General features: G+C 40.1%; 2 protein-coding genes across 5 annotated transcripts; one reads left to right on the forward strand and one right to left on the reverse strand.

Annotated features, from left to right (window-relative positions):
• Positions 1 to 15,695: 15,695 nt before the first annotated feature.
• tgfbr3 (transforming growth factor, beta receptor III) lies at positions 15,696 to 79,747 on the reverse strand. The gene is made up of 17 exons (XM_046391054.1): positions 79,489 to 79,747; positions 73,734 to 73,917; positions 59,601 to 59,788; positions 48,178 to 48,315; positions 38,572 to 38,755; positions 35,887 to 36,049; positions 35,314 to 35,461; positions 33,207 to 33,396; positions 32,697 to 32,953; positions 32,091 to 32,246; positions 30,717 to 30,860; positions 30,050 to 30,247; positions 28,896 to 29,189; positions 28,177 to 28,303; positions 24,451 to 24,483; positions 23,763 to 23,870; positions 15,696 to 20,064 (listed from the first exon to the last, which is right to left on the reverse strand). The coding sequence occupies exons 2-17, from the start codon at positions 73,792 to 73,794 to the stop codon at positions 19,946 to 19,948; spliced, it is 2,508 nt and encodes an 835-aa protein (XP_046247010.1). The 5' UTR covers positions 73,795 to 73,917; positions 79,489 to 79,747; the 3' UTR covers positions 15,696 to 19,945.
• An 8,642-nt stretch (positions 79,748 to 88,389) lies between these two features.
• brdt (bromodomain, testis-specific) lies at positions 88,390 to 100,245 on the forward strand. 4 transcript variants are annotated; one of them, XM_046392369.1, is made up of 20 exons: positions 88,390 to 88,560; positions 91,750 to 92,020; positions 92,167 to 92,304; positions 92,463 to 92,601; positions 92,833 to 92,951; positions 93,434 to 93,784; positions 93,869 to 93,997; positions 94,547 to 94,744; positions 94,854 to 95,035; positions 95,151 to 95,443; positions 95,590 to 95,703; positions 95,790 to 95,939; positions 97,179 to 97,234; positions 97,329 to 97,509; positions 98,047 to 98,117; positions 98,619 to 98,676; positions 98,769 to 98,875; positions 99,185 to 99,378; positions 99,485 to 99,710; positions 99,982 to 100,245. In XM_046392369.1, the coding sequence occupies exons 2-20, from the start codon at positions 91,829 to 91,831 to the stop codon at positions 100,045 to 100,047; spliced, it is 2,964 nt and encodes a 987-aa protein (XP_046248325.1). In that variant the 5' UTR covers positions 88,390 to 88,560; positions 91,750 to 91,828; the 3' UTR covers positions 100,048 to 100,245. The 4 variants fall into 4 exon arrangements, with proteins under 4 accessions (XP_046248325.1, XP_046248326.1, XP_046248327.1 ...); XM_046392370.1 differs by having other exon boundaries at positions 88,392 to 88,560; positions 95,793 to 95,939; XM_046392371.1 differs by having other exon boundaries at positions 88,393 to 88,560; positions 99,497 to 99,710.
• Positions 100,246 to 102,539: the final 2,294 nt, after the last annotated feature.

A 102,539-nucleotide genomic window follows, 5' to 3' on the forward strand; every position in this document is an offset into this window, starting at 1 on the left:
AGGATTTGGTCCGGCCATTCTCTGGGACAGCTTGGCTCCCCTTGCAATTCATTCCTCTCCAAGCTTCACTGTAATGGTTTGTCGGAAACCTTCGTCCCTCCCCATCCCAGATATTACACAGGGTGAGCTCAGACTAATATTGCACAACCATCTCTGCTGGTTCTTATCCAACATAAACCATTTCTGCCTCTACGGCATGTTACCACAACCCCAGCAGTGCCAGTGAACACATCTGAGGCAGCAGTAGAAAATACATTTTGTGCCATCTGTAATCCTGGGGAGGTTTCTTTGAGCATACAAGAACAAGTGCTTTACTGCCCCATTTTAATGAACAGGTTTAAATGATCAGTAAACAGGACTTAGATTTGTTTATGTTGGAACCTGAGGCATGCTCATCCCTGAGCTTTCATTAGTGATCACCAGCTCTGAATTATTAGATCATTTGAGGTGTTGAATAACGCCACTCCTCTTTTTAGAGGTATACTAACCACAGCTGGCTGGATGTAAAGCCTGGTTTGGGAGCCAACATTCAGTGGAAGAACTCCATCTCCCAGCTGGCGTCGGAAGCAGCTTAAGGAAGTTGCATAGAAATAATGTATATGTGTTCTCTTCTGCCTCTCCAACAAATGTTTCATGTAGTCATCATATCCAGAATAAGATATCTTAATGTATAAAGTAATAATAAAATCTTTTTCCAAGGTTTTTGGAGGTTTCCAGATGCTCTAAAATGAGAATCATATGAAACTAGTCTTGAATTTTTACATAATGGCTGTGTCATGCTAAAACATGGAAGCTTAAGCTGCATGTCCTACATAAAGAATTATTGTCCAGAGTTGGCAAACAGTGTTTGGTTGCTTAGTTTTCATATTTTCAAATCACATTTCACTTTTAACATTACAAGAGAAAATGCTTTTAGGGTGAAGACTAACTGATGTGTGTGAGCTTGCTATTTGCCCAAATCCAAATAGCAGGAGAGAGCTGGCTGGGACTGGCTTCAGCACAGAATAGAAATACTAGCATAGACAGTAAAGTGCTCATTTTGCAGCTTGCATTGAAGTTGAACACACTGTTTAATTCATTCCTTACACTTTTTACATGTGGGTTTTGAAAAGGGAAGGCAAGTATTTTCAATTTTCAATATTTTTTGGATTAGGAGGTAGATACATGAAGGCTGATGACCACTACAGCGACCCTTTGGCCAAACACAGTGCAAGGAGAGTCTGCAACGTTCATGTGAGGATGAATTATTCCTCTCTGTCCTGTCTAGAGGAGACTCCCCTGGGAGTTGCTTCTTCCACACATCTGGATCACTGAGCATTTTTTTTCCCTGTCCTTGCACCAGGTTTATTAGCATTAATCTGCAATGCAACATCTGTGACTCCCTCTTTATTTCTCCATATTTTGTTCTCCCTCTCCTGTCGATGATTTGGTGTCTGCTCACTGGGCTTACACCAGGCAGCCAAGTCTCTCCACATCCCAGATGTTTTGCTGCTCTGTGGGGAATAGCAGGTGGCTGCCGGACAGGTAGACCACAGTCTGGGAAAATGCCATCTACTGTTTCAAAGATCTCAAGTAACAGATAGCACAGTCACAAAAACAAAAACTTACTCTGAAACGCTTTTGCAGTGATTTTATTTGGATATCATTTTGTTTAAACAATTAATTTTTCCTACTGAGGTGTGCCACAATATAAGAATATACAGTTGTTTACCTCATGGAACTCATTTAAAGGATTTGTTACTCTCTTGAGCCATTTCCTGTTTACTGGGCTGAATGTGAGCATACATGTGACAGTAGTCTGTCTGGAGAAACTGGAGACAGCTGATGTAATTTCCTTTACTTAACACCCTTTAAGTCACACCAACTAAAATGGCCTCAACCTGGAAACATCTGGCTCAGATAAGATGGACTCCACGTGCTCATTCACATCACAGCACACAAAGAAACTCAATAACAACTGCACAATATACTGTGTGACAGAATTAATTCCCCACATAGAGCTACGCAGAATCATCAACATTTTCAACAGCTATAAAAACTTGAGTTTGATAAGTCAGCCTCATGCTCACTCTGTAAAAAGATTGTGTTTAAAATTTGAACCAGGCTCAGGAAAATGAGTGTGGGAGAGCCAGCCAACAGCTTAATTGTCAGTTGTGGCTTATCTAATGGTCTAAATATGCTTTATAAGAGGAGGGGGAGCTTTTTGTATGTACACCGCAGTTTTGATCACACCAGAGCCTCAATCTTAATGATTGCCCACGTGATTATGTTTACCCCTGGGAATGGAGATTTGGTGTGGCTCAGCTACCACACGAGCTAAGCTGGCGTCATTAACCATGCTCTTTATAGCAAAAAAGGTCCCTACCCGCCGTAAGCATGTTGTCTGCATTTTTACACACAACACACTACAGTTCCTTGGCACCACATTGTATGCTGTAATCACGCTACAGTCCTGAGCTAAACTGAGATAATGTGTGGGTTTTACGCTAAATAGTAGCAATGAATATATTTTATCAGAATCAAAGTCCCACTTGAATATATCAACTAAAGCCTATTTATTTCAGAATGTGGCTACCCTATAGAGATAGTATCTACTAATTTCTTTTCTTAGCCCAGTACCCTGCAGGCATGCAAACAACGTGGAGAGCTGGAACAAATAAGACTGTTATAAAAAGACAAAACATTATTCATCTCAGCAGATTTAACAGAATAATTAGAGGTGGGCACTCTGTACTGGCTTAGTGTAATTATGTACAATACACTGTGCACAGCAAAACGGATTGGAAAAAGAAAATTAAAGGTGATGCTTAATTTTAAAAACAAACAACAAAGTGTCAGACCATTCAAGAAAAAAGTTCACAGTTCACATAGATTAGAAGGCATACGGGGGATAGTTGCTGAATATTTGATACTGTCCTTGTAAGAGACTTTGCATCTGTGAGTAACTGACCACTGAAGTCTGTTGATCAACAGCAGAGCCAGAGATGAAGAGCAGGAGTGATACATTTAGCTCCTGCAGGGCACTGATGGAGCTCTTCAAGGACTATAGACGGCCCATTGGGATATCAGTGAACCCGTCAAATCAAAGTGGACTGTCCATGTCATCAGGGACATGGACAGTCTCCACGTCTGAGCTACAGTTCTCCATTTGCAGCTGTGTGTGTTGCCTCAAAGGCCTACTTTGAATTCTCAAGTACACTTCATCCATAAATCAGCCCGGGAGGCCTACATCATCAGAAAAGGTCAGGTGGCCAAGTGTGGGACAAGTTCATATGCTTTTTTAGTTTTACATTTCATCAATTTTATTACAATAATTAGTGAGACCAAGAAAAATATCAAATTCACTGACAAAGAGGCTCAAACATCAAACATTAATATAAGTTACAGGCTCCTATTTTGAATGATCACCATCAAAATGCAAAGACCATTGACACAAATTACACAAATAATGATGAAATAAAACACCTAGTGTCTTTAATGTTGTCAGTAATGTCAGGGTTTTACTGCATCACAGCGGAATCTGGAAACAGACATCATGGCAAGAAGGACAGCTTTTCATCTCAGTAATAATGAAGGTAATCATTACATAAGTAGCCACAGTAAACATCATCAGGTCCAGCTGAGTTTTATCCAAATGGTGTTAAGACGTTCATGCACAAATTCTCAATAGATGTCCTAGATCACATTACATGTTAAGAATCCAGACGCCAGATGTAAAATTAAAGCTCCGAGCAGCTCCAACAGAGAAAATTTTGAAAAATCATTTGGTGCTGCTCAGCTTGCTTTCAGTGTCATGCGGTGTAAGATGAAATCATAAATCATCCTGAAAAAACAGGAGGTCAGTAGAAGTTAAAACCTGTCATGTCAATGTTCAGGATAACGACACAAAGGAACAGCTGGAGAAGATGCTGACAGGAGAGTCAAGCGAGCTAACCTTGATGGGTGCAGTGTCGACAATAGCAGCGAGGCAAAAATGGAACTCAAGAGACCCAGCAAGTCAGTACCCAGGCAGCAGGGAAAATGACAAAAATGCTACTCCATCAGGATTGTAAAGTAAATACATCATTAGGAGGAAGGGTCAAGGTATGTCAAGGGTGTCTCTTTGAAAATACAGGGTCACTGAATAAAAATCTGAAATGAAAGGAACTCTCTCTCTCACTTTCTCTTTTTAAGATCCATCCATTTTCTATACCGCTTATCCGTCAGGGTCGCGGGGGAGCTGGAGCCTATCCCAGCTGACTACGGGCGAGAGGCGGGGTTCACCCTGGACTGGTCACCAGTCAATCACAGGGCCAACACACAAAGACAGACAACCACACACTCTCACCTAGGTGGTGTAGAGTAGACAGTTAACCCAATGTGCATATTTTTGGTATTGTGGAAGCAAGAGTACGCAGGCACAGGGAGAACATGCAAACTCCACATAGAAGGGCCCAGACCGGGATTCGAACCTGGAACCCTCTTGCTATGAGGCGACAGTGATAACCACTGCACCACTGTGCCACCCTCTTTTTAAGATATTTTTTCTTAAGAATAATAGACAGTATTTCTGAGCAAAAACTTTCTACCAAGAGAGAAATCATAGCAGGAATCAGTCACTTGCATTAGGCACATTAAAAGCTTGAGCTGGCAGTGGACGCGAAACATTGTACTTTTACACTTTAATTTAAACTTGGGAATAGGATGAAGGCAACTTCTCCAGAAGGATTACAAATTTCATCGATGAAGGTTTAAGCCAGGGCTTTGGACTGACAAACTAGTTATCAGCTGTGAAGCTGCACTTAGGTCAGAAGAGACTTTAAATTATTAAATTTGGCTACTAAAGCAACTAGACTTGAAGCGTGTCAAACCTCTTCGTTTGTCAAGTTGTATCTAGGATCAAGATTGGGTATTTTGTAAAGAAATCACTGTTGAGTCTCATGTGCCTCGTTCAGTGAAACACTATATGACTGGAGTTTTAATCTTGACAACAATAGGCCATAATTAAATCTAAACTAGAACCCAACCAATATATATGTCATGATATATCAGCTGACAGATCAATAATGGATTGTTTTTGCTGCCTAATTTTTATACCCGAAAATCAAATATCAGATTAAACACTGAATTTTCAACTGTAGATTATCTGGTTTATGGGGGTGACATCTGATAAAACACATTCAAATCATGTAAAAATGCATTAAAGAGTGTATAATAAACAATAATTTAATTAATTTATTATAAAAATAAGGTAATGTCACTGTGGCAGACAGCAACACATCGATGGCATAGCAGAAGACATCAGAATAAACTGCAAGATAACCACAGAGAAGTTAAAATTCGATGCATTATCAACAACGATGTGAATGTGATATGTAAAACCATTCTTGTTCTGTCACAAATAATTTGGATATTTATTTAACAGTAGAAATTTGGATAAGACCAGTCTACATGGCCACGCTGTCAGGGCTTCCATACGTAATGAGAGAGAGTGAATCCAGCTGGGTAACGCATTAGCAGATCGACCCAAACACTGCCTGTGTGTCCAGTAGTCCTCACTTCTGCCTATCAGGGTCAAAACGCTCTGCTCTGCATCATACCCACGTCTGATTTATTCCAGCACTGAGGTGTTAGCATGCCAGTAAATTCCCCTCATTATTGGAAAATGCTGAACAAATGCAACACACGTGCATGTCTAGTAAACTGAACAGCTGATGTAACCTGATGGTGACTGCTGTTGGCCTGAGGACATCTCACAGGTGCTGAGGAGCACGAGGCGTTTTCATGGATGTCAGCTTAAATCCTGTTTATGTGACATATTGATCACGGGGGATTTATGGCATTATGATGTGCTGTTAAAGCAGAATGCACAAATGCACGCCTGCTACACGGGTGAATGTTTCACTTTCTCCTATGTTTTAAGAGTGAAATTTTGCACAGCTGGGCTCCAGCAGAGGACAGGAACCTTAACAAAAATGTGAAACTTCAAGATGGTGACACTTCCATAAACAGAGGTCCCTGTGAATAATTTGTTTTGGGTCCTAACCCAGAGTGCTTTTACTATGCTTACCATATAGGGTGTAGACGCTCAGCAGGGCAGCAGAGCACGGCTGGATGTGCAGAGCGGGGACAGCACTGTTTACACCAGAGCAATCGGGCCAGCAGGACTTTTATAAGAATGAGAGGCTTTTTTTCATAAATTAGCCTGCCTGCTGCCCCTCTGCTCCTCACAGCTCCCAGAGTAACAGAAGCAGATATCTCAGTGTGAAAGATGCTGTGCTGTGATGCCGTGTATGGGACTCTCATCATGAGAGCTGTTTATGTAATCCCACCATAGGACATTATTGATCTTCAGGGGGACTCAAGACGCTGCATTAAGCCCTGCTGTCAGACTGCATAAACTACAGCATTACATTCATAATGAGGAGCTCTTTGAATCGCACAACTGGCTTCAAAACATCAGGAATCTTTGTACCAATACTGAGGACCAAACTGCAGTAAAAAAAAAAAAAATAAATAAATAAAGTGTGCTTGGTAAGAGAGGGGGAGGGCTCACAAAAGCAGATGGAGGGGGAAAGAAGAACCATAGCCAGGTCTGACCTAACAGCGACTGGGCTGCATGGAAGAGTCTGTTATTAAGATTGAGAGAAGACATGAAAACTCCTCAGGGACACTTTATAGTAACGTGTCTGTGGAATTTAGCTCAGTTCAGCCAACATAGAGGGCCCTTTAAGGGATACCTTTGACGAATGTACTCGGATATTTTCTTTGCCAGGAACGTGACTAATATTAGAAAAAAATATTCCACATTTGTCCTTGAGCTACCCTAAAACAGACGTCAGCTTTCCCCTTTGAGGCTGATTGGCACCACTTGCTGTAGGGTTTTTAAGGCTGTAAACTGCTAACTGCTTTTAATGCCAAATATGAGCAATAAATCAATAATAAATGAAGGGGCAGCCGTGGCCTAGATGTTGGAGAAATGGCTTGTGATTGGAAGGTCCCTGGTTCAATTCCCCCACCGGACGGGCAGGAAAAATTTGAGTGTGGTGGAGTGATAATGTCCCCACCCCCCATTAGCTGGCCGATGTGCCCTTGAGCAAGGCACTTAACCCCCAATATATGCTCCCTGGGCGCTTGATGCAGCCCACTGCTCCTGTGTGTTTCACTGCATGTTGCATGTGTATGTGTTTCAATCAGTGATGGGTTAAATGCAGAGAAGTAATTTCCCAACTTGGGATTAATAAAGTAATTAAAAATAATAAAAAATAAAAGACACTGACCAGCAGGTCCAAAGTCAAGACCAAACAAATCTCATGTCTAAACTGATTTTTCCCAAGTCAAGACCAACAGGTTCCCTCTCCAAACCAACATGTATGTGATACTCTACTCTTGCTTTTGTATAAAATGATTAAAATTCTTACTTATATTCTACTTATTACTCTACTTATTCTTACTGGAACCTCAGTGTTCAGTGATTAAGTGTGTGTTTAAATGCTGTTCTCAGTGCCAACTTGCCTGACAACACACACGTACACACACGCACACATACACACACAAGTCTTAACTCATCATCAGGACTGCCTCAGGCTTTGTGGGCCACTTTGACTTAGTGCCTCCCACCTGACCAACACTGAGGTTATTAACCTCATCTGTCATATCACCCATCAACCAGACAGTAAACAGTTTAATTACTCATGTCCATCAGTTATCGGTCTCATTTCTTCAGGATTACAATCACAATTGGAGAACATGACACAGTCAAAGTCATGGCTTAACTGACCTTAAACCTGTTTTCTCTTCTAAGGTGTGGTTAGGTTCAGGTCCTGTTCTCTCAGTGTCAGTATCAGCTGCAGATTTCTGCAGGCAGTCCACTGCAGCTTTCCTTTCAATGCTATATTATACCATTTTTTTAACTGCACCTCTGCTCCATTCACCTTTCAGTGCTGCCTCATTTCTGCGCACAGTCCCAACATCTGTTTTCTGGATGACAGCTTTTCACTGATCAGCTGGGGCTTCAACTCCACCAATCAGAGGAAAGGTCTGTATTTTCTCTGATTATTGGTTGAGGGCAGACATCTGGTTGTATTTAGGAGCGGGTACTTGGACCTGGCTTATTTGGTTTGGTTGCAGTGCAGATTTGAACTCTGGAGGCCTGGCGAGGCGCTTCTCCGCACAGGATTCTGGATGGAAAAACAAATCTTAATGAAGTCTGGCCTTCCCTCCTGAAACTTGTGCTGTGTGGCGGGGTCTGACAGCAAATAGAGCTGTTTTCATCAGGAAGGTGGAAGGAAAATTTACCAGAAATCAGACAGTGTGCTTAAATGGAAAAGATACTCCATCAGTGGTTGTCATCTGAGTCAAAATTATGTTTTATAAGAATATATCAACTTTATTAAAAAAGGATGGACAAAACTTTACAAATTACAGATGGTACTACCTTGAGTCCCATTTCATACCAGTATGGATTTGTAATCATCCTGAACATAGTGAAATCTGACAGACGTTGGGGTGGCAGTAGATCAGTTCTTGGAGATCTGAGGGTGGTCGGCTCAGGTCCGGCACAGACTAGTCAGCACAGAGGTGGTCTGGTTGACTGGTTGGCCCTTGACCAAGGCACCACAACCCTAACCTCCCAGGGCATGGTGCACTGCCGACCCATCGCTCTGACATCTCTCTACATTCATTGTATTTATATTAGTTTCTGTGTGTGTGTTCAGACATGTGTGCATGTAAAAAAGGTAGTAAGAGTGTGGGTGGCACAGTGGTGCAGTGGTTAGCGCTATTGCTAACCACACAGCAAGAGGGTTCCAGGTTCAAATCCTGGTCTGGGCCATTCTGTGTGGAATTTGTCCCTGTGTGTGAATTGGTTTTTCTCCTGGTACTCAGACTTCCTTCCACAATCCCAAAAACATGCACATTAGATTAACTGACTACTCTACATTGCTCCTCGGTGTGTGTGTGTGTGTGAGCCCAGTGACTGACTGATGACCAGTCCAGGGTGTAACCCGCCTCTCGTCCGTTGTCAGCTGGGATAGGCGCCAGCTCCCCCGTGAACCTGACGGATCAGCGGTATAGGAAATGGATGGATGGAGTTTTACAGTGTACAGTTTCTGTGTGACTGAATGTTGGACTATAACCAAGAACTCAATGAAACTAAACCCCTACCTTATGGCTAAAGACCCATTCATCTACTAAGCCTGTTGTGGATACAAACGTTAAATTCTGAACTAAAAAGGGATTAAAATGAAAATCATCAGTCAGTGATATATTCATGACCTAAACCCAAAACACTATCCATCAGACAGTTCACTGTCTGTGAACATACAGTATACATAAATTAAACTTTTATGATATTTAAATATACTGTGGTCTCATCAGTATTTGTCTCTATTGTGTCATGCATGCAACTATGCTGTGCCTGCATTGGCTTACAAAACACCATAAAGAACACCACAGTTCTGCATATAATGTACAATAAAGAAAGTCTGAACAGTCAATCCTACCTCACTTTTCAGGCTTTCAAAGTTAGCACACTTCAACCCATGAATATTAAACAACCATTCTATTCCATTTGCTCATCTGTAAGTCAGAATATTTCAGCATTTTGTGGAGCCATGTCATGGAAAATAAGCCCTCTTAAATCATCCTAATTTGCACAATCTGAAAGAGACCAGGATTAAATTTGCACACATTACTCACACTATCTGTTTTCTTTTGAAATATTTTTGAATTAACCTGCCTGCATGACACCAGCCTTCTACTGTGGCTTCTCTATAAATGGCAAATTTTTTCGTGTGTCCCTAATTTTGGCTTTGCCAAAATACTTTCATCTTAGTTTAATAAAGAAATTATTCATTTAGAACAGGAAGCTTTAACCTGAGCTCCCTGACTGGAACCTAATTTAGTTTAACATTTTATTTTACTTGCCAGCACTACAGGAGACATGTATACTAGTGATCTGCATGATAAAGACAATAAATTAACAAATGTATCTCCCACTGTATTCTGTTACAACTACAGATTTCAAGATGGGGTTTTTTTGTTTTTAAATGGTGTGTTGCCACTATTCAAACATGACTCAGTTGTTGTCCAGTTGTACATTTTGATTCCAATCCACTTGTTCATTGTATGAACTCATGTCTCAAAGAATAAATCTATTCAGTGCCCATTACCTCACAGCTTTGTCTCTCTCCTTATCACAGTCACATTTACGTGGAGCATTGGACTGTATTGTGTTAAGAGGCTGAACACCACCCACCCACACAGCAGCAGGTGGAGCTGGGGTGGGATGGGAAATTTTCTTTCTTATTTTTAGGTTTGTTTCAATTATTGATGCTTCACTTTAACTTGTTCTCACTTTTGATTACTGTCAAAGTAAAATAATTATCATGAGTTACTGATAAGTAAAAAACAACTATGTGTACAAACTGTTCTTGACTCTTGTACTAACTGAACCAGATGTATAACTTGTCCTACAGTGAGCAGATTTTTACACAAAGTCATCATGTGGTACACTTAATGTTATAGGTTTACATATACATTGTTCAGCATGTAATTCTAAGGTTGGTTTGGTAGAAATAAACACTAATTTTGTATACTTAAATGTGCATTCAGAACATATTTTGTAACTTTGCATTAATCAACATGCTGGTCAACAAACCAAGATGCGTAACAGAGAGATTTTAAAGCAGCAACTGCACAAGCAAGCACAGTCTGCAGCACGAATGTCATCTGTGGAGCAGACGATATGCTTGTGTTGGCACAAATCCAAATGAGCACTGCAAAAGTTCCCTCTGGTGAAAATAAACAGCGTCTTTCTCTGTATGAGTTTTAAAGTAATAACACTCACTCACAACTGTCAAACAATCAAAGTTTCCCCAAAAAAGTCATAAACAAATCTATCAGCACGTTTCCACAGCCACCTCTTGGAGCTACGTGTGTCCGATAAAAAAAAGCCAAGAAAATTCATGCAATACATGTAACTACGACTGGATTCTAATCTGTTTATCTGTTATGTGTATTCAAAAGCATGTCCCAGGGTGGTTTGAAACACTTTGTGGTTGAGGCCACAAGTTGGTTGAGTGTAAATGAATGATGTGTCTGCATGAGCCACGTGCGCCACCGTGCTCCTCCTAAAAAGTTACGACCTCAACCACACCAGCGGAAACATAAACTCCCAACCAGCTCAGATGAAAAAAAAAAAAAAGTTATTTTCACAGGAAACCCATGCAATCAGACTTCTGCTGTGTGAGGGAAGATGTGGCCAGGTGTAAATATAATGTGGACACACTTGAACTGGAGGGAGGGAGCAGCAAATGATGCTTATGCAACTAATCTGGTGGGGAGTTTTTCAATGAGTCATTTGAAGTTTTAGTGTTTTTAGTTTCCTTAAGTTTCACTGTTGGTGCCTGAAGGCTTCCATTTGAAAAGCAGATGCATTAAGCAGCTTTCTCTGATAAGAATCTGTCCAAACAGTAAATGATGGCTCATTTTTTTCCAGTTTGTTTTTGTTTTCAGTGTGGATTTGTGGCTTGGGCAGCAAACCAGTCAGTGAATAAGAAGTGAATAGAGGAATGAGGCTGTTTTGTGTGTGAGTTTATGTAACATGGAGACGCAAATTGCACACGTGCGTGCAACGGTCCAGCTTGGAGATGACAAAGTAAGGCATATGGAGAGAAAAAAGGTATTTACATTAATTGACTGGGATATGTTTGTGGTATAAAGTTAGTTATGATTAAGCGTTTTCATTATGAGCAGTGTAATTTTAGGCTGTAGAGATTTTTTTTTTTCTTCTTCCAACTGGAACCACCAGTGTTTTCCACCAATAAGTGGAAGGGCCTCAAATGTCTAAAAAAATACACACATGCAGTACCCATGTGCCACAATCAAAACAGAGTTTGCAACTCAGCAAAATGAGTTTAGTTTTATGGAATCTGGCAGCAGAGTCATATTTTGGTGCAGCACAGGAACCAGCTGTGATGTGAGGCTAAAGTTAGCACACCTCAGTCAGGAGATACAGTTTCAGTATGGCTGAAAAGGAATTCCCCCAACAGGAAGAGAATGTGAACTGGACCAGATAAGCACTTATTGCTTTATATACACAACTGGTTAGAACTCAAATTTGAGGATTATCTCACCAGAGAGGTGTGGCTGCACTCATTTTAAACGCTGTATCAATACTACTGCGTGTCTCTAGAACGGTGTGAATGGTGGAAATCCTTCAGCTAATGTTTCTGGAAAGAAAACATTAAAGGTCCTTGCAGGAGTGTGGTTTAAATACGACTATGAGCAATGTGGAAGAAGAGTCAGCTTTAATAGACAGTATATATATATATTTTACATATACACACTGAATTCATCTTCTGCATTTAACCCATCCTTAGTTGAATACACACACATGCAACACCCAGCACACACAGGAGCAGTGGGCAGCAGCAAGCACCCAGGGAGCATATTGGGGCGTTAAGTGCCTTGCCCAAGGGCACATCAGCCAGCTAATGGAGGGGGGGGGGGGGGGGGGGCATTTTTCGCATTAATCACTCCACCACACCCAAATTTTTCTGCCCGTCCGATGGGGGAATTGAACCGGTGACCCTCCAATCACAAGCCACATCTCCAACCTCCAGGCCACGGCTGCCCCTAAGGTGTCACTTGCCGTAATGAATACACAAAGAACCCCACTCCTTCAGTTCCACACAGCTCTAGAGCATTTTAGCCTCTTGGCTAGCTCATTTTTCAGTTGATAACTGGCCTGAAAGGTACGGGCACTAGACGAACAGTTGCTAAGGGTGTTGGAGCGTAATGAAACTTGTCACTTTATTATACAAATGTTTGAACTTTAAAGTAGTAGAGAATATTGGACTTACATTCATCAGGTAGCCATAAAAAAACCAACCAAATTAAATTCTAGTTTTCCATGTCTGCCAAAACTGTACCTCTTCGCAATTCAAACTTTACAGGGTAATCAAGTGAAAGGAGTTGCTCATTCCAGAAGAGTTTTTCTGCTCTCTGTGTTTTCTTTTTTATGTGATGTCCTCAGTGTACCCACGAGCCTCCATGCTGTCGCTACACAAAAGCAGTGTGAGACTCTACTGAAGCTGTGGCATAGTTGCTAAACACATCTGAAGCTAACCAAGAATATGAAAGCTCATAATGTGTTTTCAATTTTCTCAACAGTGTAATCTTAAACTTAGCTTATTTTACCATTAGCAGCGTGAGTAACAAGAACACAGTTTTAAATCTTAACTACTTTTCTACATTAAATTGTTAAAAGGCAGTTGATCTGCCTCACCAGGACTGTGTGGGCGTGGTCTGATCACATGTCATGGACACTGGCCTGGAAACATTTGCAAACAGGGCTACAAGTGTGATCACATTTTCATTTAAATTTTGCCAGATCCTGACTGGTGCATGGAAGAACGTGTCATCTCATTTTTCCAACTGAGCCACACACTTCAAACCAGTGAAAAGATCACAGTGAAAACACAAATCCAGAAACCTCTCAAGTGAAATATGTGTTGTTGTAGGACTACATTAATCAGTGAGAAAATACATTTTCTGGACCTTTAAGTGCAGTGGTTTGATGTTTATTACCTAAAGGCATCTTGGGAGTCAGTATCCCGAAGTTTTAATGTAGATTTTTTTAATCAAATGTCCCACCCCCTTACTTTAGGTTTTTATGGACAACAGCTTGGACCTTGGACCCTTTAAAACCAGACTATAGTGCTTGATATTTTGAACTGAAGACTCAAAGAGAAGTGTTTCATATCCATCCAAGCTGTGGCAGTGCTGCAGTGCTCCAGAAATGTGCTGAATGACATTATACAGACAAAAGTACTAGGACACCTGACCATTACAACAACAGGGATTTACTGGCATTGCATTTTAAGTGCATGGACATTGGTGGAGTTTGCCTCCCCTTCGTGGCTACGGCAGCTTGCGCTCTTCTGGGAAGGTTTTTCTGTTTCTGTGGGAATTTATGCCCATTCATACAGTAGAACGTTTGTGAGGTCAGGCACTGATGTTGGACCAAAAACACACAATCTCCATTCCAGTTCATCCCAAAGGTGTTGGATGGGGTTGAGGTCAGGGTTCTGTGTGGGCCAGTCAAATTCTTCCACACCAAACTCATCCAGCCATGTCTTTATGGACTTTGCTTTGTGCACTGGAACACAGTCATGCTGGAATAGAAAAGGGACTTCACCAAACTGTTGCCACAAAGTTGGAAGCATAACACTGTCCAACATGTCTTGGTATGCTGAAGCATTTCCCTTCACTGGGAGTCAGGACCTAGTCAAACCCCTGGAAGCCCAGGCCACCCCTGAATTCAATAATAAAGAGGTGTGTCCAAATACTTTTCTCTATATAGTGTACATCACACTACAGCAAAGACTTTATTTCCCAATTGTTCACACTACTGGAAGATTATTTTGAAGGTTTCTGTTTCTACAATTGAACAAACAGGATATTTTCCCTCTGTGCAAGCTGGCAGGTTAATGTACTATAATTTGGTTTTTATAACTTATCATCACTTTTAAACACTAAATACTGTCCTATAAGTGTGACTAGGCAGTGTGAGCATGTCTGCAAAATTATATAAAGTATTTGATTTCTAATTATTTTGTAAAAATTTGTTTCATTACATTTTCTTATAGTACTTTCGTGTGAATGTGATTGTGTGAAGTGATGTCAGAGTCTGTCTGTTTGGCCCCAGTTCGTGGCAGGATGCGCTGTTCCAACCACATTACAGCTGTGCCACGGGACAGGAAGAGGTGCTGTGAGGTACGCACAGTCTGTTAATCTGGTCTCATCCCTGGTCTCTGATGTTGTAAACCAGCCAAAGAGTTCCAAAACATCTCACTTAACTTAATTAAAAATAAACATGTTTAGGGGCTAAAGTCTGGTCTAAATTAGTCGAGCCTCTCTAGCGTCAGTGTTTGGACTCCTGTCAGCTAAAAAAAGCCTTTTCTAATCTAATCCTGAATTTGTCATGCACTATTGTCTGGGGCACATGCAATCAGTGACTAAATGGATTAGCTGCAGAAAGTAAAAGGCAAACAATAAATTTGTGTTCCAGGTACCCAGAACGGAAAACTGGAGGAGAAAATAACTGCATCATAATCTACATCCTGGCTTGATGCAGTGCATGAGCATTTTAGTAGTTTAGGAATTTGATAAATTAGTTATCAATTGGATGAGAATATGGTGGCCTGAGGATGTCTTAGTGAGGGCAACCTGGGCACAGATATACAGATGTGACATCACAGAGGACTGAAAGGGGTCACAGGGATTTGGGACATATGGACTAGTCAACTCTAAACTGAGTTAGCATAACGACAGGCTGCTTCACCATCCGCCCTTGGCCTCTTTCACTTGTGCTATAATCATAGAGCCTTTCAGATTTACTCCAAAGCACGCTGCTTACAGCCGTCTCCAAGGACTTCTAATCAAAAGCAGAGACAAGGCGAACGCCAGTGGGGAGAGAGGTAAGGACTCACGCATTGCACTCATCTCAGTGACCTACCCAGCCCCCCCGAAAACCTTCAGCCCACATGGCTTGTATCATGTTATGAGCTCAGCAGAGACGAGTCATGACTTCACCGCAACGGAGCCAAGTCTAACACATCATTATTACAGCTCATTGTTCTGAACCAAATCCACACAGTACTCTCACACATACGGCTTCCCATCGACAAACCATCAAACAAACACTCTTGTAAATTTTTAGGAAAATTTATTGAACATAATGGGTATACAAATACCATGCGTATTTACAGCATATAAAAAGTTTCAAAAACCAAAGGAAACAATAATGGATAATCAAAGTTTTACACATTTACAACGCCCACAAAAGGCAATCCTGCATCAAGGGAAAGCTCAGACTCTTCAATGTTTACGTTGAGACTGAATAATAAAAGTGAAACTGCAATAAAACCACAAAGAGGCCCCAGATCGTCCAAATGCAGTATAAAGTGTAAGCATTTAAAACTTTTCTAGAGTTCAAATATATGCACAGAAAACACTCACACGCACAAATTACACATTCACAGAAAAACATGAGGTAGTCAAATGATTAAAAAAATACAATCAATAACTAGATACATGAATCTGTGCTCCAATTACAGCTGTTGTATATTTTACTACTTCAGAACAACTATCATAAGAATGCTCCAGCAACATTATTGATAGCACATTATCATGGACTACTTATCCCAGCATGCACCGAGGGCCAAAGGCAAGGACGACTGTTGATATTTTGACAGCAACCCTTGCGTGTTGTTGGTTTGGGTGAAAAAATATCCTCAAATTATGTAAAATGAAAAAATTAGATCAGACTCAGCCTCTTAACTGCATGACACAAGGGGGTGGAGGAGATAATTACATATGGGAGTTGGATTTGAAACAGTCGATAAGAGAAACCTCAAAACTACAGGAATGTCAGAGAGACTAAATCCCACAACGACCGCTGATTATAGGCTGCAACACATTTCCATTATCCAAGAAACACTTCTCAAAAGTATATTCTGAATACAGTGGGATACAGTGTGGCTGTTCACAATAATGATGCCTGATAACAGCAGCAGTGCCCTACATTTACTGTCTAAGTAAGCATTACTGTATCAAGGTTTCAACTGGGTTTCGACATGGACACAGCTGGCGGCAGGCCCAATGAAACAAACAAGTATGGGTCTAATACAACTCAACGAACACGTTATTGAAAACAGTTGAGTTTCCAGACACAAAATGACGTAGCTGGATCCACACCATTCTAACTGAACACATACTGGACACACTTATGATACATTCTACTTTCGTTTGAGTTCAACTGCTGCAATCAGTGCTTTCAGATTTCAGTTTTTTCATTATTTTAAGGGGGTAAACATCATTGTGTTGTGTTTGTGATCTGGGTTCTGTGACAATAGACAATAGAGCGACCAAAAACTCAGTGTGGAAATGACTGGATCATTTATGTTAAAATAAGGTTTAGTACCAAACACTACAGTGTATCTCTGGCAAGAACAATGCACAGGTAACATGTGTATTCAACCCTGCAATGTGGAATTTGTTTTCCACCTTCTGGCAGTAAAAATAATTTAGACAAACACTGTCAACATGTTTATGGCACAATACCACAATACTGCAATTTACTGGAGATTAGCCCATGGTTCTCTCTTCAGCTCTGTCAAACCGATCTTTGCCGGTTGGCATTAAATGCATCACTAACAGTAGGTCTGTATAGGAAAGTGGTCACAGACACCAGATCTGAAAAATAGGATTAATCAGCATAGCGTGAAGTCCTTGTAAGTTTATTTAACATCTGATTTTCTGACTTTACTTCATGTGAAAATAGGTTAGTAAACTCATTATTTATAAGATGTGACAATTCAGTAATGAGTCAGTATGAGTCAGCCAAGTGGGGGATCCAAAACTCCACCCGAATATTAATGAGTAGCTACAGCAATGTTAAATAAAAAAATATGGAGGCAATGCTTTGTTTGAAAAGCAAGAACATATAGCTGTATGATATTCACAAACTCATTACATGTTTTATGACACATTATTTAATAAACATTTTAAATATAAAAGTGCAGTGACAAAGTTTTTCTTAATATGAATAACTGGATTTTTCATAATGTAGCTTTAATTATTTTGGAAATGTTCTTATTAAATGCATATTTTTAATTTTTCTAGGTCAGTAAAACAGATTCAAAATGTGATTTTAAAAAGCTGAATCATTTTGTTTACCAATATGAATATTTCATTATAATTAAAGTGTCTTAAAACATGCTATAAGGCTTTTATGAATAAACTGGATAAATCCACAAACGTGTTACACATGAGCACATCCACAATTCACAGTACTTACACACATAGAAGACAATAAATTTCTCTTGGTAAATATATTCCAAAATATAATTCTATACACAAATATATATATTTATACTCTGTTCCCTCTGTAGACAGCTTTATACATGTGTATATAAGAGAAAAAAAATCAAAAGCTTTTGAGATAATATACATTCTGTTTTTCTTGTGACGGTTAAATTGTTACAGGGAGTCTTCCCTTCTTGACCTCAAAGGGCCCAGTTAGTCCCCCACACAGTCTGATGAAACACATACAGGTTTAATGAAGTTACGACGGCAAACATTCATATTATTCTGAGACGGTGGGGTAGTCGTGGTGTTGCAGTTTCAACAGAATATGAAAATATACATCAATAACAGTGAGCTTCAGCTGCAGCTTATTCAACACACTGTCAGTGGAAAGATTTATACAAGTCTGTCAGTCTGTGGCAGAGGACAGTCACCTGAATGTGTAAAAACGGCCATTTTATGAACATTTAGTTGAATAAATGTTAAGTGAATTAACAGAGCAATTAAAAGGTTATTTAGGCCAAAAATTCTTTCTTTAAAATTTCTGAAATATGTGGATTTGCTGTTTTTCTCACACTGACTGTTTCAAATGTAAAGGAACACACAGTAGTCCTAATCTATGTCATCTATCATTTATACTAAAGCTAAGCTGAACGCTAAGCAGAACCTGTCATTCAAAACATTGGCTCTTATATGATTGCTTTTATGAATTAAAATGGTATAACCTTGCACTCTGTACGTGAACTCACATGGGTAAATCCGCTTTGATCCAGAAGCACAAAAACAGAATTTAAGCATATAATACTTTTGAGTATCTACATTATTCACAAAAATATACAGCTCTAAAAGAATAGTTTGGTATATTGGAAAATGTAATACCACTCTGATGTCTGTGCATTGATTCTTACACCTTAGTGATGAGCTGAAGCCAGGAGGTGATTAGCCTATCTTAGCATAAAAAATGAAAAATGCTAGTTTACTGTGTCCAAAGCTGGTGAGGCAGGTGGGGTTTTTTTTGTTTTGTTTTGTTTTTATGCTTTTGACAGAGCCAGGCTAGCTGTTTCCTCTTGCTTCCAGTCTTCATGCTAAGCTAAGCTATTCACCTCCCGCTGTATTTAACACACAGACATCTTATATCTAACTGTAACTCCGATAAAAAGCAAATAAATGTATTTCCCAAAATGTTCAACTATTTCATTAACAACAACTAGCAAAAGGGAACCCATAATGCCCCTGTGAAGTTGTGTAACATCAATAAAATTGGGACTCAGGCCCCATCTACTGAAAATCCTTTAGATAACTACTGTATAGAAAGCACTGGTAAAATGAATTTTTATCAACCTGTCTATATAAAATCCTAAATAGGAAATGAGGAGTGAAAAGAATACATTATTTAATGTGTTTTTCTATCAGCATGTCTTTCACATTTTTCTTTCACATTTTTTGGCACTTACTCTTCTGTATACATTCAATATCTACACTGTCTTTTAAAAGCGAGTATGTCTCTGCGTTAAGATGTCGGCCACTGTTTCATACTGCATTTCTGTCTGCATGTTAATAGTGGTTGCTTTGCTCCTCTGTCACTTTCGGGGTTGCATGCCATAAAGTAATGTGTTCTAGCCCAGACATCAAAAACTCACTCACACTGACTTCACTGCAGCCTGTTTGCGTTCCTTGCTGTTGGAGTACACCTGCTTGTTACAAATCACACCATTTAAGGCCAAAACAAAAGGCTGTGTTGCGGTCAGAAAAAGCAGCATATGGATTTAAAAAAACAAAAAAAAAAGCCTGGTCTCACATTTATTTCTTGTGGTTTTTTTTTTTATACTAGATATGACGTGAGGCTGCCAAGCTTGGTCTCACTACTATTACAGGCCAGTGACACCAGGACAGTATATGTGTCTGCACACACGTGAATCGGCACGAAATGAATTTACGCACATATCGAAGGTGTTATTGTGTGTTTTCTACTTTTTTCATCCCCCGAAGTAATTCCTTTGATGGAAAGAGGTCAACAAAGCGGTCCCTGTGAGCCGTTGGGCCCTTCCTGTGCCACGACAGGGCTCTGCGTCCCGCTGGGTTGCGCCTTGGGCTACGCCGTGCTGCTGCTGGAGCAGGGTGTGCTTTGTGTGCTGCCGATGCTGTGAGCCGCGCTGCTGTTCTCCGAGGCTGGCTGGGACTTCTGGATCTGCTGTGTGCCAGCTGTCTCACCTTAACACAGAGCAGGAGAGGACGCGAAGTGAAAGGGAGAGAGGGAAAAATTGATACAAGTGACAGAAACGAACAGGCAAGAACATAAATCGATTTGGGTAACCTTGCAAAATACACTAATCTAAGATACTGGAATATCCATTGTTCCATTCCAAGGAAAAAATGTACTGCTTAATCCCCTACTATTTGTCACAACTAGACATAAACCTTATTCTTAAGTACAAATAAAATCCTTTGTCCCTGTGTTTTATGCTCATCCTTGTGTAGATTTATACATTCTTACTCAAGCACTTGGGGTCAATACTGATATCAAGGAGAAAAATAAGAATCTGATACTGATATATGGGCTTATACATCTATAATAAAATCTGTAAAAGAAGTTTTCAAATCTGTGCCTATCAACATGTGTCGATACTGACAGACTGATATATCTTTGATCGGCAAAAAAAAAAAAAAAAAAAAAAAAAGTCGGCTAATTACAACAGCCGACCGGGCTGTAATAACAACAATCAAGTTTTCAGAACAAAGCATTTTGTAATACAAGAAGAATCGTGAACTTCATCTGTCCCAACTTTTCCCATCTTCTAAAATAATCTGCTACAGATTCACAAACTGCTTGGACCCCAAAAATTTCACCTCTTAAAGCCCAGAAACAACCTCTCACATCCTATGTGACAGATCATATTTTGAACAAAAGAGCAGAGGATTCCTGTTCATGGAGTTCATTTCTTTGGTTATCTGGATTCAATTAGCCTTGCTTTAGTAGATAAAGAACAAACACTTGACAGGACCTTCTGAGTGGAGTTCTAACCACTGACAGGTTTATTGTTCTGTGCCTAAATAAGCATTTCATTTTGTAGTCTCTGGAGATATGATGCTTAAAATGAAGAGGCACACAGACGTTGTTCATATTTGTTTACAGAAAAAGTCTCTGATAGACAATGAACAGCCTTTGAAACAAAGCCAAGTCGATGTTTAATCCAAGTATTTGCCACAATTATTACTGCAGTCTGTTTCTTTGCTTCCTAGCTTAAATCCTCTCAGAAAAACTTAGAGGGCACAATAAACTCTCTCAGACAAAGATTTTTCTATAAAAAGTTTGGCTTCTGCTTAAACTTTCATGTGTATGTATGTGTGCTTGCATATATGGCAGGCATATGTATCCACAGGCAATCCTGCGTCCTGCTCCCTCTCTGGGGCCCCAAAGTTCTGCTAATGTTTACCAGAGCAGAGCTGCCAGGAGTCTTTCCCTCACAGGACTATGAGCTCTACAAAACAAAGGGACTTCCATACACCTCCTCTGTCTGAGGGAATATAAATTCCCACGTCCAGTATTATCTCTCAAGATAGGAGAGATAAAAGCTGCTCTTATGTCACAACATACCATGTATGAAAACTCTGCATGCAGTTGTTGCAGCAGATGACTGACAATCACATAAGCAGAAAGCCTAAACTTAGAATATCTTAAACAAGCAAAAGGATATGAGGCAGAACACATCTTTGAAGACATCCATTTGATATTTCTGAAATTTGACCAATAAAAAATTTCATATCTTTGTGAGTAAATGACTAACCATATCTCAGTTTAGACTTTTAGGCTGCTGTTTGTTGATTAGCCCTAACCACAAATTACAGTTAGGACTGATGAGGATATCATCAGTCTAGCAGGTATTTGGTCATAAATCAGCACATTACACAAATGACAGGTTTGACCAGATGATGGTGCTGGATTTAGAGTGAAGTTATTACAATTCATCCAAAGCAGAGCATGAATGTTTGTACCAAATATCGTGGCGATCCATCCAGTAGATTTCACTCAAAACTAGAAATGGCAACAACGTGGGAAAAGAAAAACTACAAGTCAGGGGATGACCAAAGTCGTGACAATTCATCCTAACTGGAACGTGAATGTCTGTACCGAATAACAACATCAATCGATCCAAATGACATATTTCAGCATAAACCAGGGTGGAGGACCAACCAACCAACATTGCCATTCCAGGACGTTTTTTTTAAAACAGGAAGCTGGCATGCAGCACTCTCTCTCTCTCTCTCTAGCTTATCTTACCATTGTACAGGGTGTCATCAGTATTATTTTCTAATCTTGTGGCATATGTTTGGGTTTCAGAGTAGATAATGTGTGAAATTTCTCCTCGTGTAAGTGATTCATCCCACTTTCACATTTGGTTTGAATCTTTCATTCGTATGTTATTTCACAAATTGGGTAAAGGTGCAGAGCAGATCCCTTGGCAGACGTTACTGCAGTCCTGGCAGAATGCAGACCAATAGTATGTGCCAAGATAATGAACAAAATGTCAAATAATATATTGAGGGGTACTTTTTTTAAGCACTTATACTTCTAATAGCCTTATAAGGAATCAAACTGTGATGGATAAAAAAAACCCCAATGCCAATGAGAATAGTGTCTGTAACTTACAAAAGGGGAAATGTTTCTTTCTCAAGAGGCCAGGAACATTGTCCTGAGACCCCAAGGGGGCAGACTCAAATCTGTTTTCGTGTTTCATCACTTTAAAATACAGTCTGAAGGGATATTTTTAGGTGTTGTTTTGGGGGATCTACATTCTTGGGGTTTTCATAGAATTGCCAATATTGCCATGTAAGGTAATTTCAGCCAAGACAGCTCAACACGCCCACCTAAAGCCTATTTTAATAACATCAACTGGAACATGTGCCTTTATCTCTGTGTCCTGAAAATGTTCCCTTAACAACGATCCTTACACCTGTTTCTTTATACGTGTTCAGTTTTGACCTCTAACATGTTTAGAAAGGCAGCCAGCTTTGTCACTCTAGGAAACCCATAAGGCTTAAATAAAGTGGCTTTCAAAGAGGAGCCAATACCAATATTGTGATAAAGATAAGGGCACTAAAATCTGACAGCTGATCTTTTCTCCTGCATGAAATCCTGTTCAGTAAACACTTGAGACTTAGCATGACTGAAACTTTAAACAGTTTCTAACAGTTCTGACAAGTGTCCGTATCTTTGTTACATTCCCAACTGGATAAACCAACAATTTAACACTGTCCAACTGTGCGCTTCTTCCAAGCAGTAAGTTGAGCGTAAACTTAAACACTCACATTGTTGTATTTTTTGAAAGCCCTGGTTTCTAAACTGAAACATCCTGACCCCGTTTATGAAAGACATTCATGGAGAACACATCTTCCACGGGGCAACAGGTCAATGGTATGGCGGATCAACCATTCAAGCAGTCAGGCCAGCGAGAACAGGGCAGCTCTATGCAATGGTGAACTCAGAGGGCTGCTGGGAGCACACTTCCTCTCAGGGGTGGGCTGGGGTCAGCAGGCTGGGGATGATGGGGAAGGTCTTGGCATCTAATGGACAGATTGTGTGTCTTTTCCTGTGAGTGCCGCTAAACCCAACAAGGGGAATTTCCAATTCGTCTCCATCCATTGTACTGAGAGTTTTCGCTGACCACCCCACAGGCCCCAAAACATTCAAAGGCAGGAAAGAGAAGACCTCTTGCTGCTGACCAACAGGATATATTTACAGTAGAGGAGTCAATATGTTATTGTGAAATGGCCTCTGTCAGCGGCAGGATGTTTGGCAATCTCAGCGGCACATTTCTGGCACTGAGATGCTCGGACATTCCTTTGCATCTTATCTTTTTCATTAATGTAAAGAGGTGGGCCGGGGCTGGAGCTACAGGTGGAGGACCTACCTGTGTGTGAGTAGATAAACCACAGGGCTCCGGTCAACAGAGCCCCAATCACAAAGGCTGCAAACGCGATGCCCACCACTGTCGGAGTGTCCAACACGTACAGCGTGTCTGTGAACAAGGCAGAAAACAGTTCAAACACACTGACATGAACTCAGAAATATTTAACACCTCTCATCTGCAAAGTCTACAAAGATCCAAAATGTTCAACCACTACTCGAAGAGTTAAAGCAAGGCGTCTGGACTTGACCTGGATGACTGAGAATCTCCACAGATATGTTCAACCACTACATTTCAGAATGTTTATTCAAATCACATGCCCCCTTCAAAAGCAAGCACTGCTACCAAATTTAGCCAACTCTTGTTAGCTAGGGATATAAAACTTTTTACAGTAATTCTGAATCTGCTAGCTTGAGGCTGCTGCTGTAAATTAACACAGACTTACTAACAGAAGCAGCTAGCTAGTTCATTCATTCACCTCTTAGATTTCCACTTAGATTTCACAACTTACAGGTTCAGTTCTCGTTATTTACACCGTTTATTCATAGGATTATGTATTTTTGTACATTATTATTAATGTATTCATTTCAGTCATTCTTTTGTCTTAGTCATCTATTAAATAACACACATTTTGTGGAGTCCCAAAGTGTACATAAAGAACAACACTGAGAAAACTGTAAAAAGAACTTACTATCAGGAAGAGGATCCTGTGGAGGTCGAGGTGCTACAAAAAAAGAAAAAAGTAATTTTAATATGTGTTGACCATCATCATGTAGAGTGATGCAAAGTATATGTTATGAATGAAAAAAACCTATTCTAAGTCTGCTCATCGGTCACAGCCCAGAGGATCAGCAGATTGCTGATATTGCCCGGTGTTGATAAGCGGCTCTTGATGGAATGTGATGCAGAAACCTGAACCAAGAAAATGCCAAAAGCTATTCTGTACACTCATAGTGACCTACAGGATGAACCTTCTGACTCCGACCAGTTCTGCTTACCCATTTATTTCAAGCTATACGGAGGGCTTCCAAAAGTGAACTTAGCCGTAATGATGTCTTAACAAACAACACAAAGGCGTTTGTGTACGGGCGAACTCAAGAAGCGAGCTGGTACTTGTCCAAGACTGTGGCACAATGGGTGCTATTCTTGGAAAGAACACCTCTGAGTTATAATCTCGCATAATGGATGATGACAGGTCATCAGAGAGGATTTTAATTTCAGTGGGGACGACGGCCAGAGGACATTCTCTCTGTCACCCTTCAGCCCGTCCCATCGCTCCAGAGTTATCTGTCCCACGTGACTTGTTACGCTAAGAATGCAGAGAGTTGCCAAAGATGCTTTCAGAAGAGACAGAGAAAACACCAAACTGTGGCCAGCAGAAGACAGTGATGTGCAATGTTTTCTTATGTTTCGTGTGGATACATCTTGTTTAACAATGCCCATGGTGATAAACCTGAAAGCTCAATGTCCTTACTGTTTGTGGGGAACAATACTCCTTGACTTTTGGTCACTATTTTAATATTTTAGAAGCAGACAACACCCTAGAAGTTAAACACATGACTTATGTTTGCACCTTGAAGCTGTTGCTGCTGGAGCAGTTCTGATTATCTTTGTGAACGTCATTTGTTTATGTAAGTTCGCTAGCTATGGAATGAGAGAGCACCCCGGCATAATGACTTATTTTTGTTCAACTCTGACCTCTCCTAACAGAGCACAGAAACCACTGACGGCCGCTTCAAGACTCTTGACGTTGGTTGTTACAAAGCCAGCTACAGTTGAACTCCACGGTTCAAAGCTTTTCATCACAATAAGCTTCGGTTCACGAGGTCATTAAGACCACATACAGTTGAGAGCTGGGAGTGGTTTCACATAGTTACACAGGATTCTCATGATGAAACTGTTCACAGGTTTTTGTCTTGAGTATGAAGAAAAAAAATCTGAGCTCTGGAAGATTTATACTTTTTTAATGGCCAGATTCTAGTGAGGCACAAATAATCCAAACTGATACAAGTAGAAACATCTCTTTTGGGGTTTTTAACATGATAAGTTTTGAGTTTTATGATAATTTTCATGATAAAGTAAGATGCTTGACATCTGGCCAGTGAAGAACAAAAAAAAACCATCATTCAGCAGGCTTTAGGCTGATGTATCACCGCAGATATTTATCACAGATATCTGCTCCTTAGAAAGCTCGGCAACCTGAAGGGTCAACACACTCACTCATAAAGCATACACACACTGCAGCTAGAGCCTGTCCAATATAATACATAATGCAATAACCCTGATATTAAAAGCAGATCAGATTCTATTCATTGTAATGGAAATAAACCAATCTCTTCTATAGGTTTTGTAAATTCATCCTTTATTCATTGTAGACTTAAACCAAAGTAAGACTAATTGTGTGCTGGTGTAATATTATCTACACTGCTAGCCTCTCAAATAACTGATATTTTCAACCTTTGCTGAATGTTACCAGATCCATAAAAAAGGGATAAAATTTATTGATGTTGTGAAGCAGTAAATCTACTTTTGATGGCAGGGCTTTGAGTCTGTTATGTTTTTCCATGCACCAAGTTGGCCACAAGTGGCCTCCTTTGATTTGTAGATCAAGTTCAGCTCTTTGGGATGCTGTCCAGTGCAGAACTGTGGCCCTTGAAAAGGCTGCTTGTTTTGTTTGCCATCCTAGCATAAGTGATGCCTTTGTGTTATAAAACACAGTCTTTGATGAAATTGAGTTTTTTCTTCTTTTTTTTTTCTTTTTTTTTTTTTGCAGTGTGTTTATTGCATATCCGTGTTTACTTAATCTGTTCCATGGAAAATAAACCCGCTGTACTGGCATAGTGGCTGTGCACATTGCTGCTGCTAGACTAGCTTAGCTTAATCACTCATTGCTGCACAATTCAGAGTCTCTGTTCACCAGTGTCTTCAGCAGCTTTTTTTAACATTAATACTGGAACTTCTGTGCTATAAAGTGACTGCATATACACGTCTGTCCAGCATCGACACCCAATATCCAGGTAAAATGCATAGCAATAAATCCACCCACTTCTGTAAAGCAATTCTCACTCTAGAGCTGAGATTTTTGAGGCCAATAGCAACAGTACATCCATGTCTTAGAGTTGAAAAATGTGCAAAAACAAAAAAGTTTTACAGGTTTTTCATCCACTTGCTGTTTATCATTTTTCACAGGTGAAAAATAAAACTTTTCAGATCCAGGCTGCCAACTCTAGAACTGGACTGGTCATCCTAAAATATCTGACTTAACACTGGCTTCTGCTTGGGCAGGGCAGGTATTTAGTCCCCCCAGCTGTTCTTATAACCATCTTTGGGGAAAGGATGTTTTACAACTTGGAGAAAATACCCTCAACCACCCCACATAAAGTCCTCCCCCTGTCAGTGCTTTCCTTTATAATTTATGGCAAACACATCTACTCCAATTTCATGTTACTTATCAGTGTGTATATACACAATACAATGTATCCACAACAGGCCCGGCCATGGTGATACATCAGTCAGACTGTCGCTCTTGCTGATTAAAATGATGTGATGTATATTAAACTCATGAGTCCATTAAACTGATTCAAACTGACCGCAACTCTCTTGTTGATGTCATTGCTCAGAGGGGAAGTTGATTTGAAAAACTCTGGCAGTCCACCAGAAATTTGGCACTCGTGATATCACCCCATCTCAGCGTGGGTCATAATTAGTAAAATGTGACAGTGGTTACCTAAACAAGTGGTGACCGCAGGGCCTTTCGGCTCTGGTTGGACTCCCAAAGCCAACAAGAAGACCACCACTCCCCTAGCACACACACACTCCTCCCTGCTTCTCCCCTCTCTAGTGGAAAGTGGAGGCCACAGTGAAGGTCCTAAATGAAAACACTTGGAGCTTGGTTCTGTATGACTCCTCTTTTTCCGCCTCTCCCTCAGCATGAACTGGTCCAGAGGAGCTGAACTGGGCCTCAGCGTTAGCATACTCCCCTTTAATGCAGTCAACCACATGCTAGTATGTACACACACCCCAAAACGCACTTCTGTGTACAGACAATAATGTAAACAGACACATGCACGCACACACCAAATGTGCACACACACGCATCTGCATACACAATCACACAACACAATCTCTCTCTCTCTCTCACACACACACACACACACACACACAGACGCCACAGTTAATGATAGCCAGATGTGGGGAAGTGATGTGCAGTGTTTTGTGGTTTGTGTAGTACTGGACCGAGCTTTCTCTGACTCCTTTGCCTTCAGACCAGCTTCTCTTTTTACTCCAGTTTGCTTATCACACTTTATACTCAATGGAAATCAGAGTTTAATTCATTTTTTAATTTAATGTGTAGCCCTAATGAAAAGGACCTAAATGCATCTTGTATGTAAAATACAGTTTTTTCCTTTTAACTAACCTGTTTTTTCTGGTTTTTCCGATACATCCACCACAACCAGCGGCTTGGTAAATGTCTTGGTGTTCATCATCATCACCACAATATTGTCCAGAGAAAGGGAATCGCATTTCTCACTGGGCTGTAAGCACTGTGTGGATAAAATAAACAAATAAAGAGGGTGAAGAACTTAAAACTACAGCATTTACAGTACACGTTATGTTATGCTCTGTCAATTTCTACAGAAGGTTTTCTGAAAGCATAAGCAAACACACACATTTCATATTTCTCAACCTCAAGTAAATGAACTTCTGTCATACCTGAAGTTTAAACTTGTAAATCAAACAAATGACAAACTCGTGAGCCTGACTCGGATAAAAATCAGAATCTAATTAGAATCACTGCCATAAGTCAGCCTCAGGTGTATGAGCTGGACCAATAGTACAGTAAGAGAAAAATGAAAATGATGGCTAAGATTGATGCTTATTTTTGTTCTGAAGTTGGCAAACTTTACAGCGATTCATGTTTCACACTTAGCTTTGAGTGCAGATCTGATCTGTGAATGGCTCAGGTCAGCCAGATTAAAGATGGTGCACTGCCACACCAACTTATAGTCTTCTAAAATAAACACTGCTAATGCTAGATATCTGGAGAGACTGAAAAAACGTTTATGGCCTGTACAGCTTGTATCATTAAACATGCAAAAGAATTAAAAGTAATTTGGAGAAGATTATACTGCATACCGGCGGTAGTGGTTGGTTGCCCTGAAATCTCTTGGAGCACAGAGACATCTCACAGTGAAGGAAAAGCAGGGACATGTTGAACTTTGAGTTGAAGGTGAAGCTGAAACTTTTCTTCTCGGCCTGTGTGCGAAGGACAGGGAAGTCCCTCTGAGGATAGTACTTGACGGACTCGTCTTCAGGGCAGACTGTCCGAATGAGAGTGTAGTCTGAGGCCACACTGGGGTTGGAGTTGGGAGAAATAAAGCACGATATGAGAGTGAATCCCAGCTCCGGATCTGATGCGGTTGATGTGACCTGAGGCACACGAGAGAGAAGAACAACACATACATCGGTCATTTATCATGACAGTCTTCAAGCAAGCCTTTAAACTTGAGTCAAGACAGTAATAACCAGTAACCTCACATTTGTCCAGCATACATAAAGCCAGGCAGCGAGCTTGGCTTAGCATCAATAATTAAGGAAGGGGAAACCAGTTGGTTGAAAAAACAAAACAAAACAAAACAAAAAACAAAACTCCAGGACACCATTCCTCCTGTCCAAGATGACGCTAAGCTAACTGTGTGCTGTATGCTAATGTTATTTCATCTGTTGGATGTGAAACTGTTTGGTAAAACACTATTTAACTGCAATAAATTTTAGTCATTAAGGTTAAGATAATCTTTCAATCCCTAATACAGTCTCTTGCGTTATTATTGCTCCTCTTTCCTTCTTTTGGATTGTCACTGAAAAGGTCTCCCAAAGGTCTTTGTCTGGTTCTACAGGCTCACTGTCAATGAAGCATCGCCCACTGATATAATCATAAATTATTACTTCAAAGGACCTCAAAGTATGAGTCTTTGCCATCTCTTCCACGACCTCCACGAGTATTTTTGCTAAACCGACAGACAGCACTCTTAGCCAGGCAGACAGGACACAGAGTTGAAAAGAGGAGATACAAGAATATGAGGGGTGAAAGTGAGTGTTAGCTTCTTGTTCCTGACTAGACAAAATACAAATTGACCTTGTGGATATGACCACACTACGAGATCAAAGCAGGAAGAGACCAAATCCCAGACAAAGAGTACACAGATGACAGTTGTTCAGGGACAAAATAACACAAGTTGCATAACACAATACCAAAATAAAAGGTAATATAGTGGAAATACAGAGCTTACCTCCACAAAGACTTGCTGGTTTTGTGTAACAGTGTAGAAGGCCTGGCGTGAAGGGTTGTTGAATGGCAGTGTGTCGTACAGCTCCATGTTAAACGTCATGTTTTGGACCGGCTGCATTTCTGGTTGCACCCCTGGTCCTGGTACAATCCTGGGAAGTGTTTCTGAGGTTTCCTGGTTCTTTCTGTACGTGCAATTGAACTAAGAGGAGAATAAGACAAAGCCAACACAAATATCAGCATGGTTCTGACATCAGATTCCACTGCTCAGCAACCTCAAACGGTGTGAGTGTGTGTTGATGTTTGAGCACATCGAGATGGACCAGAAAAAAGGTAGGGGACGTATGAGATACTGTATAAATAAGAACAATAAGTGGGACGTGAAAAATGGATGAGACAAAGGAAAATAAGTCAGGAGAAGGGAGAAGATGGAGAAACTTCAAAATGGAAAATATCAGGTCGAGTTCATAAAACAGACATCATGGAAAGACAGAGAGATTGCAGGAGCCAGATGAGTCTTTACTAGCACCAAGGGACCGTGGGAAATTAAGTTTCTTCCAACTCTGCATGATTTACATAGAGATGTAGATGATCAGTGGTCTTGACTTGACAACTTTCACCCTGCAATATAGTGCAGCTTTCACAAAGACAGAACCACAGTGATGTCTTACCACTATGACATACTGGTGCTCTGTGGGCTCCATTAATGGCCTCTCTGACTCCGCTGGGTCCTTTGGGAACATCAGGTCTTCCAGATCCTCATAATCCAACGGCCCACCACTCCCATCCTTCGTCTCAGTTTGACTTATCAAAACCTGTGTACCGCAACCCGAGTCTGTTACTCACAAGGCCACATCAGTTTATACGTGATAGAAAAACTTTCACAAAAATCACTTCCAGACAGATCAGATCTAGTTGCGAGTAGTCTTGTTTAATTCAGGGTGTTCAGTAAGTCAAAGGCACAGAGATTTGAATCTTTGAGAGGGGTCGCCAAAACATTCTGCAGCCAACAAGTTGGATTTAAAATGTGTGAATATCCTGTGCCTTCAGCAGTGAGCCTGGACAAAAACATGAAACATGCTTTCAAATTCTCAGTAGAGCAGAGGAATGTTAGGGGTTACGCTGCTTTAAGGAAACTTTGATTTAATGAGGTGACAGCACAATGTCAATGACACTAACAGTGTTTTTCCTAAGTCTGCATCAAATATTAGTTGACCTGCCATTTCTTGTCACAGCTGAATTAATTCAACAATCACAGGACAGGAGAAACAACAGTCAGAACAGATTATCTTTGATGTGTTGGGACCTTTATCTCTTAACTAGAGGTCAGAGGTTATCCCTGCATCCAAGTGCTAACACAAAAGACAACCTTGGACATGTTCCCAGGATTTTGATCTGCATTGGACAGAAAATGTGTTGTTACAAAGTTCCTCCACAAAGGATTTCAAAAGGTTGGGGAGGAAGTGATTCATCCTTGCTTGTTAGAATAAATGCTGAATGAACGCATTCCATAATAATGAAGATAACTGGGGATGTCAGATGTGAATGCTGAGTCCCATAAAAGCACTGGAGTGTTCACCCTTACATGAAATTGTCCTTTAAAGACAAATGGAAAGTTGACCTCTCCTTATTTTATGTAAAACGGCTGCTAGGAAACTGTTAACTTCTGTGGTGCTCTACTGACTTTGGCACAATATAGAGGCTAGCAAGAAGCTCTTTCGAGAAGCCCATATAGATTTGGTTATATACAATCAGCAATTTAACATATTAACATATAACATATAGTTTTGTGGACTAAGAAAAAAAGGCATGGAGTATTGTATGGAAAGCAATTGCAAAGCAATTTCTAACACTGTCAGCCCTCTGCTGCTTAATTGTCAGTGTTCAAATTGAAGTAATATTAGGAACTGTTTTTGGTGTCCACCCGCACAAATACTAAATCAAATTACCAAGCCAACATTGTCAGTTGTCTCCTCTTTTCATTATTCCCTATTCCCATTATCTGCATGATGAATGAATAATGAAATAATAGGTATTGTACTCACAGCGTTGATGTGCAGGGCCATTGGGCTTCCCTGCATGGGATATACAGTGGTCTGACAACCACTCAGAGGAGTTTCCAGTGTGTAGTGGGTGGCATTGACTGTAGCTTTGCAAGTTGGGTCTTGGAGCGTGAGGTTGGCATGGCTGAACCCATTTGCCTGAGGAAACATCAAAAATGGGCAATGCTGAATAAAGATCAAAAAAACCTTTTTCTTTATTAAGTCATTTTCAGAATTGTCAAAAAAAAAGACTAAAAAGTCAAAGCAGTTGTGTAAGACTTTGAGTTCTCAGGGATAAACAAATCCCACAAGGTGGTCTAGCTCCAGCTCCAGCTTCTCCTAATTACAGTCTATGCCAGTTTCCATTCTGTGATGTGGGCTTGCTGCGCTGTACCCGTGTTCAGACGCCAAATGTTGGAGACAGTCCTAATAGCTTCAGTGTCAGCTTGTGTAAAAAACAAGGACAAGGACACTGGCTTTTCAATAAAGAGCAACAGAGTAATGACAACAGTTCTCATTGTGCTCCAGAGTATTTCTTTATATTTCACTTTTGTACAACATAAACTTACTTTATCATTCATGCTGTTTAAACTCATGCTGTGCACTCACTTGCAGGCTTTCTTTGTCGATGCTGACCACCATCCTCGTGTCCTCACACTGCACACTGAGGCCAACGCTCAGATTGCCCGGCAGCTCCTCAGGCTCCCCCTTTTCCCAGGGCCGAGCGTCAAAGGAGGGGGGCAGAGGCCCAGATGGAGGGAAGGGAAAGGGTAGAGAGGAGCGTCGTGAGCCAGCTCCAGCTCCTGGACGAGGACTGGGGTCACGCAGAATGGGCAGCTCTGGGGGAAACATGCTCTCCAGATGATCTACCACAGTCACACATGGGTAGAAGCTCAAGAGGCTGATTTTACACTCAAGGAAATTACACCGTGACTGTGACTATAAAACCATTTCCCGATTTCACACTAGTTTCTCTGTAAGGACTGTTAAATGTGCAATATTAGTAATATTAGCCATGAAAAAAATGGTAGCTATGGTTTAGCTGAACACATTATATCTCTCTCTGATTTAGTAAAGTTTAAACAGAGCGAATAATTCAGAGGATATTTCTTAGTTTACCTGGCTCTCTCACACGGATATTAAAGTGGTTGGCCACAGGTGTGCTGGTGTAAGATGTGACCGGACTGTATCCGTGTTCCGCCGCCCACTTGATCAAAGCTTGTGACCCTGATGGCAAGTGTTGCCTGGGTGATTTTGACACTTGCACCAGTCCCTCTCTACTTGAACTAACACTTATGGTATCAGAGGCCTGTGGAAGAGAAAGCAGTAAGTGTCATTCATTTTGTCTTTACTGTATGTTTTCCACTCAAAACAACAAATTGTGACACTTTTACAAGAGACTATAGATTTAACTAAGCTCCACTGAGACTGTCAGAAATAAATGACATGATTTACTGTTCAAGCTTTACAAGATGCAACTTCAAGTACAGCCCTGCACTCGTTCTGTATGAATCATTTGCTTGCATGTGAGGTAATGGGAGTATCACAGCTCAGTCAATGCTGAGAAATCAACATGTTCGTTTGCATCTAAAGTCGTGCCCTGCCCTGCTGCGCGCTCTCCCTGTGTGAGGGAGCAACGATTCTTTCTCACAGTCATTTCCCACACATTCAGGTCTCTAGAGCAAAGCTAAGGAGAACCCACTTTCTGACAGAGGCGAGGTCTCAGTTTTACAAGGCTATCATATCACATACATAGTTGACACTCTCCCAAATACTGGTTGCACAAGCAGTGCTTCCTGTGTACCACTGCTGTCAAATAAAAGGCAAAATGTCGGCTATGTGGGGACAAAAGAAATTGTCTTGTGTTTTGACTATCCTCCTGTGTTTTAACACTTAAGACAAGGTGTGGCAGCACTTGCAAGTAGTATTGTCTATGGCTTTTTATTTTGGTGTCAACACAAACAAATTTTGAAAAGTCTATTTATCACTAAAAGGCCATGCTAAAACCCCAAAATAAACACTTGAAAACACACATTCACCACGTATTTTAATTTCTTGTTAATATTTCTTAGGTAATAAATAAAAAAAAATATCAAAACATTTGAACTAAAAATACACAGCCTGCATTTTGCAAGTCTACAAAATCTAAAATGTTACAGTTTGTTGCAAATTATTACCATCCATTTCATACTGTTAATCGACTTAAAGTACCACAGGCTGTGACCTGACATTACACTCACACAGTCTGACTGACTTACTGTACAGCAGTGACCGGGCAGCTGTACAAACACACTGCGCCTGGCAAAAGTGCTGTGTCATGGCTACAGCAGCACTGTAGGACGATCAGCATTACACACTGAGAAAACACAAAACCCCCCTGCACAGCTCCACTGAAATCAGTAGAGGGCTACCAGCAGAGAGGTGCAGCAAATGGACAGGCACCGATGGTCAGTCATACAATAAATACCAAATGTCTCTGCACTCAGCACCAGTGAAATATTTGGACAAATGTCTATTCAAGAAACAGGGTTTAAAATTCCAGCTGGAATAATTACAATGTTTGGACAACTGCCAGCTTTCTGTCCACATGATCTACAGTTTGACTATGTGTGCTTACGGCAGGTGTCATACTCTTATAGTTCCTAAGGATCCTAAGAGACTCTAGTAACACTAATGAAGATTTAATATCAAAACTATATATCCATACTCAGGGCTATATGTATAAAACCATATTTCTAAGTAAAGGGCACTCTGATATATTGACAGTAATTAGCCAGTGTTTGTCTTGTGTGTATGCTGAGGAGGTCCTAACAGCTTGCAGCCTAACGAAGAGCCTGAAGCAAGCGTTGCTCATAATTCACATTATGACTGATGGGAAGCAGCTTAGTAACCTTGCCTCTTAAAATATGTGATGCCCGTCCCCACCCAACCATTGGGCCCCATGAATGTGATGACAATCCCTTGAGCTGCTGTACTTAAATTTCACAGGTCCACCTAACCTGTTATTCCCACCCTCTCCTGCAGCGGAGTCCAGGTGACAATTCAACACACTTTCTGCAGTGACAAAATCCTAGATCAGCAGTGCAAAGTGATGACATTTCTGTCTGTGGCAAGACTTGTGAGGCACTAAAATGTGTGATATAAAATCTCAGAGGTGAAGTCTGTACAGGAAAAAAGATGTTTCTGGATAAAAAGCTTTTATCTGGTTGTGATGCTGTTATCTTACCACTACATCCAGCTTGCCAATCATATTGTGGGCCTTGATGACCCAGTTAACAGACTTGGCGCATTTGAGCAGCAAGACGACGTCACGGCGCAGCAGAGCATCGTCCTCCAGAGGCCGCAGTTCCACTATGACATCCACCTGGAAAGCACTGCAGAAAAGAGGGGAAAAAAAGAATATTGGACGGCTAGGTCAACATAGCGTTATCATGCCCTCTGTGTCTGGCCAACTAATTAAAAAGCTGGATGTGATCCCAGAAAAAAAAAGCGGACGTGCACTACAGAGCAGATAGCAATAGAGTGAGATACAGTTACCACCACATTCCCAGATTTGCGGTCTTTTGGGTGAACAGAATAATCACTCCACTGAGGGAGTGAGGAGATTATCTGGCGAACCTGGACTTGAACAGTAACCCACCCCCCCCCCCCCCCCCACCCACCCCCCCCCCACCCCACCCCACACACACAACCACCTGCCTTCACATTTCCATCCAAAACAATCTCTACAGAGATTGGTGAGAGCATCTTGACCTAAAAAATAAACTATGACAACATGTTCTTGGCTTTGGCTGCTCACCTGCTGGAGTTAGGGGCTTGGAGCTCAATGATGTGGACTTCTCGGTCTTTGTCGGGTCCAGACAGGACACAACCCTTTGATGCCTGTGGCTCCACGTAGCCACCGAGGTAGTTCAGAGACAGGAACTTGGAATCAATCTTGCAGGTGTCAGAAAACACTGTATCTGAGAGTGGAAAGATGTTTATGTTACTTTTTGGAGGGGGTTCCTTGAGGCTATTTTGATCCCACAAAGGAGAAATAGGGTTTTTTGTTATGCCCTCCACCAAGGGGAGGTCACAGCATAAGGTCAGCTACAGAAAAGCAACCACTGCTTCTGGGAGGAATTCAGTGTCCTGCTCACTGAGATTTGAGTAAGGTGAATATTTGCTTTGACCTGGTCATTCCAGCTGAAGAACAGTTTCCCTGCTATACAGGCCTGCAGCTGGTATTTCCATTGCCTTCGCATTAAGTAGGCCCAGTACTGTGTTGGATGAAGTTGGTTGTGCTCTGGTTGGCTTAACCTGTCTTCTTATCAATGAGGAAATTTCTCTTTGGGTTTTTACGTGGGAAAACTAAACATGAGTTTTCAACCAGAATTCCTCCACAATAACAGAACAATAATATTGTTATTAGAGTGTTTTTTCCTCTAATTTCACAACTGCTCGAGAATTTGTTAACCGCTAAGAAAGCACCTTCAGAAGACGAAAAGTTCGGCCCTTTCTCAGCACTCAGCGAAAACACGAGACAGCTGCTTCCTTATTTGGCAAACAGAGCCTTGGACAAAGTATAAACTGAAGGTTGGCACCTTCCTCTCCGGAACCTTTGTGCCACTGGTTAGGAAGCAAAGTGAGAATCTGTCCATCTTCATGAAACACGACTAATGATGTGAAAGAGTGGAAATCCACAGCTCTTTGCTTGAAGTAAACATCATGGCACTTTGGGTTTGTGCCAAACCACAACCCCATAATGACACAAGCCAAACGCTTGAAGGCTGAGCAACCACTCTGCTCTCCACAGCAACCAACAACATAAAGAAAAAACTTATCACCGGCACTAGTGGAGCCATTATTTCTCCGCAGACATGAGCTTTGCTTTATTTCCATGTAGTGAAAGATGCTCATTAAAAGCAAGATGTCCTGCCTGAGAGCATTGTGAGGTTGTAAATGCTGGCTGTTCACTGTGTGAAGTGGCCAAAAGAGAGTGAAGAATCTTGAGTCCACATCTTGAACATGTGTGATGATCAATCATAGCCTCCCCTGAGAATCCCCCGGTGCTTCTTCACTTTGGGCATACTCCCCCTTATTGTACTTAGTGGGAAAATGTAACAGACATAGTCTCCTGCTAACTTCTGCTTTTTTGCACCCGACATCTGGTTGACCTATGTTCTGTATGACCTGTAGCAGATCTTGTACATTTTTTGTTTTTTTATCGTAGACTTGTTATATTAGTGAAAACTATGGAAGTGACACCGCTTAGCAAAAGAAATAAATTACATTTTATAAATATTGTCAGTAAATATTTATCTTATTTACTGTGGGCAAGAGTTTCTCACAGTAAAAAGGAATTCCCAAATTTTCCTTGAAGTTGTTTTGGTCTGCCAAGGAAAGATAAGAGAGGCTGTGTAAGTTGTGGAACAATGTGCACTGCTATTATTCACACCTTTCTTGCTGATAAAAATGTATCAAGACATATAGTTACAATCCTTAAATATATGCTTCACATATAAAAACTAGCATTGTAACTATACATTCATTTCATTTCATTTATTATTTGCCAATTATTTTGTCATTTAATCGATTAATGATAATAAAATATCATCAAAATGGTGAAAAACATCCTGTGTGTTGCTTTCTAAGTTCACTACCTCATGAAGTAAGCAAGTTCAACCCTGCATAAAACTTATAAAGAATGCAATCATTTGCAAACAAACTGTGGACTGTAACAGTAGTAATATGCTTTATATAATCATGTTCATCATGGTGGTAAACCAGAGGTAAGCTCTTTTCATACCCAATCGTGATACCATCACCTGTTACCAGTGAACCTCTTTACCTGTGGAATGGTCCAAACTGGTGTTTTTTGAGCAGTGCACAACCTTTCCAGGCTTTTGCTGCTCCTGTCCCAACTTGTTTGAAAAATGTTTGGCATCAAATTCAGAATAAGCATATATGTACAAAAATCAATGGAGCTGATAAGGTTAAACATTAAATATTTTGTCTTTGCACTGTTTTCAACTCAGTATGTTTAAACAAGGATTAGCAAATCAATTATTTCATCTCTAATAAGATCTTAAAGAATGCTAAAGAGAAAAAGCATTCAAAATGCATGACAATATAACATTCTGCATGCACTGGATTTTGCTGTAATTCAGCCAAAACAGTCAAATACACACTCCATGCTTTTTCTTTATTTTTCAGTGCTCCAGCAACTTTTATGTTTGTAAGTAGCCATTTATCCCTTTGGGGATAAATAAAGGAATTCTGATTCTGAACAAGTTAGCAGCCTGTTGTGTTAAATAGCATGAAAACATTTGCTGAAAACGTGTCTGCTGAGTGAAGAAAATTCTTTTCTCAGAGTAGTGTATGTAAACCTCTAGCAATGGCTCAAACACAAAAGCTAAGTAAAGTTATGGGAGCTAAAGGGGAACAGAGAGGCGTGCCTTGGGGCCAGGAGCTATGTTGGGAATTTTGGGAATCTAGTACACACCTTCTCCAACTTTGATGTAGATGTCTTGAGTCATCCTGAGCTCAGAGAAAGAGGTGACTGCCCTGTACTTCTTCTGGGCCCAGTTGAGGAGGTGCTCATTGCCATGGGGAAGGGTCTCATTCTGGATCTGGCAGGAGAGGGAGAAGTTTCCCGGCTGAAATTGGACCTCTGAGCCATCAGATACCTTGAAGACAGGAAAAGGCAGTAGTGTTAGAAGACAAAAAACTGCTCTGATCATCTCCATTTTGTAAAATGTTCAAAGCAAAAGACCGTAATCAAATATTTTGTATTTCCCTTAAAACTTTCCAAGAATTTTCAACAACAGGATATGTACATAAAAGTCGACTGCACTATGCTCATCCCTACTCAAAATACATGAGACTGTAAAATGAAGAACTTGGAGGCAGACTGAAAAAAAAAGACTTCAGCCTTTCCAAAATTAAACCTGCTCTCTAAACATTGGTGAAACCCATCCTTCATACTCTATCCCAACCGTTATTTCAAAGCTTCTACAAATACGCTCTCTGTATTTTTACATGTGCTCCTCTACACAATAAGGTGTCTGGTTTCCAGTGTTTATAGAGCGGACTGTGTTGTAGTGCGTCATCACAAATGTCTATATCTGCTTCAAAATGGCCACACTTGAATGACAGAGAAGACACAAATACTTGACACAGACAGACACACTGACAGTCAGGAAGGCCAGTAGGGATTAACAGGTGAAACATGCACACCAATGCTTGAGGCGCCTGCTAATGCTCTGGCATTAAACTTCTAGCATAAGAAAACATTTTTGGAACCCATTTAGTGCATACATTTTGACAAAGAACATTTTGCATGAATGCTACAGTGACACAAATGTTGGTGGCTGAACTGAAAGCAGCTGTGAAATATAAATAGTAAAGAAAAAAAAAAGACAAAAATTAGGGAGAAGTCTTAACACTATGGAGGGCAAAGAAGTGCTGATTTGTGTTTGACAGGGATTGAGGAAGGACCACCCCTTTGGCACCTAATGGAGCTCAGCCCATATGCTTCATTTCACAGGGATAAACATTCACATGTGCTGAAAAACCTACCCAACGACCAAATGAGTCCAAGCACACGGTCTAGACAGCCTACCTCATTTTATTTCCATGCTTGTTTTTCTTTCTCCCTAGGTATCCTATCTGTATGCATGAGCTGAGACAGTGCTGGCAGGTCCAATTAAAACATTAAATCCATCTGAATCCAAGAGGAATACGCAATACCAATTCATTGTGATGATGCTGTCTCTAAAATGCAATCATACTTTGCTGATAATAGAATAATATTCCTTTGGGGCGTTTCGTTTTTTCAGACATAACGATTCAAATCCCCTCATGCACAACATCTGTCTGACCTCTGGACGCTCTTCTTGAGGTTCCTGGCATTGTCACCAGAGGCAGTAAATACTACGGGCCTATGAGACAGACTCTGTCGAAGAATAAAGGTTGATTTTATTTTTGGTGTGTTTACTACGGCAAGAAGTATCAGGAAGAAAGAAAGATGGCGAAGAGGTGGTTCCCTGAGCCAATGAGGAGGGGCCGGAGTTTCTTCTCTAACCTTGCCAATCTCAGCAGAGTTTATCAGTTTAATTGCGGGAATATGACTGTAATTAGTCGAAAAGAATTAGAGGGGAAAGCCTGAAAGCCAAATTAGCTCCAGGCCTTCCAGAGCGCTAAAAACCTCAGGAATTTGAAAAAGGGAAGTGAGAGACCCACTCTGGGCTTTAACAAACTCTTTCTCCCTCTCTCTCTCTCTCTCTCTCTCTCTCTCTGTCTCTACTGTTGCATGCCCAGTTAAAAGAGCAAAAAAAGCTCTACTTTCCTGCAGGCTCAAAGCCAGCTGTAAAACGCAGTTTCAATGCAATTTTCTTCCACGCGTGTTTGTAAATTTCCTGGCACCAAATGAACATGTTCGCTCTGAAGTGAGAGGAGAGGTACAGCAGAATTTGGTGATCATTTTGCCACAAAACTGCATTTGCATCAAAAACTGCTCAGCAAATAAAAACCAAAGCAATTCTGGTGGCTTTATTTGAAACAAATATGCACGCATCAGCTTCTCTAAAATCATTAAACATCTTTCATTTATATGGAGTTTGAACTCAATCAGTTTGGTGCACTTTTTTTCCCATACATGCACTAAAATATAATTCCTAATGGTAGGCTGGTCAGCCCAAGTGCTGTACAAACGCTAATAACGTTGAATAGTCGATGAGTAAGCTGCAACAGTTTATAGTACATCAGGTACAGTGCATCCAGAAAGTATCCACACCGCTTCACATTTTGTTATACTATTACAGTCTCATTCCAAATGGATTAAATATGGATTAAATTCATTTTTTCCCTCAAAATTCTACACAAAATATCCCATAATGACAAAGTGAAACAAGTTTGCTTGAATTTTTTTCAAATTTATTAAAAATAAAAAAAACAAAAATGTAACATGTACATAAGTATTCACACCCTGTGATCAGTACTTTGTTGAAGCCCCTTTGGCAGCAATTACAGCCTGCAGTCTTTTGCAGTATGATCCTATAAGCTTGGCACACTTATTTTTGGGCAGTTTCTCCCACTCTTCAATGCAGAACCTCTCAAGCTCCATCAGGTTGGATGGGGAGCGTCGGTGCATAGCCATAGCCACCTCCCTGACTAAGGCCCTTCTACCCCGATCACTCAGTTTAGTTGGGCAGCCAGCTCTAGGAAGAGTTCTGGCTGTTCCAATATATATATTGCAATATATTGTATATAGTGCATGCAGCTGTAGTCATCACACAGCAGCAGGAATCATGTGTGTTTCATCTAGATTCTCTGTGCGTCATTTCACACAGGAATGACACAGCAGCTTCATTAAATATTTCAATCGGGATCTAGAGGAAAATAATATACTGTGTTGCAGCTGTCCTCAGGATGTCGGTGTACTCAGGACTCAAATCTGCCTGGACATTTTCATCATAAGAAAAAGTCCAAATTCCTTCTTTCCTCTGGAGAGTCAAATATTTCTTCCGTCATGTCAAGAGGATTATTGCAACGAGTCTTCTATTTTGCCATTTTCCATTTGTGTTTATAAATATTTGCAGTTGTGGTATGTGCATGGTAGAATATTCATATAATCAGTAACCCCACAAAATGATCAGACCAACAGATAAGAAGTGTATTGAAAATATTTACATACATAGCTCACACATGTCAGGTTGTTTCTTTAGTGTCAGGAGCAGAGTCCAGTGCGAGTCCAGTTTGTAAACCTGTACCTGCCCACTCACTGGTAAACTCAACATGAACCATCTGTTTCCTGCAATTATCTCTGAATCAATTCCAGATCCAACCTGGCCTGTTAAAATAAAAGGTGACATGACCCACAGTTTAAAACATAAAATACATGCCGAAAGATGCTCCTGATTGGGCAGTGAAGACAAAAGCTCAGGGTGCAGGACAGTGCTGGTAGAAATAGTGGCAAGAGGTAATAAATGATATAAATGATTAAAAAGGTACTGACTTCAGACTGAGGAGGCAGAAACACCCATGTTTTCAGTTGTTTGTGTTCTGTTCAGAACAAACTTCAGGCTCGCACTCTCACACCTCTCCAAAGTCCTGCTTACTTTACGCACAGCTGGCACAACACAGATACCTTTGCTGATTAAATCATGTTCTGACGAGACACTGGGATCTAATAATAATAATTGACCTTGTTTGTTTTCTCTAAACCCGCTTCTGCATTTGTTTGTTAAGATATGAGGACTTCTTTATTTGAAAAAGCTGGATAAATAAGGACTGGTATTTTGGAAATTAGACATGTTCATGTTCATTGGAGAGGTAAAGAAGAACCACAGTTTATATGTAGTAATTATCTTTTAAGAATTGTAACCTTAAAAGATTGTGTGTGTAAATTTGTGTTTTGGAGCTTCAGGTGTTTGTCACCTGTACTGTTAAAGGGGTATGAGAGGAGCTCATGTGATTGGTCAACACGGAAGCCCACTCTGACTCTATCTGTTCGATCTGTAGTGCTACTCATTATCACATGGGTGCTCCGGTGCTCAAGCAACAATCAAAATGTTTACGCATCCACAGGGTAGGCTGATCAAAAAATCCATAGATGAACGATTACTTTATTCAAATGAGTGGAGCATTGTTAGGTTGTGGCCAATGTCTACGAAAATACACAAACGTAATAATTTATCACAGTTGTTTTCATCCAACAGATGGTAGTGGCCTAGATCAATTGCTAACACAAGGACAATAAAAGTGGTCACCAGATTTGCTGGTCACATCCATTTGAGTTTGTGCCTGAAGAATTTTCTTGGATTTTCAGAAAAATAGAGGATCTAAGGTGCTAGAAAGCAAAGACTAATTTCTGTCATTCCTTTCGTTCATTTCTTTGTAAAGCAGAATATGTAAGAATAAACAGGCAGAATATCTAAATTAAAAAAATACTCTATTACCTACTGTTTACATAAGCTTTGACTTAATACGCTAAATACTGTTACTTTAGTTACTATCTACTTATTATTACCTATAGTAAGCCTTATTTAAGTTTAAGAAAACTACTGTAATAATAGAAATCAGATTCATGTAAAAATTTAGTTCACAGCAAACCAACTGATCTGTTTTTTCTTGTTTTAAACAAATCTAAAAAAAAAAAATCTAAGAGATCTTTGTGTTAAATTCATGCTGTCCTCATGATCAGCCTGTACTTGCAGTAAAGGTCACATGCTTATCTAAAGTTCTGCTGAGCTGCCAGTGGCATCCCACTGCCAAGTAAAGCATAACCTCACCGTATGAAAATAGAGCTCACCTATTCTTGAGCAGTCTCTATCTATTATAGCCAAAAACTGTTGAGGTTTGATTTTGTTAGCTGTAGTCCCTGTAATGTGTTCCTGACATTCACGAACACTGGAGATTACCCCCACTTAACAGGAATTCCTCAGACTTGGCAGTTGAATGCAAACAAAGAATGTAGGAGAAGTTAGTTACATACCATGGGGACTGAAACTCGTGTTTTCGTGTATGTGATGGTAGAAACTCATGTACTTGTGTTTGCAATGGTATCTGTAGGCAGGCATGTTCAACAGCTCAAATGGTAACTGAAATTTAAAATGTAAGATAATCTTTACTGTCTATGTTTGTGATAAAAGCACATCTGCCAGTACTCTGCATAGCCCACAGCATTTAGCAATATATTTCCTGCCCTTTCTGCCTATAAGCATCAACATACTACAGCCACATGTGCCGTAAAGAAGAGAAGGCTTGCCAAATGTTTGAGATCAATTATCAGAGAGCTGTAATCCTCCACTGCATTCTCACTGAGCAACACCCTGAGCCTGGGAAATCGCAAAAGGCTGCTTGGAAATTAGGAGGTGTTGCAAACAGAGGAGGATGACGGAAAGTGAGGAAAGGGTTGAAAGATAACATGAGCATGCAATAACTCTCTGGTGATATTAATGTGATAAATGCTTTGGTGGCTGACTTGATCTAGTCTCTCTTGAAGGGGAGCTAATCGGGCTTCTCGCTGCACGCTGCAAATGTGCATGTGTTCCTGTGAACTGGCAGGCTCTGTTGTGGAGAAAACAATACCATATGTGTCAGCGCCACTCTGGAGCGTTCCTCTACCATTCCTGTCTGCAAATAAAAACCAATAGTGGCTACCCATGATTTCCATTAACAATTACATCAAGGACAGTGCTCGTGCATGAGAGCGAAAGAGCTCATACTGCAACCCTTGAACAAATACAACAAATACAAGAAATACATCAGTGAAAAGATGAAGCAAACAAACAACACAAGCCAAAAGAAAACCTAGTGTTGTTCCATCAAGACATTTAATGCAGATCAAGTCTTTCAAGCAGAGGTGCAACACAGCCTTTCTCCCCTAACCACCAAAAAGAAACATAAACATTTGACCACAAAGTCAACACGGTACACTCGGCACATGTTTCTCACTCGGAACCCTTGTGTCTCTCTGTAAAATTAAATTTGGCTCAATTTCAATGTTCATATTTCATGTCATTTTAGACCCATGATGATTCCTGTCTGCTGCTGACTGACAAGGAGTACTGCAGAGAACATGTTTTACAACAAAAGTCTGGATTCTGGCATTTTAAATGACGGCAGCATCCAGAGGCCAACAGCCACAGAGTGCTAAGTGTCTCTGAAGCTTTTCCAGGCAGCCCATCTGTGTCCACGCAGCCCAGAGCACTGGGACCAGGAAACAAGGACTGGCAGGCCTGATTCAAAGTAAAATTAGTCCCAGGAAACAGCCTCTCCAGTGGAAAGGCAGAGAGAGGGAGGTCTGGCAGTGGGTTTCTGTTCTTAAGTGTTAAGCCCAAAAACCAGCTCTTCTGGACTCTGTTACTATGGCCTCTCACCACAGCAACCTCTCCACCTGAGACGCACAGATCAGATCAAGTGCAGGAATTGGTTGGTAAGATCAATAATACATTGACATTCCTGCATCTGTGGCCGTGGTATATACATTCTTTTGTGGGCTAATGCAACTTTATAAATTGATCCACTCTTTGTTAAACCCCACCCCGAAACGACTGTCCAATCACAGTTTAGCAACAGCATAAGGAATGGATTAAACAGTGTGTTTACTGGCTCTAATGTAAGCTAATGTAAGAAAAAGCCAGTCCTGGATGTTACCAGAATTTAGAGATGTTAGCAGCACCGTTCCACTCCATATTGGTTTACACTGTAGCAATATTAGGCCAATCCAAAATATATTTGTAAAACATGTTCCTTTGTCTTCATCCTAAAAGTCTTTCCTCTCATGTGAAAAAAAGGACAGATAGAGTTAAAAATATAAGCAAGCTCAGTGTTTCTTTATTTACATGTCTTCAACACAGACTATTGACTGGTAAGGATGCTGACTTTATGTCTGGAATCTAAAACCCATTTTACATGGTTCTCATTTTTAAACAAACTTGAAAGACTAAGAGGTTGGCCAAATAAGATGTTATCAGCCAACACAACAAGCTAATGTAAGCTTAATCAGCTAGCAAGGTACAATTATTAAATCCAACAGTAACGGATGTCTCTGTCTAAAACCAAGGAAACACTGTTAGAAAAGTTACTATGAATTTGGAGTGGTAAATATGCCACCATTATTATTACTACACACTGTATGTGCTGTGCAGGAAGCTAGCATCAGCAACAGTGGCAGAGCTTAACTAATGTTCAGATTTAATGTATTATTGATGGCAAGAGTGAAGAGAAAGCTGGTGGTATTTGAGCTGTGTGGCATGTTAAGGAGGTGTCACTGTGCAGAAAACCTGAAAAGAGGAGCAGAGACTGGGTTACAGCCATGTGCAGTCAGGTTGGTGGATAAGATACCAACATCTTGGAGCCCCAGCAAGGCTCAGCACTGTCACTCAAATGCAAAAATATTTAACACCTAATTCAGGGGGGCCCTGCAGTCAGTCAAAACCATTCGCTCAGCTTAGTCTGACTGCAGGGCCTCCTTCCTTACTGTTAAGATTCAGCATATCTCTCCTCCTCCACTTGAAAAACTGCAGCTATGTGCCAGACAAGTATCATACTGAAGGGCCAACACAACAAGGTAATACCTCAGTTTTGTCTGAAGAAACATATTTTTGCTGTAGTCTGTCGCTACTGTAAATGAATCTGAAGATACATATTCCACTAATACAGAGATGTATCTTGTCACTGAAAAAGTATATATCCAGATGAGCTTATTTTTCATATGAGATTAAAAGGAAGGGAAAACTTCTTGCTTTAGAAAATGTTCAACATCATTTGACACACACAGCAACAGCTCTGCCTGGACTTTAGGCTTCGAAGATGGTTGTCAGCTGTTTTCTGTCCACCACTGCTGACAAGGGGAGACATTTTCTGTGATGCTGACCTGCTGGTCTCTCACTGGCAACAAATGATCACAGCATAGGCCAGATGCACATCTATCTCCATCGGTTTCTTTTGGCGTGAGAACGCTTCCATTACAACAGGAAATAATAATTAAAAGGAGTCTTTGGCACTTTGTGCCTCATGTCTGCATATTGTGTATTTCTCTGAAAGCTTTGATCCTACTCCACACGCAAGGAAATTACAGAAAGGGTTTTGGTATGTTCTTGGTCACTTTATATAGTTGTTATTCAATTTAGCAGGGTCCTTTTTTCTAATATCTCTAAGAATTCTTCTAAAAGAAATAGTCATTTGAATTCAAAATGAATATACATTAATCAAGTGATGACTGATGAATTTGCCTTCTTGATGAAAGTCATGTCAGATAAGGCTAAAAAGTTTCATACGGTCTACAAGACTCATATTACTACTCTGGATGTTCTAAATGTCAAAGGGGCTGGGATAGCAATAATACATAAGAGGGACACAAGGCTCTTTGTATAATGTGAGTGCACGTACGTGCATAGATGAGCCCATGCATAAAGTAAGGACTTTGCGGGGCATGAGATTTTTTTCCCTCTGTGTCACACTGGCTTTCACGGCAGAATGTTTTGCTTTTGAGTAGTAAGCAAACACTCAACCACATATGGAAGAAATTTGTGTACCTGATACTGCATTCTTGCAGAATGCTGTGGTGTTAACATGCAATTGAAACTGATTACTTCTAGGAAGAGAAAAATACAGAAAAGCCTTCAGAGCATATGAAGGCAGAGGGGGAAAAAAAACATTGCCATATAGTATAGTTAAGCCATGGCTGATACGTCTGCATCTTATTTTACTATGATTTTCTCATGTAATACAAAGGCTTTGAACAAGGGCACTGGAGCAGTCCATTTTTACATTTTTTATTAAGTTTCCCAGTGAGGCCCCATGGTACCTTCACTAAATATGGATGGCTCTCCAGGGGACCAGACTTTAGCTACACTGAGATGCCCCTCACTGAACCTTCTGCTCCTCCTCCTTCTCCTCTGTATGTACCCTGGTCCTGATACAGACCTCTGCTGACTTGTTCTCATATCAAGTGAGAGTGAGACATGTAACTTTTAAATGAATTAAAAAGATCTGGATTCACAGACAATAAAACAGACATTTCTAAATTCAACACAAAAGTTTTGTTGCTATGGCCTTACTTTTATGTTTGCTCCAAAACATTAGTTAATGTTAGTGTTATCAGGGTTTTGTGCTTTACGGATACGCCCTGCCAGATCTGAACAGCTGCCAGGTTCTCAACAGAACTGGGGGGGGGGGGGGGGTGTATGACTCTGTACTTCTGGAGTGTGAATAAAGCTGACAAAGCACATTTCTTCTTTTTGGATAAATACATTTTACACCATGTAGTGAGGCAGTGATACTGGCTTGGCTTTAACAAAATAAAGATAGTAAGAAGAACTCTGACACATCTGTGCATATTTAGTATGCACAGATGAAACATTACGTGTGTGTATACAGACATTAATGTTTGCCTGCAAAGGCTGTGCATGCATGCCATCAAGAACAAATCATGGGAAGCTTCTTGCAGAGCGTGGAAAGGCTTCCTCTGCAAATCTATATCACTTTGAATATTTCTCAGAGAAGACGGCTACTGAAATGGGACTATGGTTCAGCCTATGAGGAAATGAATCCACAGTTTTAGGAAGTGGGATTTAGAGGCTTTTAGTGATGCTGGACTTACATGAAAGGTATGCTTAATGCCCAGGGCAAGGTTCTCTGTCTTGATCTTCCAGATCAGTGGTTGGGGGGAGTTGAGCACGAAGACCAGTGGCTTCTGGTGATGCAGCAAAGACTGGATTGGCTTCAGGTGCAACTCAACCTGGTAAAGGGGGAAAAGGGACTAGAGTTACATAAAGGAATAACACACTGGTCAAATTAGACTAAGGAAGAAACAAGGGCATAAACAGAGAAAATGCACAACACATGTACACAGTGCATCAAATGGTCCCATTTCACATAGTTACACTGTGAAAATGCCAAAGTTTTGATTTCCTCATGTTCACTGAAATATAACCAAAAATAACAGGCGATACAGTTAATATACCATCCTTATGTAATTACAGTGCAGCACTGGAGATTGTTCTTCTTTATCAGGCATTGTGGTTGTTTATGTACTCACTTTGCTGATAAACTCACAAAGACGGCATGCTGTGGTCTCCCTTAAAAGCACTTGCTTAGCTCTGATATGTAACCTCAGCGGGATCTGAACTTTCACACAGTGGAGTCTTTGTTAACAGAGGAAAAAAAAAATAGTAAGTGGAGGGTCTCTGTTACCATCTCTACAGCATGCAACTATGCCTTTGGTTCTCAGACTGCCATTAAAATAGATTTTCACAGTCTGGTAGTGAGACGGGGAAAACAAACTTGATGTTTTGGGACCTCAAGTGTTATTTGTCTAGATCATTTGGACCAAATCTAGCCAGGTGGTTCACGGCCTGAGTATACACTGAACTTAAACTCATCTCAGGAAAGGACCTGGCTCTCCATCATCCTCTTTACATACAAGCATAACTTTTAAATTTTGCCATAATCAAAGATAAATGGTTGTTTAAAATTCTCAACTGTTCTCTCTGGCTTTGATGAAAAATAACACTCTTTGGGTATGGTGGTCTGTCTTAAACTTCTTCCCTTCTGTATTCCCAAACTAATCATATTAGCCCCATCCTGTGTGTCAACAGTAAAAGCCTGTAAATCACTAATTCGACCCATAAGGATGCACATTATATGATATAAGGACCCCTACAGTGATCTAATCAGTCACGGCTCACAAAATTTTGGCCCTTTACTTTTCTCAATAAATACAGCCTTTGTACTTCCACTGAAGCTAATAATGGAACAAACGATCTGTAATTACAATGACGGAGATTGTAAAACTGAGTTGACAGTTTATTTTTAGGATCGTTTGAATGAAAAACTACAGAGAACATTAATAAAAATAATTTGTTTGGATGTGGTCACGGCGTGCATATTATCAAGACGAAGATCTACATTGTTAGTGAAAACCATTACCATTTTTCTGGTACAATGCATTTCTGCTACACTCATGATACGCTCTTTATTTCAGTCACTACAAATCAACTGTACTCTCATAAACTGATTTGTATAGGACAAAGTCAGTAATTTAAATAATAATATGTTAAGGGTGCTGAACTAGACTAAACTACTTAACTGAGTAAAGAATCTACTCTGATACGCTTCCACATTTCTCCCTGCTGCACTGATATTTCTGATATTAAGCTGTGAGTGGAGATGCAATTTGCACAATTTTTTGTCACAAATTTTTAACAATATCTTAACAAGAGGTAAGACGTGAAACAAGTTAGTTAGTTGCAGTTAGCTAATGTTTGCAATCACCTAAAGAGCTGGTGTAGCTCGTCAGAGATAAATATTAACAACTGGTAAACAGTGAACAGTATTATAAATGGTCCAGTAATCTATTTAAAGTACATCATATCATTTCTGAGTTTGTACGATTAGAATCTCTGCCCTCCAGGATTGATGCTGTGAAGCAGCACATCCTGTCTGTAAAGGCACTGTTGTTACAGTGCAGAGTAGATTCAACAATAAGGACTGCCTGCTTTGGAGACACCACGAGGCAGACTTTGTCACCTGTGGACATCTAACTCTCAACAGGAAAGCATACTCATCATAATTTCAAACGTGAAAATTTGCATTTCTGCAATTGGGCAAACTCCATCTACTGATGAAGATGATGTGATGCAGTCAAAAACTCAAATTAAACTTGACGTGAGACTTTTTGCTAACTGTAGTTGTCAAAATCGAAGATGAGCCTCAACAAGGCTTCAGTATTTTGCTCAGTGCTATGCAGAACAAAAACATACAGCCCTACAGTTTAATTCATAGCCAGTTTAATTCAATTGTGATGCTCCGCGTTCAAAGACTTGTCACTGTGATGCTGCATAGAACCATTTAAAAAGAGACACTGACAGCACAGACAGAGCGAGCAAGAAGCATCAAAGCCTAATTATCAGTCCTCCACAGATGTAAGCCCTGGAGGAGACAAATGAGTGCTTAGTGATGTGGTCCATGAAAGGACTGCAAAAATCATTAAATCGTCCCTCTGAGAGAAGACATTATTGAACAGTTGTCTATGAGGCAAACTGGATGGTGATCCAAACAAACAGATCAGAGACTCACAAACTCAGTACTCCCCGCCCCCCCACTTTTTTTTTTTTGCTTCTGCCTTAGTCCAGACTATGGAAAAAGCGTGTGCATCGTTCCTCCGAGAATTACAAGATATAATCATACCTGGCTTGGCTTTAAGGCCCTGGCTTTGAGAGATGGAAGAGACAGAAGAAGAATGAGAGTGAGGGAGAGCTGTAAAAGATGAGGAAATGAAACCCAGACAGAAACATTTCCAGAAGACGTGAGTCACCTGAAAACATAAACAGAAACAGAGCACAAAGGAGGGGAAGCACCAAGTGGCGCTGACAGTGAAAAAGGGAAAACTGTGGTAATTATCTGATATTTAGCAAAGTTTAGTAAGTAAACAGTGATAAAGATCTATCAGTTCGGACCAGAGCTGGGCTGCAAAATGTAAGAGGTGTTCATGATTCAACAGCAGCTGGTATGCATCTCTGCCCACGGAGCTGCTGTCGTAAGGTTTGGTAATGCTGGTGTGCAGAGTAACAGACCTTGTCATATAGACAGGGTGTGGAGAGAAGAGGTGCAGAAACAACAGGCATCAAAGTTCCTTTAATGGTGTTCACAAGGTTCAAGTGGCCCTGAGTTGTCCTGGTGCTGCCACCTTCATCGGACCCTGTGGAGAAGGTAAGCTGAGGACGGGAGCCCACGCCTGATTGATTATCAGAAGGCTGGCACAGGGATTTGGGGGTCCAGTGTCCATTACAGTTAAGGGGCACATTTGCCAGCAGCCAGGGATGGAGACCTATCGTGTTACTGAAATTACACACCACACAAGGGACGACAGCTGTAGCAGGATAAGCATGTCCCGTCACCGAGCATGCCATTAGTGTTGGTAGCATGTGTTAACAATGGAAATGTTTTTTTAAAAAAAATAAAAACAAAACAAAACCAAAAAAAACAATATAGTTTCAACTTTAATATCTGAATCAGCTTCAACAACAAACACTGTGCCAACTGGAACTAAAACACAAACGATCAATCATATACAAGCCTTTATAGCCTAACAAAGCCACATGGTTAGGCTTAGAAACTGCTGATGGCTATGACACTAATTGTAATGGCTGATTTGTTTGTCCTGTCTTGAACATGTGGTTGCAATTTTATGACCTTTTAAGTAAACTAAATCAAAGTAAGTTTCGAGCGTGCTTTATAAACTCCAAATCAAGATTGTAATGTGATACTTTCATACACAAACACTGACACTCTGCAGTCTGAGCTCAGTATCAGGGAGGCTCAGTGTCCTTGCAGTTTCCTTTATTGACAGAGCTAATTAACTGTCTGGTGATCCCTGTTGATTCAGAGAAAACCCAAAACATCCTTTAATTAGCTTAAAAGTCAGACTTATCTAGGAACACAGTCTCCCTCCCAGGAAATAATAATCAAAATCAATGACATGAAACAGACAGACTGAACTGACTGAATAATAACAACCGTTGCTTGCATGTTTTAAATAAGAACCTGTGAGAGTTAAAATAGGCTGGCTAAGAACTGAAGAGCCATGTCTCCAAAAGAAAGAGAAAGACACACTGCCTGGGACCAATCATACTGCGTTATCTGATGTGTGTTTATGTGCGTGTGTCTTGTCTGTCTGGATCTTGGTTCTTTCTGGATCACTGAGGGTATACAGAGGGAAGGGGAGCCAGAGCAATGGAGCTAAATGATGGAGTGGAGGCGGACCAAAACCTGTCGGCCGCTCTTATCAGTGCCACCCACATATTTGAGTGCGATGGGGATGCTACCTGGAGCCTTTCTTCTGAACTGTGATGGCAATCAGTCTGCACTCAGGTCAACACCAAACTGCAGGAAGCCTGAAATGCCTGAAAAGACGTCAAAAAGAGACGAGACCTCCGGATAGCAATCTCTCAGCGATACGGCAGAATGGCAGGACATGTTGATGACAATAACATCAAGGCGAGGGGCACAGGGTCAGAGGAAGGACCCAGATTATACTTTGATTAGAGTCAAACTAAAATTATAATCCATCTTTTGCAAAACAGTCAGTGCCTACTGTATTGCCTTTGTGTTTGTTTTCATCGGTGTACCTAAATGGTCAAAACCGCAGTGGTCAAAACAGCAGTTACCAAAAGGCCAAATTAAAGTTTTATTTATTTTTTTGCAGTGATAGCGCTCTCCGGTGATGTGACTATTTGGTTCAAACTCATGATATTGGTAGTGTAATGTCATTGATAATATCCGTACAGGCTGACAAAACAACTTTACTCTTTGTCGACATAGATGGGGTGCTCATGTTACAGGACTACACATTGCTGTGAGTTTCGTCACTGTCATCATTTGTGTCTAAACAACTAGATCCACTGAGAAGACACAGCTAGTGCCACTGCAACTGTAAACGTGGAATGAAAACAACACCGAACGTGGCTGTAGGTTGTTCTTGACTAGCCTAGCATTCTAGCTTCCACTTTGTGAGTGAATGACCAACAGTTGATACTTATTTGGACTTGCTGATAAAAGTGAGAAAAATGTTTGTGGTGTTTCTTGTGTCGACATACATATGGCTATGCAGGGCTATGAAGTGCTCCAGTCAGCAGTGCCCCACGCTAACTGACAGCACATATCCTGGCAATACGATAAGAAACACACTCCCAGAGGCTTAGAGACTCTCCCGGAGACTGTTTTTAGAGAAGCTTAGACGCTCCAGTATTACTGTGTTGTGAAAAATGTAAAAATATGCCCACTTCCTAGAGTATCATTATAAATTAGATTTCATTTCACATAAAATGAGAGGAATTCAAATTTCAGCTTGAATTAATGCAGTCCTGTCTTTGTTATCATTAAATGCAGAAGAAAAATTTGACCTTGGGACCAAAGTGTTTGGCATTTGATGACAGGGCAAGGTCAAACAAAAGCCAGAAATAGGTTGAAATAAAAACATTACTGGCTTTCTATGTGCAGTTCGTCTTGTGTGTGAGCTGCACTCATATCTGACACTGTGCTCTCGCCAGCTGTTTGTGCCTGGTGATCTCCTCCAGCTAGCCACTCACACAGTCAAAGATATCTGCGAATTCCAGCTGATAAAACAATCATCTGCTCTGCCTCACCCTGATGCAGAGCCAGTGGTTGTGTTTGATGTTTGCCTTTGGTAAGCTGATTAGGGAAAGATGGGCGATTCCAGATACCACCGGCCCCTTTTGTTTACTTTTTACCCTATCACCCGACTTGTATGCCCAGACAGGCCTCCTTTTCTGACTTGTTTATTTTTGCTCTACAGTTTGCAGCAACTGGGGGACAAGGTGTCTAGCATAGTGCCAAGTTCTGCATCAATGCACATGTGGTGATGGCTTGTTGGCAGGGTGCAAATGGCCACTTTAGCATGTGACAGAAGGAACATATGGAAAAATGCTCAAACTTGATATCTACGTGGTTGAACCAGAGCAAGGGGAACACAGAAGAACACTTTGGGGGTGAAGTCATTGTTTTGGTAGAGCTTAAGTGCCAAAACGCCAACACCTCCAGGTCAATAGTCAACTGCCGAAAATATATTTTACCTCAAAATCCCAAGGGCTTTAAAGCTTGGATGTAATTTGAGCAAGTCTTGCCTGCAGTACAGCTTACTCTGAATGTGACTCTCATTTGTTCTCTTGCTCCAGAAGATTAGATCTTTTTTATACAATCTAATTGGATTTTGTTAAAATTAGAAAATTGTTCTGCCATTATTGCAACCCACAGACACCACACAGGGAACCTGAAACTGCAGGCTTTACTGTGACTTGCCAGCCCAGAACAATAACTTTACTAGTACTATTCCAGGATACTGCCTCTCAGCCTGGGCTGTCTTTCTTTCAGAGGCTCCCATGGGTTTAAAAGAGAAAGGGGGCTTCTGTTACTTTGATCAGGACCACTGGACCTGAAGAAATCATCACTTTTTATTTCAGACAAATGTGAATAACACTTTAAAATTAAAAAAAAAATATTGTTCAGAAAAGCAAGTTTCAGCACTGGTCACTTTATGGAAAAGGAGAGAATATCTGAAACAAACAGCAGATCAGATTTAGATTTAAATCTAATAATGGCATTAAATTAAATATAATGGAGTACTAAAATTCTTACAAATCATCCAGAGGGGACATGAATATGTGCAGCAAATTTCATAACTGCATGGTTTAGGAGATCTTGGTGAGGTGAATTTCTGATTTTATCTGCGTGCTGTAAAAAACTGGTTAAAACCTAATTATTTTATTTTGTGCTGCTACATTTGAGTCCTTCAACAACACCTGTTCACCTGCTCACTTTTGGACTATATGGACAGTGACTGGGTAATTAAATATTGTATGTGAGCATAGCTGTTGGGAAGCTGTACTTGATTTTAGTCATTTGATACGTGTGAGGGGATACTTGCAGTACTCGGTTGAAGCGAATTCATTATTTTATACTGATACAAGAGCCTAAAAGTTGAGCTGCTTTTACTTGTTATCTTACGTCAGCAGCACCTGTATTAAACAAGTGGTTCTAAAGATTTTAATTTTATTAGCAACACATCAAGAACAACAAGGGAAATAATGTCTTTTTCTTGTCTTTGCTTCCTCCATTTAGGCATTTAACTTCTTTCAGCAAACCACAACTTTCACCTCAGCAGATCTGGACACATGGCTTGTACATCAACAGAATACTACTCAAAATATTATTGTGGACATTTCCTGAGTTAGGTCACTTGAATGAATGATTAGCATATTTTCTCCTTCTAGTGTGTTATTCTACGGTGACTGCAAGCCCTGTAAATGCGAGCACATCGCAGACGAAGCACTATGCACAGTCGCTGCTGAGGTGTTCTGTTGCAGTTAATAACTAAGCTTTGGTGTGGAGATTTGGCAAGGAGCCAAAGTGTGTATTCTGAGTCAGGTCCAGCTGTGCATTTCTTTCTGTGGGTAACAGTTCATACTCCTTATTTAATACCCACACTGAATGGGTTCACTGGTGCAGGCAGGAAACAATTCATTGCTCTCACGTCTTTACTGAAAATATGAACAAACTGCAAGCTGCGACTTTCACACATGGATGTGAAAGAGAAGTGAAGCAGGCCTCACACATCGCAGCTGCAGGATGTGTGTCTGCCTGTCTGAAATTGACCATGTGATCCCCTCTGTCCACACTAGTCCAAGCACACCATTTGCAACGGCAGTTTTATCCCTCTACCTGCTCATGGCTTGGCTTTGCAGACACTCAGTAAGAAGTCACTGGGGCACATCATGTTCTCCAGCAGTCCCTCAGCCGAAAACGCCATGCCAACAGAGTCAAAAATCAACCACAGACAGCTCTTATACTACAGGCCATCATACAAATTATCCAAATACAGTCTGTTCTGTGGCCCAGACTCCACTTCCTCCATCCATTAGCAGAGGTGAGGAGTAGAACTCAGAAAAAATCTACATAATCACATACTGACCAGCTACCTCTGTGACTTGAAAATAAGCAAAGGATGCACCCCCCCCTCCTGGACCCCCTGCAGTTTGTCTACAGAGCCAACAGGTATGTAGACGACGCAGTGAACTTGACTCTGCACTTCATCCTGCGGCATCTGTACTCCCCAGGAACCTACGTTAGGATCTTGTTTGTGGACTTCAGCTCTGCCTTCAATACGATCCGTCAAGCTCTTCTCCAAGACAAGCCGTCCCTGCTGAATGTGCCTGACCCCATCTGCCGGTGGATCACTGACTTCCTGACAGACAGGAAACAGCATGTGAGGCTGGGGAAGAATGTCTCGGACACCATCAGCACCGGTACCCCCCAGGGCTGTGTACTTTCCCCTCTGCTCTTCTCCCTCTACACCAACTGCTGCACCTCCAGCCACCAGTCTGTCAAGCTGATTAAGTTTGCAGATGACACCACCCTCATCGGACTCATCTTGGACGGGGATGAGTCTGCCTACAGGAGGGAGGTGGACCGTCTGGTGTCCTGGTGCGGCAACAACCTGGAGCTGAACGCCCAGAAGACAGTGGAGATGATCATTGACTTTCGGAAAGTGCCAGCTCCATCGCTCCCCCTCACCCTGACAGACACCCCCATCTCCATGGTGGACTCCTCCCACTTTCTGGGTACCACCATCACCCAAGACCTCAAGTGGGAGCTGACCATCAGCTCCCTCATCAAAAGGGCCCAGCAGAGGATGTTCTTCCCGCGGCAGCTGAGGAAACTCAAGGTGCCAGCCAAGATGATGGTTCAGTTCTACACGGCCATCATTGAGTCCATCCTCACCTCCTCCATCACCGTGTGGTACACTGGGGCCACTGCCAGGGACAAGCACAGACTGCAGCGTGCTGTGTGCTCTGCTGAGAAGGTGATCGGCTGCAGCCTTCCATCTCACCGAGACCTGTCCACCTCCAGAACTCTGAGGCATGCAGGTTGGATCACAGCTGACCCTGACCCTCTCACCCTGGACACAGACTCTTTGAGAAACTCCCTCCAGGCAGGAGGTTACGGTCCATTCGGACCAAAACCTCACGCCACAAGAACAGCTTCTTCCCCTCTGCTGTTGGACTGTTGAACACCAACTGACTAACATACTGCTCTGCACTTTAGTTACCTCAGTACAGGCACTGATATATGCTCATGTCATCATCCATCTGTTGACCATTTGCACTCTTTACCTCACCTACTTGCACTATACTTCCACCCTGTACTACTTCACTTTTGTACTACCTCCAGAACCATATTTATTTTACTTATCTTATTTTATTTTGTTTTACCTTATTCTTTTTGATTTTATTTTATTCTACTATTATATGTTACTCGTTCTTACGTTCTATGTATGCACCAATCACCAAGACAAAGTAATGTGAAACCTCTTCACTTACATGGCAATAAAGACAATTCTGATTCTGATTCTGATGTACCAAAGCAAATACTGAGAAAGACCCATTACTGAGAGTGAAGTCAATTTGCAAGCTTCCACATTCCACATCTACAATGCATTAAAATACTGAAATTAAAGGAATCGTTCAACATTTAAATGAATACCCTTTTTGAGTTCTGACTGAGAAGATCCATACCACTCTTGTGTCTGTATGATACATATTAAGCAACAGAGTCAGGGTGGCTATCTGTACCTACAAGACAGACAAAAACCTCCATGCTTCTCATTTAACTTGCTTTAAGTTTGTTTCATAAAGGAAGAATAGGTTTCACGCTTTAGATTCCCATTGGTCAAGGATAAATAATAAGGGGCTATGTGGTACATTTTCACAGCCTTTTAGGTCAGAGCCTCCTTGGCCATAACATTTTTAAATCCTCTTCGTTTTAAGCTATAATTCCCTTTTTTTCCATTGGATTATCATCTCAAACTGTCACAAAAGATCAGGGACAGATTGTGCCAATAAGACCTTAGTCTGACGCACTGTGTGTCCTCCAACGCAGCCTTATTGAAGGCTAAGCACTCAGGAAAACGCTGCTTCCAATCTGTGCCCACGACACGTGGAAAGGCAATAATGAACCAGAGAGGGAGTGGGCAGAGTGTCCAAGCATTCACTAGGAGATTTTATCTTATCACAAGCAGAAACCTCCATTCCACCTAATCTCAAACAGAGCCACAGTGACCTTCTGCAGCCAAGGCTGGAGGCAGTGGAACAGACAGCTGGATTTCTGCCTCCTCCACAAAAGTCCTCACTTGACCATGGAGGTGATGGGTTACCAACAGCTGGATAAATTGACATGAAGAGATGGCTTTCACAGTCTCTCAAACTGAAGATTTACTGGGCTATCCACAGCTATGCTGCAAGTGGTCATTTACAAAGCAAATTATTCTATCTATCTGTCAAACAAACATGTCATAATAATGGAAAATGAAAGTGGATAAGTTATTTGATACATAAAATCAGCAGATAAAAATTTTAAATTCAGCAGGATTCAAATTCGTTTCATTTTATTAATGCAGTCATTCAACTCAACCCTTCGACATCACATTGTGGAAGGTACATGACAGATTACTACAAAAGACAATCCTTCCCTTTGCCTTGATTATAGAAACCTATCATTTAAGTTCATGTAGTGTAGTAGAGCTTCAGAACAAGCACAAACCAACAAGTAATTTCTGTACTTGCAAGCTGATGCAGCACACTCTCACACACTGCATTTCTGTTTATTTGGCCTTGACAATGTTTAAGCCTAAGTCAGCAGCTAAATTGCAAAGGCGAGTCTATACATGCTGCTTTTCACACTACTGTGACTGAGGAGGATAGAAACACGGGACTGTTCAAAATCCAGACGCACCATTTTCACAGGTCATGGGTCCATGATTCATTTTAAAACTATGGCTGACTTTGAAGAGTCCTCCCACGAGACATGCTGCAGAACACCTGAAGACAGGGAGTGGTCTCAAAACCAACATTAACTGCAGGAACACTATCAGGAGATGATATGTGCTGACAGTTTGAATGAGCACAATAAAGAGATCTACCCAAAGCAAATAGGTGGTTGGAAATTACCCGTGCCTATACTCATGCAGCCATTTTAATGACTAACTAACCACTGTCTTGTTTTCACCTTCTAGAAAGTCGTGTGTTAGATAAAGTCTGATCATGAGGTCTGGAACAGGTTTATTTTATCATACCTAATGAAGTTTTGTATTGACAGTGTGCCTGTTTGTGAGGACATGAGGGTAAACTACTGTGCGGCTCTGGTGTTCTTCGCTAGCTTCCGCCAAGAAGCTTCCTCTAAGCAAAAGGGGAAGGGACTGGCAGCGGTGATGGAAAGTGGAAACATCGAGTGTCAGGCTGAACAATAAAATCACCAGAAGATGAGATGACTTGAAAAGCAGATTATCCCTCAATGGACTACCTCTACTATAGATTGTAATAGATTTACATGCTAAGTTCTGTGTGTACTATTTTGGTTTAAAGTCTAATCTTGAGAGTTTTTAGGGGAGGAGATAATTATGGTATAGAGAACATAACTCAAGTTTAGTTTCTATTCCGAAACATGACTCACTTCTGCCGGGGAGTTGTGTGGTCCCTCTGAAGAGTGTCTTCTCAGGTTGATGATGTGGACCTCCTGAGGGAGGCTGGTGGTGCCCCTGCTTGCACAGCCTGACAGGGCGGTGAAGCTCCTCAGCGTGGCATGCACTGGGTGTCCCACCCCCACTGGCAGCAGCTCACATGGGCTGCGAAACAGTGGCCCTGCAATGAAGAGAAGAACACTGTAAATTTCCTTTATATAATGAAACGTCACACCGATTAACCATCATTAGTGTCAACACACTTTTCAACTGATCTTCTCTAATCACATAATGAGACACTCTGTAGCCTGTAAGACTGCACCTAAGCACTAGTTGTTGCTTTGACGATGTGATAACTCCATGGACAGTTTGAGGTGAAAAAATAAACATGATCACCAAGGTCTGCAGTAAAGATCCAGTACACATCTGGCTAATAGATAAGTCTGGTAAGGTGGAGCCATTGATCTACTGTTTTTCTGTGACTCAAATGAATACTACAAAAACAACAATCCAAATCCCATTCCAGACTGTCGACAGTTGAGCTGCATTGTGGGCAAATGAGAGTAATGTGTTTTGCTAAAGCAATAACTATCTTTAAAATATACTCAATCAGTGCAGTTCAATCTGAAGAGATGAGGAACAAAAAAAAAAAAAAACAACTACAAAAAAACTACAACATGTTATGAGAAATCGTACTGACAATGGGAAAACAAACAGGTCAAATGAAAAAATCTGTATCATCTGTGAAATTATACTTTTGGTGCATTGCTCTCTAGTGGATGCTCTCCCTGCGGTCACAGACGCCTCGACTGTAACAAAGCAGTGACTGAGCTCGGCCAATCAAGCTAAGCAAGACTCAGGGTTTAAGGACACTGAAACTCAGTCTTTCAGGTCTCTATCTGTGTTTTGTCTGCTGCACAGTCAGCTGAAATGAACAGTTCAGTGACCTGTAAACATCAGGACTACTTGACTGAAACACAGATTCACTTGTTTATAGGCCTCCTATCCACATTTGCTCTTGCACGATGTGGGATTCCCTTTTCTATTACCACAAGGTTTCAAGGTCTTAACAAGTTTCACCACAGCCTGAGATCTTTCCATGTAAACTTCCTTTGTGTTTTACATCAGTATGACTCATTCAGACACAGGTTTGCAACTTGTACATACACAAGGATACACTCATCTCACATGAAATTCAAGGTGGTACAACAACATGGTGCTGAGTTCCGAGCGTGGAGCCAAACAGGTCTTTTTCATTAGGGAGTTATGTATCCCATGACGATGCCTGTTGCCGAGCAGTTCTCAGGGTCAGACCTTGTGCCAGCCAAGGCCCGTTCACATTTCAAACACATTACGCTAAATACGCAAAGTTTGCCAACAGCAATCAGATGGAACATTTGGAAATCATTAAAGTCTAACTGAAAGACAGCTAGATAACAATGTTAAATTCTCTCCAACTGATTCCAAAAACACAGCGCCTCAGCAGTGGGGTACAGCTAGGGGGGGAAAGTATTTTTTTTGTTGCTCAGAACACATAGCTATTGTTTTCTCATTCTGTGCTGTCCAATAAGCCGATGTTAGATCATCATAAAGCCAGAGACCACGTATGGCAAACTCCCCTCTCCTTGTTTTGAAAAAAAAAAAAAAAACCACAGAGGCTTTATTGTTACCAGATTTGTCTCTTGAGACAAATCCAAAGCCCTTGACAGATGTCTCCACCTGGACTTTGTGCTTTCTATTGCTGCTTGTGAATTCACTTCAAGCCCAGAGAGATTATCTTTGAAACTATTACTGGATGCATACATATATTAAAAAATGGAAAAGTCTCACTATAGTGATAAAACAAGCAAGCTTAATGGCAAAAACCTGTAGTGCATCAGAATTTCAACCCCCGCCCCCCCCCTTTCCTCCCAAAGGACCAAAGCCTATTCCCTCTCTCACCATGTCATCAAGCCTCACTCCCACAAACACGTCTGAGGGCACTCCAACTCACTTTTTCCCCTCACACATGGAGAATAACAAACAACTGCCAGACAAACAAAGAAAAACGTAGTTCTTTCTGGGAGACTGCCAAAAGATTACAATACATGTTTGGAAATGATTTGATTTTTTTATTTTTTTCTAAATTGCTTGGAAGAGAAAATGGAGGCATGAAAAGGAAAAAAGGACAGATAAGTAGGGCATTCAGAGTTTTATGGATGTTTTTGCCAAGTCTAAGAAAGGTAATATCAGTCAGACTGTCTAATACTTCGATCCAGAGCAAGAAATCTCAACAAATACTGGCTAGGCTTTTGAGAGGTTTTTACTAGATATTCACTATCCCCAGAAGATGATTCCTGACAATTCTGGTAACCTTCCTGATTTTTCATCTGCACCACTGGGCAAAATGTTCGCTTTGACTTACATTTTAATAAAACTAATGGCTAGATCTTCAAGTTAAATTGCAACAGTCAAGTTCCCCAGAGGACGATTTCTAAATGATATGTACTGAACGCCAACAAAAGTTTAATGCCCTCAATCTGCCTGAAAAACAAGGCACAAAAAACAGTGACCTGAAAGACACTGAAACTCATTTAGACTTTTATTTTCAAATATTATATGCTCTGTTAAATAATCATTTAGAATCAGAGGAAATCAATTTATGCCTCCAAATGAACCATTTTTGTTTACTTCATTAAATCAGGTTGATAGAATCTCACACATATCATTCACTGCAAATTACCCAATAATAATCTAACTGGTCTTACAGTAGCTTTAATATGATAACAGCAAGGCAAAATGACCTTGAAAGCTTTAAAATAAACTCTAGAACAGCCAACAAAAACCTTCATCACTCATTCAGTTGTTGAAACTAGCTGAGTCCATATGCTATTTCCATCAGCCTACAAAAAGAAAAAAATGTTTTAGAGGGTCCTGCCACAGCTTTGTGTCTTCTGTCACCTTGTCTGTCTAGCTTTCTCCCCCGCTTCTCTTTTCCTTGGTCATCGACAGAGTACAGAGTATGTCCTGTCCAGCTGCTGCAATTGCGTTTAAGCTGGCCAGGCCAGACGCCCACAGCACACATGAATAAAGGAAGCTGTTGTCCAATCTGCCTGAAAAACAAGTCCAGCCCGGGCCAACCAGACTCTCTGCAAACTATACCACATATACTGCCTTAACTGATACAGCAAAATCAGATGGTACATCTGATACTCCAGCTGTAACAGAAATCTCTAAAATTTATTAAATGCCTCTGAGACATGAGAGTAGCAACTGTATAAAACATGAATGGCAGGCAGTGTAACCCTGACTATATCCTACGGCTGAATATGCGGAAATTAAATATGCAGCTTACCACAGCGTTTTAGAATCTCGGTACCAAAATACTGTGGTAAACTAACTGTATTGTGGTATCCTACAAACTAATCCAGACCTCAGCAAATTACATGAAAATTATCTATTGCTATGCGCACACTGATTGCAGTGCACTTCTTGTGTTAAACATTTCTTTTCAAAAATGTTGTGGTGAGATGCTTCATTTCCCCAGGACCTGGCAAAGTCTGATCCATGATGACTGGGAAACTGTATATGACATATAGATGAAAGATCTATATACTATACATTCATGATAATGTACAATCAATCTCAATTGTCAGTCTAATGGACTCCGCAGCAGAATGACATGAAAAGGTAGGTGAGCCCTGTATGTGATTGTTCATTTTGATTTCATTAAATCAGAAACAGACAAGGCTTTAGGAGGAAAAGCATGGACAAGATAGGCAAATCCTGCTCTGTCCCGGCAGACTCAACATCAACATCACATCGCCCAAATTTCAACCCACTGATCAGCTGATCTCACAGCTGAGCAGGGGGTTCACAGTTGGCATACATGAAATAAACAAAGAACAAATCTGTAACAGATTTTATTTACCCAACAGGATCCACCAAAAGATGCTCCTTATCAACTGCTAGCCAGAATCCGGCAGATGACCTCGAGACATCCCTGCATGGCCTCAGTTGAACTAAAAGGTGTCCTAAACACAAAATTTACTCTTCTAAAGATAAAGATAGCTGTGCTCAATGGAGTCAATAGACAGGCGGCACATAAACATTAGGTTTTCAAAGTGATAGGCATCAGCGCTACCTATGACCGGTGTCGAGTGTAAAATTCGCACGTAACAGTCCAGAGTTTTGTAATTTAGGCTGAAAGTGAAAGGGGCGTTTACTGGTTGTAAGACACAGACATATTCAGATAATAAAATTTCAGTGCCAGTGTTTAAAAATGACAATACTAGCAGCAAACCAATACCTACAGAATACCAGAGTCCATCCTTATACAGTTCAGAGTTACCACACGAGAAATAAAGGACACATAAAGGGCTAACCCTTGTGATTGATATACACCTTAATCTTCTTTCTTTTCTACTAGCCACCAGTTAAATGTATATTTCTTCAGTTATGCCTTTTTTGGGGGATTAGCACTAAAATATACACACATGGATTCTAACAGCAGCACTGGATATGGCATTACAAGACAATGTGCCAAAGGAATTTATTTATTGTAAAAAGATATCAATTCTATTCTTTATTGTTAATTTACATTTCCTAAAATGTGTTTAGGCTTGACAGTAACAGTGTTAAAAAGTAAGACAGGAAGTGAACATGGTAAATCCAAATAACTTTTGATATATTTAAACAGTGTGAGGTCACCACACACTTTTCACATTCTTTGGCAGGCTCCTTTCGGACTATAACCTCTTTTATGATTTAAGTAGTAATATCTCTTTCAGATATGTTGTATTTCAGACTATTTTAACGTGTGATAAAATTTAGTTGATTTAATGTCCTGCTTTCATTTTTACACATCACAGCAGACTATAAGCGTTTCAAAGTGCAACAACATCTTAGTTTAAGGGAAGAAAGCAATCATGTAAACTGACATTATGCACACTAGTGGTTGTGGTAGTTCTTAAAAATGATCTCTCTAAACCTGTTATTTTCAAAACCAGCCACATAATTCCAAACAATTGCAAAATCGCTGGCGGACCTGTACAACACAAGAATTACAAGAATTTTGAGGGGAATCTGAGGAGTATTTTAGTGGGTTTGTAGTGGAGCTAGTGCTCCTAAAGAGTTGTGTATTTGTGCTTTCACTATCCCCTTAAGCACGAACATTATGACGGGAATACTGAAGAAAAAACCTTCATTTAGGCTGTCGCATTATCACACCTTTTTATCAGTTACACTGTATCTTTCATTACTAAACTGACATCATGGATGCAACAGAGGAAAAAAAAGTGTTTGTTCTAAAAAATGTCCTAAAGTGACACAATATCACAGTTTCTTAAGGTGAACAGTTGAAAACCTAGAAGTATTCAGTATACTATGCCGTTTAAAATCAATATACTATGCTGTACAAAACCATCATAATTAAAAAGTTGTCACTGGTGAACGTTTTGCAGTTTTGCTTAGGAATTAGCCATTTATTTAAATGGTAACTGATTATTTCTCTTTTTGACTCTTTTTGACCAATTAATTAATGGTAAATAGGTTTTAGATCTGTCATTTCTAATGAAACTCCAAGCTTAAACTTCAGTCATTGCATAAAACTGGAGGGTGGGCCATGTATATTTATCTTATTTAAAACTGAAAGACTACAAAGGCCGGACCCTTCCTGCTAGGCACAATCATCAATACAGCCTTCTCCTATCTTACAGGAGATAAACGCCTCTGTTTCCAAAGAATGCACTTTGTTGCCTTCCACACTGTGGCACTGAGCCAAGATTTGGGTACAGGAAGTGATGTAAGCCTGTGTGCCAGTTAGGGACAAATCTGATATTCCCACAAAGCCATTTCCGAAGATAAACAAACACAACCCTCCCCCTGTGTGTGTATACACATCCTCACATCGAGTTTCCAGTATCCTTCAGCAAGCAGGCTAATTGTGTTTCTACAGATGCATAAGAAAGTCAAAGCAGCAAGATTACACATGTCAACACTTGCTTCATAAAACAATGTCATAACTCCCTAGGTAAAGAATAATGGAGCAGAGAATGCATTAATGCATGTTTAATACACTTGTCTAACAATACAAAGATAAAATAGGGTCAATTTAATTACTATCAATACAAAGTAGCACAAAGAGGCCCCTTTGTTTCAGTATATCTCCTGGATACCTAAGATATCCCAGTTCCCATATGAACTAGAGGATTAAATGGATCCTCTGCTCTCCTTTGTTTTTTACTGCAGGCCATGATTCCCATGGACCGTGAACAGAGCAGTTTAAGGAACGTAATATTCTGCCCATTTTTGTTTTCCTAAGGGGCTTTGGACTAAAGAATCACTAGCTCTGCAGTGTTGACATTAGCGCAGCCCACTCACCCCTGAACCTTCAGTCACTACTACAGGAAGTGAGTAGAGCCTTTCATAAGGGTAGTATAAGTTCACTTCATTGGCCTGCCTATGGAAAGGGTTTATCTCTGGAGTTTCAGCATAAGAGAAGGAAGCTGGAATGGGATGAAGGAAGGAGGGCACGGGTAAGCCTGAACTCCATTAAGGAAGTTGTAAATTCCCCCATCAAAGTGTGAAATCTGAAGTCAGATATCCTGCAAACCCATCTGAAACTCAATATCAACAAAACGCACTTTACTGGTAGATTCATCTACTATAATCTTGTCAGCTGGCAAATAATTGAAAAAACAGCCAAATAACAGGAGTTTCAATGGGTTGTATTTTATCTATGTGGGTGATGTGGAGCAAATTTAAGTATGGATATGCAGTAAAGCTTTTTTCAGTTCTTAAGTAAGGTAACAGATGTTCAGACAATATATTACAATACTGTGGATGTGAGAACTCCAGCAGAAGCGAAGACACTGAATATGAGGTACTTTTAGCTAAATGGTTATATGAGCATGCTAACATGATAATGTTAACACATTGATGTTTAGTAGGTGTATTTATTTTTATTTGCATTTTTTAAGTTAAAAAATGTCCAGAGTTGTTACTATTTATCCTACATGAGTGTCTTTACCATATTTAATAGCTTCATCCAATAATTGTTGAGTCTAAAGCACAAATGTCAATCATGGCGAACGCCCTGACAGATGATGGCGGCACCTGTTGGTAAACCATCACCAATTCACTGAAAAAAAACAAACAAACAAAAAAACCAATAATTGACCAATTACAAACAGCATGAGAAGCCACAGCCAAACAGAGGAGATGGAAGTGGGTACATTTCCCTCTACCTCTAAATACAGACATAAATCAGAGAGCTTTGAAGAGATGGATGACAAGGCTCATTCCCAAAGGAACACAGGAGCCACTGTGTAAAGTGAGACAGCTGAGAGAAACTTGTGTGCAAGCTTGTGCGCATATGACTAAAGACTTTACTGGCTGTGCAGCCACTGTATGTCTTTATTGATGAGTGCTGACATGTGCTGTCTGGACCTATAATATCAAAGGACCAAAAAGTTGTTAGTACAGTCACGAAACAAGAATTGAACATCCATGTATCTAAAACATAGTATGGTTAAGAACCACAAACTGATCCAGTATCAGTACAGTAAATCAGTGGAGTTAAGAGTATAAACATAATACTACATGAAATATATTTCTTGATAATGAAGAAGCATCCAAATACAAATTAATTATTATCACAGAACCAAAACAAGTAAAAGCTTGGTTGGCAATGACAGAACAGGTGTAAAATGCTGCAGTGGTGCCAACAGTGTAGCGGAGTTATGCAGTTGTTACGTGGGAAGGTTTCTAACATGATTGTTGAAATACCATAAATGGACTGCATCACTCATCAGCTCACCCTGCACACTGCAATACTTAACAGTACTGAAAGTACCCTGAGTAGAAGTGCCTTTTCTGGTTAAACAGGACAATGGGGAAAAATGCCTGTCCTGCTGCTTCAAGGGCATCTCACTCACCAATCATACATGCCTGCAAAAGCCATGTTCTCAGCAGCTTAGTGGGGGTTCAGGAGCAGCCACTTCATCTACATTCGCAAAGATTCAAACCCAGTAGGGGATGCAGGGAGGTGTGCCCTAGGGTCACTTGTCTTGTCCGACTTAATATCATCCTCATTTCATTTGTGCCGGATCATCGACCTTGTCAGAAATCCTTAACGTACAGTATTTAATATCATCCACCAGCAGTGATGGAAAGTCAATATGTCAGACAGGCTGGGATAAAGGTCAGTAGAAAGCTCCAAGGACGCTTGAGTTACTATCCTTAAGTCTGAAGACGTTGAAACCATGTTGTAGAGTTGACATGACACTGTAAATCATAATGCACTTCCATCTGAAAGTTTATTACGGCACATTTCATCCATGTCATGTCTCAACTGGATGTTCTGGATCATAACTGTATTGTTTCTAAGCATTAAGAAGAGTCATATTTTTCCATATGCGTTCTAATCATTCATCCAAATTGGAACAAACACACACAGCCATCCAAACTAACAAAAATTAACAGATAAGTCTGGGCTCTCTGATTTGTTAGGGATATGAGGTAAGGATTCTGCAACATCATCTATCAAATAGCAGCCCTAAAAGATGTCTTTGATCATGTAAAATTTTACAAAAACATCATCATTCAGATAATAGGGGCCTTTGAGAAGCAGCAGGCTGCCATGCACAGAAAGCAAAGACTGAAACAATGAAAGGCCTTTTGTGCCAGTGTGGGAGCCCAGTGTGAAGGAGCCACAGAGGTGAGAAAGGGCAGGACAGACAGCACTTTCACACTGGCTGGAAGGGACTACATTCCTCCAGGGTTCTTCATCATCAGGAAAGGAAGGGCAAAAAAAAAAAAACAAACCAAAAACAAAAGAATGAGCTGTTGCCTGCCATGCTGCCTCATGTGTTAACATGTACAAATGTACAAAGAACGCTGCAAGGGCCTCTTTACTAGACAGTTAACAAAGGTAAAGTGTGATGAATAATATGGTTGTTGACAATAAGTAAGCTATAAATGGAATTTCAGTAAAAAAGAAAAATACAAATATAGCAGATAATATACATGATTTACTGAGTGAATGAAGCTTGTAACATAGATATCTGCCACTGAGTTATCATTTGTAGAATATTTTATTGTTTTTTTGCTATGCAGATGCTCAAAAGACTGACAAGAGCAGGCTTTATTCCAGATAGCAAAACAGCCTAGTACTTTTTAAAGGTATATCACTGAAGCTAATAGTTCTTTACATATTCATACATGTTCTTACAATTTCAACAATGACAATATCTATCCAGGACTAAATATTTGCCAGAGCATTTCTAAGTGTGTGTGCTTGTGATCTAACCCAAACAGATGTTATTTAGGAAAAAGTAAAGGGCCTGCTGTCATTTTTTGGACAGACACTCCTGCTTTCCAAAGCGCCATTCCAAAATTGGGACATGGTCTTTCAGCAGGACTCATCTGGTGGAAATGGAGTGGGGAAGGTGAGGCCCCAGGAGGGGCTGGTCTGATGAAAGACACCACCTGGAAGCCTTCAGCTAGAATCCCATATTAGGACTGTTTTTGCAGATAAAGATTCACGCTTTCAGAAAGTTGGCACCTTTGCAGGGTGATTATGGAACTAAAGTTCTAATAAATTCACATTAAAAAAATAAATAAGTACATTTTAAAAAAATGAAAACTACATATCAACCAATATGACATGGTGGCACAAAATTTCTCTCACAGCTTCCAAAGGTAATCTAAGGAGAAGGAGAAGGATTTTTTACGATTACTCTCTTTCTTCAATGAAGTCACTCTCCCTTTCTTGTACTCTCCTCAGCTCCAGTGGCTTTTTTTCATAGGCCAGTGAAACACAATGGAAAACGCACAATCACCCCAGCTGTCTCCCATTACTGGATTTGACCGAAATTATTTACACGCCTGCTTACTGGAACTATGGAGAGAGACATCGAGAGAGAGAGAGAGAGTGGAAGGGGGAAAGGGGTGGGATTCGTTTTACTCCTGTAGATTTGCGCAAGCGTCTCTCTTAACGGGAGGCTGACAAGTTATGATGGATCTGGACGAAGATACAAGTCTGTAAAGGCCTGTCTGCTGCAGTTCATACAGGTTCTCGTTTTTGTGTGAGTGACAGACAGGGTTAGAGAATATGAGCAAATCGAACACTGCTGTTAATTAAACTGGGTAACAGTAGAGTGACATTTAATCAATAAGTAAAAGATATAAACAGACAGGGCCAGAATAGCTGCCTCCTCCTTGACAGCGCTGTTAAGATAAAGGCCTCACCATGGGGGAGAGCCGACCTGTAATTAGACACACACGGGACTCCCGTTGCTATGTAAACATCCCATCCACTCTGCCTAGCAGCACATTGCCTCTGTGCTGCGCTGCTCCGGCTCCTCGCATGAATCACAGGGCAACATCTGGTTTAGCGCGCTGGAAGGGACTCTGTCGGTTTGGCACGCTGTACGTGTGTGGAGTGTGTCGATTTGGACCAGAAGACCCACGTCTGCGCCCGCCTCTCTCCTCCCCCTGGCTACCCCACCTCTCACATTACAGTGGTTGCACAATGCATTCTGGCAGTCCCTGTCTTACTGGCCTGAAGAAAGCGCTGTGGATATAAAGACGAACCTTTTGCTCAACTGTGGGGGAAAAAAAAATCTCACAACCACTTTTGGCATCACAGTGACTTTTGTCTGCCAAGAGTATACAAATATGCAGACAGAAAGAAAGCTGTTTACTTTACTGTACATATGGACTTTGAATATGAGTGCAATTCAGTTCCTTTTTCCAGTCATTGTTTCACAATGTTCCACAATGAAGAGCTGAAGACAGATTCGCATTAATAGCTCTTTTATTCATCAAGCCGCCCCCCACCCCCAAGTAAAATCGGGAAAGTCTATAACAGGAGGAGAAAGTACTTCTCCAATCAATAATGCTGGTGTGTTTCTCAGTGAGCCACCAGTCCGGCATTATGCCTCCAGTATAACCTGCATCCTGTCAGAGCTGTTTCTGGCAAGTGCCTCAAATTAATATCTGGCACGGCTCCTACAAGACTATTTCATAGCAAAACCCAAACTCAGCCCAAATGTCTACAATATATCCGTCACAAAATAACCGTTTGGCAAGTTGAAGAGAGACAACCACAAAATGGTAGTAAGGATATGGAAAAAAAATAAAAAAAAAGTTATAAACAGCAAAAGAGTGAAGCAGCAGAGCAGAGACTTGAAATATGGACATCAAGGTGCTCTCAGTCTGGCTTTTAAGAGTTATAGGAGGTCCAGGTCCTGGATTGCATTACGCTGAGAGAAGACTCATTGCAGACTAATCTAAACATTACGTAAGAGCTCTCCTGACAAGTTTAGAGGGCAGATGTGACTGTTTACACAGATGCTGTGAGATGATAGAAATAGACAGAAAAAAAAGAGGGAGGTGAAAGATGAGCTAAAGTGGTAGTGTGTTGAAAAGGAAGGAAAAAATTGATAAGTTACCTCTGACAGTAATAAGAATATCTTTTAATCTTTAAAAATGTGTTTATTTGAAAGAATTTTACCTGCTCAAAGTAACTCAAAAGCATCTGAGGATTTGTTCATAAATCATAAGCTCACTTGCTGCCAGCATACTTTAGAGGAAAGGGCATTTGGTCGTCTGACTGTAAATATCTGTCCCTTGTGACACAGTACAACAATGCATTGTGCTGCATGAGGAAGAATTTAGAGGAAAACTTCATACGTGACTTCATTGTGTTGGAGATCCTGGCATTGTGGGAGAAATTATGTTTGCTCTACCCACAGCACATACTGACTATGCCGCTATTGTTCGACTAAAAGTCAGCCCTCTGGAGTGCGGTTCAAACCTTGAGAGAACTCTTGAAATAATAACCTATAGTGGCAATTAGACTGAAGGCATGAAAAACATGGACCATACTTTGGAGCACTAGCTATGTAGCATGCCTCCCACTGGGTAATTATTCCTGTGCTACCACGGAAAAACAACACGAGATTTTGCAGATAAAAGATGGAGCGAGTTTAGTTCCAAAGTCACAGATTATGAAACCCATCCCTGTAAACAGGACACCTCACAATCCGAAAAATAGAATTCTCTGATTTTTCATCAAACTGTAGGATTAAGTGTTAGGCTTGGGTTAGTAAATTGAATATTTTGGTCTAGTTAAATGAACAAAACCACAGCTGAATTTTGCACAGCTCCTCTATTTATCTAGAGGCCAACTTCACAACAACATGAACTCCCCCCCCACTTCCCGCCATACAGATATGACCACAACCTAACTGCTAACTCGAAACAGATCCTCAACATTTAGCTCTCTACTGACGAATAAGAAATTATATTAAAGAATACATTTTTAATAACTGTACCATGTACAGATTGTAATAAAAAATCATTTTGACTGATCCTTTTCAGTTAGACTTTCCCATGCTGAACCAACGAGCTCCAGGGACTGGCTGATGTTGAACTCTGATTGGCGGGACTGGTTGATGTTGAACTCTGATTGGCCAATCTTGGTCCCATCCTCTTTGTACATCATTGGTAGTTAGAATGGTTGTTTTTAATTTGCCTGAAATGTTGCACTTTCATTACCATGCCAAACATAAAATTAGTGTGAGACTGTGACATACTGAATTTGTTTTTATCCATGTCAGCGGTGGGGCGCTATGCCAGTGTCTGTTGGTCAGTTGGTCCAGACTGAAATATCTCAGCAACCACTGGAGGGATTGCTGTGAAATTTGTAACAGACATGAATGGTCCCAAGAAGATTTATCTACATTACTTTGGTGATCTCCTGTCATTTTATTTAGTGCCACCAGAAGGTTGATATTTTTGGCTCAAGGTGAAATGAAAATATTTAAGATTTGTCTTAAAGTTTAAACATCCATGATCCCCACGCCAGCTTCAGCTGTACATTTGTGTCATGGTTTGAAGTGCGTGTGGTTAGCTTCAAGTTTTATTTTGTACTTTTTCTCCCCTTGTGTCTGATTTAGCTTTTCCTGTCTTTGTCGGTTTTCCCTCCTTTTTTGATTGTTGCCCCACCTTGATTGTTTTCACCTGTGTCTAGTCCCCATTCTACACCTGCACTCTCACCATGTGTTTTGTCACTTGTCACTTTGTCTGTGTACCGTGTATTTGGTTTGCTGCTTTCTCCATGTTTCCCATGTTTGCCAGTTTTTCAAAGATTTATTCACTTGGACAATTATTACCTGGACTCCCAGATGCCTTTTGTTTGCACCTGTTTCCTTTTTTTCTTTTCTGAGTAAGTTTATGTTATTAAAGTTTCTTGGTTCCCCTTCTTCCTTGTGTCAGTGTCTGCATGCTAGATCTACTGTTTTCTAACCCTTAATAATTTGCTGTGTCCAAAAACCATTTTATACCAACTATATAAAGTACATGTTCTGTGCTTATCTCCATAAGACTGATTTTTACAGTTAATGTAGAAGAAATCAAAATAATACTAATACATAATACTTTTATACTAACTTTGATGATACAATACATGCACCTCTGAAGTACAAGTTTACAAGTATTCTCCAATATCTGACCTCACACGTAAAAGCAATATGGTTTTCCAAATATTTAATATTCGATTATTTGCTTTAGGAGAGTTTTCTGGGAGCTTTCTCATCACTTCTGTATTTCAGTATTTCAGTTTTCTGCAACTATGAGTGAGAGGAACAGCTTCTCTCATTAATTAGATATAGCTGATATGGGGTGGACTGGCAGGAAATAACAAGAGCCTTATCTAGTTGATATGACACACTGACAGCACACTTGCATTGCCTGCATTCACCTTTATAGCACATCTCTTTGCTTGCGGTTTGTCAGTTTAACAGTTGTAAATTACTGGGTATTTGGCAGTATCTGAGTCTCATTCCAATCAATCTTACAGATACATGTAGGCCTGCTGAGTGCTGGTATTCTGAGATTCAACTTGTCAGCACTTTCTTAAATGCACTTTCTTAAACACACAACTCTGACAAGCACTGTCTAGAAAGGCATGCTGGTAGAACTGGTGGAAAATCCCAGAGTATGAGCAAAGTTGTGACTGTCTGAAAACACAGTATTGAAAGGCTTGGCGTACAGTCAATAGAAATGGCAATAGATGGATGAAGTCTTGTATATGTATAACTACCCATGTCACATGTAGCTAAGCAGTGAGAGAAACTTACCTGCAGACACCAGGCAGCATACTGTAAGGAGTAACAAGAGAACGGGTGATCTTCTTGCCATTTTGCAATTATCCTCCAGCAACTCCCAATATGAGGAAAATTGGTGAGCAGGCCTTTCTCCAGCTTTTCACAAAGGTCTCCCTCTCTATGAAGCAGCCTACAGGAAGTCGGCTTCAAGACACAGCTGTAAAGTGAACAAAAGAAGAGAAAGTCAACCAGAAGAAACAGGTTGCACACAGCACGGACAAACAGCAGGGAACTGGGCTCTGCTTAATATACTCTGTGGGAGCTGATGAGATGAGACGCAGCAGAGGATTAATCCAGGAGGGTTAATTGGGGGTCTTGCATGCTTCAAAGGACCGTGCTGCACACACCTTCCTGTTCCCATTGCCAATCAGTGTGTGTCTGTGTGTGTGTGTGTGTGTGTGTGTGTGTGTGTGTGAGAAGAGTGTGTAATGGCTGACTGGCTTGTTGGGTGTGAAACACTTTGGAACATGCCACAGGTTATTAACACAGTTTAACTGAAAGCATCAGGAAACACTTGATGCTCCAGTGGGGTCTTGAGTAAGCAGCTTAGTACCAACACACTAATCACTATGACACTGCCTGCAGGTTTAACTTTAGTAATCTAACCACAAACACTGACCACCATGACCGAGCAAAAAAAAGATCGATGTACACTAAAGATTCCCAACATGTTTACACACTCAACTGGTTTTCTCTTAACCTATAATAAAATCATTTCTAAACACTAAACAATCACCTAACACATGACTACAATAAACTGACAATAGACAATTTTTTCGTTTAATGTATCATTATGAAGAATATTTTAATGGCACAATGTAATGGCTGTAGAAAAATGACACCAACAGTGTTTAAATTGGTTCCCTAGAAACTTTTACTTTGCAATTGATTCCTGCATGAAATCTCCTGGGAAATGGCGATCCAGTCAGGCTGGCATTTCAATCTCATTTTAATGTCTCCATAACAGACCAAATTAATGAATAAAGTCATGCTTTTGTTCGGTGTTGCCAGTAGTTGATACACTGAGGAAAACAAAAAGCAATCTAGTTGTCTTTGTGACATAGGCACCAACAGCAATACTACTTGGAAACATTGGCGAGGAGGCGGGGGCAACACCCCAGAATTCTGGTTCTAACTGACAGTGTCGATAGTGTAATTTGATTAGTGCACCATCTGCGTAGATGGGCATTAAAAAGCAAATCACTTCAGTTCCATGTTTCCACTGACTTATGGTATCGATATATGTACTTGATTATTTTGCTCATACTGACTCTATGATTGTCCATTACGCTAACATTTTGTCAAATTTTTTAACAGAACCATAGAGTCCAGTTTATTTTTGATTTAGCTGTGTAGTTTTACTTACACAAGATATTGTAATATTTGTTTCACATTCCAATTATAATTTCTGGATATTATTAAGAATTCTAAGGTCATTGCGCTGTCAAAGGGTGAACTTGCATTATTATGCTATTACCTTTGTATCAGTGGCATAAAATGCTCTTAAAATTACAATTGTTTATGGCACTTACGTCTGAGACAATAGATTGTCTGACAGAGATTAGAGCACTGCTTACATTATACTGTATCATGATTCAAATGACAAGCTGATGGGAGAGCAGAGGTTTCAGGACAACTCATTCCTATATATTTTGACAGTCTGTTAATTTGTCATCACCAAGAGAGACAGCTAAGGCCAGCTAGACTACGTCTTTTTTAGTGGGATGAACCCAACACCAATGACCCTGGAAATACTGAAATGAAAATCAACACAAAACTAACATTCAATAGGAATCACTTATCAAGCTAGGCTGAGTGAAATTCAGACTTAAGAGAATGGATTCTTCTAAATACAACCAAATACTAAATGTTCTAAAATGAAAGTAAATGGCTAACCAATGCGATGTGGGCTTTAAAAAAAAAAAAGCCCACCACAGAAGTTGCTACCTCTCGGATATGCGCCTGCTGGCAGAAAAACCACACCCAGGACTGACGCCTACTCAGATAACTTTATCTCTTTTGAAAAATGGGAAAATATGAACAACAGCTACAGTTTCATTATTGTTTGTTTTCCTCAGATCAACAAAACAGTGGTAACTTCTCTCTGGTGAAAGTATAAAATGTTCCAAATTGAGTACAACTCTTAGAAAGCAAGGACTTTATAAGAGTTGCAGGAGGATTTATAAAAAATACCAGTTTATTATCTCTATTTCAAGCCAAATACAATACAATCATCTTCGTTCATCTGCAGCTACTCAGAATCAAATGCTGTCCTGCTCTTAATTATGTCTTGCATTACCTATTGTTTCATATTCATCTATTTCAAATGCTTCAGTTATTTAAAATCACTTTAGCGGACAAAGATTTGACAAATTCATATTAAAGTTCAACAAATATTGAATTTTTCAGGCTAATACCAATACTGACAGTTGAGTGCTTATGCAGCATTCTATAAAGACGTAATTTAGATTTCAACAATTTTTGATTTAAAGTCAGAAACGTCACAAGAAAGTAGGTCATATTTAAAGCCACTATCTACCTAAAAGTACAACATCATTTTTTGACTTAACTTGAACTTTAAGCACTTAGCATGTAATTTCTGTCACTAGGGGCTTCTCATCAATTAGATGTAGATTGATAATGTAGTGAAGTAGGGCTGGCTCATGGGAGTTGTTGTCTTCATTGTTTAATAACTACCATTGCTGAAGAAAATCTATCTATGTGACTCAGTGACTCACATTCACAGAGGAGGTAATAATCAAAGGCTTTATTCACACATTCTCACATTCACCAACTTCCTTCCTCACTTTCTGACTCTCTCCTGGAAGTGATAGTGACAGGCAACCAAATGAAACACACCATTATCTTAAACATAATTACAGATTTCTGTGCTTTTAACATTGCTGAAAATATTTGGGACATTCTAATGTGGAAATGCTGCATTTATAATGTAGAACAATATAATTTCCATTGCATCAAAGCGGTGAGCAGTGAGAATGAGGTCAGAGAAGTAAAGGACTGTAGTAATTCAGAAAGTCAGTGAAGAACAAAAACATTATACCAAGCATTTTCATTATTTATAAATTCTCCAAAATAATCCAAGATTCTGTAGGATTTTAAATAGTACATTTTCAGCCCGTACAAATTCCAGTTGTTTATGGGGCACGTTTTGCAGCCACAAACAAAAACATTTATTTTAAAAAGATGTGGTCCACAGACAATTCTCTGAGTGGTTTCTTTATGACAACAAAACTGTAATCTAAAAAACTGTATCTAAAGTGAATGTGCTTTGACAGGAATTGCACAAGTTTTAAAGGCTGCATCTGTTACCAGTGTAGTACAACGTGGAGGAAAGACATGTGTTCATATATGACTTGTGGTCAACCACAGAGGGTGTATGGAAAGTGATACACAACCTACTAAAGGTGCATCGCTCTGTTGTGCAAGCAGCTAGCATAGGACAAAAGTGTCTTTCACTGTGTGGCAGCTGCAGGGGCTAGGGAGTCATTTAGGAAGATCATGACAAATATTACACTTTCAGTTTTTCAAGAAGAGCCTGTGCCCTCTGTTTGATTTATGTCCCTGCTTGACCTTCATCTCCTCACTGACCAAACAAGGGTTAAAAGTGCTCCAATACTGACTGCAAGGCAAAGACCAAATCAAAGGAATGCAACATTCAAGACTGAAATAAAACTGTATTTTACTCTTTTGGTTAATGATGGGGTTGAAGATAGAAAGACCTGCTGTGACAACAGTTCTTCTTATAAAGAAAAAAAATAAAAATCTAACTAACTGTAAAAGTTACATTTAAGACAGCAAAGCTTAACCTTTTCTGTTTTGGCTTCGGCTGGTCAGGTTTTACTCCAAAAGCTCTATGCCATGGTACTGGTTTTGTTGCAGCAACAACTCAAATCACCTCATGTGACTTCCCCTCAACCCTGACCGTCTAAGCCGAGCAACTATTCACCCAAAGAAGATCTGGAAAGCCCATCAGAACATGTAGACCCCAGACTGAATGCACTGCACATTACTGAAACCAAGCTACATACTTGTGGTCACCTCAGTGTTAAAGACCTGGCTTATATCTGTGTCATCACATATGCATACACTGGAGTTAAGTGTTGTTACGTCCAGAGGGCATGCGCTACGTTCCCGTAATCGCAAAGCCAGAAGAGAAGAGAGCAGCAGCACAAAAAGGCTGAGGCAGTGTCTAAGTTACATGCTGTATCTTGTGGTACATGAGTAAGATGTTAAGACTTCAAGACTAGTTTGCATCATAGGCCATCTAGAGGTGCACATGGTCATGTGACCCGATGAAAGATTTTAAATGAGCTCTTCTCCTCTTTCAGCATGAATTTGGCACAGGCTCAGGAGTGACAAACCACCAAACACCAACCACTCCTTCCATCACAAAAGTGAAGCTCTGAATGACTGATGACCAGCCTTACTCACAGCCTTATTTGTCACAATGTTGGAGACCCTGTCAACACACAGTGCACAGAAACAATGAAGTATGGCATGCTGGACACATCCTGGACTGAGTTTAGACGCTGATACCTGAGCAGATGTGCATCTCTGCCAACTGAGACACCAAAGAGGAGGATCTTTCATATCCTTTCCCCATATTATCTGGGATCAACTATAAATCGAATACAGTTTCCTGTATTCAAACATCATTTTTGTGACTTTTCGGTATTAATATTGTCATCTAATTTCTAAGTTGAGTTATTTATTGACAGAAAATTTTTGGACAAATGGCCAACGTTGGCTTGTTCCACCTTCCCAAATGTGAGGATTTCCTGCTTTTCTTGGTTTTGTATCACTGTACCTTGAATACGTTTAAGATGACACAAAAGCAACTTTATTACATCACCCTTTTTCACAGTTCACAGACTAAATTCTTCAGAAATAACTAACAAATCAATTTGCGTGTATATAATAACTGTTAGCTCTTTATTAAAAACAAGTGACTGCTTCAGAACGTAGTATTCATCTGTTTTGTTCATATATATACCTGGACTGCCCATTCAGATTTGCTAACAATTCAATCAATTATCTAAAATTAGTGCAACAAATCGCACAGTTAAGAAACGCTAAATAATTACATTCATCTACACTCTCACTGTTGCCCCAGGGTCCAAAACATTTACCAGCCTTCTCCTCTGTCACAGCAACACTGACATTAGTGGTTATAAATACACAGCAATTCAACACTTAATTGCAGGCAATTTCCCCTGTCGTGCAAATAAGCTCGTTGACCAAAATACTGACAAAAGTATTACAGGCACGGCCCCCACTGTCAGTCACTTTTCATCCCAAAGGAGAACTTGGACCGTCAGAAGCTGAATACAGAGTCATGCTGTTCTCTATTGGAAACCTCTGTAAGCTCTTCCAGATACACGCTCTGTTTACCTGTGTTTCGTGATAATTTCCCATTTTCTAAAAGTACGCGCCCGATAGAGAAGAAAAGCGGTTATCAACATGAGTAACTTGTAGCTAATAGCCTGGAGCTTTCAGAAAGGAGAGGAAGCAGGAAAGCTGCATGTCAACGGACTCAAGAGACAGATGTTCAGCAGGATCTACGGGCGATTTAGATAGCTGGAAAAGATCATTTTAACAGCATTCACAGACACCGTGAACAATGACAGCCTTCTGATAAAGCACAGACTTCTACACACAAGCTAGCGATAACTACTCAAAGCGTTAGTTAGCCCTTGAGCGGACGTACCAGGCAGAGTCTCCAGCAAATGTTCAAGTAAACTTAGTTGAAGTTTAAGTCACTCCGGGTGGATGCCGATATCAAAGCGCTTCTTCTCTCGGCTGGACCTTCACACCGTTCCGTTATTTTGAGAAAACGTGTGGACAAAGCTGACAGGATACTTGTGTGTGCCAAAGCATGAACAAACAGCACGCCTCGCACAAAGTTTGAAACTGTTTACTACTATCTATCTGCCTTTTACTTGTGGGCTTCATCTGGGGGGCGGGGCTTCGAGGGAGGAGGCTGAGCTGTGCGCGAGATGGGCTGCTGCAGGGCTTCCCAACGTGGGGTGCACGGCCTCCTCAGCAGGCCGTGCAACAGTGTCAGGAGGTCCTTCAGTCACTTCATATGCAGTTTAGTCCAAAATTAAGAAAGAGTGACTGAAACGTTTGACATTCAGTCGCCATTTACAGTGCAAGCAGATGTACAATTCTGTACAAAACTTCAAAAGGAGTTGTTGTATAGGGTAGCTATAGTTCACCCTGCAGTGATCTGTATCTATATGGGGGTTTTGATGCCAGATTATGAGGATGTCTTGCAGAACGTATCTTATTGCACACTTATTTGCTTCGGGTGAGCACTCGCCATCTATTCCTGCAGAAAGAGGGCATATCTCTAATAGGGATAATATGGATGTAGGAAGATAAATATGCATAATTCTGATGTTAAGTTTAAGTAACAAGTAGCGCTTTAGTACTGCATTTCTGTACAAATATATGTGCTTTTCTTGACTTGAGTATCAACTCCAGAGGGAAACTTTGTACTTTGCTACATATGATGTCAAGATTAGTTTCTAAAATTTGATGCTTTGCTACATTAAAGATTAAAGATGCACTTGTCCTGTCTTGAGTGCAAGCCAAAAGTTTTTTAATGAATATTTCTGAGTCACCACAAACAAAATGCATAATATGACTGTATTTTTATTGATTTTTTTAAAAAATGACAATGAAACAATAAACACAAAAACTGACATTTAAAACGATGTTAAATTACTAGATTAGTGAGGTGCCCCAGACCATGTCATATGCCTGCAATAAGTGCTGCTTTGAGTTTACTGCACAAAGTGTCAACTTGTTCCCAGATCATACACACTCCAAAAAATAAAATTGCAAGAAAAGTCAAAAAAGTCAAAATTTTGGTTTTGTATACAATCCAATCAGTCCATCAGTCAGCTGCCCTCCAGACACTAAATCCAGATGGGGCTATTGCACCTAGCAACTACTCAGTGAGACAGGTAACTTCTGAAATAGCACGTAATACCTTCTCTTAATATTAACAACTATAAAACAACCAGAAAAGCCAAATATTTTTCCTTAGATTATCGATTCCTCCTCAGGCTGAGATTTGGGAGTTTTGTCCATAATGATGTTGTAGCTGTGTGAGCACTGAGCAGTGCCTGCCTCCTTCCACATGCACTGCACTGAGAACAAATGTGCGCTGGTAGCTGCCTGACGAATGCGTTGCCCGGGCATGCCTTCACAGTGGTCAGGATGAAAGAAAATGGGGCGAGGCTGGTCAAAGGGGATTCAATTACAGATGAGAAGTAAAGCTAAAATAAAAAGAAAAATCATTACTTTCTTTTTATGGCCCAACACTGATTCACTTAGCTACAGAAAAAAGGGGGAAAAGTAATATAACTACTGCATGACCATATAAATATGGAGGTGAAATACCACCATGCAACTGCAAAAAGATATTTATTGCTAATTATATGTAGTACTGACAAAAACCTTATGTAAATCTAGTTTATAGGCATATTTAAATGCTGGCTTGACGTTGTACACAATAGTATTGTTCACTAGTAATACGTGCATATTAACATTTGTTGTTACAATATATGGAAAACTCCACATAACCCATAATTAATACTTGTGTTACTGGAAAAAGCGCATTCAGTAAACACCAAACCATCACAGGGACTAAAATAGAAGTTTCTGAAGTTTCAGTTTCTGAAACATTTTCTAACTTCTGATTTATATGAGCAAATGTGAGCATATACACTCCTGATTGTCGTGAGCTATAATAATATAGTCTACTACTGTATTACTGTACAGCTGTGCATGCTAGTGCTGCAAAGTTCCAAAGAAAGTGCCTCATGCATTATTTTTAATGAAATATTTTGGTTTCATGTGAGTCAGAGAAAACTTTTGAAGGTCTGCACGCACTGCTTCTGGAACAGCAATCACCAAGCATTATGAATCTCTCATTGTGGTGGTTTAAAATGCTCAAAGGACCAGTAAATAAAGGCCTGTTAGCCGATTTGAAAGCCATGTCTCCATATGGTATTGTTATGGATTAGGTCATTTGGTTATTTTAATGTTTAGGTAATGTTTGGGTTTGGAGAGAGGATGGCATTACATTCATTTGGCAGATGCTTTTGTTCAAAGCATCTTGCAGTCTATCCATTTAACCCTCCTTGATAAGTAAACACAACCTTAAATGCTATACATCTCTTTTGCACATTATTATTTTTATATGGGCAAAGAGGAGCTGAGAATCATTTGCTTTTCACTGAGATCAGCTCTAGAACAGATGTTATTAGTTATGAAAATCACAAGAAACTTCAACTGCATATTTGCTTCTCCATGTTTAAATTTTAGGTGGCATCTAATATTAGAATATAAAATATTTTTTTCAGCTTTCACAAGACATTTTCATCACACACTTTCAATCTGCCACCCCACAACCTCGATCACAAGCACTAAACTGCGTGCAGAAGGATTTGTCTGTTTGAAATTTCTCCTAAACAAGCGCTGTATTCCTCTGTTGTGATATCAGACATCCGCTGTGTGACTCGGGTACAACATAAATGTCAGCTTAGTGATTTACCACTAATGAGATGGCACCTGTGACAAGAGGGAAGGAAACTTTTGTTGTAGAAAACACACACAAACACACACACAAAAAAAACAGTCATGTGCTGCTTTTGAGAGTTGACAAGGAAACGCTCAAAGGGATCAAATAATTTTACATCTCATACATATGCATGTCTCCGTTAAAGTGTTCCACTTTGTTTATTTACACCGTGTTAGGGTTGTGAATACAGCTGAGAGGAAGGGGAATAGAAAGCGTAACAGTGCATCAAAGATATGTGCAATCTGAAGCATCTTCACTTTCTATTAACATAACTCCAGTCCTTGAGTTTGTATTGACCTAATTGATTGCAATGCTGTCAGAGAAATCATAACTGCACTCCAAGTATTACTGAAGAAATGATGGCAGTATTTGGTTGGATTGTATTACAGGCAATTAAGATACTGCATTTTAGTCAGGTTCATGCAGAGAGTATTTCATCATTTGTTAACTATATACACAATACTATACACTAGACAAAAGGATCTGGACACACCTCTTTATCACTGAATTCAGGTGTGGTATGGAACTGTTTTCCAGGGGTTTGACTAGGCCCCTGACTCCCAGTGAAATGTTAATGTTTCAGCAAACCAAGACATTTTGGACAATGCTATGCTTCCAACTTTGTGTCAACAGTTTGGTGAAGGCTCTTTTCTATTCCAGCAAGACTGTGCCCCAGTGCACAAAGCAAAGTCCATAAAGACATGGCTGGATGAGTTTGGTGTGGAAGAACTTGATTGGCCCACACAGAACCCTGACCTCAACCCCATCCAGCACCTTTGGGATGAACTGGAACGTAAATTGCAAGCCAGGCCTTTTGGTGCAACATCAGTTTCTGACCTCACAAATGCTCAACATAAAATCTTGTGGAAAGCCTTCCCGGAGGAGTGGAAGTTGTTATAGCTGCAAAGCTGTCTGTGTGTTTAGAATGCAATATCATTGAAGTCTCTGTTGGCGCAATGGTCAGGTAGCAGAACAACAAAGGAAGCTTGGTCAGTTCAGTGAAGAACAAAAGTCAAAGTAGAATGAAATGTTTCAATAAAAGTATAAAGCAGGATCTCACATACAAATGCCATTCAAAGTGTATTAGAAGTGTGATGAAACAGTAATTTACAACAAAGATATAGAATAGGTCAGTGGTTAGCGCCGGTGCTTCATAACAAGAGGGTTCCAGGTTCAAATCCCAGTCTGGGCCCTTCTGTGTGGAACATGTTCTGCCTGTGCCTGTGTGGGTTTTCTCTGGGTTCCTCCCACAATGCCAAAAACATGCACCATTAGGTTAATTGGTTACTCTACATTGCTCCTAGGTGTGAGTGTGTGGTTGTCTGTCTTTGTTTGTTGGCCCTGTGATTGACTCTTGGCCAGTGGGGTGAACCCCACCTCTCGCCCGTAGTCAGCTGGGATAGGCTCCAGCTCCCCCGCGACCCTGATGGATAAGCGGTATAGAAGATGGATGAATATAGAATAGGTAGGTAGAATGAAATTAAAAATAAAGACAAAGTGAGAATATAAATTTAATAAAGGAGGTAATATTGTAGTAGAAAACAAAAAATGAGTTTTTAACTTGAATCAGAAAATTTCTATGTGTGGTAAAGTGTTAAAATAAAATAAATGTTGCACAGGGTTAATCAGTCAAGTTTTCATCTCTTGCAACAGCAAAAAGATGTTCAATGCAGTGACTCAAGTAAAAATGATTTTACTTCTCAAAGTTTGACTGCTTTCTTTTGGGACTCTCTAAATATTTCATTTGGGTAAGGATTGTCACTGGACTGCTGTTGACTTGAAACTGCAAGAAGTTATCAGATGGCTAGAGAGAAAAGGGTTCTGCTGTCTCATATTTTCTCAGTCACATAAAGGCCACAAAAAGGGCAAATCCAGTGTTAAAGCGTTCCTCCAGCTGGCTACCATACTATGACTTTGAATGGTCAGTTTCCTCACATGGTCTCACTTTGATTTAAAAGATCTATCAGTAGCTGAACGATGAGATGATTTTCATTGCTGAACACCGTGTGTTTCTTGTAACGCTGGGTTTTATGCCCTAAATCAGAGCAGAAGCACATATGAATTCTATTCAAATGCAGACTCTCCTTTTAATTCATTTAAAAACCAAACCACATGTTTCTGTTATTTGAACAGGCAACATATGGGGCATGTTAAGAATAACCTGAAAAAACAGTTAATAGCAAAAATCTCAGATCAAAACCTATGTGCTTCTCTTGTCTTTTTCAGTTTTTCATAATAATTGTCAATTTTAAAAATAAGGTTTTAACAATCAAATCTGTCAGCACCTCTCCCACCTGCTCCGCTGACTAAAGTGGGTTGGGATTTACTCACAAATTTAGGCTTTCAACTACCTTCATGTGTGACGACAAAAGTTTATAATTTATAACACAGAGACCAACATACAATGTAATTGTGTTGGTAAACACAAACCTGCAGATTCTGCTGGCCTCTTATGGATGACGTAGACTATGGTAATCCACAGGCCTGGCCCTCATATTTCTCATCAGGACATCTTTGTTAACACGCACATATTAGAAGTAGCAGTATGAGCTTTGGTAGTAGTGTCAGCTTGATCCTTTACTTAAGTAATCTAACACAATACAAAATACTTCATCAGTAGTAGAAATGTCGAAAGTAAACCCTCCTGATGCAGGAAATGGCCCCAGTCGGTTTGATATCACTACACATCACATCATTTTTTTTTTCTCATGATGTATAGTGTAAGGTCAGTTTGCACTATGCAACGTAATACAGGTGTATTTAAATTCCAGTGTAGCATCAGGTCCCTGGAGGAACGCTGTCTCATTCCACTGTTCATAGTTACTGTAAACAGCTGAAATGAACATGCTGAATATGTTTTATGGTATAGCAAAGAGAGGTACTGCCCCGCGGTTTTGATAATGGTGAGTTAATGAATATTTTTTTATTTTTTTTTAACGATGATAATGGAGTTTCACTGATTTTTATTGACGCTGAAAATAAGAGATGAACGTATTTAGTAGAACCCTCCAGTGTGGCCTTTGATTAAAAAATGAACAGAAAATAAACATCATCTAACATGTGGCTTAACACACACATCACACCTGTAGTTTGTGCCAGAGTCATTTGTAAATACTGAAAATGTAAAATACATTGAAATTGCTGTGGCACTCAAATATTGCGTCCATTTTGTGTGAATATAAAATGCAATAATCCATAAATATTCAGATTAGATGATATTTTTATTTAGATTACTAATTACAAAAATTGCAAACAAAAAGTTTCAGTTACTTACTTTTAAAGTAATCTGTCCCAACCCTTTAAAGTAGCTTAAAGTAACATAAAATTGAAAAAATACTGTAATCAAAATCAAACTTATGAAGTGCATTACTGAAGCACTTGGTTACAATAATGAGTGGCAGTAGAAGCAGTAGGTGTAAACCTTGCTTGTTCGCTCACTTGGTTTAAGGAGTTTATATTTATTCATTCAAAAACAAACACCCATTGTTACTCCTCACATTTGAAACATCAGGGGGCAGATCCTTTTCCTATATGACCTCCTCCCTTCTGAACAAGCTTCCTGTCATTGTCAGGGGAGCAGACACTCTGTCAGTATTTATGTTCCAAGTCAAAACTCATTTAGGACATCTGACTGACATACCACTCACTCCTTTCACTTTCCAACCGGCCTGCACTCAACCATTTTGCTTTGCTACAGCCTGAAAGTAGGCTAACTGTAGGATTTGGGGGTTACTGTAGTAAGGGCGGGTGACCTGTAGCATGAGGTGTAGAACAATTTACAACACAGAGAAGGACCAAAACCTCATCAGTCATGTAGTTCAGTTATGATGACGATAAAATACTAGCTGCATAAAAATAACTCTCAACACAGTTCACAAACGCTGAGGCTGCAATAATATGAATTCCCTGGATCGTGCAAAGACTTACAGTTAGTCCTTCTGTATGATAGGTTAAACCCTACATAACAGAGTCTACACCACTTCCTGTGTTTCCTCTTAGGAGTGAAATAATATTATGTAACATCACAACTGCAATTTTTTCAGTCAGTCCCTCAAAAACACAAACCACAACAAATTCTTCATGCCTCTGCTATCAGATCTCCCTGGTTTAGACGACAGTTCAAACCTAACATTTTTGGTTATGGTGCCATCTTGTGGATAAAAAGTGTAAATGATGAAGTATTATTTAAAATCTTTTCACTGATGAAATATTGGTTGTTTTGAAAACACAATGTTTTCCAAGCCATTTAAATAGTTCTCATGTTCTGCTGTTGTAAATATTTTTTTACCCAAGATTCTTCAAACTTTATTGTCATTGATGATATTTTGAATTTTAAAATACTAAAATTTGATGAGCAGTAGTGACAGAATATAGCGATTTAGACACCACTGTATTGATGTCAACTACCAGCTTGAATGTGTTGAAATTATATTTTCAATTTCAATTCATGGAAAGGCTATAAGACTCAACATACACACAACACATATATATATATATATATGTACATAGACAGGATGAGACAAGCATATCACTATTAGTGTGTCTGCAACATCATGGGTGAACATACACCATACAGACAAAAGTGGGCAGCTGTGGCCTAGAGGTTGGAGAAGCAGCTTGTGACCAGAGGATCACTTGTGACTGGCAGGGGAAAAATTTGCCTTTGGTCGGCTGATGTGCCCTTGAGCAAGGCACTTAACCCCCCTAATTGCTCCCCAGGTGCCTGACATGGCAGTCCACTGCTCCTGTGTGTTTCACTGCATGTTGCATTTTGTATGTTTGCGAGAAAGCATTTCGGTGTATGTAAAAAATATACTGACAACAAGTGTGAAATTTTTTTAAAGTACTGGGATACCGGTTAGGACCCTTACTTTCAGCGAAGGAAAATCTTAATGCTTCAGCAAACCAAGACATTTTCCCAGAAGAGTGGAAGCTGTTATAGCTGCAAAGCTGTCTATGTATTTAGAATGTGATATCATCAAAGTCCCCGTTGGTGTAATGGTTAGGTGGCCCAATACTTTTGTCTGTATAGTGTATTTGATTTGTTTGTAATGTGAGCAACGCTGTATTATAGCTTTTTTTACATACTGAAATATATACCCTTGAACTGACCTCGGTATTTCCAGGCTAACTCAAGATTTATCAGAATGTGATGTCATTGAAGATGTTATCTTCAAATTGTCCTCCACACATCATGAGCACAATAAAAATAATGAAATGTAACTGCAACCAAACCCTGTCAGAACTGTTTAAGACTTATTCCACATGTAATGCTCACAGGAAGAAATTTTATGCCTAATTCGAGTTACACTGGAAGAGTTCTCATCCACACCATCACTGAAATACTCTGAAGGCTCTAAGTAAGATTCCTAAGTAAAAACATCATTTAAACTGTTGTGATCATTCGTGACGGTCACGTAAATTCTGTTTTTGGCCTTTTCCGGCTTTTAAATTCCAGAAAAATATCTAACATGGAAAAACACTGTTCTTTGAAAGCAAGGGGGTGTTACACGACACTCGTTATTGCTTACAAGAAGTAGTTACCTATAACAAAGAAAGGAAAATATGGTCATATGTTGTGCACTGAATACAGGATTTAGTATATGGTGTTATTCGTCGTACAGAGGTTGTTAAGCTTTTGTGTTCAGTGAAACCAAATTTTCCGCTGCTGGGTGAGCACTTGAAATCAGCACTCCGCCCACGTCCCAGTTTTCCTTTGCTGTGTGCTATGTACGGACACTTACCCCTCCTCTGGCAGCCACAGAGCCGCTGCTTGACTCAACAGGCAGACGCTCAAACGAGTCGACTGACATTATGTACTGGAGGTTTGGTGATTTTTGCACTGATCATTTGGTATTCTTATCGGTCGATAATCATCCAGGACCCTTCTGGGACACCGAGTTGCGTTTTTGTTTTGAACAACTCGACAAAAATCCCACATAATGCTTTAAAACCGTCAGGTAGCTGGCTAAGGTTACACATTTGCAGAACTTTGCAGAGTTTTTTGTATGAAAGAAATTGTTTCGAGCGCCATTCTGTGCAGAAAAGCAAACTGTAACAGGTGGAGGTAGTGTTTTGACCAATCAGTTCTAGAGGCTCGAGCAGAGGGGTATAAATTTGAGGCGGTTTCCTTAGAAACGTCTGCCACTGGAGAGTTGAACGCAAGAGCCCGAGATATCTGACAAGGTAATGCTAGCCCGGTAATGCTTGATATATTACTCATTTTCCAAATATAAAGTTCTGTTGCGGGAGTTGGTGTATTCCTGCAGATACGCGAATCGTTTGTGAAAGCTAGCATAAGTTGGCAAGGAGCCCATAACGTTAATGAAAGCGCATCTTTACAGGTAGCTTAACCCTAGCGTTAGTGATGCTAGATTCCAGTATGGAGTGATTGACTAAAATACACATGGTAAGCTCCATTGACCTTATTTCGGTAGGTAAAACAGAATTGTGAAAATGTCGGAAGGGAGAGTAGTAGTTGCCGGTTAGCTAAGTTAGCAAGCAGGCTAAAGCGGCCGAAGTCAATAGCATTTTTCAGCATCTCATGTGTTCGCTAACTTAATGTGACCACTTAGTTTGCCATTGCGTAATTTACGTACGGGCAACTCCAGAAACCTTGGCTTAAGTCTGACAACGATAGCTTAATTGTTCTCCGATTTATCGTGTCAACATCTTCTCAGCTATGTGGAAGTGGGCTAAACGTAAAGTTGCTAAGCTAACCAGTGGGCGTGGTGGTTGCGGCTTCACGTGTTGGCCCAGGCACTGTCAACAGTGCAGCATGCAGCCGTGCTTTGTGTTCGCTATGACAGGCCCACGTAACATCTGAAACCTTATGAGAGAAGCCTTAAATTGGACATCGTATTAGCCTTTGGATAATTCAGCCGAATTAAATTCCTTCGTCTGCATCAGCGTTCCATAAAAGTCAAGATTAATGTAATATTTAGCTAAAGGTTTCACAAATTTACGTGATTTTCTTTCTTCAATTAAGAATTAAAATTCTGTTCGATACAACCGAAATGTTACACAATGCGTATATTTCCAGTAATAACTGCTACTGTGAGGATTCAATAGTTAATAGGAAGTTGGATACGTTTTTAAAGACAGCCTCATGTACTGTCTTCAGACTTGTCTCCATCCTAGTTTGAAATTCCAATGTCCTCTTGGCTTTGTGTTGACATACAAGGACAGATCTTGTCCACCGTTTGTGGTTTCAGTAACAGAGTTTAGTCATTTATGGTTTTGTTTTTCTAAATGGTCCACCAACAAAACGTTTTTGAGATGCAGTGGCTGAGAGCGTTCAGCGTACTGCCTTGATGAAACTTGCTGCAGATGTACATAACACAACCACATACATGAATCCCACTGCTAATACACACATACAACACATTACAGGAAAGTGCTGCAAATACAGAAGAATTTCCAGATGAAATTTATAAGAGCTACTTTGCCTATTAATTGGTATTTTACATTGATCTGCTAAAGGCTACCTCTTGACTACAACTGGTTGGTAGCAGCTGTCTCGATGTGTACTGATAATTCTGCTAGTTGATTCTTCGACTGTATAGGTGGAGGTGAACGCTGCTTATGTTTACACAGCTGCAGCTCTGCTACAAGTGATTATTTGCATTAACCATTTGCATTTTTAATTAACTTTTTTTATTATTTAGTCTGTTAGTCTTCACAATTGTTGGTATTCTGACAGATTGCCTGTCTGACCAATAGTGGGGTAACACAGACGTTTTGCCTACACAGTGATTCGGAATGCATAAAAGCAGAAAGTCTAAAGCAGTAAATGTGTGGCAGTTTTGATTGACAGTTTTAAACAAGTGATTTTTAGAATAGTTGAGTGTTTTTCTGACAGTTGGTTAACTTGCCAAATTGTTTCAGCTGTAGAATGTCCAAAAGGATTACTGTGCTTTTTCAGAATAATGCTTTCTGTGTGATATAATTGTGTACTTCAAATAGCATATGACCCCTAATCTTGTAAGTGAATGACAAACTTCACCATTGTGACTTAAGTCATTTAGTCACTGAAGTGGTCATATGCCACATGAAATTCACTTTGCACTTGCATACACTCAACTCAAGGACAAAAATATGATGCTCTGGATTTATTAATGTTTAACAGTATTGTCTTCGATTGTCATCTTTTTAAAAATAAAATGGAAATACGATACAGAACTTGCAATGTAAATTTATTTGGGGTTGGTTTCAAGTGGAAAATAATTGTATGTCAAGAGAACCTTTTAACATGCATGTTGAGAGGTTATTTTTTGAAGTGGCTAGAAAATCAATTCATACAGGTTTAGGTTTTGTTTTTGTTTTTTTGTTGATTTATAGTCCCATCCCCACCCCGCCCATGGCTATTTGTATCATTAAACTTGAATATGTAGTTGCTTTTTGAAAGGACTTACTAGAAACTTTCGCATTGTTGTTGAAACATTTAAACATCTAAAAAACATTTAGAACACATCTAGCCCCAGACGGTTGTTCCAAGTTGTTCCTTGGAGTATACATAAAACATCATTGAGAAAGTTAGAATGACCCCAGCTTATACAATAAGATAAAACCTTGACCTTAGCCAACTTGAACAATTTTTTTACCTAATTATATAAAACGGATATCTTTTATAGGACATATTGTTAGTTCATAAGACATAACACTTTGTTGCTGTTTTAGTACTTTTACCTTTTGAAATACTGAAAGCTTTTTGCATGAAATAGATCTATAATGGTCCTTAAATGCAGAAAAGAACAACTCCTGAGAGGTGCTGTAGGTGGCAGTATTACCCATGTTTAGCATTAAAGATGCCTCTCAAGCATCCACTGCACTCTAAAGAATATTGACATCCAGTTGTCTGGCATTTTAAATATACGATCACTGTCTGTTATTACACAGGGAGCAATAAAGTGTCCACAAACAAAACTAATAAAATAATGTCATCAGATTAAATTAATTAGAGAGGTGTTGATATTGCTTTTTTCTTGTTCCAAGTGGATTCAAACCATTCCATGGGCATTTTAGGCCAGTTGTTAAAGGACATTGTAACATACCATATAGCCACGTCCCAGCTGCAAGCTCCCTGATCAGCAATCAGATTGTGTTTTATTGAGAGATAGCTCTTAAAGTTGTACCTAATTTAAATCCTGAACTGCTAATTGATTTCAGTTTAACCTTTCTCAGACAGTAGATAACAGTGCATTTGTTAGGGACTGTTTTCCACTGCGGATTGATCCACATGTGATGCTACGCAGACGACACTTGTTGGTAGCATCAATTGCTGGTTTTGGTCTTCTCATGCAATTGGTTGGATGTGTCATCCCTAATATACATTTTTACTAAAGCACAGGAAACTACTCCTCACTCACTGTTTAGGAATACGTGTGATGAACAGGAAGTTGCAGCAAAGCATCCTCCAGACATTTTCCTCCCCCCATGGGCTCTGGACAACACAATGTCTGATGTGAAAGTCTGTCCCACTGTGAGTGGAAATCCTCCTCCACCAGAGGTCATAAATCCCAAAAAGCCTGGACGTGTAACCAATCAGCTACAGTATCTGGAGAAGGTCGTGATCAAAGCTTTATGGAGGCATCAGTTCTCATGGCCTTTTCGCCAGCCAGTTGATGCAGTGGCACTGCGTCTCCCAGTAAGTAATAAAATTGTAACTGTAGCATCACAGCCCTACTGTAAAATGTGTTGCTGAGATGCCACCGGCAGACTGTGTTGGTGAACAAGTTCAATCACTTTGATTTGGGAAGGTGTATTCATGCTAGTGTTCCTGTTTTCTTTCAGGATTATTATACAATTATTACAAATCCTATGGATCTGAGCACTATTAACAAGCGTCTTCAAAACAAATACTACTGGCAAGCATTTGAGTGTATACAAGACTTCAACACCATGTTCACCAACTGCTACATGTACAATCGGGTAGGTAGTTCACATTCACCCAATCAGCATTTTATTTAGGCTATTAACAGAGCAGGGGATTCTCTTTAAACATTTCAGCAACCCAAACTGGAGTTTCATTAGAGTACGTACTAGACTGAGTGTGTTTATTATAACATACTGTTGTTATCTTTCTACAGCCTGGAGATGATATTGTTTTTATGGCACAGACCCTGGAGAAGGTGTTTTTGCAGAAAGTGTCCCAAATGCCTAAGGAAGAGTGTGAAATTGCATCACTCACTGCAAAGGAAGCTGTGAAAGGGCGAAAGATGAATGCAGGTATCAACAATCTCTCTTATGTGAAGCATCTATGCGTATGTATTTTGGATGTATTCATGTCAGATTTTTAATCTTTAACATAAGCCTGGATTTTAACATTTATTTTATCAGATTGTTTCAGATGTGGTTTGACAGTTAAATGTACCTACAATGCCATGTCAGAACTTTGCAGTGACATCCTCTCCTCATTTTACAATAATATCTAATTATTGTGCATGTCTTCACTTAAAGCAATAAAGCAGAGACCCATGATGTCAGAAGTTGTTCTCCAGCAGACAGTGACTGTCATTCCAACCGATGTGCCTCAGTTCATCCCACCCATTCATCTGTCTGCACAAATTGATGCAACAGTAAGTATTTTATTAGGTTGTAAGCAATTTGCACATTATACGTACTGTCTTTAAGAGTGTGAAAGGAAAGGGATTTGTCTCACTAGACTGTGATCGGGTATCATGGAGGTTAAAACCTGGTTCTGATGTTTGACTTATTTTGGTAAAAAGAAAAGAAATCAAATCTAGTTGATTTAATTTGTTTTGACATTAATTACAATTAACCCATTTTAATGGTTGAAATAAATGTTGTTTTTTTATGTTTGAGTCAGATGCACAGTAGACAGTCTTTCTTTATTGCATGAAATGAGTGAAAGTGACAGTGTTTCGCAAATTTGAATCAATGTGGCCGAAAGCCACTAATATTAAATCACACTGTGGTTTCCAGAGCTTGAGTTCGAGCCTTGAACCACACCTTTCAGTTTCTTTTTCCCACTGTTCTGTCTCACTTTAGGTTGTGTTGTGATTAAGTGTTTATGTGCAACCTTTGTCTAAATATTCAGATTAAAAAAGGCTTTAAGAGGAAAGCAGACCCTGCACCGTCCACCACATCAGTGACGACCAACAGCGAGGTATCCGCTGCGGGGAACTGTTCAGCACCTTGTACATTATTCTCCAGAAGAGGCAGTGGAAGGCCCATCAGACCTCCTAAGAAAGATTTGCCTACCTTTGAGGGAAAGAAAGTCAGACTGTCTGAGCAGCTCAGGTACTGCAATGACATCCTGAAGGAAATGCTCTCGAAGAGACACTATGCGTATGCATGGCCCTTTTATGCCCCTGTTGATGCGGTTGCTTTGGGCTTGCATGACTACCATGACATCATCAAACAGCCTATGGACCTGAGCACCATCAGGGTAAGATGGTTATGAAGGTGATGCTAACGTTATTTCCAGTCATTTCAAATCAGTTTTCCTGACAAAGTTTGATTTTTTTTTCAGAATAAGATGGATGAACGAGAGTATGGAAATGCAAAGCAGTTTGCTGCTGATGTCCGACTGATGTTCTCCAATTGTTACAAATACAATCCACCTTCACATGAAGTGGTCTACATGGCAAGAAAACTGCAGGTATAGAATATGAACGACTTCATATTTTATCTTCATATATGAATTGCAGACACAATATTTGGAAGAATTTGAAACTTGAAACAAGCATGGGTTTTCAAGATAACAAAAACAGGACTCCCTCTCAAAAATGATAAATAATTTTTAATTTCACTAAATATTTTTCAAGAATCTTTAAAATCAGCAAGGGTAAAAACCTCACACAACATGTAAGAACATAACATTTTCTCAGATATGAGATAATAAGAGATTGTCACGAAACCGCTATCTTTGAGCTTGATGTTAACTGAAAACAAGACGTCTCACTCATATCGACAAGGGGCTTGAGTTATGTTCAAATTCTTGAACAAGGCCCGGAGTTTTACAGACAACATCTCTGTTCATTTCAAATTTGCAGAAATTTTGTAATTCTGTAGACACAGATTCTGCATGGCCCTGCTGAACACAAAGGGTTCCAACTAACAAGGGCTTTGTATAAGAAATAGTGGTTAAGTTGAAGCATTAGTGTCAGTATTTTGATTTGTTACTTTATTACTATGTTTGTATCAACAGGAAGTCTTTGAGGCCCGATATCTGAAGGTTCCCCAAGAGACAGAGGGATGTTCCACACCTCATCAGCGGGCTGACAAGGGAAAAGGAGACAGAGTTGGAAGTCTGTCGACCTCAGCAAGTTCTGAAAGCGAAAGCTCCACAGAGACGGAGAGTTCTTCGGAAGAGGTGGCCACACAGCTGGCCAATCTGAAAGAGCGGGTTGGTATATACATATGGTGGTAACTGTGTCAGTGTCTTTGGACAAGGTATTCATTTCAGTGCGTTTTTTCAGTGCATTTAATTGTCTCATTAATGGCTGGCTTCTCAGTTGAAAGCGGTCAGTGATCAGCTGAACAGACTTACGAAGGTGCCTCTCATAAAACCAAAGAAGAAAGACAAGCTGAAAAAGGAAAAAAGATCCAAAGAAAAGGACATTGCTGCACTAAAGCACAAATCCTTGAAATACAAAGCTATGGTAGAAAAAATGGCCACCAACAAGAGCTCCACTGTGTAAGTGAGCCCCTCTTGATCCTTTAATATGGTTTATATTTTATACTTACATATAATTTATTCCAAAACATGTGTCAAGGCTAACCTCATGTTTTTTGTATGTATGTATGTCTAGGCATGGTAACAAACACAATATTCAGTGTGCCTTACCTTTGAAATGTGAGGATGGGGCCCCGGTGTTTCCAGTGACTTACCAGGAGAAGAAGCAGTTGAAATTGGACATTGACAAGCTACCTGGTGACAAACTTGGCAAGTTGGTGAAAATCATTCATGCCAGGGAGGCCTGTCTGCGAGGTTCCTCTCTAGAGGAGATTGAGGTTGACTTTGAAATGCTCAAGCCTTCCACACTGCGAGCCCTACAGAGATTTGTTGCAACATGTCTGAAGAAATGCAACAAGAACAACAGTAGTAAGTGTGGCTCAGTCCTGCTTTGCTAAAGCTTTCCTCTGTCAGAAAATACAGCTTCTTCTTATTAGATTCATTCTGTAAAATTGCGTCCTTTCTGTAGCTTCTCTTTGCAATGTGAATGGAGTGTTCATATTTCTTCTGTCCAGCAGAAAAAAAGCGGATGCCCACAGGAGGAATTCAGACTGGGAAACTAAAAGATGCTGAGAAATCTGTGGTTGCCAGTAAAGAGCAGCACCTGATTAAGAAAAAAAAGTCAGTAGGTAAGAAATGAATTGGATGAAAAATGCAATCAAAAACACTTCCAATGAGTGTCAAAACTGCATCTTGCTTTTTTTTTTTTTGGTAACAGAAAAAGTCATGACGTCTCCCGACTTCAACTACCCTTCATGCGTCAGTGATAGCAGTAGCAGCAGCAGCTCATCATCCAGCTCTGACAGCAGCAGCACCACCATTAGTAGTCATTCTAGCACTTCTGATAGCACTGACTCTGAATCAGGTTAGCTCCTCTCTCCTTAGCACTCTGCCCTCACTTTCACCTAAGCCATGGGCACATTTCACCAGGGTGGCTTACTGCTATTTTTCAGTCCTGTTTATCTTGGTTGCACACAAAATATTAAATTGTGTTTTCATTTTTGCACGTTCATCAGGTGTTTGCTCTTTGTGTTTTTTCCACACACTTTGAATAGTCTGTCTGAGTTGCAGTCCGTCCCAGTTTTGTCTGAGACTCCTGTACTGTACTACTGTGGTGGGCAGTCATTTAGTCATTTTCTGAAAAGCAGTTTCACTGCCCTTTGTGGCTGAAAAGTTTGAGCACAGCATCACCTAAAGGTGGATGTGTGAGTGTGTGTTTGTGTGCTTTGCTGCCCCTGTAATGCAGCAGTCGTATTACAGTCTACTGACACATTATGGATGGCACTTCTATACTAAAGCAAAGTGACAAGTGAATCAAAACCAAGATTTTCAGCCACTATCAAAAAGGAAAGGTCCACATTCGTCAAGTCTAGTTTAAAAGAAAACTTACAAAGGTATATGTGAGTTCTGTTGTAAAATAGGAAAGATTCACGTTTGGTCTTTTGATTTGCATGACCATGTCCTCTGTAAACTCATTTTACTGTCGTGTGTGTTTTTTTTTCCTCCAACCACCCTTTGGAAGTAACTCCCAATCTTACAGTAGCATAAAGCAGGTAAAAAGGTGGAAAGAATTTCACTATGGTGCTGTGACCTGTTAACAAAATCCAGTATCCAGCTTATTAGTTTACATATTTTCCTTATGCAGTCACTGTTCTGCACATGGAAACTGTTATCCTGTTGCAGCACAGAGGACCAAATGTATTTCATTTATCCTTCTATTGTCCTTCTTAATGTGTCCACATAATTACAGAAAAGTCAGACTTTGGTCCAAGTGTGGGTGGCATTCGAGTAGAGGTATCCTGAAAATGAAATTATTAACAGATCAAGAGGTTCACAAAAAAAATCTTGAATGTCCCTAAACGACAATTTTAGAAATTGTTAGATTGGCATCTGTTGATGTTCTTTGGTGTTTTGGAAGCTGGTGTAACTAACATAACATCACATTTTATTTTTCCAAGATTTAATTGTCATCGTGCATTCATGTATCCATCTGCATTACTACAGAGAAACTGTGTGAAATGTTTTATTTTAACAGTTTTTGAGAGGGAAGAAGATCTGATCCTGCCTCTGCGGGATGTGAAATACTAATGTGCATGTCTTTCAGTGCCAAAATCAAAGAAGCAGAAAAGTAAAGACCCTGGCAAAAAGGTTAAGACAAAGGTGAAGTATTTTTTTTTTCTTAATGTAAAGAGGAGGTTCATGGTAAGAGCATTGTTGTTTACAGTGACAAATAAGGATGTAATTTCTTCCTAAGTCAAAGGTGACTCATGCTGCCTGTAGTAAGCAGATATCGGAGACTAAAGATTTGACAAAATCTTCGGTCAAGGATTGTCAGCCTCTTCTTGCTGTGCAGTCCTCAGTAGCAGAAACCAAAGCCCAGCCAACGCACAACAATGCAGACCAGACGTGTGACAATCTGACTTTATCACCTCCAGGTACTGCCTGCGACAGACAGAATTAACTTGTGTCAAAAAAAGTGCACATTGATTCAATTTACAAGCTCTTTCCGTTTATAAATGTGATTTTTCCTGAAGAAAATGGAAGTCGGTTAACCCTGGGCATGGAAAAACTGAATCAGCCTATGCTTTAACTGAAGGATTTCACTTGAGCATCAGTGTAGTCATCTGAGCTTGAGAACATTTAAATGGACATTCACGTGCATTTTATTAGCAGTCCCTTTTAGCAACCTCTGAGACTTGGTGCCAGATCAGTATCAATACTTCCCAAAAACCCTGTACTCACAGATCAGCAAGCCGGTGGCTCTGCATTATGAGTAGCACAGTAACATCAAATGAACCTTCCTTTATCACTGCCTGCTTATGTGGGGTGCTCACATGCTCAGTGTCCTTCAGTTGTCCATCCCCAATACTCCTTGTTTTATAGCTGACACTCATCTATAGCTGTGTAGCTCCTTGCTTCTCACGTAGCTGTAACATGTTGAAGATCATTGTATGTCATTTGCTGTTTGACAGATTTGTCTGCCCTTTTGTCCCCCATGGCATCTCCGGCAGTTTTGCTAGACTGGACTGCTGCCAGATTTGAGGTACTTCTGATGAAACCACAGCACTGTAATTTTTGCCTGACTTCTGACCTGTTGTATCATTTTACAGTGTGATTTAAACCATCGTGGTCGCTGTTGAATGCATGTCACATCATGCATACAATACATTAGGCCATGTTGCATCTACACAGGACTCTGAAGGCCACTTCAGAAATCTTCACATTGGGTGCAGCACAGTTACCTTAAGTAGAGGTCAGAGTGCAGAAACACTACACACAGTAAAATGGCGTGAATCAAAAGTGTTGCTCTTCATTTTACTGGTTTAACCATTTTCAAATGGAGTTGACTCATAATTCTAGAAAAATATTTCAGGTCTATTGCAATTGTAGAGAAAAACAGCATGGCCTATTGTAGCATTTCCCTATGCTGTACCATGTTATCCTCACAGTTTGATAATATATGATGATAATAACAGTTCACAATATTTTTGAAATGCTCTGACTGTGAAGATTTGAAATGTTAAAACTAAATGTCACCTTTCAGCAAGGCCCGGTGTTGTCCCCTTTGAGAGACAGCCCTCTGCAATCCAAAGAGGAGACAAGTAAGTCACTAGTGGACTCTTATCTTGACATCACCATTTTTTTAAAAAAAATGACTCCAGCAGAACACTTATCATTAAAGTCATTATGTCAGGTTTCAGATACCCTGAGACGTTTCCTGAAAGTCAGGTGACTAAAGTGCCTTACGCCAGCACAGAAAGTAAATCTGCTGAAGAGGAAAAATCCCAAAATCCCAAAAAGGTTGGCATCATTTAAATGAGCTGACAATTACTAAAAAGTGTTGAAAACTTGATTGAACTTGAATGATTCTAAAATTTGATTCTGCTGATCAGGGTGGGTTGCACCAACATATGTGACTTAACAAAATCTATGGAACTTCTAAAATCTGAACATTGAGAAAAAATTGTCTATTATTATTCATACTTTTTGGTAATATTTAATTTGCAAAGTTTTATTGTAGTGAATATGCAGTGTAATTCAAACTGCTGTCCCATTAAAAAATGATTTCAAATGGATTGCAGAATTAACATGGGAATTTTTCTTGTTTAGGACATTATTCTGAAAAATGCTGAGTCTTGGGCAAGACTGGCGAGGCAGTCGGTCACTCCAACTGCAATCAAGTCCTCAAAGGAAAGCTTCCAGCAGTTTCGTAAGGCTGCCATAGAAAAGGAAGAACGAGAAAAGGCACTGAAGAAGAAAGAGGTGGAAGGGACCAAGGAGAGGGAGGTTCCTGAAAAGAGCAGGTACTCTGCAAACACGCGCATTAGATTTGCTTCAAGTTCTGTGTGCTCTAGACTATGTTTAAATCATGCCAAGACTATATTGTTCAGCATAATTCATAATTCAAAGATATTCTCCTAGCTCACCAGGCCGATGTAAAGCAGACCCAGAAACCCCACAACCTGTTAAAGAGGATACTGATTCATCAGTGGCCACCTTAGATATTCCTAAAGATGCTGAGCAGCAGATTCCAGAGTCTCCCATAGAAACACAGCTTCTGACCACACAGTCCTCAGTGGACAGAGAAAGAGAGGCGGCACGCAAAAAGGAGCAAGAACGTCGCAGGCGAGAGGCCGTGAGTACCTTCATCTGTACCTTCATCTGTGGTGTTGGGAAGAATCTCAAGGAAATTCACTAGGCTGGGACTAGTCCGAGCCTAGTCCAGCGAGCATGAACTGATGAAGCCTCTTGGATGAGAGGTGAAACGTCTTCAAAGACAAATAACTAAGTCCAGTTGCATTCGATTGAATTTCCTTGAGATAACCATGACCTGTATGAATGAGAATATTCACAGGCTCGTTGGGAAGAATGCTTTTAACAGCTGTTCTGTGCTTTATTTTTCTCAGATGTCTGGTATTGACATGACTATGCAGCGAGACATCATGACTACATTTGAGCTTAACCTGGACTAAAAAGCAACTCGACAACATCGCCCCTCTGTGCTGGACCTCTGCATGTCGAGAATAATTCGAGCCGTTGGTTTTTTTTCTTGGGCATAAAAGACGACGTCAACCTTGTGTATGTTCTTCAGACTTATAAATAAATTGTTAATTGTGAAAAAAAACATAAATAAAATATTAATGGGTCTTGCCCTTAATTTGCATTTGAAATGGTTGGTATGCCCACGCTGATGCACTTCTTGAATTGGGTATGAGTGGGGTGAAGCACTTTGAAAACTCAAACCTGAATCCTTCTTGCATGTTTTTTTCCACATATGGATGAGAGTCCTGCAGCTGACAGTTGTGTGTGCAAAAACGAATTTATGCATCCTTACATAGTTAAAATGCCACCTTGTTGTCTTGTTTGCTGAAATGTGAAGTGTTTGTGTTCTTTTGTTAACATATCCCATCTGATAAAGCCTTACCACAATGCTACTGTTTATCTTCACTGAAGAAATCTGCTCAGTATAGACAAAACATTAGTTTAGATGTTACATGCACAAGTGAGCTTTTCTTCTGAAAACATTCTTGCACAGAAGTAAATTGAAAAAAGACTGGTAGGTCCTATAGCCAAACTTGCCAACATGGAATGGAACTGAATAATCTCTCTTCCTTATTTGTCAAATGGCATACATTGTGTTAAGTGTATACCCACTGCACTTTGTTGTTCATACACTTCTGGCTGTTCAAAAGTATGTTTTTGGACTTTATCCACATATTCCATATGTTACAGTTTCTATACGTTATTGTTCTTTTGTTTTTGTTTTTGGATTTTTTTTTTTTACTCAAAGTAATAAAGCTATTTTCACTAAGCAATCTGCATTGCTACATCTAAGAATTGTATATGATCAGTGTAGAACTGTGTGTTTCTTCCTACAAGTCAGTTCATTGTGAAAGTAACAGCTGTTCTCTTTTTGGGGGGGGGGGACTGTGGCAAGACTTTGAACTAGGTAGCCAACTCCTGCAAGACCCAGAATGGGCTTTCTTACAGTTTTAGCGATGCCATTTAAGAATGAAAATGCTCAGGTGACCAGAGCAGGACTGGATAAGTAGGGAGTCTGCAAACGAGGTAGGTCTATTTTTTACGAGAGTGAAAAGGAAGCAAAATGGAGATAAATGTTTGTACATTTTATTTCATCTCATTGCCAAGAAGGTAAAACTGCTCTAGTGAGGGTGACAGGGAATGGCTTGTTAAGACCTGAGGCCCATTTTTACGACCAAAGAATTTCATATGTATCCCAGGTGTCTGTGACTGTCATGGTGTACACCAGCCGTGAAGGAGACCATTAAGCTAAACAGGAAGGCCTTTTAGAGTTTGGTTGGTGCAGGGGTCTCCTGAAGCAACTGAGATGCAGCTTACTATAAAGCCAGAAGGCCTGTTGTCAAAGCAAAAAACAGAGTGTGGGAGCACTTAGGGAAGTGATGAAGAAGGACTTTTGGTTGACCTTTGGTGGAACTCATGAGCACGTAATGTGTGGAAGAGGCAAAGTTTGGAGACTCAGGCACAGTCTCACTCATAGCCCATTCCTGCTTCTCTTAGTTACAACCCTTATTCCAAAAAAGTTGGGATCGTTTGTGAAATATAAATGCAGAATGCAATAATTTGCAAATCTAAATCAACCTATATTTAAAGGTTGAGTTTATGTAGTTGTGGCATTCAACAGAGCTGCTTATTTTTTAAACTAAAAAAAACCCAAAAAAACACATATCTCCCAGCTGAAGCCATGAAGTTTTGAGTTTAGTCTTTAATTTGGGAACTAACTTCTAAGCAGGGGCATCTCTGAAAAACAAGGCATCTTCTGCATGGTGGCATATGTTCTTCTGTTACACAACTGTCAGGGTGCCTTTACAGATGCTGGCTTCTGAACTTTGATAAGGTAAGATAAGATTTATTGTCATTGTGGAGTCAACTATGCAAAGAAATTGAAAAGTGCCTCAGTTGAGGGTGTCTTTGGTATAAAAACAAGAGCAAGCAATAAAAACAAGAATAAATAAACAACAACACCACCTTGGACAATATAAGAACATGTGATGTCATATAAATAAAAGCAAAGGGAGTTAGTGAATATGTTTCATATTATTGCACATTTTTCACAATGCTTATTGCACAAGTTCGGTAAGACGTTGGGAGAGTTAATGGTTCGTGTGGGAGTTGAGTATCATAGTAGCTCACAGATAAAAGCTGTTTTTCAGTCTGTTTTTTGATGTTCCTGTACCTCCTTCCTGAAGGCAGCAGGCTGTTAACAATCTAGATAACCCTTTTCCTCTGTAACCCAGAGAACACAATACCCATGATTTCCAAAAAAAAAAAAAAAAAATGGAAATGGAAATGTGGACTCATCAGACCACTTCACACTTTCCCACTTTGCATCAGGCCATTTCAGATGACCTCGTCAGCAGTGTTTCTCAGTGTTCTCAAGATGTCTTTTGCATTGCATGGTAGAGTCTTAAGTTGTAGAGGCACC

Source organism: Scatophagus argus, chromosome 6 (assembly GCF_020382885.2).
Source record: "Scatophagus argus isolate fScaArg1 chromosome 6, fScaArg1.pri, whole genome shotgun sequence".
Taxonomy (NCBI): domain Eukaryota; kingdom Metazoa; phylum Chordata; class Actinopteri; family Scatophagidae; genus Scatophagus; species Scatophagus argus.

What these genes read in the sequence shown, in the direction of transcription:
- tgfbr3 (XM_046391054.1), bottom strand. Translation starts at nt 73,794, where the DNA reads ATGGCAAGAAGATCACCCGTTCTCTTGTTACTCCTTACAGTATGCTGC. An exon ending in CAAGCCCCTAACTCCAGCAG is followed by an intron (nt 35,462 to 35,886) that starts GTGAGCAGCCAA and finishes TCTTTTCTGCAG; the next exon opens with TGCTTTCCAGGTGGATGTCA. An exon ending in GGAAAAACCAGAAAAAACAG is followed by an intron (nt 24,484 to 28,176) that starts GTTAGTTAAAAG and finishes CTTTTTTTGTAG; the next exon opens with CACCTCGACCTCCACAGGAT.
- brdt (XM_046392369.1), top strand. Translation starts at nt 91,829, where the DNA reads ATGTCTGATGTGAAAGTCTGTCCCACTGTGAGTGGAAATCCTCCTCCA. An exon ending in CTGCACAAATTGATGCAACA is followed by an intron (nt 92,952 to 93,433) that starts GTAAGTATTTTA and finishes CTAAATATTCAG; the next exon opens with ATTAAAAAAGGCTTTAAGAG. An exon ending in GGACTGCTGCCAGATTTGAG is followed by an intron (nt 98,118 to 98,618) that starts GTACTTCTGATG and finishes GTCACCTTTCAG; the next exon opens with CAAGGCCCGGTGTTGTCCCC.